This window comes from Schistocerca piceifrons, chromosome 5 (assembly GCF_021461385.2).
Source record: "Schistocerca piceifrons isolate TAMUIC-IGC-003096 chromosome 5, iqSchPice1.1, whole genome shotgun sequence".
Classification (NCBI taxonomy): domain Eukaryota; kingdom Metazoa; phylum Arthropoda; class Insecta; order Orthoptera; family Acrididae; genus Schistocerca; species Schistocerca piceifrons.
In genome coordinates this window covers 547,500,380-547,644,558 of record NC_060142.1, presented here as the reverse complement: position 1 = coordinate 547,644,558, position 144,179 = coordinate 547,500,380, and the positions used below count along the sequence as shown (strand labels likewise).

At 41.0% G+C, this 144,179-nt stretch overlaps 1 protein-coding gene across 1 annotated transcript; it reads left to right on the top strand.

Annotated features, from left to right (window-relative positions):
* Window positions 1–41,038: 41,038 nt before the first annotated feature.
* LOC124798544 (nucleolar protein dao-5-like) lies at window positions 41,039–112,414 on the top strand. The gene is made up of 5 exons (XM_047261995.1): window positions 41,039–41,107; window positions 88,529–88,669; window positions 90,321–90,446; window positions 100,406–100,495; window positions 109,919–112,414. Exons 2-5 carry the CDS (start codon window positions 88,597–88,599, stop codon window positions 111,727–111,729), a joined length of 2,100 nt encoding a protein of 699 aa, XP_047117951.1. The 5' UTR covers window positions 41,039–41,107; window positions 88,529–88,596; the 3' UTR covers window positions 111,730–112,414.
* The last annotated feature ends 31,765 nt before the right edge of the window (window positions 112,415–144,179 follow it).

Below are 144,179 nucleotides of genomic sequence, written 5' to 3'. Positions count from 1 at the left end.
ACAAAAATGCCGCTAAAGTTTAAGATGTTAGTTCAAGATTCACTTTTTGAGCAGTTACCTCGATTTTCCCCCGAAATTTTGAGTAAAGTCAGTTCTTTCATAAAAACATCAAAGAGTTCGCAAGACGTTATCAGAGCCGTTGCGATACCGAACGATGGTAGATTACTATTGCTCGTTTCACCGAGACGTACAATATACAATTAGACAGAGAAAAAGCTACATCACATGCTTTAGAAAGAGGAGAGGGACTGTAAACCAATGGTAATACGTAATAACGTAGTGTTTCCATGTTCTTACTTCAATGGAGGATACGCTGAGTGAAGATCAGTTTGGTTTCAGAAGGGGATTGGGAAGAGAAGCGATTCTGGCCCTGAGACTCCGTATCGAAAAGCAATTAAAGAAAAATAAACCAACTTATATTGCCTTTGTAGACCTGGAAAAGGCATTTGATAACGTTATCTGTCAAGAGATGTTTAGAGTGCTGAGGAAAAATGGAATGAAGTACAATCCGTGTGATACTCAGTTTCTTTAAGAATGAGGTGGCAGTGATTAGGAACTGTCACCAGGAACAAGAAGAAAATATTAGAAAAGGGGTAAGACAAGGATGTTCTCTCTCTCCTCTTGTATCCAACGGTTAAATCCAGGAAGCTATAGACCAAGTTCGAGAAACTACTGAGGTGGGGATCAAAATTAATGGACAGAAGATAGACATGCCACGTTATGCAGATGATATTGCTATAGTCACGGAGACAAAAGAAGAACTAGAGGAAGTCCTCAGAACAATGGAAAGGATTCTATGCAGCCAGTATGGACTGAGAATAAACATTAAAAGACTAAAGTGATGGTATGCAGTACAGGAGCAGAATATGAACCTCTGAGAATGAGAATTGGAAGAGAGGAGCTGGAAGTGATAGAGGAATTTACTTACATGGGAAGCAAAATCACAAGGGATGGTAGAAGCCAGAAAGAAGTTGCGAGCAGAATACATATGTCCAACATTGCATTTAATGGGGGAGGAACTTACTCACTAGCAAGAGCATCAGTCTGAAAATAAGGGAACGTATCACGAAAGCTTTCTTTTGGAGTGTGGCCCTATGCGGATGTGAAACTTGGACAGTTGGAAGAAAAAAGAGAAGACGGCTAGATTCCCTGGTGATGCGGTGCTATAGAAGGATGATGAAGATCAGCTGGAGAGACGAAGTAACAAATGAAGAGGTGCTTAGAAGAGTACAGGAAACCAGATCTCTGTGGAGCCACAACCAAACAAGAGGAGACAAACTTGTAGGACACATCCTAGACACAACAACATCATTGGAACAATAGCAGAAGGAGCTATTGAGAGAAGGAATCGGTGGGGACGACCAAGGATATCATACATCAATAGATCATGAATGACGATGGATGTAACACATACGTGGAATTGAAGAGGAAGGCAGACAGAAGAGAGGAATGGCGCTCTGCTGCAAACCAACCTCAGGGTTGAACACTAGACGAAGAAGAAGAAGAAGAAGAAGAAGAAGAAATAGAAAAACTTCAATAAATGGCTCGTTCATATTTAAAAATTAAATCAGGCCTACTTTTCACTCCACTTACAGGCTGGCAATTAAAATTGGAAGTCCAGAAAGGGTACAACGTTTTCAGTGAGTGAGAGATATGGAGAAGGTCCGGGCAACAGTCGAACACGCTCTACACTGAGGTAGGTCAGGACAGCATAGGTAACACGTGGTCATGCGTTACCTTGCTAAAAGAGAGAGACCTCGAAGACAGGACACTGCCACCGACCTTAACACGGCAGAATTGTAATGGCTACGTGAACCAGAGGTGATAGCGTTGTTTACCCAATGGCATGCCGTACCATCACACAACGTGATGGGCCTGAATGACTACGATGAATGCAATATGACGACATTCGTTCTCCTTTGAGCCTCCAAACATGCATACGTCTCACCTGGTGCTGCACGCAGAACCGACTCGCCTGAAAAGACGATGCGGTTCCCTCTTCTACCTGTTGTTGTAGCGAGCGCACCACTGTTAGGGCACACTCTTTGCTGCTGCATCAAAAGAAAATGTAAGACAAATGGGTAGCTATTTCAGCGAAGATTATCAGGAGCTCTTAGTTCGTGAGTCTGGAAACAACCTGGTTAAAAATGTAAACTGCAGTGTTAGGGATGACCTGAAAAAAATAGGAATAACCACTGTGCACAAACGTGTGGGTCTTGTAGAGGTCTTGTGAAACCATGGCTGGCCTCGGGTTTACGCCCTGTGAAGCGAATGAGCACAAAGCTGGGTGGGCTCCTTGCCTTGGACGAGATATCTCATGTTAGTGTTGTTCTATAGGAAGGTCGGGATATACTTCTCTTGGTCTACAACTGAATAGCAGGGCTGCAGAAAAGTTAGCAGATCTATTAGAAGGAAGCTTAGACAGACCTCCAGCAGACAAGGAAAAATCCATGTGGTTGTTGAGGTAAAGTGAGACAAATGTTTTAGGCGAAATTCAGACAAACAGCATTAACGAAAATTAAGTTGACAAACTACCACTTCATTACTTAAGACACAGAAATGGAAATTATCCTGCTGCATCAAAATATACACTATGTGATCAAAAGTATCCGGACACCTGGCTGAAAATGACTTAGAAGATCATGGCGCCCTCCATCAGTAATGCTGGAATTCAGTATGTTGTTGTCCCACCTTTAGCCTTGATAAAAGATGACACTCTCGCACCCATACGAACAATCAGGTGCTGGAAGGTTTCTTGAGGAATGGCAGCCCATTCTTCACTGAGTGCTGCGCTGAGGAGAGATATCGATGTCGGTCGGTGAGGCCTGGCACGGCATTCCAAAACATCCCAAAGGTGTTCTATAGGATTCAGGCCAGGACTCTGTGCAGGTCAGTCCATTACAGGGATGTTATTGTCGTGTATCACTTCGCCACAGGCCGTACACTATGAACAGGTGCTCGATCGCGTTGAAAGATGCATCGCCATCCCCGAATTGCTCTTCAACAATGGGAACCATGAAGTTGCTTAAAACATCAATGTAGGACTGTGTTGTGATAGTGCCACGCAGATCAACAAGGGGTGCAAGCTCCTTCCATGAAAAACACGACCACACCATAACACCACCGCCTCCGAATTTTACTGTTGGCACTTCACACGCTGGCATATGACATTTACCGGGATTTCGCCATTCCCACACCCTGCCACCGGATCGCTATATTGTGTACCGTGATTCGTCACTCCACACAACGTTTTTCCACTGTTCAATCGTCCAATGTTTACGCTCCTTACACGAAGCGAGGTGTCGTTTGGCATTTACCGGCGAGATGTGTGGCTTATGAGCAGCAGCTCGACCATGAAATCCAAGTTTTCTCATCTCCCACCTAACTGTCATAGTACTTGCAGTGGATCCTGACGCAGTTTGGAATTCCTGTGTGATGGTCTGGATAGACGTCTGCCTATTACACATTACGACCCTCTTCAACTGTCGGAGGTCTCTGTCAGTCAACAGTTGAGGTCGGCCTGTACGCTTTATGCTGAACGTGTCCCTTCACGTTTCCACTTCACTGTCACATCGGGAACAGTGGACCTAGAGATATTAAGGAGTGTGGAAATCTCGAGTACAGACGTATGACACAAGTGAAACCCAAACACCCGACCACGTTCGAAGTCCGTGAGTTCCGCGGAACGTCGCATTCTGCTCTCTCACAATGTCTAATGATTACTGAGGTCGCTGATATGGAATACCTGGCAGTAAGTGGCAGCACAATGCACCGAATATGAAAACCGTATGTTTTTGGTGGTGTCCGGATACTTTTTATCACATATTGTAAGGGGAATAAAATGTGAAGTAAGGGGACTGTCAGTTTATTTGGAAGATCAGAATAGTAGGGAAGAAACTGACGTCATTTGTCTGTCTCAACACCATATAACAACTGGGATAGAAATTCTGTCAATAGGTGATCCCAATTATAAGTGAATTCATGCAGATCCAACATGGATAAAGGAGGAGTTTATACTTTCAAAATAAATGTATATAAATTCAAAAATTTACAAATAAGTAATAAATTTTGTATAGACCAGCATATGCGAGCATGTGCTTGTGCGGCAATGTTGGACAATATAACATTTCTCATAGTTACAGTATAAAGGTCCCCGTTGCGTATTAGGGAAATTTTCATGGAACATTTTGATCCCTCATTGTGCTGTCTGTCAGACGGAAAGAAGATGTGATTTTAGAGCAATTTTTTTAAAGAAATCTGACAGAATAAGTCAGTCACATACAGTTTAGTACCAACAGTTAGTTATCAATTTCCTTACTCGAGTAGTTCAAGATAGTAGTAACGGATAAGCTATTCACGCAAAAAGCAAAAGTTGAATTAACATAAGCCTACCATGTGATAAATGGAATGTCGTATCTTGATACGCAGTTAATCACATTACATTAGCTGCATGTACAGTCCAACCGTCAGTTCGACTAATGATAAAACAACGAAAGATTTTCAGGAAAGCTTGAACAAAGTGACTGGTGCGAAATTTACAGTGAGTGTAGTGCCACTCTAAATTCAGCATATTTCAAAATGTACCATTTTTGAGAGCACTTTTCCCAAAGAATTACTCTTTGCTATAGTAGCAAGTCTTCAAAGAAACCTTGGATCACTTCAGGTATTAAAGTATGTTCAGAATGAAAAGGGCTCATCTACAAAATAGAACAAGTAAGGATCCGAATGTACTTCCATATTATAAACAATACTGTAACATTTTAAGAAAAGTTGTAAAACATTCAGGAGTGCACACACCTTGTCCAATATTCGATGCCAAAATCAAATAAGTATGGAATACATTTAAAATAGAGACAGGGGAAGAAGTCCTTGAAGCTGGCACAATTTCTGCTGAAGACAATTCAAGGGTAGCAGATATCTTGAATAATTTAGTTTTAAAAGCGGATGAGAAAATCGTTTGAATAATTTCAGAGGTGAAAATAAAACAGAACGCTTAAGGACGACTACAAAGCAGTTCAAGTAAAATGAAAGGTATGGAGCTGATGAAATCTCCAATAAGACATTAAAAAGTTGTGGCACTATAATTTCTTACAGTCTGTGTCGAAAGTGTAACACATCGTTAGTTCAGGGTATTTCGCCCAACAGATTCGAATATACTACTTTGGGCACTCTATAAGAAAGGCGTCTCCTCATATGTCAGTCTCGGTTCTTTCATCATTAAAAAAAAAAATCCAGTTTGAGACTGTAAAGTACTAGAGTCTGGCCATACACCTAAATAATGATGGAATACTTAGTCAATCATAGTTTTCATTTCAGAAAGGCTACTCCACCGAGAAAGCCGCATGTATCTTGACTGAGTAGACAACAAAATGTTTAAATGATTACATATCACCAATCGTGATCTTCTGTGAATTATGAAAGACACCTGTCTGTGTCGACCATAATTTATATTAAAGAAAGTGAGTTTCTACGGGGAACATGGTTCAGTACATCCCTGGTTCAGTTGTTTAAGAAACAGGGTGCCGAAAGTTACATTAGGACGAAACGTCCTGGCAGACTGAAACTGTGCACCGGACAGGGACCTAAATACGGGACCATTGTCTACGGCGGGAAGTGCTCTACCGACGCACAGCTTTACTTCTGCCAGTATTTCATCTCCTACCTCCCGAACTCCACATAAATTCTCCTGCATCCATTGAGGGACTAGTAAGGTTTGCAGAAGAATTTCTGTGAAAGTTGGAAGGTAGGAAATGAAGTACTGGCCGAAGTAAAGCTGTGAGGACGGGTCGTGAGTTGTGCTATGGTAGCTCAGTCGATAAAGCACTTGCCCGAGAAAAACAATGTTCTCAGATACGAGTCCTTGTTCGGCACACAGTTTGTCTGCCTGGAAGTTTCAAATAAGCGCACACTCCACGGCAGTGTGAAAATTGATTCTGTTTACCCTCGGATGTTTGACTAAGACAAACAGGGACGCCACATCATCATCATGGGAGAAATCAATGTGCGTTCCGAAGAGTTCGAATACAGGCCCAGTAGTGTCTTGCTCAACGCTAATGATTTATCATTTTATTTGAATCGTGGCGTAAAATTTGTACTTCTGCAGATGGTACAAGCGTTATTGCAGAGCCTGTCAAATAATAATCGACAGTGAAAATAGTAAACGGTAATAGAAACAGTATATGCACAAATGGGCTACCTTGAAATTGAAGAACACAGCTCTTCCACTTCTGTACAGTAAATTGTATAACACCTACTATGATTGCAGTTTGCCAACAAATAATTAGTAAACAATGTAGAAAGTTCCAAGTTATTCGGTGTGCGTATCGATAAAAACTTATAGTGTAATATCCTTACGTATACCTGCTAAAACGTTAAGTTAAGCAACTTTGGCTGTAAGAATAACTGCCAATTTTTGGGGACATAGAAATTAGTATGTTAACAGATTTTATGTGCTTTAATTCACTGATATCGTACATGGTACTCGTAATTTTCTGGGGTGACCCCTGAGTGAAAAAATATTAATTGCTCAAAATAAAGTAATTAATGTTACGTATAAGTACACACACACATATACCATGTAAGTATCTGTTTAAAAAAATCGGCATTGTTTACCCACGCCTCGTAGGGCGTTTATTTATGCATGCAATTAGTTATCAATAATCCATTTCCATTTGAGAGTAATAGCCGTATTCACCAACACAATACCAGAAATAAAAACGACATGTACTTCCCTCTAGTGAACTTCACTTTGTCACAAACAGGAATGCTACGTTGACGTATGAAACACTTCGATAATGTGTAAACTGGAATAAAATTTCTAACAAGTTGACGTTGTTTTTCTCTAACAACTTCTATACCACAGAGGAATTCTTGAACAGAAATAATTAGTGTCTCTGTGACATTGAGTTCAACTGACACACTCCACATGCTAATGCTTATCGTGAATGTAATACAGGGAAGATGAAACTAATTAACTAACTGCAACAGCTGTCGTTGTCGCCTTGCTGTCGCTATGGGGTGCACCAGATATTGTCGCATTGCCCGCGTGGATATTCATCTTGCTGCAAACAAGCCAGCTGGTGCGTAATATGGTTTACGATCCAGTGCGGCAGTGGGTATAATATAGTCTCTCGGAACCAACGGGAACCTGCATGACGTTTGTGCTGCTCCATGTTTTAGTGAATAGCACCGTTCTCATTTACCGTGTGAGCAACATCAAGTGGGAAAGAAAAGGCTATGATTTAATTATGTACTTTTTACGTTTGACGTATGTACTAAAATATTGTTTTTATACTTTTTTCATGTCTCACGGGGGAGATGTGGCAGGTGATTCAGCGGTGTTCCATCGGCGCAGTAATCGAGAGTGCGGGTCACTAATCACGGTCCGCGACGTTCATCGTTATCATCGTGTCATCATTGCGAGCATCTTCTCTGCGGTGTATTATAAAAATGATGTTTGAAGTGCATTTATGTAAATGTATCAGTTCAAAATAAGACATGAGCTTCAAATGACCACTGTTTGCCATTCCAACGTCTTGTAAATAAAATTATTGTTACTTTAAATGTGTGATAACTACATCTATTGGGTAGCGAGCAAGACAAATTATTTTTATTTTACTTACTAAGGAATAACTTTGAAAAGACTTTGAATCATGTGCATAACTGAAGGACAGGACATAATTTTCAATTTTTTTCTGAACGTAGAACGCTACTTTAAAGTTATTAGTGAGCAAGTTATTTTTGGAACTGTGATGCACATCGGAATATATATTGAAAGTTTTACCGATTTCTGAAGAAGTGTCTGAATTACACTTTTGTAAAAACACAGCGAAATAGTTCTATTTTATTCCTTGAGTGTAAATCTGAGCTTGATGGTAATTCAAGAGTAATCCCAGAACAATAGGCTACGCTTACGTGAGCTTCACTTCCAGCAATAGAATCTGTGAACGTTACTTATTAACTGTTTCAGATTAGATGTATGTTTGACAGTAAAATGGACATAGGAGTTTTAAAGAATTACAAATCTTACGCTCTCATCGCAAATATTAACTGAAATTTTAAAAAGAAAACAGTTTGAAGTGATACATTTATATCGATGTTGCTCGGGAATGCTGTCAAATAGTACCTGTGGCCTGTCGAACTTAACGACGCGACGTGTCATTGTTTTAGTGTAACGGAAAAGAGCAATTCTAAAGAGCCCCACACAAGAGCGACGGATTGTAGCGACCTTTTGATGCGATATCGCCAGCAATCGGTAGCTCGCCTCAACATCACACTCACGAGCAATTTTCCGAGCAATTTCAGTCAGTATTATGAACATCACTATTTCGAAAAGTTCTGATATGGAAAATGAACTGCTATGTTTAGCAGCAGTTGCTGCTGATTTCTGACTTGTATTACACTTTTCACTGACTCCAAATGGGTTGCGCAACTTTTCCAGTGTGCCAGTACAATTCATTTTACGCTTGTTAGTCTGAATTCCTTTCTATACATTAGTCTTATAATTTAACTGCAAGCATTTATATAATTTACTCGATGTACCTATAAAAATGTTGTCGATGGCGGCACTGCTGATTACTGTATAACTGTTACTACAAGTTGTACGAAGGGGAGTTAGATTATATGAAATGACAACGGACCTGTGTAAAATTGTATAATGGATTTGTCCTGAACATTGAAATTAAAATGTCCTCTTAACGTTACAGTACAGGTCCGTGTTCATAAGAGATAGCCTATTGTAACACGACTATTACTATGAACTTCCATCAACTCTACTTCTATAGTATATTCTTCAACATGCTAATCACTGCAAAATCGGAAGATGTATTTTGTGTTACCGTACTTCCTAATATAAATGGCAACTCCGTTTTCCCAAGACAACTATAAATTCTAACGCAAATTTCTTGCTCAACCTGGGCAAAGAGAAACGAAACAGAACTGCACATCCACACTTGATAAACCATAGACCATATATAACATAGGCCGCGCATATCACTATCTCTGCCGTGTTAACGCTTGAAACCAACATCTAAATCATGTGACTCGGAGCAAAAACCTGAGTTCCTGTCATTACGCGCTGTGTGAAGCGGAGTGGACATTTACAATTTCTCTCATTTATAGCTGAAATCAAGCATTGATTCTGACTATTCAACGAACTGTAATACAACTGTTACACATTTAATAGTGCAGTTAAGCTAATTTCTCCGAAATTCCTGATAATAAAGCAGTAGTTATCTTATCTTCATGTGGTCGAGTTGATACGTATTGACAGTTCTTTTAACAAGCGACAGAATGACTGTCCTTTAGCGAATACTTTTTTTTTTGTTTTTTTTTTTTTGTTTTGCGCTTTGAATTCTTGTAGTTCATCGCTTCCACAGGAGTGGAGGACAAAATAACAATTTCGAACGCAGCATTAGTTTTATAAAAATTCCACAAGAATATGTGTGAACTCCCATGAACCATGGACCTTGCCGTTGGTGGGGAGGCTTGCGTGCCTCAGCGATACAGATGGCCGTAACGTAGGTGCAACCACAACGGAGGGGTATCTGTTGAGAGGCCAGACAAACGTGTGGTTCCTGAAGAGGGGCAGCAGCCTTTTCAGTAGTTGCAGGGGCAACAGTCTGGATTATTGATCTGGCCTAGCAACACTAACCAAAACGGCCTTGCTGTGCTGGTACTGCGATCGGCTGAAAGCAAGGGGAAACTACAGCCGTAATTTTTCCCGAGGGCATCCCGCTTTACTGTATGGTTCAATGATGATAGCGTCCTCTTGGGTAAAATATTCCGGAGGTAAAATAGTCCCCCATTCGGATCTCCGGGCGGGGACTACTCAAAAGGACGTCGTTATCAGGAGAAAGAAAACTGGCGTTCTACGGATCGGAGCGTGGAATGTCAGATCCCTTAATCGGGCAGATAGGTTAGAAAATTTAAAAAGGGAAATGGATAGGTTAAAGTTAGATATAGTGGGAATTAGTGAAGTTCGGTGGCATGAGGAACAAGACTTTTGGTCAGGCGAATACGGGGTCGTAAATACAAAATCAAATAGGGATAATGCAGAAGTACGTTTAATAATGAATAAAAAATAGGAGTGCGGGTAAGCTACTACAAACAGCATAGTGAACGCATTATTGTGGCCAAGATAGGCACAAAGCCCATGCCTACTACAGTAGTACAAGTTTATATGCCAACTAGCTCTGCAGATGATGAAGAAATTGATGAAATGTATGATGAGATAAAAGAAATTATTCAGGTAGTGAAGGGAGACGAAAATTTAATAGTCATGGGTGACTGGAATTCGAGAGTAGGAAAAGGGAGAGAAGGAAACATAGTGGGTGAATATGGATTGGGGGAGAGAAATGAAAGAGGAAGCCATCTGGTAGAATTTTGCACAGAGCATAACTTAATCATACCTAACACTTGGTTCAAGAAGGTTGTATACATGGAAGAATCCTGGAGATACTAGAAAGTATCACATAGATTATATAATGGTAAGACAGAGATTTAGGAACCAGGTTTTAAACTGTAAGACATTTCCAGGGGCAGATGTGGACTCTGACCACAATCTATTGGTTATGAACTGTAGATTAAAACTCAAGAAACTGCAAAAAGGTGGGAATTTAAGGAGATGGCACCTGGATAAACTGACTAAACCAAAGGTTGTACAGAGTTTCAGGGAGAGCATAAGGGAACAATTGACACGAATGGGGGAAAGAAATACAGTAGAAGAAGAATGGGTAGCTCTGAGGGATGAAGTAGTGAAGGCAGCAAAGGATCAAGTAGGTAAAAAGACGAGGGCTAGTAGAAATTCTTGGGTAACAGAAGAAATATTGAATTTAATTGGTGAAAGGAGAAAATATAAAAATGCAGTGAATGAAGCAGGCAAAAGGGAATACAAACGTCTCAAAAATGAGATCGACAGGAAGGGAAAAATGGCTAAGCAGAGATGGCTAGAGGACAAATGTAACGATGTAGAGGCTTATCTCACTAGGGGTAAGATAGATACTGCCTACAGGAAAATTAGAGAGACCTTTGGAGAAAAGAGTAATACTTGCATGAATATCAAGAACTCAGACAAACCCAGTTCTAAGCAAAGAAGGGAAAGCAGAAAGGTGGAACGAGTATATAGAGGGCTGTAACCTCCCCACATAATTTTTAAAGATATTATTTTAAATGCTATTGCACATTGAGCTAAGTGTAAGCTCCCCAGACAAATTTTAAATGACAGAAATATAAAATGAATGGGAGCCAAGCGTAACCTCCCTAGCAATTAAATTTAATGACAATAAAAATGAGAATCGCAATCTGACTCAAGGTGTAAGCCGTCACGAAAATAATGAAAGACAATTCAATGCTAATGAGACTTCAGTGACAATGTAAACTCAATTAAACCGAAATGTCGGTCTTTGGCCCTGTGCAAAAAATCATAATTAATTTCTTACCTCAGTATAACTGCATGTCAAATTTCTGCTCTTATTGTTGGCCACGGCTTGGAGGAAATGCATTGCAAATATTTTTTTTTTTAATTTAACTGAAACTTTTCTTTAAAGGAAATGAAAGGAAATCGTTGGTTCAATTAAAAGGTTCTTTTGTAAAGATTGCTTTGAAATCAAAATTATTATTGGGGCGATTATTGCACAAATTAGTTACAGTTGATTTACATTATTAGCTGAGCGCATTTAAAAAAAATAACATACCTCATTCTGAATCTTGACCAGAATGCCATGTCGACGCCTGCCGACTCCTCACACGCAACTGTACTCGACTGCTACTACCGACATACTCCACTGCTCACAGACTGCCCACTGACTACTGCTTGCAACTGTACTGCACGACGACTACTGACAGAGTACTGCTCGCAACACTCGCGCGGTCAAGCGCAGACTAACCACGATAAATGGCTCTCTGGTCAGAGACTCTGCAATGCCTCGCCATCGCCGCCACACAACATACGTGTTTTATAACCCTCCATTGGGGGAGCAAAACTTTGGCAGCGATGGTGAGTCATTTGGACTTGCCAAGCGCGGCAAAATTTTTCTTTAATTAATGAACTTGTACAATTTATAGAATATTTTGATGTAGTACATGAATCAAATGTTGTGCACATGCACCGAGTACAAAACATTTCAGACAAAGATAAAATGTGAGTACAGAACATAGTAGCAAATCAGAAAACTGTATATACAAATTATTTGACAGATAACAAAGTGCACACGCACTGAAAAAATTCTTTAGCATTTTCAGAACAAATGAACAGACTGGCAAAAAATCATATTGACAAGTGACATGAGTGCACATGCACTGCAGTTGAGAACATATCAGCAAATGACGAAATGTATATACAATGAGTAACAATTGACATAAGTGCATACACACTGAAGAATTGAACATACAGAATGAGTACAAATCATACTGAAAAATGAGAAAAGTGCACAGGCACTGAAGTTCAGTAGAAAACATATTAACACATAACATAAGTGCACATGCACTGTAGTTCAGAACATATCATCAAAATAAAAATGTATATACAATATAAAAGACAAGAGTGCACATATACTGTACTTCAGAACAAATCGAAAAAATGTCTTTAGCATTTTCACAACAAATAAACATAATGGCAAAAAAAATCATGTCGACAAGTGACATAAGTGTACTCGCACTGGAGTTCAGCAAATCGAAAAAAATGTATAACCCATGAACATAAATGATGTTAGCAAAAAATGATTTTCATTATTAGGATAGGAAAGGGAAGGATTGCATCATGGTTGTAGCACTTTAGATTGCACATAGCTGCTCTGAAAGTCCATACCTTTCCACAGAAGTACAACACCAAGTGACACAATTTGAAGTTCTTTTCCCATCAGAATTTATCAGCGTAGCCAAGACACTGAACTGTCGTAGTAATGTTCCATGTTCTCATTTTGGCAGTACACTAGGTACACCAAACAGTGGGACCATAATAACATCTTCATCGCTCACGCTGGTGGACAGCATGTCGTGTCAACACCACGCTCTTACAAGGCACACCAACGTAGAATTAGTGCAAAAACCAAATATAGTGCTCCATGACCATGAGGATGGACAGAACAAATGGATATTGCAGTAATTCAGGGTGGTTAGCTCATAAGGTGAAGGACATTAATTCACATAATATTGAGAATTACAGTAGTAGTTTGCGGCATTCATAGCCCAGTTATTGAACATTTCTGTACCAAGTATGTAGTATTACAGAATAATGTTCATAAAATTAAATTATTGGCATCATGGGTAATCGTATTACAATAAACAGTGGCAGTCCTTGGCCAGTTACAAAGCATATTTAGTATGACAGAATAATGTTCATCAGAAGTCTTAATTGAAAAGGAGAGTCAATTATTGGCCTAGCATTAACATAATACATTGAGTGATACAAATTATTGGCACTCATTGGCCATTTACCAAAACATGAAAAGTCAAGATTGAAAACAAAAGCTAATTAATGGCATAATTAATAACATAATTCATTTAGTGACTTAATTATTGGCACTCAGTGGCCAGTTATAGAACATGAAAAATCATCATTGAAAACAGGAGCTAATTAATGGCATAATTAATAACATAATTCATTTAGTGACATTAATTATTGGCACTCAGTGGCCAGCAAGTATTGAATAGTATAAAACATTGTTCATCATTCAGTGTTATTCAGATCATTAAGAAGTCATTATTAAAAATCAGTTAATTACAGTCATAGCATTAATAATCATGGGCATTATAAGTAGTCTCATTACAATAAACAGTGGCAGTTATTAGCCAGTTACAAAGCATTATTTTATATATTTTTTTTGTATCATTAAGAAGTCATTACTGAAGTGACATACTATTCAGAGCTGATCAGCATTACTCAGAACTCTTTTAAACTGGTATCATCATTTGGGACTGGTAATACATTTTTTTGTTAGCAATGCATTGCGTTGGGATCGATAATTAATTGCTGAGGTATAACAATATTTGCTTTTGACCTATTGCTGCAAATGAGGATAGGTAACGTCATTCGTCATGAGTCAGCTGTAGCAAGATTATGTAACAAGGCAGTATATGTGATCACATTTATAAATGATAGACACAAATGGGTAAAAAAAATAAAAATGCAAGTACTAGAACAGGTATAATAAGTAACAGGTTTAGTATGTATCATGAAAAGCTTCTCCTGAAAAAAAATACAAAATGGATTATTGAGCTGAAAGAAGAAACACATACTATGCTGAAAAGTAGTGAACTTCGAATTAACAGGTAGTGAAATGTGTATAAAAATGTGTTCCATAGCTGTCCTTTCCAAAACTTTCCGTCATCCTACTATGCAATATAACACCTGCTGTCAAAGCAAACTGCAACAAATACTTAAATAACTACATAGCATAAATACATAACTTCAACATTATCCTCATCTGTAAAGAAAAAAACTTCATTATCAATCACTTCATTATCCATAATATCATAACTTCATTATTATCATCACCTGTAAAGAAAAACTTCATTATTCATAGTAGCATATCCTTCATCATTATTCATCAGCATTCATTATCATCTGCAAAAAATCACTTCATTACTCATTACACAACTATTCCTTATCCCTAGCATATTTCATCACTAAAACTAAGATGTGTAGTTCTGTCTGACAGCCTGCATCAATCACCTTGTATTCTGAAAGAAAAAATTAGTTAAGACTGCTATTCTACGATGAGTATAGTATATTCTTGTTAATGCTTGTTAATCCTGATCCATTTACTCTTCCTCATAAAGTTATTGCATCTTCTTTCGTTTATTCCGTAGGTGAAATTCCCATTTCTGCTGAATTTATTTCTTACACGCATCATTTCTTTCTGAAATTGATGAACAAAGATTAATGTCTTGCATTTAAATCATATACCCACTAAATAATGACTGGTTTATGGTGACATAATTAACCATACAGCATAACATGACAGACAACGTAATATGTCAAAGACATTGACAGTGTTCAGATGCAAAAATGTACACAGAATAATACAATGCAAAAAAAAAAAAATGTAAAACAGTCACAATCTTGAGATGTCATAGGGCAACAAAAATGTCAAAGTCAACTGGTGTGTGTTATATCTTAGCTATTTCACAATGCATACGAACAAAACATGAAAAAATCGTATATATATCTAAGAAACAAAAAATGTTATGTTCGTTGTGTTCAGCTTGTATGTACTGTAGTTAATAGAGGCGAGAGTTAAAGCCTTTAATGGAGAAAAAATGTAATGAAATTAACATGTCATTAGATAACATTGCATAATTAGTCATAAAATACGTAAGTGTCTCTAAAAAAAATGTGCACAGTCCGATATATAACGACAAGAAAAGCGACCTGCTAACCTTACCTTGCCGGGCACTTGCCAAGAAAAATACGATAATCATCAATAATTAGTTATGTGAATATAATTGCATTAGTAAATGGCATCATAGTGTGTTGAATCATACAGTGTCTTCATTCAATAAAGGGTTTAATATTTGACCAATGGTGGTTGCCTTTCGATTTTCTGGTTCTCAAAGTTTCGACGTGTACAACATTGGGGTGAGGGATGCTGCGAATCCGATATGGACCTGCGTATAGAAGTTCAAATTTACTGCACTTACCTTTTAATTTGCTGGATAAATAGTGCGTACGTACTAATATCTTCTGTCCAATGTGAAAGTCTCGGCGTCTACAAACCTGTTTTTGCTGTCTTCTCCGGCGCTCTGCGGCACGTTTGATGTTGTTCAGCGCAATGTCAATTATTTCATGGTGTCGTAGGCGACGACAGGTAGGGAAGTTTACTAATTCTTTAATTTTGTTTGGTGGTTCAACGTTTTTCAGTATAACAGACGGAGATAGCATAGTGGATTCATTTGGAATGGAATTAATTACATCTTGGAATGAGAGTATGTGTGTATCCCAATCAATATGTCTTTTGTGGCAGTATATTCGGCACAGCTTACCAATTTCTTTCATTAATCTTTCACAGGGGTTCGAAGAAGCATGGTACTTGGATATATAGATCGGAGAAATGTTTCTAGCTCGTAACATACGTGTCCATATGCCAGAACGAAATTGTGATCCATTGTCAGAAATTACTTTCATCACATGCCCTACATGAAATAGAAAATGTTTTACAAATGCTTTCGAAACAGTTTTAGCAGTAGCTTTGCGTAACGGAGTGAAAGTAACAAATTTTGAAGTGAGCTCCACAGCGACAAAGATGTAGCAAAAACCTCTGTTAGTTCTCGGAATAGGACCAAAAATGTCTACAGCGGCCATATGTCTTAATTTAACAGGTATAATGGGATATAATGGAGGAATATGTAAAGTGGTGTCTGATTTAGCTTTCTGGCAAATTTTACATGACGCTAAAACTCGTCGTATACGTTTTTCCATGTTGGCAAAATAACAGTTCTGTCTCAGTATAAGAAAACATTTTCTGGCTCCGTAATGTGCGTAGCTTAAATGAGTGTACCAGATTAATTTGTTAACCAGTTCGTCAGGAATGCATAATAACCAATTGTTGCTGTCAGGATGAGAGCGGCGAAACAGAATGTCATTGCGTACAGTGTAATGGTTTCTAATCGTAACATTATTCCTATCTTGCCAGAGGTGTTTAATCTCTTTCCACACGTTGTCTTTATTTTGTTCTTGTGCTATGTCCTGTAATGACGATGAAATAAAGTTTTCAAATGCAACTTGCTGAATGTACATGACACTGAAATTCGCTTTGCAGAAGTTGGTTGCTACGTCTTGCTGATTGTTGCTGAGAGAACGCGATAGTGCGTCTGCTATAACATTTTGTGTGCCGGGAATGTGAACTATTGTAAAATTAAATTCCTGTAAATAAAGTTTCCATCTACTTAATCTGTCGTGAGTAAATTTAGCCGAAAGTAAAAATTGTATCGCTCTGTGGTCTGTGTACACGGTGGTATGTCTGCCATAAAGAAAGTGCCGAAATCTCGTAAAAGCCCATACAACACATAATGTTTCCAATTCTGTAACGGAGTAATTTCGTTCAGCAGGTGACAAAATGCGACTTGCAAATGCGATGTTTTTAATTACTGTAGAGCCATCTTCTTCAATTTCCTGGAAAATGTGTACGCCTAAAGCGGTATTGGAACTGTCGGTGGCAATGGAAAAATTTCTAGTAAGATCTGGGTGCGATAAAAGTGGAGCATTCAACAAAGCATGTTTCAGGTTCACAAATTCAGAATGTGCTTGCTTATCCCAAGACCAAATAGTGTTTTTACCTGTTAATTGGCATAATCTGGGTGTGTCTAAAGCAGAGTGATGAATAAATTTACGAAAAAAGTTAATTAAGCCCAAAAAACTGCGTAGCTGCTTTTTTGTCGTAGGAACAGTAATATCACGTAGAGCTTGAAGTTTTTCCGGATCAGGTGCAATGCCTTCTGCTGAAATTACGTGTCCAAGAAATTTTATAGAAGTTTTACCAAAATGCGATTTACTAAGATTAACTGTAAGTCCTTGTGCACGAAAAGTTTGTAACAGTTGTTCAAGAATCAGATTGTGCTCAGACCAGTTAGCTTCTGCGATAAGAATGTCGTCTACATACGTCGTAATTCTGTCTGTAAGTTCTGTCGGAAGTATTGTGTTCAAACCGCGAATAATAGCTGCAGAAGAAATAGTTAAGCCGAATGGTAATTTGCAAAATTGATAACAGTCGCCAAAACAAAGAAATGCTGTGTATTTTCTGCAATTCGGATGAAGTTGAATTTGCCAAAATCCCGATTTCAAATCTAGTGTAGAATAAATAGCTGTACCGTGAAATTTCTGTAGAAGTTCCTCTAATGTCTGTGGTCGATCTGTTTCATTAATAATAATGTCATTAATGTGACGTGAATCAAGTACAAGGCAAAGTGAGCCATCTTTTTTCTTAACAATATGTAGCGGGTTTATGTACGGACTAACTGCTGGTTCTATAATTCCTTGGTCAAGCATATCCTGCAATTCTTTTTTAACCTGTTCTCTGTGAATATATGGAATGGGATAATGTTTAGCTTTAAATGTATCGTGCTGTTTGACTTGAAATACATACATAAAACCGGACATAGTACCAGGAATATTGTCAAAAACTGGAGCTTGCTGTAAAAGAATTTTGTGTAAGTGCGTTCGTTCGTCGTCTGTAGTTGCACTGCTTTGTCTAACTTTATCGGAAATCATTTGCATTACGTCGTAGTCAGCTTCGTCTGGAGTATTATAGTTGTGTACGTACGTATGGTTCAAATGGCTCTGAGCACTATGGGACTCAACTGCTGAGGTCATTAGTCCCCTAGAACTTAGAACTAGTTAAACCTAACTAACCTAAGGACATCACAAACATCCATGCCCGAGGCAGGATTCGAACCTGCGACCGTAGCGGTCTTGCGGTTCCAGACTGCAGCGCCTTTAACCGCACGGCCACTTCGGCCGGCGTACGTACGTATCTCTGAACAATGTGGGATTACAGTCTATGCCATGTGACACGGAAATGACCTCTGTGCGATTAATTGTTTGGTCTTCCGCAGATAAAGAGTGCTGAAATTCTAAAGCAAGTTGTACATTTTCATCCTTTAACATTAAATAAGAATTCTGAAAATCAACCACTGCATCGTGTTGTACGAGAAAATTAGTACCTAAAATTACGTCTGTTGTCAATAAAGGAACAATCCAAAAATTAGAGTGGAAAGTATGACCTCCAATACAGAAAGATAAATGCGTCTGTAATTTAACGTCTACTCCTTTACTCGATACTGCTCCTTTTACTTTCGTCTTGCCTAAAGGTAATGTGGGATAAGTATTCGCTTTGTTGCACTCGTTAAAAGTTTCTTCATTTATTACTGATATAGGTGATCCGGAATCAATTACTGCTGAGAATTTCGATGAACCAATTTTAATTTCGATAACAGGTTGTGAAATAGATTTCTGAACAAATGGTCGTTCCTGCAAGAGAGTGTCTCTGATATCGTCAAAAGTAATTACATTTTCGTGAACAACATTTTGCGTGTCTAAAGTAGTGCTTGTATTATTGGAAGGTGCGATCTGTACAGTATCTAGTCAGATTCTATCTGACGTGTTATTATTATTAGGAGGATGCTGTGGCATTTCTACTATTTGAACAGTTCTATTACTTCTTCCAGACGTATTACGCTCTGGATGGTACCTACTGTCGGGTTCATTCATGAGAATAGGTCCTTGTGTATAATTTTGCTGTTGGTATGTCCGACTGTTGTTAGATGTACGCTGAAAATTGTTCTCATTATTTTTACGTCTGTCGTAATAGTCATTCCTATACGGTGTATTGCGATAGGAATTGAAATACTGTCTTCTCTGTACGTAGTTGTTTCCTTGCTGCCATGCGTTACTATTTGTTGGACCTGGGACTATACGTGCACGCGGCGAAACATTAAAGTTAGGTTGACCTTGTAGACTGCATTGTTGGTTAGGTATGCTAAGCGGTTGACTTTCATGCTATTGTAGCGAAAAACATCTATTGTTACCAAAAATGTGGTTTGCTATTGCTGATAATTTTACACATACTGATGATTACGATTTTATCTGTTATTAAAATTACGCTGGTTCTGGAGTGCCTAAAGAATGTTGTCACATTCGGTAAAATTTGTCACATCGGGTTTTCATTACTACGTTTCTTAATTCTAGATAGAGCAATAGTTAAAGAGCTGTTTTGATAGATATAAAGGATAGTAGAAGAGAAGGCAGCAGTGCAGAAAACTAAAGATGAAACAGCACTACTACAGCTCGGGGCCCTATGCTCGCTACGGCACATATTCATTAAAGCGTAATGAATCCCCTGAGGTCTATTATGCACTGCAAATAAATTTTAGCTTTTGCGTTGCAGGCAATGGCGGTAAAATTCCAAAACCAAATTGTTGTAACCATGTTAATTCAAGTTTCCTCATTACAGGCAATGCTGATGAAAATGCAATAGCAAATTGTCGCATCAGGTTCAAAGCTAGCTTCCGCATTACAGGCAATAGTGGTGAAGGTACAAAAATAAATTGTCGTATACAGCTCAAAGCGTGTACCTGTGTTCTGTCTTTATTAAATTCTTTAAATTTTCTTGCGGATAAAAATTGCTCGTAATCTACGTTCTCGTCATTGAATTTGAAAACACGTTCGGGTTTGTGTGTGAATCTGTTGGTCTGTGTCATTTCGTACTTCAAGTTGCATAGTTTTTCGGATTCTAATTCGCGTAGTCTCCATAAATTGCTTAAGTTATACGCGCTGCGTGAATCTGACAAATGTTCGCAAAGTGGCGTCTGCTGTGTTGAGTTATTAACTGAAATATTTTTCATATCTGTTACCTCTTGCTGTAAATTTGACAAATTTCTCCGTAATGAGTGATTAGACGAATCGATCTCATTAATTGTCTGCTGTAAATTTTGAAATTCAGGTGTTTGATTAAATGAAACCGGTGAAGTATCGTCTGATTTGTTGTCATTACTACTTTCTATAACATCAATACGACTGGCCAATTCATCATATTTTTCAGTCAGTATTTTAACCTGATCATCGGTTTTAGAATCAGACGCATTAATCTGTTTTTGCAACTTACGTGTAGTTTCGTTCAGTTTTTTAACGTCAGCTTTGACGACATCGGAATCCTGTGTTAGTTCTAATTGTTCGAGTCTGTCAGTCACTGTTTGAAAATCGGTTGAGTATGTGTCTGTTTTCGATTTAAGATCCGAAATTTCGTCACGTAATTCTGTGTTCGACTGTTTGATGGTATTAATTTCGTCGGACACTGTGGCAATATTATTGTCTACATACGTTTTTGCCTTCGCAAACATTTTACGTTTGTCTTCCTGTCTCTGAGCAGTGATTGTTTCCATTACTTGACGTTTTACTTTATTTTGATCCTCAATAAATTTGCGGAAACGCGTATCACTGTTTTGTATGTGGAGATTAAAGCGTTCGTCAATCTGAGTGTTCTGTTGTTCGAATTTCGCGTCTATCTTTTCATCCATTGTGCGCGAAAGTTCTGCTGTCATTGCTTTAAACTCGTCGCGTAATTGTGTAGCCTTTTCAGAGCATTGTTTAGCGACTGTACTAATTTCCGCTCTAAGTGTTTCTGTTGTAGCTGTTTGCATTTCCCTTAATTCCTGAGCAACAGACCTAATTTCTTCGCTACTTTTTTTTGAACAAGCCTCAATTTCCACGCGCAACTGTTCCTTAGTTTCATGGCACTGCGCGGCAACGGCTCTAATTTGTTCACTAAGCTGTCTGGAATTGTTGTCTAATTTTTCATTTAGGTATTGTTTGAGTTTTTCGTTATCTTGTTTGTTATCTACACTCTGTTGTTTGACCTGTTCATTAAGTTGTCTGAGATCTTCACTCTGTTGTTTGGAATTTATATCATTATTGTCTAGTTTTTCATTAATTTTATTAATTTTTTTGTCCTGTTCACTAAATTGTTGTTTGAAATCTTCACTCTGTTGTTTGTTTGATTCAAGAATTTGTAGCAATAATGCCCTGATTGGATCCGACACAAAATTATCATTTCTATTCTTCGTGTTGTTTAGTGGTGTACCTGGAATTGTCTCGCTTTCCGTAACCATTTGGTTATTCTGCGATTCACAAAAAGGTTTGTCAGTCGGATGTACACTGTCAGACATTATTTCGGAATTAAATAAATCCGTCCTACTTTGTTAAATCTGTTCATTTTCATTAGACAAATTTGTCTGTTCGTCACGTGAATTTAGTAAACCGGTTGTGTTAAGCTGGGCAGCGCTCATTACAATAGTGCGCCCCGCGTCATCAATTGTCGTCAAATCAACACAAGACACAATCGAGTTCGTTTGTTCATCTTTAAGGTGTACATCATTATTAATGGTTGGAACGCACTGATTGTCAGTGAACGCAGGATTGTCATCATTACACTGCGTGTCACAATTACTATCGGTCACGTTATTTAATTCGGTAATTTCGTTCATAATACCTCGCGATTCACTATTCACAGTCTTTCGCGGCATTTTTACAATAGTCAAAATTATTCACAAAATAAATAAGCACAATGCAAAAGCAACACACAAATACAACAGAGCAACGAATTGCCGTTGACCTGTAGAAAGCAAGTCACAAGATTAGTAAAAGCGTTGCGCCAAATGTTAATTATATTTAAGCAAATAAGAGCAGATATCTGACTGTTTTTCAAAAGACTCTCAACGAAATTCGATCCTGGACTGGGTGTCGCCAAGTGTAACCTCCCCACAAAAATTTAAAAGACAATATTTAATAGAAATGGGAGCCAAGCGTAACCCCCCCTTAGAATTTTTAAAAGATATTATTTTAAATGCTAATGTACATTGAGCTAAGTGTAAGCTCCCCAGACAAATTTTAAATGACAGAAATAGAAAATGAATGGGAGAAAAAAGCGTAACCTCCCTAGCAATTAAATTTAATGACAATAAAAATGAGAATCGCAATCTGACTCAAGGTGTAAGCCGTCACGAAAATAATGAAAGACAATTCAATGCTAATGAGACTTCAGTGACAATGTAAACTCAATTAAACCGAAATGTCGGTCTTTGGCCCTGTGCAAAAAATCATAATTAATTTCTTACCTCAGTATAACTGCATGTCAAATTTCTGCTCTTATTGTTGGCCACGGCTTGGAGGAAATGCATTGCAAAAAATATTTTTTTTTTTTTAATTTAACTGAAACTTTTCTTTAAAGGAAATGAAAGGAAATCGTTGGTTCAATTAAAAGATTCTTTTGTAAAGATTGCTTTGAAATCAAAATTATTATTGGGGCGATTATTGCACAAATTAGTTACAGTTGATTTACATTATTAGCTGAGCGCATTTAAAAAAAATAAAATACCTCATCCTGAATCTTGACCAGAATGCCATGTCGACGCCCGCCGACTCCTCACACACAACTGTACTCGACTGTTACTACCGACATACTCCACTGCTCACAGACTGCCCACTGACTACTGCTCGCAACTGTACTGCACGACGACTACTGACAGAGTACCGCTCCCAACTACTACTGACAGAGTACTGCTCGCAACACTCGCGCGGTCAAGCGCAGACTAACCACGATAAATGGCTCTCTGGTCAGAGACTCTGCAATGCCTCGCCATCGCCGCCACACAACATACGTGTTTCAGGGTCTATACAAGGGCGATGTACTTGAGGACAATATTATGGAAATGGAAGAGGATGTAGATGAAGATGAAATGGGAGATACGATACTGCGTGAAGAGTTTTACAGAGCACTGAAAGACCTGAGTCGAAAGAAGGCCCCGAGAGTAGACAACATTCCATTGGAACTACTGACGGCCTTGGGAGAGCCAGTCCTGACAAAACTCTACCATCTGGTGAGGAAGATGTATGAGACAGGCGAAATACCCTCAGACTTCAAGAAGAATATAATAATTCCAATCCCAAAGAAAGCAGGTGTTGACAGATGTGAAAATTACCGTACTATCAGTTTAACAAGTCACAGCTGCAAAATACTAACGCGAATTCTTTACAGACGAATGGAAAAACTGGTAGAAGCCGACCTCGGGGAAGATCAGTTTGGATTCCGTAGAAATGTTGGAACATGTGAGGCAACATTGACCCTACGACGTATCTTAGAAAACAGATTAAGGAAAGGCTAACCTACATTTCTAGCATTTGTGGACTTAGAGAAAGCTTTTGACAATGTTGACTGGAATACTCTCTTTCAAATTCTAAAGGTGGCAGGGGTAAAATACAGGGAGCGAAAGGCTATTTACAATTTGTACAGAAACCAGATGGCAGTTATAAGAGTCGTGGAGCATGAAAGGGAAGCAGCGGTTGGGAAGGGAGTGAGACAGGGTTGTAGCCTCTCCCCGATGTTATTCAATCTGTATATTGAGCAAGGAGTAAAGGAAACAAAACAAAAATTCGGAGTAGGTATTAAAGTCCATGGAGAAGAAATAAAAACGTTGAGGTTCGCCGATGACATTGTAATTCTGTCAGAGACAGAAAAGGACTTGGAAGAGCAGTTGAACGGAATGGACAGTGTCTTGAAAGGAGGATATAAGACGAACATCAACAAAAGCAAAACGAGGATAATTGAATGTAGTCGAATTAAGTCGGGTGATGCTAAAGTAGTAAAGGAGTTTTGCTATTTGGGGAGCAAAATAACTGATGATGGTCGAAGTAGAGAGTATATAAAATGTAGATTGGCAATGGCAAGGAAAGCGTTTCTGAAGAAGAGAAATTTGTAACATCGAGTATAGATTTAAGTGTCAGAAAGTCGTTTCTGAAAGTATTTGTATGGAGTGTAGCCATGTATGTAAGTGAAACATTGACGATAAACAGTTTGCACAAGAAGAGAAATGTGGTGCTACAGAAGAATGATGAAAATTAGATGGGTAGATCACATAACTAATGAGGATGTATTGAATAGAATTGGGGAGAAGAGGATTTTGTGGCACAACTTGACAAGAAGAAGGGACCGGTTGGTAGGACATGTTCTGAGGCATCAAGGGATCACAAATTTAGCATTGCAGGGCAGCGTGGAGGGTAAAAATCGTAGAGGGAGACCAAGAGATGGATACACTAAGCAGATTCAGAAGGATGTAGGTTGCAGTAAGTACTGGGAGATGAAGAAGCTTGCACAGGATAGAGTAGCATGGAGAGCTGCATCAAACCAGTCTCACGACTGAAGACAACAACAACAACAACATGTGTGAAATGATTTAGTAAGCTTTTGTAAGAAAGGAAAATCGTTTATGTGCATAATGTCAGGTATTTACACAAAACAGCACAAACGTTTTCCGACTGCCGGCCGCGGTGGCTGTGCGGTACTGGCGCTACAGTCCGGAACCGCGGGACTGCTACGGTCGCAGGTTCGAATCCTGCCTCAGGCATGGGTGTGTGTGATGTCCTTAGGTTAGTTAGGTTTAAGTAGTTCTAAGTTCTAGGGGCCTTATGACCTAAAATGTTGAGTCCCATAGCGCTCAGAGCCATTTTTTCGTTTTCCGACTTTTGCTTGATCGAGTACCGAAACGATATCAAAATAGGAAGCGTAATATATTACAAAAATATTGATTATACTGGTGTAGTGAGGTAGATGTTAACTGTATGTCGGCTCGAAAGGTTAGTCATTTACCAAGTTTTACATCAAAAAATGGTTCAAATGTCTCTAAGCACTATGGGACTTAACTTCTGAGGTCATCAGTCCCCTAAACTTAGAACTACTTAAACCTAACTAACCTAAGGGCATCACACACACCCATGCCCGAGGCAGGATTAGAACCTGCCACCGTAGCAGCAGCGAGGCTCCGGACTGGAGCGCCTAGAACCGCACGACCACCGCGGCCGGCAGTTTTACATCGAAGGACCAACACCCATCCTAACTTTCAACTTACGGAAATATCTCTGCAAGTATTTTTAGGTAATCCACTAACACATTTGTGATTTTCGTCACTTTACCTAATCTGTGGGATACAGAAAAAAATTTATCTGAGCATTTGTGAAGGTCTTTACTTCTGCATGTAGTAAAAAGCAAAACAGCATAGTATTTGATATGTAAAAAGAAATGTCATAAATTGTACACTGTAAATGCGTAATGACATACGCGGCTTCGTGCCCCGAGTCACTTGACTTAGGTGTTGGTTTCAGTAAAATGACGTCATGCGCAGTGTATGTTATCTATGGTGTACGTGATAAACAGAGAAACGAGTCGCTGCCATATTGCCACACACCGCTGCTAACCAGCCAGGCAGCCAAATCGCCATCAGCGATCGATCGCTGCGGTTTGCTCAAACAAGTGCAATCTACGCAGCAATCGGTCGACCATACAACGGATCGCTGCGATCCGTCGCTCGTGTTTATTTGAAATTTGAAAGAGACTCCCCTCTCACTTGACGGACTAAAGGATTCTGCTGTATAAAAATAGAAATTTGGAATTCATGTTATGTTAAGAAAGACAAAGTAATTACGAAGAATTTTTCATATTAGGTGTGATTCCGCCGATTAACAAGGACATTTATACCAACGAAAGAAGCCATTTGAAGAACATTAATTCATTTCCAATACATCTTAAGAAAGAATACAATATCTTGTCCTGCCCAGGCTACACCTGCCTGACTCTGTGGGCTACTGAAGACGGAAAGGCATTCAGTTATCCACATTACATTAAGCGAGAACAGAGCACGCAATCGGTGGTACGGCATCGCGGCTAGTATCGAGACGGGGTACGTCAAGTTGAATATCCGCAGCAGTTGTAGCAACCTGAGCAACGCGGAAAGACAAAACGCACGCTGGGTAGGGCATGATCCTGCCGCTGCCGAATTGCGACACGTGCTGGAAGACAGTTTTCCTTCTTACTTGAGGCATAACATGATCTTGTCATAAATAAGCAACTTTCCAAACTGATTTCTGAATGAAAAACCTTTCCTGATACAAGTAATGTAGATGACATTACTCCAACCTACTTTCTGCTTTTCTATTAAAATACTAATCATTTGTATGTCGAAGCATGTATCACACTGCATGCGAGATTGATGTTTGTTGCTTGCTGCCTTCGTACTGTTGCAGTTTTAAGGGTCAACAGCCTGAATGTATTTGCTGATTTTCTAGTCTATAACGATAACACACTGTGACAAAACTGTACATGATGAGATATAAGTTTAATGCCTGAACAAAAATAAAAGAAAGAAATTGGGTTAAGCTGTTAGGTAACGTTTTATTCGTTGTCCTATTTTATCGCTACAATGAGGCAGGGAAGGATGAGACTAAAGGAAAGGGAAGAAATTGAAATGAAACAAAATGGAATAAATATTTCAGAGGAAACGGGAGTAGTAAGACAAGGAATTAAATGAAGGCACAGGAAGGAGGGCGCAGCGGTGGCGTTAAGCGATCAAGGCCGACGGTGGCCCCTCCGGAAGGCGAGCTGAGCTGAGCCGAGCCGCGGTGACTGGGACACGACGCGGTCACGGATGTTCCTGGAACGCGGCGAAAGTGCGATGAGCCACGCTGTATCCCAGGGGAAATGACTGCCCTCCTTGTCTCATCCCGCGAATGAGCTGGCGCAGGATTTTGCGAGATCGGGAGAGAGCTGCCGGGGGCGAGAGCTTTGCCTCGAGCGACAACGACTGTGGTGCAGCACTGAAGTGAAACATTTAGACGAATGTAACAAAGGCCTTGCAGGCGATTCACTACACACGTCCTGCCATCCTGTCTCTTATTCTCGTCACTGTTTTCCACGTATCCCTATCCTCGCCCACTCTGCAGAGAACTACCTAATTTCTTAGCAGTTTTCTTAATTTTCGAGATCCTTATGTAATACCACGTGTGGAACCCTTCTCCTCTTTTCTTTTCCGGTTTTACCCACAATCCCTAATCTACTTCCATACAATGCTGTGTTTCAGATGCACAGTCCCAGAAATTTTTTCCTCAAATTAAGGCCGGTGTTCGATAATGGTATATTGTTTTTTTAGTGAGGAATGTCTTCTTTACCCGTACTAATCTGTTTCTTATGCCTCCTTGCATCGTTCAGTGTTCGTTATTTTGTTCCCGATTTGACGCAGTTCCTTTACTTTGTCTAATACGTTGTTCCCAGTTTTGGTCTGAAATTTAATCGCTACTCGTAAATAATTTTGTCTTCCTTTAGTTTACTCTATATTCTACACTTAGTAATTCGTTCATCCCACTCAACAGGTGGTTACTTTTACTGAGGATAGCGATGATATCAGCGAGTCTTTTCATTGATATCCTGAATTTTAATCTCACTCTTGAATGTTTCACTTCTTTTCGGCACTGCTTCTTTAGCACGTAGGTTCAACAGTAAGGTTAATAGATAGCATCCTTGTCTTACTGTCTTTTTAATCTAAGCACTTGCACTTCCATTCTTATTTTTCCCTCTTGGGTACGTTTTGTATACTAAGCCTGTTTTCCTTTAGCTTCTGCCTTTTTTCTGAGAATTTCTGGCAACTTGTACCATTTTACACTGTCGAACGTTTCTTCTAGGTCGACAGATCCTGTCAAGGTGTCTCGATTTTTCATAGATCCCCCCCCCCCCCCCTTCGTTCCTCCCCCCTCCACCCTCTCCACACCCACAGCCGTATGAAACTGACTTTCAATGCCTTTGCCTTTCCTGAAACCAAACTAGCCATCTAACAGATCCTCAATCTCATTTTTCATTCTTCTGTATATTATTGTTATCAGACGCTTGCCGCGCGGGGTAGCCGCGTAGTCTACGACGCCTTGTCCCGGCTCGCGCTGCTCCCCCGTGGGAGGTTCGAGGTTTTAGTTTAAGTTAGATTAAGTAGTGTAAGCCCAGGGACCGATGACCTCCGCAGTTTAGTCCCATAGGAACTCACCATCAATACCATCACATTGGAAATTTGTGGTAAGGTACTATGGGACCAAACAGCTGAGGTCATCGGTCCCTGGGCCTACACACTAACTTAAACTAACTTACGCTAAGGACAACATACACACCCATGCCCGAGGGAGGACTCGAACCTCCGACGAGGGGGAGCCACGCGAACCGTGACAAGGCGTCCTAGACCGCACGGCTGCATCGCGCGGTTGCACGATCTGTAAAGGTAATTCTGTGATAGTTCTCGCAGTTATGAGAAAATGCAAGTTATTATTTTCTGTGAGACGTACTACCAGGGCTAAACCATAGGCTCAGGACGGCAAGTATTTTCTTTGCTTAAACAAAAACATTTTGTCTGTGGATCATGAAAGAGTTTTACATAATTTGAAACATTACAGGATTAGGGCTGAAGCTCAACAAGGATAACTTCATATATGGGAAATAGTAGGAAGTAGAAGGCTGTCTTTCAGAGTAAACAAACAGAGAGGAGATTTGAATCTGACTAGTGACGTGTGAAGTGAATGAAAAAAGGGCGCCACCTAGTTCTGTTTGGGGTCCGTTGCTTTTCTTGATATTTATCAATTATGAGCCAGCAAACATGACAAATGATTAAAACTGTCTTCGCCGACCGCGGTGGCCGAGCGGTTCTAGGCGTTTCAGTCCGGAACCATGCGACTGCCACAGTCGCAGGTTCGAAACCCGCCTCGGGCATGGATGTGTGTGATGTCCTTAGGTTTGTTAGGTTTAAGTACACTACTGCCCATTAAAATTGCTACACCAGGAAGATGACGTGCTACAGACGCGAAATTTAACCGACAGCAAGAAGATGCTGTGACATGCAAATGATTAGCTTTTCAGAGCATTCACACAAGGTTGGCGCCGGTGGCGACACCTACAACGTGCTGACATGAGGAAACTTTCCAACCGGTTTCTCATACACAAACAGCAGTTGACCGGCGTTGTCTGGTGAAACGTTGTTGTGATACCTCGTGTAAGGAGGAGAAAAGCGTACCATCACGTATCCGACTTTGATTAAGGTCGGATTGTAGCCTATCGCGATTGCGGTTTATCGTATCGCGACATTGCTGCTCGAGTTGGTCGAGATCCAATGACTGTTAGCAGAATATGGAATCGGTGGGTTCAGGAGGGTAATATGGAACGCCGTGCTGGATCCCAACGGCCTCGTATCACTAGTAGTCGAGATGAGAGGCATCATATCCGCGTCGCTGTAACGGATCGTGCAGCCACGTCTCGAAGCCTGAGTCAACAGATGGGGACGTTTGCAAGACAACAACCATCTGCACGAACAGTTCGACGACGTTTGCAGCAGCGTGGGCTATCAGCTCGGAGACCATGGCTGCAGTTACCCTTATCGTTGCATCACAGACAGGAGCGCCTGCGATGTTGTGCTCAACGACGAACCTGGGTGCACCAATGGCAAAACGTCATTTTTTCGGATGAATCCAGGTTCTGTTTACAGCATCATGATGGTCACATCCGTGTTTCGCGACATCGCAGTTAACGCACATTGGAAGCGTGTATTCGTCATCGCCATACTGGCGTATCACCCGGCGTGATGGTATGGCGTGCCATTGGTTACACGTCTCGGTCACCTCTTATTCGCATTGACGGCACTTCTAACAGTGGACGTTACATCTCAGATGTGTTACGACCCGTGGCTCTACCCTTCTTTTGATCCCTCCGAAATCCTACATTTCAGCAGGATAATGCACGACCGCATGTTGCAGGTCCTGTACGGGCCTTTCTGGATACAGAAAATGTTCGACTGCTGCCCTGGCCAGCACATTCTCCAGATCTCTCACCAATTGAAAACGTCTGGTCAATGGTGGCCGAGCAACTGGCTCGTCGCAATACGCCAGTCACTACTCTCGATGAACTGTGGTATCGTGTTGAAGCTGCATGGGCAGCTGTAGCTGTACACGCCATCCAAGCTCTGTTTGACTCAATGCCCAGGCGTATTAAGGCCGTTATTACGGCCAGAGGTGGTTGTTCTGGGTACTGATTTCTCAGGATCTATGCACCCAAATTGCGTGAAAATGTAATCATATGTCAGTTCTAGAATAATATATTTGTCCAATGAATACCCGTTTATCATCTGCATTTCTTCTTGGTGTAACAATTTTAATGGCCAGTAGTGTAGTTCTAGGTTCTAGTGGACTGATGACCTCAGATGTTAAGTCCCATAGTGCTCAGAGCCAAAACCGTCTTCTCTATGCAGCTGACACAAGTGTTATTGTGAAATGCGTGGAATGGAATATAAATGATCTACGTAACACGGTATTCAATAACATCACCACGTGGGATTTCAGAGAACAGATCAATGCATAACTGCAATAATACTCAATACATACGGAATTATTGTAGAAGCAAAATTTCATGTTCTCCAGATGGTAAAACAGTTTATTGAAGTAAACCAATTTAAATTCGGTATAGGAAGGCAGACGAAAATTTTTTTTGGAGGTATCACGTTCAAGGTATTTTGCAGAAACTAAATGCTGCTATATTCAAGATAAGAAAAATTATAATTGTCTCTAACATGTAAACGTCGTAATAGTTTTGTTGTATTTTTTATGATATTGTTACAGTATCTGAAGATGGCTGTGGCGAAACTTGTAATTAATAAAGATCATCCATACGATCGAGACCGGAAACATTTACCAGTTTCTCTTCTGATTTCAACGTTTACGTTCTTAGTACGTGGCTTCGATAGCACAGCCTTTTGCATGCCCTGTATCAGTATCAGTGGGTAAAATTGAGGCTTCCAAGGCACTTATGTAGACATGTTCAGTTTTTGTTAGTGTTATATTCCTTTTCATTTGATTCATTAACTCCACTGATAAGCACATATAAGTGTTTGTTGTACTCACTGAGTCGAAAATCGCTTCTCGTAATTGTCGATTCCAGTAGCCATAACTCGGTCGCGGTTTCTGGACACTTGTCTAGAAGGTGAATCTCTGTTCCCTGATCATTCAAGTCACAGGGAACTCAACCACTCTATTATTTCCTACGGGATTTCTTAGCATTAATTTCTGAGACCCTAGCATATATAGACACGGAATTGATCACCAGCACTTTGACCATACGCTGAGACGCGATTCACCCAAAAAGTGTGCGAGAATTTCTATGTACTACATGTATCTATGTGTACTAAAGCGCTATAAAAGATGAGCAAAGTAATATTTTACAAATTACAACACAGCTTTATGTAGAACTTTATTTACTAATGTTCAGATCTAGCTCGCGGCCAACGAAACTGATGCACAATTGGTCACGAAAGAATAGGTGAACTTGGTTGTAAATTACATCCCAGAGACATCTAAGGCAAATGTTAAGTAATGGTATTCAAGGGAAAACATCCAGTCAATTTAAAGATTGTATCTGACAATAATCGAGCAGGTTAGCAAAATTAATTATTGAGGATGTACCATAACCTACGATCAAGGTGAATGATCTGCACACAGTAGAAACAAAAAGCTTACCAACGAAACAAAATAAGACGCAGAAATGATATTTTATGCACTAATGACAGCGGCTATGCTAGTGCACTGTTGTGAGGACTGAGCCCTGAACATAAAAAGCCAAGAGAAGCACTGAAACAGTGGAAATGAAATCCACAAAAGAATTATTCGATATTCCCTTGGAGCTAAAATAAAAAACAACAGAATTAGATAGAAATTAAAGACATTTAATATGAATGAATAAGCAGTAGCAACCGATACGAGCACGAGAACAAAGAAAAGCAAAGTCCTGCAAAAAAAAAAAAAAAAAACTGTATTCTATAGTCCACTGCTCGGAGAGATGTCCGACACATGGGTAAGAGATTGATGGATATTATGAAATTTGAAAGCACAAAAACCATATAGTCCACTAAGGAGATGTTGATTTACTACATGCCTGTTGTTCCGATCAACTGCTGTGAAAAATTAAATTGTCCATCGTTCCCTGAGGTTTGTGAACTACATGGCACTAATTGTCCACAAAAATTAATGAGTGGTGTCGTTCGTGATGTAGGGAAGTGTCAACTGAACTGTAAGTAACACGCCCTCTTCGAGAAGAGAAACCTTAAAATTTAGTTTTGAATGCTACAGTGAAAACACTGCTCCTCTCGCTATTCGGTAATGAAAGATTGATGAGGAAGTAATAGGTATTCAAATTAACAATGTCATCAATAGTATACGTGCAAAATGCGTAAATAACATTTTTGAGTGAAGAGGCAGCAACCTCAGTGGTAGCGTAAAATTTACATCTACATCTACATGGTTACTCTGCAATTCACACTTAAGTGCCTGGCAGAGGGTTCATCGAACCATTTTCATACTACTTCTCTACCATTCCACTCTCGAATGGCGCTTGGAAAAAGGAACACCTAAATCTTTCCGTTCGAGCTCTGATTTCTCTTATTTTATTATGATGATAATTTCTCCCGACGTAGGTGGGTGTCAACAAAATATTTACACATTCGGAAGAGAAAGCTGATGATTGAAATTTCGTAAACAGATCTCGCCGCAAAGAAAATCGCCTTTGTTTCAGAGACTGTCACACCAATTCGTCTATCATACCAGTGACACTCGCACCCCTATTGCACGATAACACGAAACGGGCTGCCCTTCTTTGCACTTTTTCGATGTCCTCCGTCAATCCTACCTGGTAAGGATCCCATACCGCGCAGCAATATTCCAGCAGAGGACGGACAAGTGTAATGTAGGCTGTCTCTTTAGTGGGAGTGTTGCATCTTCTAAGTGTTCTGCCAACAAAGCACAGCCTTTGTTTCGCCTTCTCCACAATATTATCTACGTGGTCTTTCTAATTTAAGTTGCTCGTAATTGTAATTCCTAGGTATTTAGTCGAATTGACAGCTCTTAGATTTGTGCGATTTATCGTATACCCAAAATTTATCGGATTTCTTTTAGTACCCATGTGGATGACCTCGCACTTTTGTTTGTTCAGTGCTAATTGCCACTTTTCGTACGATACAGAAATTCTCTCTAGATAATTTTGTGATTGGAATTGATCGTCTGATGATTTTACTAGACGGTAAATTACACCGCCATCTGCAAACAATCTAAGGGGGCTGCTCAGATTATCACCTAGATCATTTATATAAATCAGGAACAGCAGAAGGCCTATGACACTATCTTGCGGAAAGCCAGATATCACTTCTGTTCTACCCGATGATTTACCGTCTATCGCTACGAACTGTGACCTCTCTGAGAGGAAGTTTTGGCTTGCGATCTTCAACCCAATGTTTTTCAATCATCAAAATGTGCAACAATCCATGTGACACCCAGTGATTTTAATCTCTTGGGGAACGTTGAACAGACAGAAAGATAAGAAAGGGCTCAATTTCCCATAGAGACGGGAACTATTCGTGAAAAAGCACTAGTATAAGTGAGGAGTCAAGTCTAATATGGATGCCACGTAATGCGACGGGTCGGCTATTCCAGAAGCGTTTCAACCAATCACGTGTGTAGTAATTCGCATGACACCAAGTCATTTCCATATCTTGAGGATCGGCATCATATGTTGATGAGAGTTTAGAAATGATACACTTAGTGTAACTCCCTGGCTCACTGAGTAAGTATAAATCCAGAGTTATGGGGTTTGATCCTCAGACGCTCCTGCGATTTTGTCTGACACTTATCGCTTCTTTCACCACTGGCAGTGATTCATTTGTGTGAATAACGACAAGCGGCATCGTGATTCCTAGTCCGTGTTAAACTCTGGGTCGCACCTGTAACTGGCTAGATAAATCAATTGAACGATCGGAGGAAGGCAAGGGCATTTCACGACCATGTCTAGTACAGCTCAGCAGTGTCCTTGAGAACATTTCATTACAGACTTTCAGCATCTCTGCAGGGACTCAATACTAAGTCATTCTATGTAGGTGTCAATGTCATGATGAGCTGACGGACCGACTCTCCTGTCTATGCTTGAAAGCAATGAGTACTGAAGAGATAACACACAGGCTTTTAAAACTCCACTCTTTCTACAAAACTCAATAAATTTCCTTTCTGTTTCTTTTTTACCCAAACATACGTTGACATGTACGTGTCATCTTCAGTGGATCTCGATATATTTCTGTAAAATATTAAACAAAATTTTTCGTTGGTTTTCTATTTTAGGCATAAAAATACAACGTATATTTTTATTTTGTTGTGATTGCTCACGTGAAACTGCATTAATTTTAAATATGGGAAAGTATCAACTGGACTGCTGTTATGTGTTTTATTGCTTAACAGTATGTTACCTGCAAAGCAATCGAAGGAAAAAAAAATTTTTCCTGAGAGTAACAATAGTGGATATTTTTATATTTTTCATAGTGTTGTTTACGTTGGTGTGCTCCTTTACGAAGTGTAATTACATACACTGTTTTTCAACTTTTTCACTTCAGTCTCACTTGGTATCGCAAGTTTTCATACACAAAGACGACATTTAGGGAAATTTAAGTTTCCACACTCATCGAGACGTTACGTTATTGTCGCTGCTTACTTTCTGAATGTTTGGTGCGAAACAGAAGTCTCCTATAACATTTTTCAGGACTAAAAGGAGACGTACTGAAGATGATACATAGGTCATGTTTGGATAGAAAATGAGAGGAAAGGAAAAAGGCGGACTTTTTAAAACATAAATTTAACTAAAAAAATACGGAAAAGAAGCAATAGGAGCTTCTGAAATCAGCAAGTTAATTAGATGTCCTTCTGTAATAGCACACGACTTTTTTTAGATTAGAATTGTTTTCTAATATCTTCTGGATGCTACGGTCACTTATAAACTTATCTTGTCGAGGTGGTCCCTCTATTCAGCCTCAGTGTCCCCAGCAAGCGGCTAGTGGCTTGGGCTACGTGCTTCCTAGAAAAAAAAAAGCCACAACTGAGTCAAGGATTCAACGATCAACTTGAACGGATGTCTTGTGACTTTCGCCCAGACCAAACGCAACGAAATATATCGAACAAAATTTTAAAAAAAGTGGCTAGCGTTGCTGCCTCTGGACCACGGGGTCCCGGGTTCGATTCCCGGCCGGGTCGGGGATTTTCTCCGCCCAGGGACTGGGTGTTTGTGTTGTCATCATCTCATCATCAGTCGGGTAGTGCCAAGACTGTAAATGGAAAGATTCGGAACTTTTACGGGCGCTGATGACCACGTTGTTGAGCGCCCCACAAACCAACATCATCATCATTATTCCCTGCTAATAACCTTCTTCACCGTGCTCGAATCCTCTTCCCCGAAGCTTGCATGAATTAGCTGGAAAAAGAGCTCATTTCTCGCTTCAAATAACGGAAAGCATTCATAACAAGAGTTCTATCATTTCAATCATATATTGTCAAAGCACCAGGTTCGTCCTACTCTCTGGTCCATATACAATAGAGTAAATCCAATACAATACAATTTACATAATGTTCATTGCTAATGCATTCTCTTATTCCTTGGCGGTCCACAATAACACATTCTATCGGCGGCTACACGGAACAACATGCCCACAACATCAAGCGGCGACTTCCATTCACCACTCGTGTCCACGACAGGGACATCTCCCGCGTATATTCTTGACTCTGCATAGACAGAACCCTAGCTACAGTGTTTTGCTCCACTCTAGCTCACTTAACTTAAAATAATAGTTTTTCTGTCTATATTCACGTGAATATCTTACATTTCTCGAAGAGCCTAAGAGTGTACCATGGCATTTCCTAACAAAATGTCACGTTACACTACAACCTTGTAAGGACAGACAGACCTGACCTTATCGACGGTGACAATATAGAGACAGGAATCATACCGTCTATGGTTACTAAAGTTAATAAATCAATTAAGGTGGACAGGAGAGCATTTCTGCTAGAAAGAGCAAATAAGCAGTTGTTAGCATCCCACTTGGACAAGGAAATGACACCATTTAGTTCCAATGTGTTGGATGTAGAGGAGTTATGGGCAATTTTTAAACGGAATCAGCACGGTTTTAGAAAGCATCGCACGTGCGAAACTCAGCTTGCCCCTTTCTCACATGATACCCTGCGAACTATGGATGAAGGGCAACAGGAAGATTCCACATTCCTAGATTTCCGAAAAGCATTTGACACAGTGCCCCTCCGTCAGACTGTTAACGTATGTATGAGCGTACGGAATAGGTTCGCGGATAGGTTCTCACGTAACAGAACCTAGTACGTTGTACTCGCCGGTGAGTGCTCATTAGAGGAAAGGGCGTCATAAGAAGTGCTCCAGGGAAGTGTGATAGCACCGCTGTTATTTTCTGTATACATACATGGTTTGACGGACAAGGTGGGCAGCAATCTGCGGCTGTTTGCTGATGATGCTGTGTTGTATGGGAAGTTGACGTTGTTGGATGACTGTAGGAGGACACAGGGTGACTTACCTGAGACAAAATATCTGGTTGGTGTGATGAATGGCAGCTGGCTCTAAATGTGGAAAAATGTAAGTTAACGCAAATGAGTAGGAAAAACAAAACTGTAATATGCGAATACAGTGTTGATAGCGTGCTGCTTGACAAACTCACGTCGTTTAAATATCTTGGCGTAACAAATGTTCAAATGTGTATGAAATCTTATGGGTCTTAACTGCTAAGGTCATCAGTCCCTAAGCTTACACACTACTTAATCTAAATTATCCGAAGAACAAATACACACACCCATGCCCGAGGGAGGACTCGAACCTCCGCCGGGATCAGCCGCACAGTCCATGACTGCAGCGTCTTGGCCTAACGTTGCAAAGCGATATGAAATGGAACGAGCATGTAAGGATAGCTGTAAGGAAGATGAATGGTTGACTTCGGTTTATAGGGAGAATTTTAGGAAAGTGGATTCATCTGCAAAACAGACCGCATTTAGGATACTATAGCGACCCATTTTTGAGTACTACTAGAGTGTTTGGGATCACCACCCGGTCGGATTAAAGGAAGACATCTAAGCATTTCAGAGGCGAGCTGCTAGATTTATTCCCGGTAGGTTCTAACTTCACGCAAACATTACGGAGATGCTTCGGGAACTCAAAGGGGAATCCCTGGAGGGAAGGTGACGTTCTTTTCAAGGAATACCATTGAGAAAATTCAGAGAATCAGTATTTGAAGCTGACTGTTTCTACTGCCGAAAAAGTACATTTTGCGTAAGGACCACGACGATAAGGTAAGAGAAATTAGGCTTCGTATGGAGGCAGACACACAGTTGCTTTTCTCTCGCGCTATTTACGAGTGGAACAGGAAAGGAAATGACAATAGTGATATAGGGTACCCTCCGACAAGCACTGTACGGTGGCTCAACTGTACTGCCTCAACACCACCATCAATTAGAATTACATCTTTGATGCCTTAGATGTGCGCTAGCAGGCATTCCCTTGTTTTCATCAAGTTGAGCCAAAAATTTCTCTTTTTGTAATTTTCATTCAATACCTCATTAGTAATTCGATATTCCTATCTCACCTTCAGCATTCTGTAACACCGCATTTCAAAGAGGCGAACTGGTAATTGCGTTAAGTTTCACTCTCGCACAACGCAAAATTTCACAAAAATAGCTTAAGAGAAGACATACTAAAATTTAAATTTGTATTCCGTATTAACAAATTCCTCTTTTTCAGAAATGGTTTTCTTGCTGTTGCCAGACTACATTTTATATATTCTCTAATACTTCCATGGTTACCTTATGTGGCTGCCGAAATAAGAAAACTGATCAACAGTTTTTAATGTCTTATTTCCTAATCAAATTCCCTCAGCAACCTCTGATTTAAATCGGCTGTATTTCAACATTGTTGTTTTACTTTTGTTGACGATCATCTTATAATCTCTTTTTAAGGCATAATACATTCCGTTCAGATTATCTTCCAAGTACTTTACCGTGTCAGCCAGAATAACAATGACATCAACAAATCGTATATTTATTCCCCCTGCATTTTAATTTCCTTTCAAAATTTCTCATTGATTTCCTTCACCGGTTTCTCAATGTACAGATTGACAATGTACAGATTGAATAACACGGGAAACAGGCTACTTACTCCTTTCTCAGCTACTGCATCCTTTTCATGTCGTCGGACTCTCATATCTACAGCCTGGTTTTGGTTGAAGCTGTAGATAAGTTTTCGCTCCATGGATTTTATTCTCCATACATTTAGAATCTCAAAGAGTGTATTAAATCTACAAACGCTATAAAAGCTGGTTTGTCTTTCTTCAGTCTCAGATGAGCCGTAGGGCCTGCATTTACCTTCCGTGTCCCTACATTTCTCTGGAACCCAAATGGAACATTCCAAGGACGGCTGCTCCCAGTTTTTCCTTTCTTCTGTAAATAATTCATGTTAGTTATTGCAGCCGTGACTTAATAAACCGATGATTCGATGATATTCACACTTACCGCACACGCTTTTTTAGAATCGGAATAATTGTATTCCACATGAAGTCTCAGGGTATTTGGCCAGTCTCATATATCCTGCATATCAGGTGGAATATTCATTTCGCAAGGACGTCAATAATTCTGAGGAAGGGCCGCCTATTCCAGGAGCCTTTTTTCGGCTTTCATTGTGCTGTCAAATTCAACTCCCAGTATTATACCTTGCTTCTCATCTTCATCTACTTTCTCTTCCGTTTCTGTAATTATCAGTCCGGTCTCGTACACATGACATGTCAAGTAAACGATGTAGTTTAGTCGGTATGCACATGACCAAATACTTACATTAGGCTCCCTATTTTTTTGTCTGGCATATACCTTTCCTGAATTAAATTATAAGTAATACCATCTTCCGGTTCTGACCAAGAATTTCGCCAGCCTGTGTGGCCGAGCGGTTCTAGGCGCTACAGTCTGGAACCGTGCGACCGCTACGGTCGCAGGTTCGAATCCTGCTCGGGCATGGATGTGTGTGATGTCCTTAGGTTAGTTAGGTTTAAGTAGTTCTAAGTTCTAGGGGACTCGACCTCAGAAGTTAAGTCCCATAGAGCTCAGAGCCATTTTTTTAACCAAGAATTTGGGGAGGTTTCCCTTTGTGTAAGGCACATTCAAGAACAGGAAATCCTGTCCCAGATACTCCACATAGTTGTGGTTTCTTCGGCCCTCTGGCCTGGTATTTGGCTGAAAGGTCGCCGAGCCTTCAATGGGGCATTGATCGAACTGACCACTTTACCTTGGGTAGAAAGCGAAAAGTAATAAAAAAGTTCTACAAATTTCAAGCGCAACACACGCACATACACAACATACATACATACATACGCTTTAAACGTACATACATACATAAAACATAGGCACATAATTTTAATTTTTGTTTGGGGTAATGGAGAGCATAGTTTCTTGGGAGGTTTTCCTATATAACGTGTGATCAAAAAGACAGTATAAATTTGAAAACTTAATAAACCGCAGAATAATGTAGATAGAGAGGTCAAAATTGACACACATGCTTGGAAGGACATTGGGTTTTATTAGAACCAAAGAAAAAAAAAGAAAAAACAAAGTATTGCAAGACGCGCGCGTCGTTTGGTGATGATCGTGTACTCAGCTGCCACTTTCGTCATGCTTGGCCTTCCATGTCCTCAGACCTCAGTCCGTGCCATTATTGGCTTTTGGGTTACCTGAAGTCGCAAGTGTATCGTGATCGACCGACGTCTCTAGGGATGCTGAAAGTCAACATCCGTCGCCAGTGCCTCACCATAACTCCGGACATGCTTTACAGTGTTGTTCACAACATTATTCTTCGACTACAGCTATTGTTGAGGAATGATGGTGCAAATATTGAGCATTTACTGTAAAGAACATCATCTTTGCTTTGTCTTACTTTATTATGCTAATTATCGCTATTCTGATCAGATGAAGCGCCACCTGTCGGACATTTTTTGAACTTTGTATTTTTTTGGTTCTAATAGAACCCCATGTCATTCCAAGCATGTGTGTCAATTTGTACCTCTCTATCTACATTATTCCGTAATTTATTCAGTTTTCAAATGTATACAGACTTCTTGATCACCCGGTAAATGCCGCTTGGTAAACCCCTCTCATTTTTTCTCAATTAGGATCCCACGATGTCTCACTACGATCACGTCTGGTAAGTGGCTGAAAATAACTGCTACTCTTCAATGGGCCGGATCTGAGACAAGCCCGGTCTACAAATTTGAATAGAGAATGAAATGTAAAAAAAAAAAAAAAAATCTATAATACTTGTTTCCCTTATATAGGTACCCCTTCCCCTCTTTTCTGTATTCCTTCCACCTTTCAGTCGCTGGCCGCGGTGACCGAGCGGTTCTAGGCACTGCAGTCCGGAACCACGCGCCTGCTACGGCCGCAGGTTCGAATCCTGCCTCGGACACGGATGTCTGTGTACTTAGGTTAGTTAGGTTTAAGTAGTTCTAAGTTTGGAGGACTGATGACCTCAGCTGTTAAGACCCATAGTGCTTAGAACCATTTGAACCTTTCAGTCCTGTCGTCTTAGCTTAGTACTGGTTTCATCACAGAGTGTTACAATTGACTGAGCGTCCTACGCGCATTGTAACTTTGTGAGACTTCTGTGAGACGGCATGGCACACGCGGCAGCCGTCGGGGAGCCGGAGGGAAGGTTCGAGAGTTCCCAGCACGGCACGGCACGGCAGGTGTCGGAAAGCGAATCCGGCCGGCGGCTCCGGCCGACTTGCTCGCTGACCTGGAAGCGGCCGCGCCGCCAGCTCAGAAGACGCCGGCACGCCGACCGCGACGCATCGCCCACCGCGCCTACCAGAACTTCCCTGCAGCCGCGCCACGTACCCGGAACCCGTCACCTCACAACAGGTACGTGCTGTCTCAGGCTGCACCTTTCGAGGTTTTCTGGCTCTCCTAAAAAACTAATGCTGTTCTCAGCCTGAAGGGTGGTGAGAAGACCACAGTGTTTTACTACGTATCGTCCTATTGCACATGCTATGCTTCACTTTCCTGCCAGTTATTTAAAGTGGACACCGACACTCAGCACAGGTTTCCATTTTCCACATAAATTGTGGTCGGAAGTGAAAGAGGAGATGGATGCCAAAAATTTTCAAGGATACCTACATCTACATCTACATACATACTCCGCAATCCACCGTACGGTGCGTGGCGGAGGGTACCTCGTACCACAGCTAGCATGTTCTCTCCCTGTTCCACTTCCGAACAGAACGAGGGAAAAATGACTGCCTATATGCCTCTGTACGAGCCCTAATCTGTCTTATCTTATCTTTGTGGTCTTTCCGCGAAATGTAAGTTGATGGCAGTAAAATTGTACTGCACTCAGCCTCAAATGCTGGTTCTCTAAATTTCCTCAGTAGCGATTCACGAAAAGAACGCCTCCTTTCCTCTAGAGATAGATCGAGGATCTGAATCCTGAACCTTCGTTTTATAGTCTGATACCTACGCACTTAGAAATCTGTCTGAGAAAAAGTTGGTTGGTTGTTTTGGGGAAGGAGACCAGACAGCGTGGTCATCGGTCTCATCGGATTAGGGAAGGATGGCGAAGGAAGTCGGCCGTGCCCTTTCAGAGGAACCATCCCGGCATTTGCCTGGAGTGATTTAGGGAAATCACGGAAAACCTAAATCAGGATGGCCGGACGCGGGATTGAACCGTCGTCCTGAGAAAAAGTCTTCGCTTTATATTTTTCATCAATTTTTGATCGAAAATTTTTACAAGTTATTACTAATTCTTTCTCGTAATTACACTAGTTATTTGTTTTGACAGTATTTTCTCCTGTGGTAATCCATGCGCTGCCCCTTGAAACACGTAAACAACTGGAAGTTCTGCTTAAATTCTCAGTAACTGTTTCGTTAATTTCTGCCCATGTATCAGTTGTATGCTGAAGTTGTCATCAGAGAAAACCTGCATACATTTTCTTGGGCTCTATCTAACAACTTGCTCTGTAACTTAACTTTGTAAGTTTCGAGTAAATGTAAATGTTAGGCAACATGAATTACTATGATAACAAATAACATTATGCTGCTTTCTCGCTTATCAACAGTTGCGCCTATACCTTGCTTTTCCCATTCTCGCGTAATGTCTGTAGAACTAGACGGTAAAACCAGTGGACACGTCACTGCCAGATATGATCCACGGAAGCACTAATGATTAATTCTGTCATTCTTTCAGCCATTCATCAGTCCATCGTCGTGTTCCCTCGTGAGGAACAATCGTCAAGAAACATATTACTTCGGAGATGCAGACGCAGATTTCATGTCTCTCAATTGCCGCGTGCAAGTCTTGCAATAGGCCACATCTCCGGCGACTTACGTGTCCCTAATCATCCTTAGTGATTCTGGTAAAAGGGAACCTGCAGTTATCCGAACCTTGAGTCATTCCTGGGGACTTCTCACACCGTTGAGAGATGAAGGCTAGATCAAAGGCTGACTGAAAACTTCCGTGGTCCGACCTTCCGGCTTCCAGCTACGCGTTTTGCCACTAGCCCACTAGACCCGACGTAGATACAAATGTGATAAAATTTTTCAGAAGACTGTCATTAATGTAACGTTTGAACTGGAAAAGGCTCCAGATGAGCTTCTTCCATAAGAGAGAAGCAAAAGGAACGAATGAAGTTGAGGATTAATGCCGAACCAACGAACAGTCTGTTAAAGACGATGCTCAAACTCAGAACGGGTAAAGGGGGAAACGAACTCGGCCGTGTTGAACCCTGTTCCACAGAATGCCAGTCCAGTTTGTTAACTGCTGGGTCAGCTCACTTTACAACACAAAGAAAATATGCATCTTTTCTACCTGTGCTATTCATCTGCTGTTCATCTGTTACCCCTTTGTAATAAATTACTTCAGTAAGCTGATGACTGTTAAGGGATAACAACTCTTACTTATTGTATGAATAAATGTTAATTTTTAATGGACATTATTTCTTAAGTGCTGATAGGGATACAAACATCAAGAAGCAAACTTTTCTTAATTTGTAGAATGATTCGTTATAAGATAAGTTATTTAACTTCTTGAGAATTATCGATCAGCTGTCCTGTTTGAGTGCAATACATTCATATTGAGGACTTTTCTTCTTTTGATCATAAATTTTACACTCTGAGACTCGTGTCGTCTGTCACTGGCGCCAGCTCATTATTTCATAAGATAGGTGTTGCAAGTATATTCGCAGTGAACCAGGCAAGACTAACTTAACCACAACAGAGACGTCTCAAAACAGTAGCTCACCGCAGTGTGAAAACTGTGAGCGATTGAAGACGCTGTGACGTTTCGAACAAACCAAACCTGAATATGTATGGTGTGGTGAAGAAAAAAATGGATAATAATCAAAGATGCCCCGGGGGCAGGGGAATTTTTTTAATCGAATGTGCAATAACTAAAGATGCCCCAATAACATGGTCGTTCTAAGCTGACACAACAGATTTGCGCGAGATATGTGGAATGCCTAGAAACATTGGGCCTCAGTGTACTCATTTAGCTGTGAGAGTTTCATTATTCTCTGATGAATTCAAGTTTTAGTCTTTTTCATAGTTGTTTCGGAGCGACGAAAACGTTTTGGTGTAATTCTCGGTAAAATTCTTCTCGTTACATTTTGGGACATTTGTTATAATACCTGCTCTAAGTTTAAAAAGCGTGATCTTGTCATCCTCTCGTTAGTTCGACCATGCGTTAGCAAGCAGTCCGCAATACTGCCTACAGAAGTGTTTACCACAACGTATTTCTGGCAACGTTATGGCAAAAGATATTCCTCATTTCTCACAGTAAAACATTATATCCATTACCCTTAACACACTTTAATATAAAGACTTTGTGGCATTATTCAAATATAAGCTATTTATTAAATCTCAGGGACTTTTCTAATTTTCATTTCATTGCACGTGGAAAACAGAAGAGCACAGACGTTACAAGTAGTTTAAATTTGGAATACATTATGTTATTTTAGACATCTATCAGTACACTGCATCTCAAGCGAATTTTGCAGAATAGCGCAACTATAAGTTTCTTCTTTCAAATATTCTCGCATTATTGGCTATAGGTTTCGACTGAATCTCGTCCATTAAGATAAATGCACTGTGAGAAATACTTGTGCCGTCTGGACACTAGTACACTAGTTTAGAGCTACTTGATTGCACCAGCGACTCAACTGAATTTGATGATCTATAACACCACTAGATTTTTCTTGGTGAAAAGACTCAAGCACAGCCCACTCTCAATCGTGAGGAAAAAGCCAGGTGATCTTCGAGGCATGAATAACGACTACACTCTTTAATGCAGAAATTAGCGTCCAGGAAAGCTGTGGGCTGACCAATAATGCCTCAGGAGCTACCGTCAAGTTATGAATTAGCCAGAGAATGAATCAGGGGTACGGCAGTACTGCAATGTCACACTGGAGGACAGGGTCGCCGAGCCCGGCTATAATGCGGCTCACAGACGGGTAAGGCAGTTCTTATTTCAGGTATGTTTGTTACATCTTTATCAGTTCAAGGTGGAGTATTTTATTTTTGTAACAGTAATTTGATCGTATGTGACATTCCAATCAATACTGTTCGCGTGAAAATCCCTGTTTACTGTTTCACAAAGAATATACAATAGTGTTTCAATGAACCAGCGATTGAAGTTGTTCTTTTCAGCAATACTGCGCCATGTTTGCATATTTTATGAACTCCTGCACGACAACTCATCCACAATAAGTCAGTCGACATTGTAGAAAGAAACAATGACATTACTCCACTGAAACTTACAAATTAACAACTGTGCGTTTAAGGCATTACTTTGCGGATATGGCGAGACAAACTGTCAACCTTGAAACGTTTCATGACGTTTCATGTAGACGTGACTGTATAAAAACGTTATATACTGCACGTGGCACATAACATGTTCAAAGGTGTTAGAACTGAACGTTATATTCAAGACGTGGTTATAACAAGTGGCGCGACGAAGATAACAAAAAAATTCAAGAAAATAAATTTCTTCTGTGACATTTACAAGGATAGTGATGTAACATTAACACACAAATGGAAAATGGTTGTACCTTACACGATTGTCGAAAAATTGTAACATGTTAAATACAAGGCATGTAGCATCATGATCACTTTACGAATGATAACTACATTATTAGAACAAAGCGACAAACACGGGAAAATTTCAGTCGCTGTTCTAGGCTACGTATACCAAGGCACCTAATTAAAGCCTCATTAAGTGTGTCCTAATATTAAAACAATGTTAGTATTTTCTGCTTCTTGATTGAGCAGTTGTGAATATTTTAGAGAATGTCACTAAAGACCGCTCTGTCAGGCGTGCTAAAGCCAATAACAGCAACCTGGTAGCCGCGCGGGATTAGACGAGCGGTCTGGGCGCTGCAGTCATGGACTGTGTGGCTGGTACCGGCGGGGGTCCGAGTCCTCCCTCGGGCATGGGTGTGTGTGTTTGTCCTTAGGATAATTTAGGTTAAGTAGTCTGTAAGCTTAGGGACTGGTGACCTTAGCAGTTAAGTCCCATAAGGTTTCACACACATTTGAACATTTTTGAGAAACGTGGTGAAGTAATGCAACTCACAGGGACTGGCGTTAAGTCACAGCAGCGAAGTGGTATGTGTGTGCCACTCGTTTGTAAGGAATCTCCGCCGTATGATGGGTCGACGTGGAGGCGTTGCAGAAAGACTCTGTCGAGCTTGGGCGCTACCGTGACCACACAGTGAATGTTTCCCGATTTGTTGGTGTATCGACGCGGACCGTCCAACTTGTCTAAAAACAATGGTGATCCACTCGCAGACATGCGTTACACAATTTTCGATTTACGTCTCCCTGGGGAGACTTGTGGTTAACTAAGATGTATTTCGCTCTTTAGGTGACGTCAATAAAAAATTTTTATTACGAAAGATAAACAAAGATTACGATTTTTGTTTTCAATTAACACTCTTCTGACTGGTTTGATGCATACCGCCACGAAATCCTCTCCTGTGCCAACCTCTTCATCTCATAGTAGCACTTGCAACCCTACATCCTCAATTATTTGCTGGATGTATTCCAATCTCTGTCTTCATCTATAGTTTCTGCCCTCTACAGCTCCCTCTAGTACCATGGAAGTCATTCACTGATGTCTCAACAAATGTCCTACCACCCTCTCCTTCCTTGTCAGTGTTTTCCACATGTTCCATTCCTACAGCTACATCTACATGGGTACTCTGCAAATCACATTTAAGTGCCTGGCAGAGGGGTCATTGAACCACCTTGACAATTCTCTATTATTTCAATCTCATATAGCTCGCGGAAAGAATGAACACCTGTATCTTTCCGTACGAGCTCTGATTTCCCTTATTTTTATCGTGGTGATCATTCCTCTCCACATAGATCGGTGTCAACAAAATATTTTCGCATTCGGAGGAGAAAGTTGGTGATTGGAATTTCGTGAGAAGATTCCGTCGCAACGAAGAACGCTTTTCTTTTAATTATGTCCAGCCCAAATCCTGTATCGTTTCTGTGACACTCTCTCCCGCATATCGCGATAATACAAAACGTCCTGCCTTTCTCTCAACTTTTCGATGTACTCCGTCTGTCCTATTTGGTAAGGATTCCACACCGCGCAGCTGTATTCTAAAAGAGGAAGGACAAGTGTAGTGTAGGCAGTCTCCTTAGTAGGTCTGTTACATTTTCTAAGTGTCCTCACAAATCGCAGTATCTGGTTAGCCTTCCTCACAACATTTTCTGTGTGTTCCTTCCAATTTAGGTTGTTCGTAATTATAATACGTAGGTATTTAGTTGAATTTACAGCTTTTAGAGGAGACTGATTTATCGTGTAACCGAAGTGTAACGAGTTTCTTTTAGCACTCATTTGGATGACCTCTCCGATTCTGCGCAGAACCTTCTCATTCCTTATCTTATCAGTCTACTCATTTTCAACATTCGTCTGTAACAGCACATTTCAAATGATTTGATTCTCTTCTGTTCCGATTTTCCCACAGTCCATATTTCATAGCCACACAAGCCTGTGTTCCAAACGTATATTCTCGGAAATTTCTCTCTCAAATTATGGCCTATGTTTGATAGTAGCAGACTTCTCTTGATCAGGAATGCCCTTTTTGTCCAGTGTTAATCTGCTTTTGATGCCCAAGTTGTTGCGTCCATTGTTTGTTATTTTGCTAGCTAGGTAGCAGAATTCCTGATGTTAAGTTTCTCACTGTTCTTATTTCTGCTCCTTCCCATTACTTTCGTCTTTCTTCGATTTATTCTCAGTCCATATTCTTCACCCATTATACTGTTAATTCCATTCAGCAAATCACGTAATTCTTCCTCACTTTCACTAAGGATAGCAATGTCATCAGCCAATCGTATCACTGATATCCTTTCACCCTGAATTTTAATTCCACTCCTAAACCTGTCTTTTATTTCCATCATCGCTTCTTCGACGTACAGATTGAACAGTAGGGGTGAAAGACTTCATTCTTGTCCTACACTCTTTTTGACCCGAACACTTCGTTCTTGGTCGTCCACTCTAATTATACCCTCTTGGTTCTTCTATGTATAATGTATTACCCGTCTCTCCCCATAGCTTACCCCTACTTTTCTCATAATTTCTAACATCTGGCACCATTTCACACTGTCGCTCGCTTTTTCCAGATCGACAAATCCTATGAACGTCTCTTGAGTTTTCTTTAGTCTTGCCTCCATTATCAACAACAACGTCAAAATTGCCTCTCTGGTGCCTTTACCTTTCCTAAATCCAGACTGGTTGTCATCTAAGACATCCTAAAAAAAAAAAAAAAAGGCTCTGAGCACTATGGGACCTAAGGTCGTCAGTCCCCTAGAACTTAGAACTACTTAATCCTAACTAAACTAAGGACATCACACACATCAGTGCCCGAGGCAGGATTCGAACCTGTGACCGTAGCGGTCGCGTGGTTCCAGACTGTAGCGCCTAGCACCGCTCGGCCACACCGGCCGGCTAACATATCCTCAATTTTCTTTTCCATTCTTCTGTATATTATCCTTGTCAGCAATTTGGATGCTTGAGCTGTTAAGCTACTTGTGCAATAATTCTCGCATTTGTCAACTCTTACAGTCTTCCGAATTATGTGGATGATATTTTTCTTAAAGTTAGATGGTATTTCGCCTAACTCGTACATTCTACACACCAACGTGAATAGTCGTTTTGTTGCCACTTCCCCCAATGATTTTAGAAATTCTGATGGAATTTTATCTATCCCTTCTTCCTCATTTGATCTTAAGTCTTCCAATGCTCTCTTAAATTCTGATTCTAATACTGGATCCCCCATATCTTCTAAATCGACTCCTGTTTCTTCTTCTATCACATCAGACAAATTACGCTACAGTAAGTTGTTGTTGTGTTCTTCAGTCTTGAGACTGGTTTGATGCAGCACTCCATGCTACTCTATCCTGTGCAAGCCTCTTCATCTCCCAGTACCTAATGCAGCCTACATCCTTCTGAATCTGCTTAGTGTATTCATCTCTTAGTCTCCCTCTACAATTTTTACCCTCCACGCTGCCCTCCAGTACTAAATTGGTGATCCCTTGATGCCTCAGAGCGTGTCCTACCAACCGATCCCTTCTTCTAGTCAAGTTGTGCCACAAACTCCTCTTCTCCCCAATTCTATTCAATACCTCCTCATTAGTTATGTGATCTACTCATCTAATCTTCAGCATTCTTCTGTAGCACCACATTTCGAAAGCTGCTATTCTCTTCTTGTCTAAACTATTTATCGTCCATGTTTCACTTTCATACATGGCTACACTCCATACAAATACTTTCAGAAACGACTTCCTGACACTTAAATCAATTTAAAAAAATGGTTCAAATGGCTCTGAGCACTATGGGACTTAACATCTATGGTCATCAGTCCCCTAGAACTTAGAACTACTTAAACCTAACTAACCTAAGGACATCACACAACACCCAGCCATCACGAGGCAGAGAAAATCCCTGACCCCGCCGGGAATCGAACCCGGGACTTAAATCAATACTCGATGTTAACAAATTTATCTTCTTCAGAAACGCTTTCCTTGCCATTTCCAGTCTACATTTTATATCCTCTCTACTTCGACCATCATCATATATTTTGCTCCCCAAATAGCAAAACTCCTTTACTACTTTAAGTGTCTCATTTACTAAGCTAATTCCCGCAGTATCACCCGACTTAATTCGACTACATTCCATTATCCTTCTTTCACTTTTGTTGATGTTCATCTTATACCCTCCTTTCAAGACACTGTCCATTCCGTTCAACTGCTCTTGCAAGTCCTTTGCTGTCTCTGACAGAATTACAATGTCATCGGCGAACCTCAAAGTTTTTATTTCTTCTTCATCGATTTTAATACCTACTCCGAACTTTTCTTTCGTTTCCTTTACTGCTTGCTCAGTAAGTTATTACTGTGTTAAACTGTGTCAGTCCATATCGAAAAAGGGTTGTGGCATTATACGGCCGAGACTCGTGCGGGAGTCCTTGGCAGCTGACCGTGAAACGGCGTCGGGAGTTCGACGTCGCCAGGCGCCGGAAGGCCGCCAGACAAGGACCGGCCGCGATCCTGCACGCATGTGTGTCAGCGGTGCGTGCCGCGTGCGTGAGCGCGTGTGCGCTCCATGTGGAAGGACTGGACTCCTCCTCGGCCACTTTCTACCGCCGGGACGTCCTGGACGCTGCGCCGACCTTCGTGTCCTCGAAAGATTGCCTACCCAGCCGGGCAACTCCTGATCGCCTCGGGCGCTCGCTTTCTGTTCTGCCACAGACTTCAGCAAGGTATTCGCAACAGTAGTAGAATGAGGTAATGCAGTAATAAACGGTGTTCTAGTCCCCGTTTGAACACTTACATTTAGCTCTACATCGGTTTTCTTACTTTGCTTCAGACTAAACAGGAATAATCACCCCAAAATTATCTGCACTCGATTTCCTGGCCAACTGCGTCAGCTTTTCATTTACAGCGGCCTCGATGTAGACGAAACAAAATATTCTTCCAACCCCAACAGCATGATACACTACTGGGCATTAAAATTGCTACACCACGAAGATGACGTGCTACAGACGCGAAATTTAACCGACAGCAAGAAGATGCTGTGATATGCAAATCATTAACTTTTCAGAGGATTCACACAAGGTTGGCGCCGGTGGCGACACCTGCAACGTGTTGACATTAGGGAAGTTTCCAACCGATTTCTCATACACAAACAGCAGTTGACCGGCGTTGCCTGGTGAAACGTTGTTGTGATGCCTCCTGTAAGGAGGAGAAATGCGTACCATCACGTTTCGTACTTTGATAAACGTCGGATTGTAGCCCATCGCGATTGCGGTTTATCCTATCGCGACATTGATGCTCGCGTTGGTCGAGATCCAATGACTGTTAGCAGAATATTGAATCGGTGAGTTCAGGAGGGTAATACGGAACGCCGTGCTGGATCCCAACGGCCTCGTATCACTAGCAGTCGAGATGACAGGCATCTTATCCGCATGGATGTAATGGATCGTGCTGCCACGACTCGATACCTGAGTCAACAGATGGGGACGTTTGCAAAACAACAACCATCTGCACGAACAATTCGACGACGTTTGCATCAGCATGGACTATCAGCTCGGAGACCATGGCTGCAGTTACCATTAACGTTGCATCATAGACAGGAGCGCCTGCGATAGTGTACTCAACGACGAACCCGGGTGCACCAATGGCAAAACGTCATTTTTTCGGATGAATCCAGGTTCTGTTTACAGCATCATGATGGTCACATCCGTGTTGGGCGACATCGCGGTGAACGCACATTGGAAGCGTGTATTCGTCATCGCGATACTGGCGTATTACCGGGCGTGATGGTATGGGGTGTCGCTGGTTACACGTACCGGTCACCTCTTGTTCGCATTGACGGCACTTTGAACAGTGGACGTTACATTTCAGATGTGTTACGACCCGTGGCTCTACCCTTAATTCGATCCCTGCGAAACCCCACATTTCAGCAGGATAATGCACGACCGCGTGTTGCAGGTCCTGTACGAGCCTTTCTGGATACAGAAAATGTTCGACAGCTGCCCTGGCCCGCACATTCTCCAGATCTCTCACCAATTGTAAACGTCTGGTCAATAGTAGCCGAGCAACTGGCTCGTCACAATACGCCAGTCACTACTCTCGAAGAACTGTGGTATCGCGTTGAAGCTGCATGGGCAGCTGTACCTGTACGCGCCATCCAACCTCTGTTTGACTCAATGCCCAGACGAATCAAGGCCGTTATTACGGCCAGAGGTGGTTGTTCTGGGTACTGATTTCTCAGGATCTATGCTCCCAAATTGCGTGAAAATGTAATCACATGTCAGTTCTAGTATAATATATTTGTCCAATGAATACCCGTTTTTCATCTGCATTTCTTCTTGGTGTAGCAATTTTAATGGCCAGTAGTGTACTTCCGTAGCTCGTGTCAGCGTTAATTCATTTATATTGTGAACATAGCAAGGGTAAAACAGAGAGAGCGAATCCCACCTACAACCTCTACAGAAACCTAAAGGTTGCTATAAAAGTCGAAGGAAAATAAAGGAAAAAAGTTGGTTGAAAAGGGAGTTAGACGAGATTGTAGTTTATTCCCCATGGCATTCAATCTTTACGTTGAACAAGCCGTAAAGCAAACCAAAGATATATAAGGAAAAGAAGTTAAAGTCCAAGGAGCAGAAATACAAATTTAGGGTTTGCCGATGACTTTGAAAATTGATCAGAGATGGCAAACGACATGGAAGAGCGGTTGAATGCAACGGACAGTGCCGTGAAAGAAGATTATAAGACAAGCATCGACGAAAGTAAGGCCAGAGTAAGGAATGTAGTCGAATAAAATCAGGTGCCGCAGAGGTAATTAAATCAGGAAGTTACATACTGAAAGTAGTAGGCGAGTTCTGCTATTTGGGGAGCAAAATAAGAGAAGACATAAAAGGCTTGCTTGCAATAGCAAGAAGGCGCACGGAGGCTTTCAGACAGTCGTTCTTCCCGCGAACCATACGCGACTGGAACAGGAAAGGGAGGTAATGACAGTGGCACGTAAAGTGCCCTCCGCCACACACCGTTGGGTGGCTTGCGGAGTATCAATGTAGATGTAGATGTAGATGAAGAAGATAAATTTGTTAACATCTATTATCGAACCCACTGAAAACGTGCAGTTTTTTGTACCACTGTGAGCAACGCTCTTTTGGGAGGTACCCGACTCATATTGTCCATTGCGTACAGTTTCCTTCGCAGTTTTCGCACGGAAACTGGTTCAGATAGACCTGCGCTTAGTGACAGCAGGAATTCTTGTCGGATTTGAAACCGATTGTCATTGACAAAGCAAGAAACTTGTCTACGGTCCCTATCCGCTTCGATCTTTTTTGCGATAATTGTTCTTACGCCATCTACATGGCTGCGTCTCTTACACCATACCCCGCAAACACGTTGGACAGACAGTGTAGATACATCGACAAGTGGGGCAAGTTATTTCACGGTGTGGTCGTGGGGACGTCCAAAGACGGTAGCTCCTTTTTGCTACTCATCTTACTGGACAGATCCTACGCAACCACTACCACATACCACTTCACTGCCATGACTTAACGTCAACAGTGACCACCTGATACCAATTCTGAACTGTGTACAGTGCTCGAAAACGACCAGTGTGTTCTTTATAGAAGGCGAATTATATTTATTTTCGGTTATTCGTATCACTAATGTAGTCAGACGAGAAAAGTTAGAAGAACTAATCGTGGCCTTAGGAAAGGAACCATTGAAACATTCTCTTCAAGAGGCATGTAGAAGCCGTTAGAATTAAAAACATGATACTGATACAGAAACTGAGTTCGGCTTCTTTAGAATACTATAACGCAATGTCTGCACTGTCCCAGTTCACACAGACGCATAACCTTCCCTGGCTCAACCGCGGCACTGAGACCGTTACCATACAGGAAGTGACAGTGCGTTTCTTGGTCGGGCACCGGACGGCTAGTCAGGGAACAGAATAAGGGCAGACTTCCGTGCCAAATTCGCCTTTTGTATATCAGTACTAGACTAAAGTGTAATATAATCACGAACTAGACATTTCATTAAAGCTGATGGTGGAAGAATCCAGGACACCCTCGGGATGGTGTTGAATGAGTGATCTGTGCTTTTATACGAAGCATTCCACAACTAGCTTTCTGTTATTGCACTAATCCGTTGTATTTATATGGACGTGAAAGATCTATATAGGTAAAAACGAAATGTCACTAAAGGGTTTAGAAATCTACAAACCAATTTTAACCAATATCTGAAAACGTTGTAACTGATTACGACAAATATTTAAGTAATCGCGTCTAAGAACTTGAAAAAAATTATTCGGGTTTACAGTATTCTACAGTCGAAAACTGACGGTCCGAGGCACTAAAATGCACAAAAACAACGCCGCTAGTAGTGCCACCTATCATAATATAGCAAATATAAGCCGAATGGCACACTAAGACGATGTTACTGATGTTCTTGTCGTAAGTGAATAAGTAAAGAATTTTTGTTGCCCGAGCATCTCTGGTTGCAAGAGTTAAAACTTTTCTCAAGATGGGACTTGTGATAATGTAATGTGAATGGTTTCAATAAGTATAATTCATGGAAAATTTATTAGTTTCAGTAAATATTTATGTGGAATCTATTCCAGGTATGAAAACCAGTACAATGAATTCCTACTTTTTTCATGAATGACATTTTTTGCTCAACTTTCAAGCACGAAAAACAGCACTGTTCATTTTTGGAGTCACACTGATTGTCAATAGCACTGCTAATAATGTTAAAAGTAGCAACTAACCTCCAAACCTCGAGGTGATTTAGCAGTTGCCAAGAAAGAGATAGCTGAGTTGCGAATTGCAATCCATAGCACTAAGACAAGATTACAGTCAACCAATACTGGTCAGCAAGAAGGGGACTCCGAAAGCGTGATAGCTTGCGTCTAGATGATAACAGTAGTTTCTGGGTTTGGACTCGAAGGGTAAAGCATACACACAACGTAACAAGTTCAGGAGCAGAAAGAGCATAGGGTGTCAGACGCAAGCTAAGAAGAAAAGGGCTAAGGAGACCAATAATACCTTAGTAATATGATGATAGACATGAAGTGGGTACGATTAATTGCAAACACGTCACAAAATAAGAACATAATCATCATACTTCATACAGCAGATCCAATGACTGTTCTATTCGAGCTATTATAGCGTTATAGTGCGAACTATAGATGATCCAAAATGATTTATGTTTCAAATGACGAAAAACTTACGTTAAACAAGAGATTTCATGGTAGTAGATATGTTCGATATTAACCTAAAATAAATTATTAGAGAAACCGCTGTAAAAAATTAATACTCTAGCGTAAGGAATCCTTTCACCTTAAATTTAAAGATATGACGAACACTGCACTTATTTAATTTTTTTCTATTTTTCTTTCTCTATAGAGGCAGATTATAGCTTCCTGTCGCCCTATAGCATTTCTTGCTCATGTAGGTGGATGTCTAAATGGTCCGATAACTCGATGAGTGTAAATAACCTGTTCCCTCTAAGTGCTTCCTTCATCATTTCTGCAAGTTCGTCATTGAGTGCAGATAGTCGCCTACGGCTCTCCTGACACGGGCCTCACATTTTTCTGTCCCAAACATGCGGCACTACTGTGTCACGCCTCAGTCACCCGTAACGATCGTTCCATTAACTACACTTCCGACGGTGAATATAAGTGCTGGCTGGCTCTGAGCACTCTGGGACTTAACAGCTGTGGTCATCAGTCCCCTAGAACTGAGAACTACTTAAACCTAACTAACCTAAGGACGTCACACACATCCATGCCCGAGGCAGGATTCGAACCTGCGACCGTAGCAGTCGCGCGGTTCCGGACTGCGCGCCTAGAACCGCGAGACCACCGCGGCCGGCAAAGTAAGTGCTTTTCAAGTATTTTCGCCCACAGAAAACGAATATTGTGTGTTTTTAACAGCGGCCATTCTAAACCACGTTACACAAGACACCAGTTTGCACAGATATTCCCTCCCAGATTACCGAAGATTACAGACTAAGTACAGTAGAAATCGCTACATGTACTCTTCCCTCCGTAGTACGGAAATGGGGTGAGTTCCTATATTCCTTTTTCCATTGATATTATGTCCGCAGGAAAGTTTAACCATTTGAGTTTCAGTGACTTCTGCCTGAAACCAACATATTATTAACTTTTTAAAGGTACCACTGCCTTTAGAAGCAATCACCGATGCCGTTGCAACACAGAGATATCTACTGGTACAGTGTGGAACTTCTACGAATGTTGTGCATTATAGTAGTCGCTTATAGCAATCTAAGCAACAGTCGACCGGGAGATTGTGCTGTGTGGCTGTAGGCGATTGGGACATGCGTCTTTTTTATAATCATGTTGGTGATATGATTAACAGTGAAAGTAAGTATATGTAAAGTTGTGCCACGTAAATTTGAGTTTCTGCTACTGCTTTTATGAGTGGTTTCGAAATGAATGCACTGTGGATTATGTAATTTTGATATAAATTTTATTAAATTTTATGTCTTTTATTGCTTGTTATTTAGAACTATAATTTGTTTTAGGCATTATGAGTTCATGGGCGTTTCGAGATATGGGACTGTGTCTAGGAACAATGCGGATTTGTTTTCAAATATATCACATGAAATGACGGGTAGTTGAAAGCAGTGTTCATAGTGGTTATAAAGTGAATCCACTTTCTTAAAATAATTGAATGTTTATTTTTTTGCGAGTTTCTTCTCGTATTCGTTCTCACAGTGATAAGAAAAGGTTAATATTGTGAAAAATTTTAAAACTATGTCCCAAAGTGAAACCACTTCCTTAAAACAATTCAGGGTTTACAACAGCCAATTTCTTCTTGCATTTGTTGCTTAACATGGTAATAAAGGTTACTTTTCAAAATTATATTTGTTTTCATTTTGTTGTACTCAAACAGTTAACAAGGCAATGCCCTGTCATCTGTTCAGGCAATGTTCTCGTGAACTGTTGAAGCGCCTAAGATTTCCCGAGTTGTAAACTGCTAAATTCTACGGCATCGCGTTCGTAATGCAGATTGAGAAAGCCAGAGAAGCAGCGTAGTGTCTGTGGGGAAGGCGTGAGGCAGTCCGCTGTGGACGCGGTCCGTTGTGTCCCGGCTGGAGGTCACGGCCAAGGCAGCGTCCGGTCCCGGTCCAGCTGGAGAGAGAGCCGGCCGTGGCTGGAGGAAAGCTCTGCTGGAGCTTACGGCCCCTCGCCTCGACCGCTCCCAACTCGCCAACGCCCACAGCTTGAGTCGCCAGATTTCTGTTGTGCGCCGTACACTAGGCTTCATTACAAGGCTAATCAAGGCTGTTAGGAAGGAGGGAGGGAGACTAGGGTTTAACGTGCCGTCGAAAGCGAAGTCATTAGAAATGGAGCCCAAGCTCAGATTACGAAAGGACGGAGAAGAAATCGGCCATGCACTTTTCAAAGGAACCATCCTGGCACTTGCATGGAGCGATTTAGGGAAATCACAGGAAACCTAAATCTGGATGGGTGGACGGGCATTTGAAAAATCGCCCTTACGGATGCAAGTCCAGTGTGTGAACCATTGTGCCATCTCCTTCTTTAAGGCTGTCAGGGCTGTAGCCTAACCCCAATGTTACACGATCTGTACATTAAGCAAACAATAAAGAAGACCAAAAAGAAATCTGCAAAGCTAATTAAAGTTCAGGGAAAAGAAATAAAAATCTTAACATACATGAAATGTATTCGCATTTGCGAGTATGGACAATCTCAAAGTTTGCTGGTGACATTGTAATTCTGTCAGCCACAGCAAAGAACTTCGAAGAACAGTTGGACGGACTGGCTGATGCCTTCAAAGGCGTTAAAAGGTTAAAAGACGGACGGCAAGAAAAGTAAAACAAGGGTAATGGAATGTAGTCGCGTTAAGTCAGGCGATGCTACTGAAATTAGATTAAGAAAAGAGATACTAAAAGTAGCAGATGAGTTTTGCTATTTGTGCAGCGAAATAATTGATAATGACCGCAGCAGGCAGGTTATAAAATGTAGACTTGCTATAGCAAGAAAAACATTTCTGAAAAAAAAAGGTTAATATCTAAAATAAGTTTAAGTATTAGGAAAACTCTCCTGAATGAATTCGTCTGAAAACATGGTTGATAAGCAGCTCAGATAAAAAGAGAACATAAGTTTCTGAAATGTGGTGTGGTAATGCTGAAGATTAAACGGTAGACCGAGTAACTAATGAGGAGTCATTGAATCAGTTTGGGGAAAATAGATATTTTTGGCACATTTGACTGAAGGAAAGGATCAGTTGATAGAACATATTCTGAGACATTAATCATTCATTAGTCTGGTAACCGAGGGAAATGTTGAGGTAAAATAAGTTTCCTTTAATTTACGTCTATGGTCACAAACTTTTTGTTAATAGATTATCGGTTTCGGTCTATAATGACCATCATCAGATCTGCAGCAAAAAATGGGAAAAGAACATAAAGACACTCGCAGATTGTCTACAGCTTAAAAACAATAAACAGACCATAATGAAAAGTACGGCAGCTTGTTTTGAATAGTAGTGCTGCTGACAACATGACTCGTGCACATGATGTTATTTACTCATATTTGACGATGCTTGTGCTGACTTTGCATTTAACATTTGATGATGCCACTATGAATTTGATTTTGTAAAACAGGTATGCCTCTTCGTACTTCAAGCGCACACACGCATATATATGTCAGTAGTACTTTTCATTATGGCCTATTTATTGTTTTTAAGCTGTAGACAATCTGCGAGTGTATTTATGTTTGTTTCCCATTTTTTGCTGCAGATCTGATGATGGTCATTATAGATCGAAACCGGTAATCTGTTAACAAAACGTTTGTGACCATAGACGTAAATTAAAGGAAACTTATTGTATATACGGGTCACTGTTTTATTCGCGACAATGTCGCAGCTTGTGAAAGGGGAGGTAAAAATTGCAGAGGGAGGTGAGGGGATGAACACAGTAAGAAAGTTCAAATCTATGTAGGTTGCAGTAGGTATTCGGAAGTGAAAAAGTTCGCACAGGACAGACAAGTGTGGAGAGCTGCGTCGAACTAATCTTCGGACTAAAAATCACAACAAAGACAACGACATTCCTATGGAACTATTTAAAATATGATGACTTCGTAAAAGTAAAGACCAGACTGAAATTCGTTAGAAAAGTTGTCAGGAATTGTTGTCTACGCACGAAAGACATAGATTACAAAACTTTCGTTAAACCTAGAGATGGGTATTGCTCACACGCGACTCTCACCAGATGAAACTGACAGAAAAAATAGAAATGTAAAGAAGAGCAGAGCATTTCGTCACAGGTTCGTTCAGTACGTGCGAATGTGACACGGAGAAGAGCTCATCCAACTCAAGTAGCAAATGCTACAAGAGAAGCGTTGTAGATCGCAGCGTGTTTTATCGTTAAAATTCCGAGTGTTTAACCGTAGTATAGTTAAAAGACATATTGCTCCTATCTACCTGTACCCGGAAAAAGCCTAAGAAGCTAAAATGAAAGACATTGGAACTCTCACTGAGCTGTCTCAATGCTACACAAAGTACCATCCGCCACATTCGTTAGCTGGCTTACGGGATGCAGATATAGATGCAGGCTCGTGTCCACATTTCACTGCGAATGAAACGTGTTCGATTCGAAGCGTCGATAATGTTGGGGATTTTATCATTCGTCTACGTGTCTCACTTTTCTCAGAGCTTTGTTCTGTATACACTGAAGCGAGGACTGCGTCTGGCGATTTTTACAGCAACCTCTTGCCCTCACTCCTAGTTACCTGAATGGGTTGAAGGACAGTAGGATACAGGTCTATGATAGTTCTTACGTCATTGTCGGCCCAGGTACGACGCCGTTCTATCCAACGTTGGAAATGAGTCTATTAATTTTTAAATAGGTATTTCAACCATGATATACAAAATACGTATAACGATTTTGAGACGGGCCAGACTCTCACTCGGACATTGGCACATAGTCAGAGACGTCCTGTCTCTTGAGGTATGTGTTGTACAGTGAAACAATTTTGCAAGTACATTCATTAGTACATGTGCATGCTGTCCTGCAAAATTTGGAACAACCAGAGTTCGTAGCAAAGAAGTAATAAATTAAAACGTTAGGCCAGTGAGATTCGGCACCCTACCGGAAGTGGTAACATATATTCCAATTATTTCAGAGATACATAATAATATATACATGTGGCACAACGCCTTGGTGTGTCTTTCAATTTGATGCCACTTCGGCGAATTGCCTGTCCTTAATATACCCCAAGAATGCTACCAGGGAAAGGAGACGTATTATTTAATCTGGACTCCTTTCTGGCGAATCTTCACATCACTGGTAGGTGAAGGCTAGGTTACAATCCGACCCGGATTCGAACACGCAACGTTTCGATTTCCAGGCACACACTTTATCACTACATCACCAGGCTCGACATTTAGGAGATAATGAGTTAGTACCTAAATTAACAGATATTACTACTTGTCCAAAACGGGTACGGTTAATTGTATCTGTAATTAACAATCACATGAAATATACCTATATTTGCAGTTAAAAAGGAAATAGATGAAAGTAATACAATTAAGTTCTTTCCTGTTTCTGTTGTTTATCTACTTCTCTTTGCTTAATATTTATACGAGCACTATAATAGTTTTCGCTACATTACACTCATCTACATAATGTGAAAACTGAGGCCTACATAAAAGGAATTTTCAATTCTGGTGATTTGTAGAAGCAGTCACTAGTAAGATTGTTTTCGATTTTTTTTGTAATTCGCAGGAATTTGAAATTCCTTACCTTAAGTCTGACACGCAACTTGTGTAAGACATTTGCACCAGAAAAATAGCATAAAGGCATAAAAATGGAAACAAACTCTTAAGTGGAAATTATTTTTGAATCTTATATGATGTATGTAGTGAGCAAGACAATGTCAGTTGCAGTGCTTGCATGAGCAGGACGTGTACTAAAAACTAATGACACATTGATTAAGAAGATATTCAATGCAACCAGGAGTGCTGGAAGGCCAAAATTCACAAAAAGGCTATCATACCACTGATGGTGGTGATGATATTTTGGTTTTGTGAATCACAGTGCATCATAAACTTATTTTTATTATTAATCACAAATACTACTAAGAAGGATATGTGCTGGGCAGTATCTGTAAGAATTAATAGATCTCTGAAGTGGAGTCCGTATTGTGATCAGTTTTCTATTTTACAAACCATATTCCTATTACTGATTCTCGCAGACAAAATACTTTACTGACCTAAGATATGCTACTTCAGAAGGCTGTTCCGTACAACGATAGGGAATATGCAAATTTTTTCGTTCTGCAGGCCAATACAATAAAAATCGATAAAATCATTTAAATACTTCTTTATCTGCTTGTAAGTGTACATTTTAACCTTTTATGCACGTAGATATAAATGGATTCTACATTCATTTCCGTTTAGTAAATTATAATGTTTGTTCAGCATACAGTGACGATGTTGAGTCTACTATAATTTCTGCACTGTAACACCGCTGATGATGGTTTGCTACAAATATGCGCAACACCGTTTGTGACAGCAATATACAAACTAAGCAGTAACAGTTATACTGTTTTCTTGGATTACCAGTATCATTGCTATATCAAAAGAGATGGGCCGTTGACACTTAGTTTGAAGGTCCGTTTACAAAAAGTTTACAACATTTTGGCATTTTTATCAGTTTTCATAGCTTACATCACAGAAATTTCCATTCACAATTTCTGTATTTTTAAAGGAGGTTATCGAGTCACTTACAGCTGTATATAAATTAAAAATTAATACTTTCCCGTACACTGGACAACTGGGCATCTATTATGCCAGAACTAGTTTCGAGACAAGTGTTTATTTCAGTGAATAAGTTTTAGTAATATGGTAGAGGACAAAACTACAGTATCAACTAAAAATTAAACTTTCATCATCATAATACGATAGCCGTTATATGAATGCATCACTATAAATTCTTAAGTGTCGCATAATAGTAGTAATCCTACAAAAAAAGTCTAGTATAGCAGTTCATCCTAAAAAGCAATAGCTATTGTTTTTAGTTACTTATTATTAAATAGCTAGGGAGAAATAATAACTTATTTCGAGTCATGTCCCACATACATTCCTTATGACTTTGATTACTTCACATGAAACACTGATTTTCGTTATTATCTTTCTCCAATTCGTTTTCTTATTTTCCTTGCGGGATCACGTAATACAATGTTAGGCACATAGTTTAGTTCGGAATACAACTTTCACTTATCTTCGTCACTCGCATAATTACCGTTGGTCTTTCATTGCTACAATAGTGTAAAATCATACGCACGCCGATATACTCATTTTTACTCAAAAGCAGGACATTAATGTAGGAATAAATAATACATGTTTAATATGTAATTGGCTTGTATGTTAATTTGTTGTATTGTACATCGTTAGTACTAATTTGTGATGCTCAAAAGGGTGTTGTGATGGTTACCTGCTACAAATGTTACATTGCGAAACGTACGATGCAGTTAGTTGAAATTTCTTCCAGTGATTCTCACTGTTATTTTTGTCCTGTGTGAATGTACAGCCTTGTAAAAACAAAAAAATAAGAGAGCGTTTCAAAATGAGAGAGCTCATCCAAAACCATCTACGACGTGATAGAGTCAAAAGCTCAGGCTCAGTAGCTTAGGAAGAATTTCTTAATATTCATCAGAAATGACGCATACTAGTATTATTTTTCAAAATAGTTTAATGTCAACTACATTTAATGCAATGAAAACACATTTCTCTCACAAATATGGCATCAATTAGACTCTAAAAAAATATAGAACATTATGAATTATATAGCGCTGGAAAGAAGGTGTTAACGGAAAGCCTATTTAGTGTGTCTCGAGGAAGTCCGTAATATAGCATTACCTACTAAGTACCACTGTTAATGAAACTATCCTTTCCCAAAGTAGTAAACATATAAATAGGTTAGGTCGGGAGGGGGGGGGGGGGGGGGAGGGAGAGGAGATCCTAACGATGATGTTATGTGTACGAAAGATGGAAGTTTCGCTACATCATATTACGAATAGTGTAAGGGATAAAAATGGTTTCCTAAGTATCGATAGAGTAAATAAAATATTCTGCCATACAGGAATCAAGTTGCACAACATGGCCGGATCAAAGGAGACACGTCAAGCAGATAGGCCAGATAAACAAGAAAGTTCTGTTAGTATGGAATTGAAGAAAAAGTCTCTGAAACTGTGCGCCCAGGAGATGAAAGGATTGGGTTAACGACGCGTTATTGACGTGGTCATTGTAGATGGTGCGCAAGCTCGTACTGGGAACATATGGGGAGGAAAATACTGTTATCACAAAATTTCTGTGTCCATGCTAACCAGTAGTAATCGAAGCTTATGGATGTGGACGATAATTATACATTACTACTTCAGTTGCGAAGATACATTTTTCTTAGCCATGTCGATTTAACAGGCGATGAATATCAGTAAAAATCATTTTTGACAAAACATCGTAAAAGAAAATATCAGGTTCCATACTAGGATTAGTTAATACCCTATACGAGCTTTAATTGATTTAACATCGATATTACGTTCGTAAAAGTGAGGAGCGATCTAGAATGTCCGCCAGCTGCGCAGCTCCCTCACTCACTCTCCATCTGTCGATTTGCAGCAGCCAGCAATATTAGACTCCAAAAAGTAGTAATATAGTTGTTAGCAGTTACCGATTTCTTGCTGTTTCGAAATGTTATGCTCGCTTACATTAACAGGCGTACAGTAGTAAAGAAATAAACAGAATGGTAATAAATGCTATTGTGAGAATGATACACTTACAGAATGGTTATCACTGTTCGTTCGGTGACCGGCTGGAGAAATTGAATTCTAGGCGAGTGAAAAGTCAGAGAAGATTTATCTGGAAGCATCTGTGATGTCTTACGATGCATGGTTTTTAAAATGAGTGAACTGACAAATAAAAGGCTACAGAAGGAACAGGGAGGAATGTAGTTAATGATAGTTCCTTATAAGACGAAGAGACAGGTTAACAGGGTAGATACTAAAGCATGCACAAATAGTTGTCATGGAACTGAAAGTTATAAGGATAGAAAACTTAGCATACGGAAAACATATTTTAGTCGGATTCGGCTGTCTTGTGTATGCAGAGATGAAATGTTTGTACCATGCGGGAATAGAGGGAGGACTACGTTTAACCTAGTATTAAATTGACCTGTGCTAATAACACGATACCAAGCCTCCGCCAACGTTTTGCTATTTACCCTGTGCAGCTCTTTAAATACCCTGGCACAGAAGGCAACATAATGTTGAAAATCTTATCTAATCCTGTTTCTTGTGTTGTGTCAGTTTAGACGAGCTTCACGATGACACGACTGGACGACTTGTTTTGCTGTTTGCGTCTTCATTGAGTTACGAGTAGTTAAGTCTGCTCTCGCGTTTAAATCGCGTCTTTCTGTTGTTTACTGACTTCCTTCTATGGGAATTCAACAATATTTTGTTCGCCAACAGACTAATTTAAGATAGGCAGGTATTCAAATTACTAACGAGTGCTTAAGATGGAAATGTTTAACAGATCGGTGCTTTGTAAAGTACTTGTTGAAGACAGAATACATAAGTCCACAAACATGTATTCTTTAAAACTTTGACTACATAGCAGTTGCCCATATATTGTTTATTCCCGATTAGGTCTGCATAACAACTTTGATATTTCCATGACAAAATTTTACGTCTATCTAGATGATTCAGTTACTCAGTAATTTCACACATAGTAGATAGTTATCATAAAATCAGACTCCAGTGCAACACATGTTACGACAAGACTTGACTTAAAAATAGCACAACACTAGGCGTTTATATACACTCTTATATGGTAGAAATGCGATAAGAAAAATTGTATCTCTTCATATGAATTCACTGCCCTGTGCACAATTACATAAAGCCCCAAGTTTTCCTCTTTCCTACTTTAACCTATCATCCATATAATAATAAAAGGAATTCAATTATATATGTTCTCTGCAGTTTGCTGTCAATATGTTTACTGGGTTCGTTTGTTTATACTACGTAAAGTTAATTATTTATAAATGAAATCCTTAAATTGGAATGTAAAATGGCCATGTAAGCCATACAAATAACAATATGTTTGCGCTATTGATCAAAAATGTGCGCGTGCGCAACAGATTAAAGTTTATAATTGCTCAACACGTACATCATGCCGATAAAGAAGATAAATATGCTTCTTTCATTCATAGATCACTGATTACTTATCACTTATCACTGATAAAGGTGCGTTATGTATTGTTAAAGTAATTGGTCAGTGTTATATTGACTGTAACTGCGACAGAATCTATTCCTGAGCTAATATATTTACATGGCAAACATCTCTTTGTGATTAAAATCAGAGTGTATTACAAGCTTTTGCTACGTGTTTGGTTCATTAAGGGTAACTCGACGTGGCACTTCACTAGTTTTTTGTCGTTATTCGATGAGTGCAGTCCTTTTGTTTTAGAAGACGAAAAAATCAGCGAAAAAGGCGTTCACCAGAGAAGGCAAGATCGCCTTCTCTGGTGAACGCCTTTTTCGTTGTACTGCTATCTGTTTACACTCATAGGGCGTCGTTGCGTTGTAGAACTGTATTGTTTTGTGTATTAATCGCAGTAGGTTAAAAATAACAGCTGTTATACAATCCGGTGTGAACAACCTTCTAAATCTACATCTACATCCATACTCCGCAAGCCACCTGACGGTGTGTGGCGGAGGGTACCCTGAGTACTTCTATCGGTTCTCCCTTCTATTCCAGTCTCGTATTGTTCGTGGAAAGAAGGATTGTCGGTATGCTTCTGTGTGGGCTTTGATCTCTCTGATTTTATCCTCATGGTCTCTTCGCGAGATATACGTAGGAGGGAGCAATATACTGCTTGACTCCTCGGTGAAGGTATGTTCTCGAAACTTTAACAAAAGCCCGTACCGAGCTACTGAGCGTCTCTCCTGCAGAGTCTTCCACTGGAGTTTATCTATCATCTCCGTAACGCTTCCGCGATTACTAAATGATCCTGTAACGAAGCGCGCTGCTCTCCGTTGGATGTTCTCTATCTCTTCTATCAACCCTATCTGGTACGGATCCCATACTGCTGAGCAGTATTCAAGCAGTGGGCGAACAAGCGTACTGTAACCTACTTCCTTTGTTTTCGGATTGCATTTCCTTAGGATTCTTCCAATGAATCTCAGTCTGGCATCTGCTTTACCGACGATCAACTTGATATGATCATTCCATTTTATATCACTCCTAATGCGTACTCCCAGATAATTTATGGAATTAACTTCTTCCAGTTGCTGACCTCTTATTTTGTAGCTAAATGATAAGGGATCTATCTTTCTATGTACTCGCAGCACATTACACTTGACTACATTGAGATTCCGTCAATTCGCTGCAGATCCTCCTGCATTTCAGTACAATTTTACATTGTTACAACCTCTCGATACACCACAGCATGATCTGCAAAAAGCCTCAGTGAACTTCCGATGTCATCCACAAGGTCATTTATGTATATTGTGAATAGCAACGGTCCTATGACACTCCCCTGCGGCACATCTGAAATCACTCTTACTTCGGAAGACTTTTCTCCATTGAGAATGACATGCTGCGTTCTGTTATCTAGGAACTCTTCAAATCAATCACACAGTTGGTCTGATAGTCCATACGCTCTTACTTTGTTCATTAAACGACTGTGGGGAACTGTATCGAACGCCTTGCGGAAGTCAAGAAACACGGCATCTACCTGGGATCCCGTGTCTATGGCCCTCTGAGTCTCGTGGACGAATAGCGCGAGCTGGGTTTCACACGACCGTCTTTTTCGAAACCTATGCTGATTCCTACAGAGTAGATTTCTAGTCTCCAGAAAAGTCATTATACTGGAACATAATTCGTGTTCCAAAATTCTACAACTGATCGACGTTAGAGATATAGATCTATAGTTCTGCACATCTGTTCGACGTCCCTTCTTGAAAATGGGGATGACCTGTGCCCTTTTCCAATCCTTTGGAACGCTACGCTCTTCTAGAGACCTACGGTACACCGCTGCAAGAAGGGGGGCAAGTTCCTTCGCGTACTCTGTGTAAAATCGAACTGGTATCCCATCAGGTCCAGCGGCCTTTCCTCTTTTGAGCGATTTTAATTGTTTTTCTATCCCTCTGTCATCTATTTCGATATCTACCATTTTGTCATCTGTGCGACAATCTAGAGAAGGAACCACAGTGCAGTCTTCCTCTGTGAAACAGCTTTGGAAAAAGACATTTAGTATTTCGGCCTTTAGTCCGTCATCCTCTGTTTCAGTACCATTTTGGTCACAGAGTGTCTGGACATTTTGTTTTGATCCACCTACCGCTTTGACATAAGACCAAAATTTCTTAGGATTTTCTGCCAAGAAAACGTTTGTCTCTGCTCTGAAAACTGTAAAACATTCTGATAGAATTACAGTTCGGGATGTGGGTGTGTCTTTATTTTCTATTGAATGAAAAGACTCATAGTTTCTGCCACGTTTGCAAAGAGTAAAATGTAATAACTTTTACCTGCGTCCATTTTTTACAAAACAAAAAATTTGAAACATAAAATCACACTGTAGGAACAATTTTACAATAATTGATACTCACGTCGTTCCTTTCTCGAGCCTCAGTTATTTATCTTTCGCCCATAAATTTTTTGTTTAACGCAGAAATGAACAACGCTCGTATTTATAACTCTGTGTTCAGGTTCTCTCGCACATTTCTCATTTAAATAAAATGCTTCTTGCAACCCCAATATTGATCTTCTGTTATAAATTTCACAAAAAACACAAAAGACTTCGGCTGTCTCTTCTTTCAACATTCGTCTATAGCGAACCTCTTTCTCTTCAGTTGTCAATCTCTCTCCCCGATTCATCTCAAATATTAGACATAAATAATTATTATCTTTCGGTGTTGCTCATTATTACCTTTACGGGACAATTTTATATTCAGCTGAGAATAAAGTTATGTACATAATCAACGTCAGTATTCATAGCTAAGAAAATTTCGTGATTTCCATTACGTTCTTCAAATCAGTCTGTTGATATGGCGGTGTTAACGCGTTATGTCGTATATTGGGCAGCAGTCGATAATATTTAAAAATAAACTCGCTGACAATAAATGAAGCACCAGTAAAGGGGCCGGCCGAAGTGGCCGTGCGGTTAAAGGCGCTGCAGTCTGGAACCGCAAGACCGCTACGGTCGCAGGTTCGAATCCTGTCTCGGGCATGGATGTTTGTGATGTCCTTAGGTTAGTTAGGTTTAACTAGTTCTAAGTTCTAGGGGACTAATGACCTTAGCAGTTGAGTCCCATAGTGCTCAGAGCCGTTTGAACCATTTTGTAGCTCAATTCATTGACATATGGTCACGAGACACTACAGATACGTAGAAAAGCTCATAAAGTTTTGTTCGGCTGAAGCCGCACTTCAGGTTTCTGCCGCCATATCGCTCGAGAGCGCAGTGACACAAAATGGCGACAGGAGCCGAGAAAGCGTATGTCGTGCTTGAAATGCACTCACATCAGTCAGTCATAACAGTGCAACGACACTTCAGGACGAAGTTCAACAAAGATCCACCAACTGCTAACTCCATTCGGCGATGGTATGCGCAGTTTAAAGCTTCTGGATGCCTCTGTAAGGGGAAATCAACGGGTCGGCCCGCAATGAGCGAAGAAACGGTTGAACGCGTGCGGGCAAGTTTCACGCGTAGCCCGAGGAAGTCGACGAATAAAGCAAGCAGGGAGCTAAACGTACCACAGCCGACGGTTTGGAAAATCTTACGGAAAAGGCTAAAGCAGAAGCCTTACTGTTTACAATTGCTACAAGCCCTGACACCCGATGACAAAGTCAAACGCTTTGAATTTTCGGCCCGGTTGCAACAGCTCATGGAAGAGGATGCGTTCAGTGCGAAACTTGTTTTCAGTGATGAAGCAAAATTTTTTCTTAATGGTGAAGTGAACAGACACAATGTGCGAATCTGAGCGGTAGAGAATCCTCACGCATTCGTGCAGCAAATTTGCAATTCACCAAAAGTTAACGTGTTTTGTGCAATCTCACGGTTTAAAGTTTAGGGCCCCTTTTTCTTCTGCGAAAAAAACGTTACAGGACACGTGTATCTGAACATGCTGGAAAACTGGCTCATGCCACAACTGGAGACCGACAGCACCGACTTCATCTTACAACAGAATGGTGCTCCACCGCACTTCCATCATGATGTTCGGCATTTCTTAAACAGGAGATTGGAAAACCGATGGATCGGTCGTGGTAGAGATCATGATCAGCAATTCATGTCATGGCCTCCACGCTCTCCCGACTTAACCCTATGCGTTTTCTTTCTGTGGGGTTATGTGAAAGATTCAGTGTTTAAACCTCCTCTACCAAGAAACGTGCCAGAACTGCGAGCTCGCATCAACGATGCTTTCGAACTCATTGATGGGGACATGCTGCGCCGAGTGTGGGAGGAACTTTATTATCGGCTTGATGTCTGCCGAATCACTAAAGGGGCACATATCGAACATTTGTGAATGCTTAAAAAAACTTTTTGAGTTTTTGTATGTGTTTACAAAGCATTGTGAAAATATCTCAAATAATAAAGTTATTGTAGAGCTGTGAAATCGCTTCAGTAATTTGTAATAACCCTGTACGTGAGGACGTAGGTTGTGCGTAGCGTAATATTGTGCTGTGACAGTTTCCTTAATCATTACCAGTTGTGTGGTGAAATCATACTCGATGGCTTCCCACCTCATGATGCGAGGAATAACTCTGCTGTGCCTCTCCAAAACGTTGGAGGAATGGGGCTTCTCCCCAGGTCGACGTCACACGCGCGTGCGATGGCCATGGGTTGTGCTCAACACAATGTACCGCCATTCATCAACAGTCCGGCAGTCACGACAACCTCCCCCCCCCCTCCCCCGCCCCCCTCCAAACACAGCCGTACGTGTCGTGGTTCCTGCACGGAATTTCCTAGCCCGGCTGCTGCTAGTATCCGAGAAATGGTGCGGAATGACACAGAACGCTGCATATAGTCCCGTACTTGTTCTCGGATGGCAGGCACAGGCTTGAAGAGGTTACGATGTGCCTGATGCACAAGTCGGTGATCCTCCCTTGTGAGGGTCAGATGTTTCGCCCTGAACACTGAGGACGAATAAGCCTGCCCTTACGTTCCCATGCTGTCCAATATCTGGCCACTGTCACATCAGTATGCCTCACAGACCTGTGCGATTCGATTAGCCGGCCAATTGGAGACCAATTATAAAGTCCCTTTCACGCTGTCAGGAGCTGATAACGCTATCTTACACGAATACACGGTGTCTTCGAATCTTTCACAGTAATCAAATGGTTCAAATGGCTCTGAGCACTATGGGACTTAACTTCTGAGGTCATCAGTCCCCTAGAACTTATAACTACTTAAACCTAACTAACCTAAGGACATCACACACACCCATGCCCGAGGCAGGATTCGAACCTGCGACTGCGGTTCCAGACTGTAGCGCCTAGAACCACTCGGCCACCCCGGCCGGCTCACAGTAATCAATCAACATTTGATCACGCCCCTTAATACGCCACCAAGTCTGGTAACAACACTAAACACAAACACCTCTAATACACTCTAGTGGCCGTTCTATGTGTCACAGAGTATTGCGACCAGAATCACTTACATATCAGCCGGTGATGTGTACGTGTACAAAGTTCAACTGTCGTCCACCCACGTCTTCTTGATGCCTTACTTTCTTTGTCAAGCAGTGTATGTCGGTCGCGGCTCACCACCACTAATACTGTTTAACTACAATAATCCCACTACACACAGCTAGTCGATGCACGGCTCTGTTTGGAATATCGGCACGATATCGCCAAAGGATCGAGCCGTACAAGTCTGCTTTAATTGTAACTTCTGACATTGGTCAAATTTACCTAAGTGTCGGCAATTACGTGGGTGGTTTGAAAAGTTTTCGGAACGGAACAGAAGAAAAGTACTTACATCAGTGAAACTTTATTTTTCAATGTATCTCCTTGTAGATTAATGCACTTAGCCCAACGATGCTCCAGTGCCTTGACCCCATCTCGAAAATGAGTTTCTTCCAGGCCTGCAAAATAGTTGTCAACTCCGGCTGTCAATTTTCGTTTGAAGTGAATCTTCGTCGACCAACAAAAATTTTCAGTTTTGGGAAGAGATGGAAGTCTGACGGAGACATTTCAGGTGAATAAGGTGCGTGTGGCAACAATTCATACCTTAAGTTCGTGTAATTTTGCCATGCCGACGACATATGTGTGCGGGCGCGCATTGTCTTGATGGAAGATGACTTTCTTCGTTGCTGAACCTCGCCTTTCTTCGCATATCTTTTGTTGCAATTTATCCAGTAATTGTTTGCCCAGTGGGGAGATAATCTACAAACAGCATCCCCTTCGCATCCCAGAACACTGATGCCAAGACCTTTCCCGCCGAAGGAATTGTCTTTGCTTTCTTTGGTGGCGGAGAATCAGCATGTTTCCACTGCTTTGACCGTTGTTTTGTCTCTGGGGTATAGAAGTGCACCCTAGTTTCATCTGTGGACATAAACTGGCGCAAAAAATCTTGTTCGTTTCTCCTAAAACGGCCCAAACATTGTTCCGATGTGAAACTTCCTGGCAGATTAAAACTGTGTGCCGGACCGAGACTCGAACTCGGGACCTTTGCCTTTCGCGGGCAAGTGCTCTACGGGGCGTGAGTCATGCTTGGGTAGCTCAGTTGGTAGAGCACTTGCCCGCGAAAGGCAAAGGTCCCGAGTTCGAGTCTCGGTCCGGCACACAGTTTTAATCTACCAGGAAGTTTCATATCAGCGCACACTCCGCTGCAGAGTGAAAATCTCATTCTGGATTGTACCGATATGTCCATTCTCATACGTTTTTGATCCAGCGTCAAGAGTTGTGACATCATCTTGCAGATAATATTTTCATTTCTAATTCTTCAGTTAAAATGTAATATACCCTTTGAGATGGCATCTGGCAAGCGTGAGCAATTTCACGCACTTTCAATCGGCGATCCTCTATGACCATTTTGTGCACTTTTGCAATAATTTCTGGAGTAGTGATACATCTTTGGTCGACCACTGCGCGTATCATCATCTGAGCTGCCCCGATCAAATTTAAAAGCATTTGTCCACTTGGCAACAGCTGAATATGAAGGAGCAGAGTCCCCCAGTGTATTCTGGAAATCGGCATGAATGTCCTTTGCTTTCATATCTTCCTTTACGAAGTACTTAATCACTGCTCGAATCTCGATTTTTTCCATCTTCGCAAATCAACACGCGGGAACAACAACAGAGCCACGTCACCGCAACAGCTCTCTTCCAAGAGCACTGAGGTGCCACATGTTTACAGGCAACAGTCCAATGAATATGACGTGAACAGCTCGTTGCTCTACCGCAGACTTCTCGTGGTGATTCCGAGAACTTTTGAAACCACTCTCTTAACACGAATGTAAAAAATACCAGCTGCAGCGCAATAAAAAATAATTAAATGATGAATAAAGGTTAGGTGTATTCTTTTGAATAATAGATGTATTCGATACCAAAGTTTTTAGTTTGTAATGAACAGATCATTTATTCCGTCAGGCAAGCACGAAAGTAACTTAAAATGGTGGTACTACAGATATTGTTTACCCATGAAATGAAATGACAATAATATTGAAGCGAAGCAAAACTTGCTTGATTACGTATTTCTTGTGGGAGCGGATTCTCCATTTGCTATGTAAATATCACTTGGCAGCGAAAAAAGGAATCCCATTTCGTTGACTAACCACAAAAATTTGCCAGCTCGTAAATATATAAAGTCCACTGTGGCGATGAATATATGAAATTCGCGTAACCACGAATAGGCTACCGCAGTCTATTCAATACTTCCAGATTTGTTGACAAAAATCATCAGTGTTGAACGGTGCGCATCGCTTATGACTCGCGAACTGTTAACGTTGCAGATGGCTTACTAATTCTAAGACCAACAGACGTTTCCCACCCAAAAACTATAATTTCACAAGTCCGAAACCACGCTCTCAGCAGCGTAGCAGACACGACACCTCGAAGAAAGATCCGCACATGGTGACCGCCTGACAAATAATGACCAGGAGCTGCCATTTGTACATACTTAAGAAGCCATTTGTTTGCGCGCCAAAACACATTGTCCTATGTCAAATAATTATGCAAAATCAAATAAAACATGAAATTTGCGCACATGTGCTTCTACGAATAATCAAGAAATTGTTGATAAAACATGAGAAAAAGTAAAGGTGACCTTTTCAATTGAAGCATGTCTTTGCGGTCTACTCAATGCTGATATCAAATATTACATTTAAGTTACTACTTTCAAGTAATGCGAGTCTTTAGTAAAGACCAAGTTTAATACTTAAATAAAATAGAAATCATCTAATAATCTACATATGTGACATACGGACACATATGGAGAGGTACAAGGAAAGTCATACTGCGCTTATGTTCTGATTAAGCGTGAAGAATACGATTGTGTGACATATTTACATAACCAGAAAGATATAAAACATGTAGTAATTGAATCAATAAATAAAATACATACATGTTTGGCTTTTAGTGATGATACGTAGTGTCCTGCACTATCATTTAATATCTCGTTTTGTTAAGATCACATCTACATCTACATGTACATCTACTCTGCTATTCACAATAAAGTGCCTGGCAGAGGGTTCAGTGAACCACCTTCAAACTGTCTCTCTACCGTTCCACTCTCGAACGGCGAGTGGGAAAAACGAGCACTTAAATTTTTCTGTGCGAGCCCTGATTTCTCTTATTTTGTCGCGATGATCGTTTCTCCCTATGTAGGTGGGTGCCAACAGAATGTTTTCCCAATCGGAGGAGAAAACTGGTGATTGAAATTTCATAAGAAGATCCCGTAGCAGCGAAAAACGCCTTTGTTTTAATGACTGCCACTCTAATTCATGTATCATGTCTGTGGCACTATCCCCCTTATTTCGCAATAATACTAAACGAGCTGCCCTTATCTGCACTTTTTCGATGTCATCCGTCAATCCCATATGATGCGGATACGACACCGCACAGCAATACTCCAGAATAGGGCGGACAAGAATGGTGAAGCACTCTCTTTAGTAGACCTGTTGCACCTTCTAAGTGCTCTGCCTATGAATCGCAGTCTTTGGTTGGCTCTACCCACAACGTTATCTATGTGATCGTTCCAATTTAGGGTATTTGTAATTGTAAACCCTAAGTATTTAGTTGAATTCACAGCCTTCAGATTTGTGTGACTTATCGCGTAATCTAAATTTAGCGAATTTCTGTTAGTACTCATGTGAATAATTTCACACTTTTCTTTATTCAGGGTCAGTTGCCACTTTCGCACCATACAGGTATCTTATCTAAATCATTGTACTTTCAACATTGCAGCCCAGTCAGCAATCGTGATAATCTAGTATATAAGAAACTATCAGCCTCGACTGCGGTAAGGAAACCAACCTTTACCTAGGTTTCAGCCCAAATAATTGAGCCTTCTTCTGAAGATACACCTGAATCTATAATTTGTCTAAGAGGGAATAGTCTAGACTGCTTAGTTTTATTTCTAGACCTTGCCCTCTTAGACAAATTATAAATTAAGTTATCTTCCGAAGAATAGGCTGAAACCTAGGTAAAGGTTGGTTTCATTACCGCAATCGAGGCTGATAGTTTTCTTATATATTATCTAAATCATTTTGCAGTTCGTTTTGGTCATCTGATGACTTTACAAGACGGTAAATGACTGCATCATCTGCAAACAATCTAAGACGGCTACTGAGATCGTCTATGTCGTTAACATGGATCAGGAACAATAGAGGGCCTATAAGACTTCCTTGGGGAACGCCCGATATTACTTCTGTTTTACTTGATGATTTTCCGTCTATTACTACGAACTGTGACCTTTCTGACAGGAAATCACAAATCCAGTCGCATAACTGAGGCACACAGTTTGGTTAGAAGACGTTTGTGAGGAACAGTGTCTAAAGCCTTCTGGGATTCTAAAAATATGGAATCAATTTGACATCCCCTGTCGATAGCACTCATTCCTTCATGAGTATAAAGAGCTAGTTGTGTTCCACAAGAACGATATTTTCTGAATCCGTGTTGACTATGTGTCAATAAATCGTTTTTTTCGAGGTACTTCATAATGTTCAAATATAGTATATGTTCCAAAACCGTACTGCAAATCGACGTTAGTGATATGGGCCTGTAATTAAACGGATTACTCGTATTTCCCTTTTTGGGCATTGGTGTGACTTGAGCAATTTTCCAGTCTTTAGTTACGGATCTTTCTGCGAGCGAGTGGTTGTATATAATTGCTACATATGGAGCTACTGTGTCAGGATACTCTGAGAGAAACCTGACTGGTATACAATCTGGACCGGAAGTCTTGCCTTTATTAAGTGATTTAAGCTGCTTTGCGACACCGAAGATATCTATTTCTCTGTTTCTCATCTTGGCAGTTTTTCTTGACTGGAATTCAGGAATATTTACTTCGCCTTCTTTGGTGAAGGAGTTTCCGAAAATCGTGTTTACTAACTCTGCTTTAGTAGCACTGTCATCAGTCACTTCAAATGAAGTGTTCAACAGTTACTAGTTTTTAAAGATTTTTATAAGTGTATAAATTTTGTATCACTACATAAAATCGTTGACATGCACCATGCCAATGTCTGAAAACATGCACCTTAGTACTGTGATTACTCTGACGTGACTGGCTTTGTTATACGTCGAAACTGTGAATTATTGTTTAATTTCAAAGTATTTCTAAGCAGACCTAGTCCAAAATATTGCGATTGCCACCATCTATAGAATCAGCTCCTTCATCCATGTGCTGTCCGAACAGCTAAGCACCTCTCCCCAACTCTAGAGCTCTGAGAAAACCCACCGATTACCCGCAACTGGCCTCCCACTCGCCAGCGAAGGTGTAGGTACTAACCTGGCAACATGACTTCTCCATACAACTCGAAGCCATTGCTCCACGGCTCCTCAGCCCAATCATAACTTACAATTCCAAGTTTCCATTCACTTTAGGCGGTTGAACAGTTCCCCAACATGAACGTTACGTTACAATGTCTATTCTCTGGAAATCATTAGAAAGAATTTGGCGGATGTTTGTGATTGTTTGTCAGGCTATAAGTCTCTGTGTGAGCTGTTGGCATAAATAGAATACATCCGTTCATAGTAGTCTATCTTTTGCAAGTCTTTTCATTTCTGCATAACTGCTATTATGCACATCCATTTGAACATTCTTTTTGTAGCCACGGCTTGATTGCCACCTTACTTCCCCCAGTTATCAAATTAACTATTCCTTGATGGCTCGAGATGTTTCCTCATCAACCTATCCCTTCTTTCATATAAACTGTAGCATAAACCTCATTTCTCCCTGATTCGATTCAGTGCCTTTCTAACCCCCCCCCCCCCCCCTTGAAATCTACGGTACTCTTCAGTGCCACCACATTGCAAAAACATCTATTTCTGTTTATCGTCCAGATATCAAAAATGTTCAGATGTGTATGAAATCTTATGGGACTTAAGTGCTAAGGTCATCAGTCCCTGAGCTTACACACTACTTAACCTAAATTATCCTAAGTTCAAACACACACACCCATGCCCGAGGGAGGACTCGAACCTCCGCCGGGACCAGCCGCACAGTCCATGACTGCAGCGCCTTCGACCGCTCGGCTAACGTCCAGATATCAATTCTACGCAAAAATACACTCAGAAGAAATACTTTCAGTAAAAACTTTCTAACACTTATTTTCGAAATAAGCAGAAATTTCTCTTTTTCAGAAACGTTTTTCTTGCTATGGCCAGTGCACATCTGATTCCCTTTATTCTGCTGTCTCACTTCGTCTGCTGGCCAAGAAGTGAAATTCGTCTACTAAAATGAGCATATCATTTTTTAATTTACTTTCTCCCAAATCAACTGCTTCAATTCGCGTATACTTCATTACCGCAGCTTGACTTTTATTATTTTCGTCCTGTATCCAACGTTACAACTTCTTTGTCGCCTCTGACGGAATTACAGTGTCATCCACAAATCACAGAATTTTATTTCTTCCCTCTGAACTTCAATTCCATTTCCAAATTTCTGTCTGTTTTCCTTTTCTTCTTGCTCATTGTACAGATTGAGTAACATGGAGGTACGCTAAAGCTCTGTCTGACTGGAGAAGGACGCGAGGCCAAAGAACAGGGAAGTAGAATAACAGCAGCTTGAAGCGCACAGTGCATTGCACCGCACGGTGGCTCTCGAGCACGAATGCAGTCGTCATAGCATTTTATGCCACGGCGCGGCTGACGGGCGCCTAGCGGCTAACGGCATCCACCGCGTCCAGTATCAGGTTCTAGCTGCGGTCGGTCTCTGAGGCTTCCGCTAAGAGGGGCTGTGTGTGGGGGTCGTCAGACACGGCTGGTGGCTCAGGGCTGCACGCTTGCTGCAGCTGGAGCCTCCAGCGCAACGACCGGCGCCGCGTGCGTGGACCCCCACCCACGCAAGGAGGGACTGTCGGTTGGCTGCGCCTCTCGGCTGCCACTGATGGCACAGTGGTCCTGCTGAGCTTCTGAGAGTGCAGCACCGGTGCAGACGGTAGTAGCGCAGCTCCTGGAGGTACTGGACGGGTTCCTCAAGTTCTGCTGGAAGACAGAGGGTAGGTATCGAAGATGGGCGACATGTAATGAACTATTTCAGTAGCACTGTTACTACATCGCATCTACTCATATTAAGCAAATAATGTGTTACATGCTGGAACATATTACATGTTAAGCAGCAAGAGAAAAACGAGTTTTCGTCATTCACTTACTTTTGGGATAGCAATGAGAAAAACAGTTTTTATTGCACTGCTTGTTCTCATGCTGTTAACATTTCAGTAATCTTGAACAAATCAGTACCACTCGTGAGTGCATCTTGATGTTTTTGGCGGCGTAATAATTCTTACATAAATTTCGGGAACGCATTGTCATAAACTTTATTTCTTCCGCCGTTTAAAACCAAAGAACACGCGTGCCAGAGATCCTGATATCTGGCAAAGCATATGAACAAACTGAATCTGAGACTACGAGATCGATTTATGCTGGGATATCGATGTGTCGTTATTAGCTACACTGCAACGACGTCTTTGGGAGTTGATTAAAGAAATGGCCGGATTCCATGATTTGAAATCACTGTCTTTGTTATTTCATTCCTCGCCAAACCTAGACAAATCATGGACTGTGGCTCCTTCTTTAATAGCTACAGTGTAGCTAATAATGACACATCGATATCTCAACATGGATCCACACCGTAGCCACAGATTCAATTTATGCTTACTCATTTAGCTCCGATAAACGTTTCTGGTCCTTGTGCTTCGATATTTTGAAACGCTGGAATAAGTACTGTTGTGCACTATCGCTTCAGCCGACACATTCCTAAAGCCGGGTTCACACACGCATGTAATGTGGCGCCACACCTTGTGGCTTGCTGTAGTGGCATCGTGAGCTACCGTTCACACAGGACGCCACAAATTCTATGTAGTTGCTCAACTTTCAATATGGCGTCAATTGAAATCATACCGGCGAGTACGAACGTTGTAGCGCAGGTTATAGCCTTAGACCTTGACAAGAGTTAAATACAAGGAAAATGAAACCCAAGTGTTGGATCCGAAAGTAGATCTCGCACGTGGATAAACCAGGGGATAAAAGCACATTTATAAAAGAAATAACACACGGAGACGAAAATGCTGTCTGCAATGGCAAACTAACCAACAGCTGGCATGTAAATATATCTGCAGACACGCCACTCTTCCAGGATCTTAGAATCTTGCTGTATTCATTGATATAGGCATTTCGAAAAACTAATTTTCAGTTTAACAGTTGCCACATCACGTTCCGGAGCTATTTCCTGCATATAATCTATCGTTTATACAATGCTTGGTCTCAGGAATTACGAAGTTTATACGAATTCCATTTTTGGTAACATATATTAAGTTTATTTATACACACACTGCTGCAGGAAATCAGGTTGCTATTCTCGTAGTTCTAAAAGCTACGAAAGTGTACCTGCCGACATTGTTTTCACTTTTATTAGAAATAAAATAATAACACACTGAAATAGGACCGAGTACAGCAGCAATTACTCCACGATAACTGTTACAGCCGTGGCGACACTTTTGTGCGTATATGAACCCGGCTTAAGATGGCAGGAAGATACACGGCAGGAATATTAAAAGAAATGAAGTTTATACGGTTGCATTCCCTAAATTTTATGGATAAACCGTTCGTGTGCTTTGTCATAGCTTCAGAGTTCCATCCCGCAACCTATTACGCACAGGTAAGTCCGTGCGGCCAGGATGTTATCCTCACGATTGCAACGTCGTGTTCATTCCTTGGGAACGTTCTACCACAGCCGTTCGTTCCGTAGCTGTTACTCAGTATTAGTGTTATTCAGTTTCTTTGATGACAGCTAAAGGTGGGAGAGATGTCGGGTCGTTCCATTGTACAAGCAGTGCTGTCGTTCGAATGCAGAAGCTGTAACATTTTTACAGCTTCAGGTGTTTTGTGCATTCTTGACTGTAGTCCTGTACTTCCGTAGTATGCAAATGTGATACGCTATAGGTAATCCAAGTGCATAATTTTTGCAAGTAGTCGTGTTTTTAGTTTCGCGTTGTCTTTCTTTTTAGTTTCGCGTTGTCGTCAGAAATGAATTACAATCTGGGCATTTAAGGGGACACGTATCGTCGGACAAGTACGCCATTGGAGCGAACGTGTCCGACCATATGTTATCAGAGAAACTGTGGAAATTTGATGGATGTTATTGCTATTTATCAGCGACCCACTGATTGTGGGAAACCTGCTAATGGTCTGGAGAATTCTTATAGTTACAAATGGCAGCTGTAGGTTGTGATATCTTCAAGCTTCATTGTTAACTCTCCGCTCCGTATTGCCGCATCGAATTCGTTGACGCCTGCGGATGGGCAACCCGATGTACAGATTTGCCTTCCCGGGGAATTCGTTTGACTGAATTGCACACTCGTATAGACGTTTGACGCGTCCCAAACGGTGCCCGTACTGAACACCTACCTGCAATGTGAGTTAAAAACTTGGAGAGAGTCTCTGCCCACTGACGTGTATCTGTCTCCTGTAAGCCTTGTAGTTTTTCTGCAGTCGTCTTCTGAAGCCCCAGAGGTACTTACGAATAGCCCTTCCGCAAACTGGAATACGAAACGGTGGGTAATATTTTTTAAAAATATTGTTAGTTCTGAATAAGACATTAACTAAAATCATTACACATTGTCTTTCGCTCCAATAAAAGTGGCATTTGAAGGTTCAGTGCGAGTGATAGTGAAACGGTTTAGTACGAGGGCCACCAGAAAAGGTATTTCCTTTTCCCCGTCGCATGGGACTACTGGGAGGAACGGGACACTCGGTAACTACTTCCTTAGTAGGTAAGTATGTTTACAGAGTTATAACAGCGAGAAAGTCACACTGCAACGTGTGAATAAAACTGAAATGCAAGATTGGAAGACAAAAGGAGGAAGTCACAACATCTACTTGCAAGCAAAAGGATGAAATCAAGCTGTTTTTCAGATTGTATGAATAACTTTTTCCATTTACTTCTAACACAAAAGCTCTTAGCTGTCTGCCTCGCCTGCACTGTCAGCAGCCTTTGTTTTTTCAACCTAAGGCCTCGTTGCAATTTGTTGTAAGTGTGGCTTATAGATTAACGATGTCCTCATCCGATTCAAATGAAGGATCGCCGTGGAAATCCAGTGCAGTATCCTCAAAATCTTCATCCTGAAGATGTTTTGCAAAATTATGCAGCACAAAGCAGCAAGCTATAATTATTGAATGATTTGTTAAGGTAACTCTGCAATCATACTATACAATAGCAAACCACCTCTTCAGCTGATCAAAACAACGCTCCATCACACTGAATGACTTGTGACTACCCTCTGTTGAATTACGACAGGGTTCATCAGCCAGCGCTCTAGGCCATAGCTTTCATAGCCCAAAAGAAGAGTGCTCTTAATGTCATTTAGCACTTCCCGGGCATTTTACTTTCTTCATATTCGAACGACGTGTGATGACCCGGGCCAGATAGCCTTAATGCTACAGATATGTTCATTTACATTGCATATAGCATGCACATTTATACCAACGTAACGATTTATGTTAATAAATTCGTAGCCATACTATGCTGGTTTCGGAATTCAGACGCGCAGTCAATTACACCAGTACCACCTGAAATTTACATTTATATAGCCACTCTTTTTTTGCCACAATCAGATGATGTGGTGACGACTGAAATTTCATCCACAAGTCAGCTTTTTCCATTATCGTTTTAAAAGCACTAATCACTGTAGTTTGATGAGTGCCCATTTCTTCTGCAATGCCGGACTGGAATCCTGGATTCAGCTACATTCCGAAGGAAATGCCTCATCGTTTGTTCTGACGATCGAGCTCCACCTCGGCTCTTCGCTAGGTCTGGCAGAAAATGATTCTAAATCTATTTAACATTTACTTCGTTGAAATGATATAGACCTTAATAATGCTCTCCAGTTGAGCATTTGCTAGGTCTGTAGAATTTTTCGCGGCGTACACATGCTGCTGGTTGAGCCCCAACTGCACCCTGCAAACAAGACCGTACTACTGACCAGACCTCACATTTCAGAAGCTACTTCTTCCAGAATGAAGTCCAAGCTTCGTTTTATTTATACAGTTTATCCAATGTCGAAAGCAGAGCTCAAGGTGAGGGAAGAGGTACTTTCTCCGTTTTATCCCACAAACTAGAGCTCTTGCTTCATCTTTTATTCATAAATTCCGAAACTTAAGCTTCTAACTTGGAAGAAAAGCGTTTCCTTCATTTTATTCATACGGCTCAGTGTTTTTCGTTCGCCTACAATAGCCGTTAAAAATGAGTGCAGCGATTGCGAATCCCGCCAAACGTGGAATCTGTTCTTTGTAATATGGCTTGTGGCGACAGTAATCTCAAAGCTGTTGTTACTCTCCTCTACACGCGTGATGTGTGCGGACCGAATGTGGTAAGTGGATGTGTTGCGCGTCAATTGTGTTGTTTGTTTCAGAATGAAAGGACGAGTGTTTCTGATGATGACAGAAGTGGCTATACGTCTGTGGAATGTGTCTGTCAAATTTCCGGAAGTATATTCAAGTTTTTTATATAAGATCGTGTCTAAACGACAAGGGTTCCACAAGTTCCGTGCTGGTTGGTTTCAAAAGTCTTTCCTATGACCTAGAAATTTAAGAATGAGTCTGGACATTCGTTTTTGTTACGATGCAGAAGAGAAATGTCACTTTACATAACTGTAGTCGGTGAAGGGACAGGGGTTTCCTAGTTAACGAAGAGACAAAATAGCTTAATTCTATCTGGGATCACGTCCCCTCGCCCAATAAACCAAAACACGTGCGGCAAATCCTGTCAGCCAGGAGGGTTACGACTGTCAAAGAAGCTAAGAAATCCTGCTTTCAGTTTTATGCAATGTGTATAGATAATCAATTCTGAAGCGTACGGTGAGACATTAAGAAAACTGAGTGAGTCTTAACACCCCCCCCCCCCCCCCTTAAATGTGCATTCAAAGGCAGGTTTCTTGGGTAGAAAGGAAGTTGATACAAGAAAACTAACCAACTCTCTTTGTTATTTTGTACTTATTTCCTAACAAGTTGCTTCTCCTGAGATATCGAAATCGACTGAGCGAGATGCGGCGATAGTATCTTTGTATCAGACGCTTCCTCTTTGGAACGGCCACGACTCAGAAGTCGCGGCTGATACAACTACATTGGAGAGCCTAAATAGCAGCGGTTCTCAAACTGTGGGACGCAACCTCCAGGGGGATTGTTTAACTCTCTATACAGAGCGACGTGGGGCAGCAGTGGCGCAGTGGTTGACACTCTGGACTAGGTTCGGTAGGACGACGGTTCGAAGCCCGTCTGGCCATTCAGATTTAGATCCTCCGTGATTTCCCTAAATCACTTAAGGTAATGTCGGGATGGTTCCTTTAAAAGAACCCGGCCGGTTGCGTTCCCCATTCTTCCTTAATCCGAGCTTCTGCTCCGTCTCTAACGACCTCGTTGTCAACGGAACGTTAAACACTAAAATTACTTCCTTACTCTGAATCTCTACCTGTAACGTCACTTTAAAGTAATGTACAAATTGATGTCACCCAACAGTCAACTGGAGTCCCGATCAGTTCACTGGAATAAATAATTATTAAACCAGCTGCCCTTTGTAATAAAAATAACGATGAACCTGGTGTCATGTGAAGTCCGCTCGGGCCAAATGCCGAGAGCGACAAAAAAGAGTGGGCAACGCGACAGACCCTCATCTATTGCCAGGGATTTTTCCTCGGTGGTGAAACTTGACCGGGGCGTACTCGACCTCGTGATGCCAGACTGATGTGCTGCCTAACTGAGAGGTAGCGAGCGGCTCCAAGGTCGTAACGGCGACAGCGGCCGGGAGTGCCGTGTGCTGATCCCATGTTGCTCCATAGGACATCCGATGACCGAGGCTGAGGATGACACGGCAGGCGGTCGGCTATCGAGTGGTCTCGAGGGAACGATCGCGGAGTTTCCTTTTTCTTTAAAGCAATGTACTAATTATTATGAAAGACCTTACGTTACAGACATAGGCTAACTCATACTTTAAATCACTGCTCTAGTTGTATACATATATTTTTCAACACGACTTGTTTCGGCAGCCAAATCATTCTGCTTGTTCTGGAAATTTTTAACAGAACAAGTTGTTGGCTAAGGACACAGTCGAAATATTCACAAAAGTTACGATTATTGAAATTTTCTTGGCTATTAAACTGTAATGGAATGGATTTCCTCGATAAACGCAATATTTCGTCCTATTGAAACTATTGTTATATTAGCGATGCAGATTGCCAAACACGACAATAGCTTCAGTTGTAGCGAGGAAGTAAAGGATAACTGTCAGCGACGCTAGAATAAAAAAAAATAGTCGTCACGCTATGTACAAGGATAGGAAATTTCACATCGCTAAGTAGTGAGGCCGTTTGTGCAGTGAATCGAAGCCACGACACCCTCTAAAATGTCTTCCGTCAAGTTTACTGCTCGGCTACGAATCAGTAGCCCGGAAAGATTTAACAATCTCCCCGGACTCCTTAATCCAGTGTTGTTCTTAGTTTAGTAGATCCAGCGGTAGATAGATTGTTCATTTTAAATTAAATATGTTTTCAAAACAACGACCAAATAAATAGTTCTGGATGCTAAATACTACTTATTTAGTTGTTATTAACGGAGTGTTTCGTCTTTGGGTACAAATCTTGAACTATTACTTTTCGGATGAAGTTGTGAACAGTGACAAAACGTCTCCAGAAATTGCAATAGTGCTTTTCTGTTCATTGAACTCACTTCATAGTTAATACTGTTTTCAAGCACTAGCGTTAAAGAGTCTTGGCACCGAAAGATTTTGGTCGTCGTGTGGAACAAAAGCATTGCACTGTAGTAACTGTCGGCGGTATGTTATCTTAACCTCCAGCGATGGCATTTTTATTTGGATTGAGACAAAAATCATAATGGACTTTGTATTACGAAAGACCTTGCAACGGTAATGCCATAACCACTATTAAGTCCCAATAAAATGGAATCAGTGAAAATTGACATCCACTACTGATCTCTCTCGCAGCTAGATGTTAGGAAAGTGCACTACAAAGATGTAAATGAGGTTCTATTTTAATTAGAAGTTAATTATTATAGTTTGTCAGTCTAATTTGATTGAAGATGACTTGATAACCATAACATGGCTGTCATGATGTCATTTAACATGAATTCTAACTTTCGTAGCCTCCAACGACTACAGAAAACACACTGACATAACCATGCCTGTCATTTAGCATGGATTCTAGCTTTCGTAGTCTCCTACGGCTAATGAAAAAAACATTGACATCGCCACGTCAGTTGGTAACCGCTTTTATTTTTTTAGTTTAGCTCGTGCGACCGTATTCAAGCTTAGTGTGAACACCTCCCGAATCCTAAGTGAGAGCAACCTGATACCTACCCCAAATTATGTCTAGTAACGAGAAAATCTGTTAAAAATGATGTAGGCCTTCGATCATCATTGTGGCTGTAGACTGCTGTCGAGATCTGCGGGGGCTAACTCCATTATTATGCCTGAGGTGCTTACGAAGACTACAGAAATGCTGCCTACAATTGTCGGTAACTGATTCTGCCGACACGCAACAATCGCAGCGCTAGTTGATAACCCCTTTCTCTTCTTTCCAGTGAACATGAACTGTAAAGCGTGCATGTCACAGTATGTTTTGGGAATCCATTCACACTTCCTGCCTGACCAACTAAGAGCTATTTTTTTCTTTATTGGTTCGGCAAAGGTTGTGATTTATGTGACTAGCTAAGAGAAGAATAAGCGGATTCACAGACACTGAATCAAGTGCCCACACCTCTGTTCATTATGTGTGAGAAATATGTATTGTGCCAAGGTCTCCAGCCCATAGAGATGGCACGCTATTAGACAAGGGTAGCCTCGCCGATGAAAGGCAAACGGGTACTCAGATAAACAAATAGAGCGAGGAATGCTGACAGATTCAATTGCGCAAGTGGAAGAGATCGAGTTCGATACATAGAAAGAATAACGAATCATCGCTCTTGGCAGGCCCAGCATCTGAAAAGAATCGACAGCATTATGCGATCTCAATCTGTACCGCTAAAACAGTATTTGTTACATCTTTATGCGTCGATATTGTTTTGTTTCTGCCAGTGGTACGTTTTCGAAAAAAATGCGTTTTTCTCACAAAGAAAACATTAATTCTTACCACTTAAGCTCTTTGTACTAACGATGAGCAAAAATTTAAAAAATGTTTCGTTCAGCTTTATTAATTGATGTAAAAATGTTATATGCAATCGATTTCGTAGCTGCTCATATTTCTTATACCTGCATAAATCTCGTTACGGTTCATCAATTACGGACGTATAATATTTTTATGTGGAAACACTGGTACATTGTGTCAGCACTTTACAACTAAGCGATTACGGCGTCTCACTGATTGTCTATTCATAAAAAGAATATTTAGTACAGTAATACCACCTTGCCCAAACTATCCCACCCACGAGGTAAGTCAAGCCAGCAGCTGAGGCAAGTTGGCCCATATGATTTTTATCATTTAATTACTTATGACGTTGGTTATTTAACTGAAAATATACCGACTTTAATACTCACAGTGTATTTTAATATAAATTCCTACAGCTTTATGACAGAAAATACAATCATAAATTGTATTATCATTGCTTTAAATACAGTTTGACAGAAAAGCAAGTCCAAAACTTTTATGTCTTCGTCCGATTGTCCGATAGGATCTTCACAGTTCAAACATTCATAAAAATATCCTTTCATGTCATTATTTACACGCGGCTGATATGCCCGCCTCTTGCAACTTGTGGATTGAATCTATTCATCACCTGGATTGCTATAAGAAAATGATTTAAGACGCAGAGCATCATAACCCTCATCTTGGAGGACCTTCTTACGAATGCCTACTTTCTTTCTGCGCTTAATTCGAGCTTCTGCGCTTTATTCGGCAGCCTTACAATGGCCACAGCCACTTTTGCGCAGAAAATGTATTTCTCTTTAAAGTGTTTTCCTTTCTCTCTTTGGAGGCTTGTTGTTCGCGCTGTAATTCGTCTTTAACTGGAGCGTCTGTCAGTATTGCTGCAGTTCTTCATTTCTTTACTGTCTCTTTTTCTTGTCTGTGACTTATTCAGGCGTTGGTAAGCACGGTTGTTCACGCGATATGACGTTCAACTTAACAGGCGTTGTTACTGACAAAATAGGCGTACCATTATATTCTTCAGCAGTTGAAGGGCAAGCTCCAACTATCAAACCGCAAACGACGACAGCATTAGGGTCAGGTGTATCCGCTGTATACTTAGGCAGAAAGTCTGTATCTGTGAAAATGTACCTGATTAAGGGGGAGATGCCTGCCATTTTGAATCCAGCCAATATGATTTTAGTTGTACCTGATTTGGTAGCGCAATTTTTACAATGCTTGGGCCCCCGTATATTGTCATTGGTCGTTTGTTTGCTGTGATCCATGCACTGCACGCTGAGGTTACAAATTTCTTAAAAGAGCCGTAAACACTTCGATCTAAGGGCTGTAGTTTGTGACTACGGTGGGCTGGGGAAAACGAAAGTGTGACACCATTTTCTTTGCAAATAAGACTTCAGCTCACAAAAGGGAACTGCAGTTGTCAATTATTACCAATCGAGGATGGTCTTCGGAACGTCGGACATGTGATACGAAATGTTGCATGTATCTGAAGAAGGTAGTTTCTGTCATTCAGCTTGAGGATCGCGCACTACCATTGCTCCCAACAGGACCGTGCCCAATAAAATGGGGTTTGAAGTTAACCCTCGGGAATATGAAAAATAGAGGCAAGACATTCACAACTGCACAAACAGCTAAAGCCGTAGTGATAAATTATCCTCTTTCAGTAGATGTTCCCCGCTCTGATGGATGTAATCGCCTTCGAGCTATCATTCTGTCATTCTGACAGTGTGATTCCAGTTTAATCTACATTCCAGATATCACCAGGTGTCAGTTGCAGTCCTGTCAAAACGTTGGTCAGGTTGTCAAAAAACAAGGCTATGTTGCGCTTCTTGGAGCTACTGGATCGCACCAAACTAGCTAACTGAGGAGTTCGAATGGAGAGTGTTGGATGTCGTTTCAGAAATCCTGAAGACCAACAGGTCCCGTCGTTCCAAATTCAGTCTAAGGTTGGAGTATTTTGCGTTGAGAGGCAACTGCGTAGATGCAGGGAAACCGTCGAACTTCTTTTGGTGAAAGGCCAAAGTATACGTCACTAGCTTTAAGTGAGGCACTCTTCTATCACGGTTTCCTCTTCGGGTCAAATACCTGAAAACATGGATTTCTCTCAGCTATGTAGGTCATATTTTAGTAATCCTTGTATAATTAAAGCTTTCAGTAAATTATTAGCGAGCCTAGTTTTATATGTTATTTCCATTACATTTGATGCCATCGTTAAAGTAGCTAAAATATTAAGTACAGTACAACGCTACAAAAGAAAGAAAAACGTTACCTGAAATCTTTTTGCGAAGCTAAATCTATCCAAGAATTTTGTTGGTGTTTCCGAAGGTTCTAATCTTTGAATCTGTTACAATACCTCTCTAATGTTTTTCTAGGTATGTTAAATTCTTGGCTCACTTCCCTAACGGATCTTTCATTTCGTTTTACTGCTATCACTGCTAATCTCATAAGTGCTTCAGAAAGCATTGCACCGTTCTGTTTTGTTTTTATAATTTCGAACCATCCTAAAAACAAAACGGCAAAACGACTATGAGCGGAAACATGATTACATTCAAAGATACACGTAGATTTTATATTTCAAAATATATATCATGTAATGTTCCATAACCAATAATTTCAAATTTATATTACAATCGTTTTGGTTGAATATATGAAGGAAAGTTGTTGGTTTCGGAAGGAAAACAAAGATAAACTTACATATCGAATTATGTTATCAGCTTCAAATCAATTCAGTATAAAATTTTCTCACATAAAAATTGCATTGAGTATCATGTTTGACTATGTTGGAAGTATTAAAGTTTAGAAAAAAAGAACGGGGCAGTTTGACCATGTGGGCCGACGTGCCCCTATTTAATGGGCCATTGTGCCCCTTCGCCATATTGGAATTATATTAGTCCGTTTACGAAAACGTTTTAAACGTTTATCACCGTCTACAATATCAGACTAATCCTGTCCATGGACTTATTTGCATCGTGAAAGCGTTACCTCGGGGTACACAACAAAACATCTGGAGGAAGTAAATTTTACTCTCAGTGACAATAAAACATAAAGGCATGCCTATCTCGCTCGACAGTCTAACTGCACTAGCCCGTTTGCGGAAAGGCGACAATATTGTTGCCACCAATCGTCTTTGTCGGTGGCGCATTCTAAGGTAAGTTCAACGAAACAATACCAGTTGTCCATCGTGGCCCTATGTCCAATGTTCCCCCGTCTCTCCTAGCTTCGAAAATATTTTCATCTAGTATTTTGAACCCAATATACACAGCTGAAGGGAAAGTTTTAATTTTTAATCTCCAACACCAGCATTTAAGAAATGAGTATAGGTTTTTTGTGTGAGAATGAGACAGAATCCTAGGCGTACATCATTACCGTTAATCTCCGACACAAACTGATGGTGACGAGGGCACTGTTTTGCAGGTATCAGAGAGAGGACCACACCGCCTGGAGCCTACCGCCAGCGCCGCTGACCACCTCTGACATCCAGGATGCGGCTCTCGTTTATCCTGGAGCTGCTGCTCATATTCCTGCTGCTGGCCTTCGCTGCGTCCAGGTCCATTGGTAAGGGCCGAAATCTGGTACGCAGCTGCGCACAGCTCAGTGTGCGTGCTTTGTGGACACATATTCCGAGGCCGTGTCCTTTGACGACGTCACGCACGATACGTGTTTTCTGATATCCACTACGCACGCGGATGATGTATCCACATCATTTGTGCACTTGAGAATGGGCACACTTAGGAAACTAACTTGTGGTGCTGGTAAGGTATTCATGTAAAGTAACAGCATGGTGGAAACGATGTCATCCTTGAACTTTTTATTTTTTGCTCCATACACGGTTAAGTGTCTTATCGTTTCTGTTATGTTTAACTGAGTTACTGTTGGTATTGTTTCAGTTTTTATTGGATTTAAAGAGACCATTGTGTCTTACACTGAGGTGACAAAAGTCATGGGCTGCCTCCTGATATCGTGTGTGGCCTCCTTTTGCCGGGCGGGGTGAAGCAAGTCGACGTGGTATGGAGTCCAGTCGTTGGAAGTCCCCTGCAGAAATATTGAGCCAAGTTGCCTCTATAGCCGTCCATAACTGCGAAAGTGTTGCTGCAGGGTTCTGTGCACGATTATGTCCCATAACAGTCCGACAGGTGACCAAATCTTTCGTTCGAATTGTCCAGAATGTTCTTCAAACCAATCGGGAACAATGTTGACCTGGTGACATGGTACATCGTCATCCATAAAAATTCTATCGTTGTTTGGGAGCATGAAGTCCGTGAATGGCTCCAAATGGTTTCCAAGTAGCCGAAAAAAACCATTTGCAGTCAGTGATCGGTTCGGTCGGGCCAGAGAGCACAGTCCATTCCACGTAAACACATTCAACAACATGGAGCAATCACCCGCTTGCACAGTACCTTATTCACAACTGATGGTGATTGGCTTGTGGGGCGTTCAACGACGCGGTTATCAGCTCCCATACAAAATCCCAATCTTTACTCTGCCCAGTCTCGCCATTTTCCCGAATGATTACGAAGTGATGAGGACAACAGTCCCCAGGAAAACTTGAGTCCATGGGTTCGTGGGTTTTGTGCAACACTCAAACCATGCCGTCGGCTTTTACCGGCCGAAATCGGGACTCATCTGACCAAGCCACGGTTCTCCATTCATCTAGTGTCCAATCGCTATGGTGACAAGTCCGGAAGAGGCGCTGCAGGCGATGTCGTGGTTTTAGCGAGGGCACTCGCTTCAGTCGTCTGCTGCCATAGCCCACTGGCGACAAATTTCGCCGCATTATCCTTTTAGATACGTTCCGCGAAATTTGGTATTCTCGGCGCACTCTTGATACTGTGGATCGAGGAATATTGAATTCTCCGACCATTTCTGAAATAGAATGTCCCATACGTCTTGTTCCAACAATCTGCGTTCAAAGTCTATTAATTCCCGTCGTGCGTCCGTAATCACATTGGAAACGTTTTTACATGAATCACCTGAGTTCAAATGGCAGCTCCGCCAATGCACTGCCCTTTTGTACCTCGTGTACCCGTTACCACCGCCAACTGTATGCGTGCATATCGCTATCCCGTGACTTTCGCCACCTCAATGTAATGTGGGGTTGTAGGAAATGTGCCTTGTGTTCAGTGTGACACTCTGATGGGCCGCGCAGGTCCGAAGCGCCGCCCGGGCCAGAAGCAGGCCGTGGCCCCAGCGCCGGCCCCCGCGGAAGCGGCCACCGGCGACGTGGAGGCGGCCGGGGGCGGCGGGGGCGGAGGGCCCAGCCGCTACTGCTCGTGCGCCAGCCTCGTCTGCAAGTGCTGCCGCGAGTTCGCGCTGCCGCTGCTCCGTGGGCCAGGTAAGGCGCCGCCAGCCAGCGGAGTTCCACACACATCCACACACACACTCACACACACTACAGAAGCTGGGCCGCAGGTACAAGCATCCATGTGATTCAAGTACCGACGTGTGAATGTTTGTGCGTGCAGCGCTCAACACTGAAGGTGAAGCGTGTACTTGGATAACTTACATGTTTCTTTTACGTCTACTTCTACAAGCATTCTCTGTAAATCACATTTAAGTGCCTGGCAGAGGGTTCATCGAACCACCTTCACATTTCCCTATTGTTGCAATCTCGTATAGCGCATGGAAAATACGAACACCTCCATATCTATCCGTGCCAGACCCAGTTTCCTTTATTATGTTATGGTGATCGTATCTCCCTATGTAGGTCGGCGTCAACAAAATATTTTCGTATTCGGAGGAGAACGTTGGTGATTGAAATTTAGTGAGAAGATTCCACAGCAACGAAAAACGCCATTGTTTTAGTGACGTCCATGCCAAATCCTGTCTCATTTCATTGACACTCTCTCCACTATTTTGCTATAATACAAAACGTGTTGCTCTTCTTTGAACTTTCTCGATGTACTCCGTCACTCCTATCGGGTAAGGATCCCACACCGCGCAGCAGTATTCTAAAAGAGGGCGAACAAGTGTAGTGTAGGCAGTTTCGTTAGTAGATCTGTTAAATTTTCTAAGTGTCCTGAAAAAAAAAACAGCAGTCTTTGGTTAGCCTTCCCCACAATATTTTCTGTGTGTTCTTTTCAATTTAAGTTGTTCGTAATTGTAATTCCTAGGTATTTAGTTGAATTTACGGCCTTTAGATTTGACTGATTTATCGTGTAACCGAAGTTTAATGGTTTTCATTTAACACTCATGTGGATGACCTCACACTTTTCGTTATTTAGGGTCAATTGCCGATGTTTGCACCATACAGATATCTTTTCTAAATCGTTTCGCTGCATGTTTTGATCTTCTGATGACTTTACTACACGATAAACGACAGCGTCATCTGCAAACAAGCAAAGACGGCTGCTCAGATTGTCTCCCAAATCGTTTCTATAGATAAGAAACAGCAAAGGGTCTATATCACTACCTTGGGGAACGACAGAAATCAATTCTGTTTTACTCAATGGTTTTCCGTCAGTTACTGCGAACTGTGACCTCTCTGACACGAAATCGCAAATCCAGTCACATAACTGAGACGATATTCCATAAACACGCAATGAGCCGCTTGAGTGGTACAGTGTCAAAAGCCTTCTGGAAATCCAGACATACGGAATCAATTTGAAATCCTTTGTTAATAGCACTCAACACTTCGCGCCAGTAAAGAGCTACTTGTGTTTCATAAGAACGAAGCTTTTTGAATCCATGTTGACTGTATGTCAGTTGAATGTTTCCTTCCAGGTAATTCATAATGTTCGAACACAAAATATGTTTCAAAATTCTGCTGCATGTCGACGTTAATGATACGGGCCTGTAATTTAGTGGATTACTCCAACTATCTTTCTCGAATATTGGAGTGACCTGTGCAACTTTCCTGTCTTTGGGTACGGATCTTTTGTCGGGCGAACGGTTGTACATGATTTTTAAGTATGGAGCTATTGTGTCTGCATACTCTTGAAAGTAACCAAACTGGTATACAATCTGGACCGTAAGACTTGTTTTTTGTAAGTGATTTAAGTTGCTTCATAACTCCGATGATATCTACTTACGTTACTCATGTTGGCAGCTGTTCTTGATTCGAATTCTAGAATATTTACTTCGTCTTCTTTGGTGAAGGAATTTCGGAAGGCTGTGTTTAGTAACTCTGCTTTGCCAGCACTGTCTTCTACTTCAGTCCACTGGCTGCTTGGACTCAAAGTAGTTAATCTTCCTTGCTTGATAATTTCCATTGAACTATATTGCGCACACACACACACACACACGCACACCACACACACATAAATATCACACGAGTACAAGAGTGCCTCCACTAGCACACCGCCTCTTCTCACCCAAGATTCCCATTTTTCTGCTACGTTTCGTAGTTCATAGTTTCCCTCGATTCTACTGTTAGCCCGGTAACAAGGTCTATTTCACGTAGTGCAGTGCAATTCTATGGATAAATATGGAAAGTTGTGGTAAGTTCCTATGGGACCAAACTGCTGAGGTCATCGGTCCCTAGACTTACACATTACTTAAACTAACTTACGCTAAGGACGACATACGCACCCATGCCCGAGGGAGGACTCGAACCTCCGACGGGCGGAGCCGTGCGAATCGTGGCAAGGCGCCGTAGACCGCGCGGGGTAGCCGCAGTTCTAGGGAATGCAATGCAGTACAGTGCATATAGTTAAATGAATGTCCATCCAGAAGTGCAAACAAAAGAGCCAATTAACTCATTTAAAAGACAGGAGAGTTAAGAGTAAACGTTCGCCCTACAACATTACTTATAGCTAATGTAACTAAGCAGTTAACCAAAAAATCTGCAAGGAAACAGTAAATTCTAAACTAGACAACTCAAAATGAAATATTTATAGTAAACAAAAATGTATTGTATAAGGGGCGACCAAAAAGTTTCCTTTCGAAGGCCTTACTGTCCAGAATCGGTACGTCAATTAGGGAAAATCGCGGTGGGCATTCAGGCAATCATACCACCCACGCACCAGGTTGAAGAAACCCGTCTGGTAAAACAGTGTTCCTGCTGCGTGAAGAAGTCCGAAACTGCCTGCTGTACATCCTCGTTCGCCAGATGTTGTCGACCCTTCAGGGCTTGTTTTAAGGAACCGACGGCGTGGTGGGAAGAGATTAGGCCTATACGGTGGGTGCTCTAATGTCTCCCAAGTGAGAACTTCTTCGTTGCGACACTTGCGGTATAGGGCGTACGTTTTCACGAAGGGGAAGCACCCCTTGTCACAGTTTTCCCTCGTTTCTCTTTAATTACCCCATACACATCTTTCATTCTCCGATAGGTGTCTACCGGTGTTTGTCCTTCGGCACGCAAGAAAAGAATAACACATTGGTCCTGTTTGGACGCATTTGGTAATATCGTCACCACAGTTCACGTTTCCACATTTACTGCTCGGACGTTGGAAAGACACGAATGCGCACACCAATCCCTTGCCTACATGTCGGTGGTTATATACCCGCATAAGATTCGCGCTACGTTGCGTATACGCCACAGCAACTGCCTCAAACGGAAACTTTTTGATCGCCTCTTGTAATACAACTTCATTTCTAGAGCACCGAGCATGCGTTAAACATTTAGATTTAGATAAGATACCTGTGTGGTGCGAAAAATGGCAATTGACCCTGAATAAAGAAAAGTGTGAAGTTATTCACACGAGTACTAAAATAAATTCGCTAAATTTCGATTAAACGATAAGTCACACAAATCTGAAGGCTGTAAATTCAGCTAAATACTTAGGGATTACAATTACAAATAACCTAAACTGGAATGATCACATAGATAATCTTGTGGGTAGAGCAAACCAAAGACTGCGATTCATTGGCAGAACACTTAGAAGGTGCAACAGATCTACTAAAGAGACGGCTTACACTACACTTGTCCGCCCTATTCTGGAGTATTGCTGTGCGGTGTGGGATCAGTATCAGGTGGGACTGACGGATGATAATGAAAAAGTTCAAAGAAGGGCGGCTCGTTTTGTACTATCGCGAAATAGGGGAGATAGTGCCACAGACATGACACGTGAATTGGAGTGGAAATCATTAAAACAAAGGCGTTTTTAGTTGCGTCGGGATCTTCTCATTAAATTTCAATCACCAGTTTTCTCCTCCGATTGCGATAAAATTCTGTTGGCACCCACCTACACAGAAAGAAATGATCATCATGATAAAATAAGGGAAATCAGGGCTCGCACAGAAAAATTTAAGTGCTCGTTTTCCCACGCGCCGTTCGAGAGAGGAACGGTAGAGAGACAGCTTGAAGGTGGTTCATTGAACCCTCTGCCAGGCACTTTATTGTGAATAGCAGAGTAATCACGTAGATGTAGACGTAGATGAAACGTGTGTGACTAAGAAGCAAATTTAGGCGACAAAAGACGAATAATTGTTTTCTATTGTGCAAAATAAACATATTTGAATAGCTAACTGAGAACAAATTGCTGCCATTATTAATAGCATCACAATTACTTAACAAGTCCGGGAGAGCTGTACACTTTAAAAAATGATTATTCTTGTGGCTGTAGAAGTGTTTTTTTCTATTTCGCTATACCAGTTTCGCCATTACACCAACGTCAGGCATGAATAATTGGTGCTATGTCACGGAACAGTTATGAGTTGTAACTAACGGTACCATTGTACGCTTGTGTCCCACTTTGCAGCAGTGGAGGCAGTAACTGCGACCACTGAGCATAGGTCGTGCTGTTTCTCTTGCAGGATGAAATATAAAGTAAGGACACCGTGCCGTGACAAGGCACCAATAATTTATGCTTGCCAATGCCTTAACGCCGAAACTGCAACAACAAATAAATAAAACTTCTGCAGCCGGAAGAGGGATATTATTTCCTTTCAGAACTTCACGCTGGCTGCTGACCCGTGTTACAAGAGGTTAATGTATACTTTAACTAGTACGACGAGTCTCACGTTTAGTTCTGAGAAGAACTGGCTGTGCTTGACTGAATAAGATTTTGTTACTCGAAAATATTGCATTCTATACGTTGTGACTACCCTACTAAAGACGTCGGTTTTTTGTAGACAAGAGAATATTAAAAACTGCAACTTTTCCCTCTTTCTCTGCTCTTGAACTTGTAAATCAGTAAAGCTCGTGGCCGCGAAACATGTGGTTTTAGAGTTCCTTAAACAGCTCAGTAGTGTCACTTTTACGCTTTGTGTTATAGGAGACACTTGTGATCTTTGTTATTGCAGTCCTTGAACATACACAAATCAGTAGGCTAACACTCTCGGTATTTTCATTCAGCAATCTCATGCGAAATTGCATCCTCAACTTAGAGGAAGTAAGTTTCTAAGGAGTTGAGTATTGTAACTACAACGTTCCACCACATATTTTCTCTCTTGAAATTTGTTGTATGTCTCCATCGGCGTTCAGAAGGAATAACCACATCCATAATTACAGTGTTAGAAGAAAAAAATGGTCATCGTTACTCTTCATTACAATTGAGTTCAAAAAAGGGTGAATAATGCTGCTTTTAGCATCTACGATCACTTACCCGATGTCATTAAATGCTTTAGAGATACAGAAGCCAAATTAGGAACATGAAAAGTTCCTTCTGGACAAATTCTTCTAGTCTACAGAAGAATTGTTATTTAGATACTTGCATCACATTTACTGCAAATGTGTTGCATATTACTTGTGTTATTAAACCAAACATTGTTTTATGTTATGTGACGTCATCCGTAAATGGTCAACACGTTACTACATTAAAATACCAATTAAGTTAATGTTCTCTAAACTGGTTCGTCCAACGTCATTACGATATACCGTGCAAAGTGAACCGTGGGACATGTGTCTAGCTATAAGCCAAAACTCAAAATCTACAATGAGCCAAAACTCACACACCGCGCATAGTTTTTATTTCAACCTTGGTCCCATTTCAAGTCTTTGGAAACTCAGTAAGCAAAACCATGCTATAATAGTTCAAAAGTCAGAGAGTCAAATAAAACATTGTGGTTTCCACAAAAACAATTCGGTTTACTTCTACTTTAACCTCTCCAAGGACTGGCTACCAACTCTCCATTGCTGCCAAGTAAAATATATTACTGTGCTCAGTAAAGATACTTAAGCTGTCTTATCTGAATTTGTTGCTCTGTTTGAGCTGAAATCCTTGATGAAGAGACGGCAGTGAAAGGTTTAGCACTAACAATATTTTGATGGGTCTCTACCCTTGAAAGGTGTGATATGTCCAAAATCAGAAAGCATGACAACTTCTGGCAACTGCAGGAAAAGTCTTGAGCATATCAACTTGTTCCCAGATTCCTTTCCTTATGGAAAAAAATGTGAGTGCTGTAAATAGAAAAAATAATAAACATGTAGACTTATGACCTCAAAAGAATACACCTAGGAAGAAGTACCAAAAAGTAAAAAAAAGGAAGTACGGGCAGAGTAGCGGGTCTAGGTGGAATGACATTGGAAGAAAGTAAATATGTCGGCAAGAAAGTCCGTTGAGTTTGTAAATTAGCACATTCAGAGTAAATAAATAGCCAGAGTGTGGAGAAAATTTCGAAAGATAGACCTTCTGAAACTAGACAAAGATCCAACATACAGTAAACGCCGCTGCTTGTGTACTGGCTACGCTCAAGGAAAAAACATCCAGGATGGGCATTGAGTGTTTCCTCAATCAGACCGTGTCCTACACAGGTAACGGTAACCATCAACGAAAAAGCACGCAAGGTAGGCCTTGACGACTTCCTCGACCGAATCCCTGTTCAAAGACGGTGTAGGATATCCTCACAAATTTCTTCTTCTGTGAATTGTAGTGACGACGGTCATTCGAATGAAGCCATTTTAACCGCTGCCGGCTGCTTGTTAGCAGAGCGCATTTATGCTCTCGAGTAGAAGCACTAAAAGAGAACTGTATAATGCAATGTGTGTCTATTGAAGACAAGAACGATTTTCCACACTAACCACCGTTCGGATTTGAGAAGTTCTCTCGGAGGGCTTAAGAATAATCAATAATGGATAAACACACCTATTTTTAAAGGTCACTACTTTCGTTCCGAAAAAAGGAAATTATGGATACAACTATTTATCCACGCTAATAAAAATGAAAAATTTTGAGACAAAAGAGAACATACTCACTGACAACAGAGGGAAATATATGTTGTTCTGCACAGTCACAGCATGCATGGAGGAGCAGAGAAAAGTTTTTAGGTTATACCTGCAACCTGCGGGACATTTCCACAGACGTTCAGGAGACCCTCGAATGTTCAGACTAAGCTTTGAGGAATATCTTCACACTTGCGTAAGATGTAAGAGACGCTGACATGTATCGTTATTTTGTCACATACGCGACACTCGCGGCGATCTTCCTTGACCACATAAGTTAAAGAACATCTTATCCAGGAACAGAGAGCTTTAGATGTGGCAGAAAGTGCGCTCCACCACATAAAGGAAGGTTTCGGACGACGGAAGAGTACTTTTACTGGGTGACACATGTAAGTCTCGCGGTAGCTCACAACGCGCTGTACAACAACACTGATTCTTCTTTGCAACACCATAGAATATTATAGTTTTACGAGTATCACTGAAAAGGCTCAGTGAAACCCCCGATTCTTTGTCAAGATCCATGGCGCGAACTGCCAATATAGAGCCAAGATTTTTTCACAACAGAAAATTCATTTGTGCTGATGATTTGGCTTTAGTTCAGCACACTGACATTCAGACCAGTTTCAAGGGTTAGTTAGTTACTTACTTAGTTAGTTTCACGTTCCGTGGACCATTTGCACGATAAATCATAATGATGTGGAAAGAGTCGTTTTGTGTACGTTTCACAACTTAATTTTTAAGCTAAACAGTTATAAAGTAGTAGTTTTTTTTAAATCTACAGATGTGAGTTAGTAATTCCCAAATACCACATTTCACACATTACAGTAACAGAGATTCTTCTACAGAATAGAAAGAATTGCCAAGGAGAAGCTTTTTCAGTTTGTTTTCAAATTTTACTTTGCATCTGTCAGACATTTTGTATCCTTGGGTAAGAGATCAAAAATTTTTGTTGCAGCATTGTGTACCCTTTTTTATGCTAAAGACGATCTTAATGTGAAGTAATGAACGAAATTTTTCCTTCGGGTATTGTAATTATGTACAGCATTGTTTGTTTTGAACTGGAATGGGTTATTTACAACATACTCATGAGGGAATCAACATATTGTGAAGCAGAATGCCCAGGTCTTTAAACAGATGTCAACAAGATGATCATGGGTGTACACTGCGTAGTACTCTTACAGCAAGTTTTTGAGCAATGAAGACTTCCTTTCTTAAGGCTCGATTACCCCAAAACATTATTTCATATGAAATTATTGAACGAAAATATGCAAAATATGTTAACTTACTGATTTGTCTTGTGGTTATTACGTGGCGTAGAACTGTAACAACACACTTTTGCAGTCGAATGAATATATATTTTAACACTGAACAAAGCGAATGTAATAGAAGCTGTCAAACAATGGCGCGCGAGACATAGACAAAGTGAACTAAAGTAAAGTCAAAGAACATCGGTTCAAAGACATGGCGCTTCACGCCAGAGGCGCCACAGTCTCTTCCCAAGGTTTGCAATGATTCCAAGTGCAAATGCTGCAGAACAAAATTGTTTTTTGGAATTACAAAATATGCTTTTTCCAGTTTAAATTCTCATCAATATGAACTCCTAAGAATTTGAAGTTTCCACCCTACATTATTTCCTCATCATGTGGTACTCTTATCATTGATTTAGTACTCGTAGATGTATAGAAGTGAACATGGTGCTTCTTTTTAAAATGGAGTGAGAGATGATTCGCAGAAAACCAGTCAGTGGTGGTTTGTTTACTATTTCGTCTGTTTCTGTATGTATGCTAGCGTCATCTGAGAAAAGAACCAATTCATTTTCTTGTATTTTAGACAGAAGATCGTTTACATGCACGAGGAACAACAGTCGACCATTTGTGTTAGCCCTACAATATAATGCAAGGCCGACATCTAAAAGCAAAACTCGCTGTTCTAAATCACAGCATTCGACTTCAAAAACCACAATTGCGAAAAAGTTATGACCAACCAAAGTTACCACTCTAATGTCACAAGTGTCTAGTCTAATTTGCAACCATGTTTCTCCAGAGGTAGCACCTGCAACAGCAGTAAACCAGAGAAGAACTACAGCGATTTCAGATAAACTATCTGCATTTAAAACGTAATTGTGGTTTTCTAAAATGTTCCTTTTTAGATAACGGAAAACGATCGTCTCGAATCCACATCCTATACAACACCAAAATACTCGTCATCTATTCTGAATGAACAGTTTTCGTCTGTTCAGTCCAGCTCCTGAAAACAAATAATTATGACTTAGTATTTTAAACATAGCTGCACAACAGCAACGGTTCCACGTAATAAAATTATAAACAGCCGACCAGTTGCAATGGATAAAGAATTCTTTACCTAGGTTTCAACAAATTTAAATTTATCTTCTTCAGAAGGTGGCAATTTTACATTAGTAAGGACTAAAGTACCATCGCCGTTTTTACAAATGTCGGCATAGATCCATTTGTCAAAATTAAAATATATCCCTAGAAATAGGGTTTGTCACGTAAATATAAATTAGTACATGGATCACAAGAGTCGGTTGTGAGCTCTGCAAGATCCATGTTCTAATTTATATTTACGTGACAAACCCTATTTCTAGGGCTATATTTTAATTTTGACAAATGGATCTATGCCGACATTTGTAAAAACAGTGATGGTACATTAGTCCTTAGTAATGTAAAATTGCCACCTTCTGAAGAAGACAAATTTAAATTTGTTGAAACCTAGGTAAAGAATTCTTTATCCATTGCAACTGGTCGGCTGTTTATAATTTCATTAATTCTGACTTACTTTATTTAATCGTTGTTGAGGTTACACACTGATTGATTTTAGCAATGAGCATTAACAATAGTTTTACGCTCTCCACTACCAGTTTCACTTCCGTGCTGCCCTGACGGTACTGCTCTATTTCTACTACACTTACATCCTTGTCATGGCTTATCCTGCATTACTCAGTGACCTATTGTCGCTTAGATGTGATTAAAAATGGAAAGTGTGAGAGACATTTAGAAATGGGATGAATACAATATAGGTTGCGTAGCTGCTACTGTGTTTATTTAATTTGAATGTATTGCTGAAAAGTGCTATGTTTAAGAATCACTCACAGTTACGTATTTATTGTTTCATGGAGTCTTATATCTTTCTGAAACAGACGACTTGAAACAACGACCGTTACAAGAGAGAACGCTAAAATAAAAATTTAGACATTATGCCATGTATGAAATTAATTTGCACTTTTTTTTCAGGATGTGCCCGTATCCAGTACCTGCAAGGTGATTCTATGTTAGTGACCATGAGCTTTGCCGATCGGGTCCTACACAACACAACAATCTCAGGTAAGTTGCTCAGAAGGAAGTACTCATCTGCAGTACCGCAAATGTGCTGGACTGTGTGGCTGCACCTCTGCTGTGAGACAGTGTTTACAACAGCTTATCTTTACAAGTACTTCTTAGTAACGCCTGATGATAATAGGTTCGGAGCTTTTACATAACTATGGTATCAACGTGTTGCCATAAATGGCATCCGGAAAGCGTTTCACACGGTGCTTCACTGCGAACTGTTAACGAAGGTACGAGTATAGGGAGAAAATTCCAAGATATGTGAATGGCATCAAGACTTCTTCAGTAATAGAACCCAGTACGTTCTCCTCGTCGACGGCGAGTGGTCATCAGAGACAAGGGATCGACAGGACTGCCCCAGACAAGTGTGGAAGGATCGCTCTTGTTCTCTATACAGGGTGGTCCATTGATCGTGACCGGGCCAAATATCTCACGAAATAAGCGTCAAACGAAAAAACTATAAAGAACGAAACTCGTCTAGCTTGAAGGGGGAAACCAGATGACGCTATCGTTGGCCCGCTAGATGGCGCTGCCATAGGTCAAACGGATATCAACTGCGTTTTTTTAAAAATAGGAGCCCCCATTTTATTACATATTCGTGTAGTACGTAAAAAAATATGAATGTTTTAGTTGGACCACTTTTTTCGCTTTGTGATAGATGGCGCTGTAATAGTCACAAACATATGGCTCACAATTTTAGACGAACAGTTGCTAACAGGTAGGTTTTTTAAATTAAAATACAAAACGTAGGTACGTTGGAACACTTTATTTCGGTTGTTCCAATGTCATACATGTACCTTTGTGAACTTATCATTTCTGAGAACGTATGCCGTTACAGCGTGATTACCTGTAAATACTACATTAATGCAATAAATGTTCAAAATATAGTCCGTCGACCTCAAGGCATTTGGCAATACGTGTAACGACATTCCGCTCAACAGCGAGTAGTTCGCCTTCCGTAATGCTCGCACACGCATTGACAATGCGCTGACGCATGTTGTCAGGCGTTGTCGGTGGATCACGATAGCAAATATCCTTCAACTTTCCTCACAGAAAGAAATCCGATGACGTCAGATCCGGTGAACGTGCGGGCCATGGTGGTGCTTCGACGACCAATCCACCTGTCATGAAATATGCTATTCAATATCGCGTCAACCGCACGCGAGCTATCTGCCGGACATCCATCATGTTGGAAGGACATCGCCATTCTGTCATGCAGTGAAACATCGGTAGGACATTACATAGGAAATCAACATACATTGCACCATTTAGATTGCCATCGATAAAATGGGGGGCAATTATCTTTCTTCCCATAATGCCGCACCATACATAACCCGCCAAGGTCGCTGATGTTCCACTTGTCGCAGCCATCGTGGATTTTACGTTGCCCAGTAGTGCATATTATGCCGGTTTAGTTTCCGCTGTTGGTGAATGACGCTTCGTCGCTAAATAGAACGCGTGCAAAAAATCTGTCATCGTCCCGTAATTACTCCTGTGCCCAGTGGCAGAACTGTACACGACGTTCAAAGTCGTCGCCATGCAATTCCTGGTGCATAGAAATATGGTACGGGTGCAATCGATGTTGATATAGCATTCTCAACACCGACTTTTTTGAGATTCCCGATTCTTGCGCAGTTTGTCTGCTACTGATGTGCGGATTAGCCGCGACAGCAGCCAAAACACCTACTTAGGCATCATCATTTGTTGCAGGTCGTGGTTGACGTTTCACATGTGGCTGAACACTTCATGTTTCCTTAAATAACGTAACTATCCGGCGAACGGTCCGGACAGTTGGATGATGTCGTCCAGGACACCGAGCAGCACACATAGCACACGCCCGTTGGGCATTTTGATCACAATAGCCATACATGAACAAGATATCGACCTTTTCCGCAATTGGTAAACGGTCTATTTCAACACGGGTAATCTATCACGAAGCAAATACCGTCCGCACTGGCGGAATGTTACGTGATACCACGTACTTATACGTTTGTGACTATTACAGCGCCATCTATCACAAAGCGAAGAAAGTGGTCCAACTAAAACATTCATATTTCTTTACGTACTATACCAATATGTAACAAAAATGGGGGTTCCTATCTAAAAATACGCAGTTGATATCCGTTTGACCTATGGCAGCGCCATCTAGCGGGCCAACCATAGCACCATGTGGTCTCCCCCTATAAGCTAGACGACTTTCGTTCTTTGTAGTTTTTTCGTTTGATGCTTATTTCGTGAGATATTTGGCCCGGTCACTATCAATGGATCACCCTGTACGCATAAATGATCTGACGGAAAGAGTACGCACTAGGCAGCAACCTGTACTGTTTGCTGATGACTCTATAGGATAGGGGACAGTGTCGTAGTTGAGCGACTGTCGAAGGCTACAGCATGACTCAGAGTTTCTGTTTGGTGTAATGTTTTGTAAATGTAGAAAAATATAAGCTAATGCATTTGACAAGGAGAAACAGTCCTGTAATGTTCGAATACAACATTAGCTGTGTGCTGCGTGAGACAGTCACGTCTATTAAATATAACGTAACGTTGTAAAACAATATGAAATAGACCGAGAGTATAATGACGATAGTAGGGAAGGCGACTGGTCGACTCGAAGTGTTTTAGGAAAGTCTAGCTTATCTACAAAGGAGAACTCGCATAGAATTCTTGTGCGACCCATTCTTGTGTACTGGTCGACTGTTTGGGATATCTGCCAGGTCGGATTGAAGGAAGACATCGAAGCAGTTCGTAAGTGTGCTGCTAGATTTGTTAATGGTTCAAATGGCTCTGAGCACTATGGGACTCAACTGCTGAGGTCATTAGCCCCCTAGAACTTAGAACTACTTAAACCTAACTAACCTAAGGACATCACAAACATCCATGTCCGAGGCAGGATTCGAACCTGCGACCGCTGCGGTCTTGCGGTTCCAGACTGCAGCGCCTTTAACCGCACGGCCACTTCGGCCGGCAGATTTGTTAATGGTAGGTTCAGTCAACACGCGAGTGTTACGCAGATGATTAGCGATCTCTCTCTTGGAAAGAACGCTCTCGGAATGTGAATAGCAAACACCTCTGTGATACACAGCGGCTCGCCTGTAGCACCTGCCACTGGACGTTGTTGAGCATTTCCGTAGGGCTCTCTCACGTACTGAACGGCTCCATGTCAAAACGCGCCGCTCTTCGCTTTATATTCGCTACCTATTTTATTAATCCAACATGGTAACGTATACTAATGACCAACATTCAAGAATAGATCTTAGAAATGGTTTGCTACTCATTTCTCTCGTGAATTAATTACGTTTCCTCAAGATTTTCCCGAAGTATATGAGCATGGCATTTGCTTTTTCTACAGTTTGTTTTATGTGATCATTCGATATCAGATCGCTCCACACAGTTAATTGCAGGTATTGTACGGTTTCTTCTGTTTCCAGTTGCAGGCATTCTATAGACAACAACATCGTCTGCGAACTACATCACGGGACTTCCGACGTTATCGGCAACGTTACTTAAAAATATTGTAAACAGTAACGGCCATATGACACTCCATCTAGGTACTCCCGAAATCACCTGCGCACAGGTCGATTTCGTCCCGTTAAGAAAACGTGTCGACTTCTGTCTGCAAGGGAGTACTGAATACAGTCACAAATCTGTTCTGTTGTTCAGTAAGCTCGTATTTTGTTCATTCAACGACAGTTTGAAATTGTGTGGAATGTCTTCCGGAAGCCAAGGAACATAGCGCTGCTCAGGACAGAGGCGGACAGGCGAAGTTGGGGCATCCCTTCTTTTTGAAGCAAAATTTCAAGTTAAACCATGATGGAAATTTATTCATATTCGGTGTACAGCGTCACCAGGAAGACGCCGCCAGTTCAGTGGTGTTGAAACTGGAGGGCTGAGGGGAAGTCGTCAGGGAGATAAGAGCAGGTCCGTTTGTTCGGTTCAGGAGCCAGCAGAGAAGAGAGCATTGCCTTCATGGCTACGTCTCTTCGCTGATTGTCCCAAGGCATCAAAGCATACAACCCTAACGCAGTACTGATTCCCTCTCAGCGGAGCGCGGAAACTGCGGCGTCTGACACTCAGCATTTTTATCCAAGAGTTGCTGAGTGGTATTCACTTGGACCGCTCGTGGAGTGACCGTGGTGGGTAGCCAAAACAAGCCAGTTTCGAGTAGGGCTTCTACGTTAACTGATGCTTAATGACAGACATTGCCGGCCGCGGTGGTCTCGCGGTTCTAGGCGCGCAGTCCAGAACCGTGCGACTGCTACGGTCGCAGGTTCGAATCCTGCCTCGGGCATGGATGTGTGTGATGTCCTTAGGTTAGTTAGGTTTAAGTAGTTCTAAGTTCTAGGGGACTGATAACCACAGCAGTTGAGTCCCATAGTGCTCAGAGCCATTTTTGAACAGACATTAAAAATATGTTTTTTTCACTACCACAGTTCTTTCTGAACTGGCGGCCCTGTACTGTTCAACCTGGTCACTGTTGTTTACCGTGCCAGAATCTCGTACAGGAACAGAGCGAACTATCATAGAATAAAGACTTTCACGACCGGATGTCTCATCTACCAGCAAATCTTTAGGGCTGTATGGTCGTAGTCTATGAAAGTTCGCCGTTCCTAACATTTCGGCCACAGCTGCGCTGGACATATCCAGAAATGCTCGTGAGTCCTTCTTGGATGTTTTAGTTATGAGACATATCGACTGAAGATTGAAAAACAAAGGTTTTCAGAAAATGACGCATACGAATAAATATTTACAAAGCTAAGAGAATTAGCATGTCGAAAAACTTGGACTCGAAAATAAAACATCTGAAGCAGGCTTTAGAGAAAAATGGCTATTGAGGAAAAGAAATAAACATAGCTCTACGCCCAGATAACAATAGACCGAAGGTCAACGATAAAGTACGACTATGGAAGAAAACAGTTTCTCAATTTTTTTATTAAAAATGTAAGTGGTGGGATTGGTAAGATTTTAGGAAAAGCATGACATAGAACTAGTTTTTAGACCAAGAAGGAAAATACGTCGAGCTCTCAGATCTCTAAAGGATAAACGCACTCTTCTGTCGGCGTGCGTGTTATATAAAATTCCGTGTACGTGCGGTAAGGCACGGCAGTGTGTTCGGATGTTCTGCCGAGTTGTTGTTTCCATTTCATGCACAACACATCGACCACCAGCCCACACGCCTTCTTCAGGTGCTGTGGGTTTCACTGTAATGTGGCGCACTGCCTGGACTAAAACCAGAACGTCCGGAAGCAAACTATTAATCAACCGCGTCGTGAAAACCTAATAGATCGTTCAGTAAGGTAGGCATTAGAACTAACAAGAGAAGCATGCCCTAGGGGACGTGGAAGAATCAGCTTAAGTAGGAAATTACTAACTGAAGATTTCTGAAACCAAACTTTGTGACAATGACGAACTACTGTTCAGGGCTATACTGAGATATACGCCGAAATATATAGGATCCGTCGGAAAGGCCTCCTGTATTTCGAAAAGTAGTTACAAACAGACGAACAAAGATACAAAGAAAATACTTTTGCTTGTGAACAACAAATACAATGCCATTTTACATTAGGTGGTTTTAAAAATTACTTCCGGTAAGTGGCGCCCTGCACTGTTGACACACTGATGAATCCTTTACCGGAAGTTGTTCATAGCGTGCGATTTCCGATGGAATGGCAGTCACGTCCTGGGTGATTGCCTGGATGGTGCTTCTGAAGAATTTCCTAACAGACAGCTCAGCAAATTTCAAAATATCTCTCACTTAGTCCTTTGCCAGCCATTATTTTGATGGGTGCATGTGAAGATCTCTGTGCAGCATTCCTCTTACACTCCTATCGGTCAATCCCAGAGCAGCTGCGTTTTTGAGTCCTGTACGCTTTGGAGATCGCTGGACTGACGCTCTCGCACGAGCCACATTTTTCGGCGTCGTTATAGTGCGGAGCCCGCCAGCAGACTTTATTCGCAGTGCATAGCCTGATGTTCTAAAGTCTGATAACCAGACTCAAACAGTTTTTGTATCTGAAACAGAATCATGTCGGTCGAATGCGAAATTCCCGCTGAGTAATAATCACAGAACCACCACTACAAATATACTCCTTCGCAAAAGATGCACGATGTCAACTTAGTCAAACCATTAGGCCTACTGAAAATGGGATGTATACCGCTATCAATCGATATCCCCTACACAACAGTATCATCACCAGAGTTCACACTGTGGCCTCTCGAAATACGATAGGTCTTTTAGGCGTGCCCTGTACAAACATAGGGATATTGTAAGAGGAAAGAAGAACCCATCAAACAGCAGGTGTACAGGTTTGATGAATAAATAACATGTTTGACAATCAACAGTTCTATGATTAAGCTTTATCTCTGGCAACGATTATCTCTGCCAGCCCGGCCAGTCAATCGGAAAGACTCAGCGGAACCACGAGCACGCCTGAAGATGTCCAGCGCCGCTGTGGACGAAACGTTAGGAACGCAAAAGTTTCAAGGACCACGACCATACAACCCGCGAGATTTACCAGCAGCTAAGAGCGAGCTGTATTTTTCGCACACAATCCACGTTGACAGAGCTGCCATATATATATATTTAAAAGGCTGGGTCCTGACTGACTTTCTCATCATCGCTCAGCTCAAACAAATAATGACAGAAGCTTGATATTTGGAGTGTGTGTAGATCTTGTACTGTTGGCGCCGTTTAAGAAGCTATTTTTCGAAATTACACCCGTAGTAGGAGGAGGGGGATGAGACGTTTTTTTGAAAATCTGTCCCCATTAAGTCAATTTTAAGGCTAAAACTACGAAAATCAGTATTGGTTTCTCGCTCAGAAACAAAGAAATATAAATATTTCAGAATTTTTGGAAATTTAACCCCGTAGCGTGTAAAAAAGTGGGTGATTTTTTTTAAAAAATAAATTAGTATTAAGGAACTACTGAAATATTTTTAAAGCCACATGCATGAAAATTAGTGTTTCAATTCTCGGCTACAAATAGGAAATACGTGTTTCAGCGTTTTTTTGGAATTCGACCCCTGCGGGGTCATAATAATGACGATGTTGGCTTTATATTATCCTTCTCACTCCTAAGTTCTTTTTAGGTGATTAAACTTCGTGCTTAAGCACAAAATTTTCCTAGACAGGCCATACGTTGTAAGCACGTAATGTGTTCCCCACATCATGACCAACGAATACTTCATAAATGTTAAGACAGGCGAACTGAGTACGTTCTGCATAGGATAACATACACGCTCTTTTCCTCGGCTGTACCTTTCTTTTATTTCACTTTACTAGTAAAGTCGAGGTCAGGAGTTAGGTTCGCGTCTTGTCCCAACAACACACAGTTTATGCGCAGGCGCAAGGTATTGTGTCCGCCTAGGCGGGCCTCATGACGCTACGGTCAGTTCCAGTACAGCACTCGTGGCTGCCGCATCGCGGTCGCGAAGTGGGGCCGTGGCAGTTTTGATTTTGATTTGATTTACTTTCATTCCAATTGATCCGTAGTGAGGAGGTCCTCCAGGATGTAGAACATGTCAGAAAAACAACAATACATGACAAATATTTACAACTCAAACAAATAAGCTAATGTACCATTCCACAGGTCCCAAGTGGAATGATCGTCATTTTTTAATGAACCCTATATGAAAGAATCATTTTACAAATACTAATGCACTGAATTTAAAATAAAAAAGTTTATTTATTTATTTATAAGGTAATAATCGTGTAATACAACTACTATAATACTTATTTACAATGAGCACATTACTGCACTGAAATGGTGCGGAAGTTAGATTGCACTTACACACACACACACACACACACACACACACACACACACACATAGATTGTACTTACACACACACACACACACTTATTTACAATGAACACATTACTGCACTGAAATTGTGCAGAAGTTATATTGTACTTATATGTATACACACACACAAATGAATTGGTTCTACTGAGAAATTCATCAATGGAGTAGAAGGAGTTGGCCACCAATAAATCCTTTAGGTTTCTCCTAAACTGAATTTCATTGGTTGTTATGCTTTTTATGGCTGCTGGCAAGTTATTGAAAATGTGTGCTCCTGAATAATGCACACCTGTTTGTACAAGACTAAGTGACTTTCAATCCTTGTGAAGATTATTCTTATTTCTAGTATTGATTCCATGAATTGAGCTATTGGTTTGAAAGAGTGATATGTTTTTAATGACAAATTTCATTAAAGAATAAATATATTGCGAAGCAGTAGCTAGTATCCCTAGTTCCCTAAACAGGCTTCTGCAGGATGTTCTTGAGTTCACACCACATATAACTCTTACTGCACGTTATTGTGCCCGGAAAAATTTAGCTTGGCTTGATGAATTACCCCAAAAAATAATCCCATATGACATTATGGAATGAAAGTAAGCATAGTATGCCAGCTTTTTCATTTTTATATCTCCTATGTCTGACACAATTCGCATACACAAGAAAAGGTAAGGGCCCTAAAATGGAACCTTGTGGGACCCCACATGTAATTAGTTCCCAGTTGGATTATGCCTGATATCTTGAGACATGTCTCTTTCCTAATAACACCCTTTGTTTCCTGCCAGAGATATAAGATTTGAACCATTTTGCAGCATTTCCTGTTACACTATAGTATTCTAATTTACTTAAAAGGATATTGTGATTTACACAGTCTAATGCCTTTGACAGATCACAAAATATACCAGTTGCCTACAAGTTTTTATCTAATGAATTAAGCACATTTTCACTGTAAGTGTAGATAGCCTTCTCAATATCAGAACCCTTCAGATAAGTTTTTACAGTCTGACGATAATTTATGGAATTGTAGTTTTAGCTTGACGATGTCCACTATGGACAAACGGTAGTTATTTTTATTCTGAAGAAGGTTGGGTTATTCCGACTGAAACGTAGGTAAATGTAGGTAAACTTTGCAACTGAGGCTGTTGGTTTTTAAAATTAAAATTAAGATGAAATGTTTTATGAAAATATGTCACTACAAACACATTTTTAAAGCTAATATATAAAAACTGAAATTTGGCTTCTCGGTTGAATACGTGTTTGACTCTTTTTGGTAATTCAACCCGGAGGGGGGAGGGATAAAATACGGATGAAAGCGTTCATTTTAATATTTTATTAAGCAAGCGTTTTTCAGACTAAATCTATAAAAATTTGCATTTGGTTTATTTGCCTTGGATGTTGGAGTCTATCTACCGGAATTCCTTTTTTGTCATAAGTACATTTGTAAAATTACTATGGTACTATGGTATCAATTAGCGTGAAAAGGTCAGAAGGTTTTGCAACATAAAAATTCGGTTGCAGAAGAACAAAAATACAAAAATTTATTGAGACCATAGAGTGTACGTAAGCGAAGCAGCGGTCCCTAAGCTAGTATTGAGGTAACTCTTGTTGTTTTCTCCCGCGGCAGGGCGGCGTCCCAAGCCGGTGTGCATGCCGCTGCCGGGCGGCGTGTCGCGCTTCTGCGGCCGCGTGTACGGCGTACAGCGCGACGGGGACCAGCAGTTCCGCGCCTGCCTCGGCCTGGAGCTGCGCACGCTGGAGGACCTGGAGGCGGCCGTGCGCGTCTCCTGCTTCCGCTTCGCGCAGCAGGGCCTCTCGCTGGAGCCCGCGCCGCCTCTGCCGCCGCTCCAGCAGGACAACGACGACGACGATGACGAAGACGACGACGACGATGACGATTACGCTCTGGACGACGATGACGACGACGACGACGACATAGCGCTCGACGACGATGACGACGACGACGACGACGACGATGACGATGACGACGACGCTTCTGAGAACGACGTATCCCCCGATTACACAGGTTTCAGCGTCTTAGGCGACGACCTCCTCGGACTGTTCGCCGGCGGCGGAAGCGGAGGCGCCAGCAAGAAGAAGCCCGCTCCAGTCAACACTGCCGTCGCCCCCGGCAAGAACAAGAGGAAGCCGGCGGCGGCGCCTGCCCGGCCCACAAAGACGGCAACGACACCCAGACCCGTACGCAAGGGCGCCGCCTCCTCCACGATTTCGCCACCGAAGGCGACGGCCGGAGCGCCTGCCAAACCGGTCAAAGCCACCAGACCGAAACCACCCAAGTCCAGACCGGCCGTTCCGAAGCGCCCGGCGACCCGCCGCAACACTACCGCGTCTACGACACCGCGGGCGAAGCCGACGAGACCGTCGACTACTCCGCTCCCTCCCACACCGTCCACTGCCGCACAGAAGGTGGTGACGTGGTCGAGCGTCGCAGGAACGGGCAACGACCAGATGGCGTCGTCGACCGCGGCGACGGACAACGCCGCGGAGGAGGCGGAAGCTGTTACGGCGACCGTCACCAGTATCAGCGTGGTGGAAGTCGTGACCAGCGCCCCGACGCAGGTTAACTCAGCTGGGAAAAGGCCAGCGTCGGAGAAACCGGCAACGGCTGCAGCAGCACCCCCCAAGGAGCCTACCACCCACGAAACTGTCGAAGCGTCACCCGCGACAGAGAGCTCAGAGGAAGATGTGGAAGAAGAAGAAGAAGAGGAAGAGGAAGAGGCTGCCGAATCTTCTGACACACCAGACGAACAGGATGAAGAGTATGATGATGACGATGACGATGATGACGAAGAGGATGACGAGGAAAAGGATGAAGAGGTTGCAGAAGAAGGAAGTGAAGAACAGCAAGAAGGGGGTGATAGTGGAGATGATAAGAATGAAGAAGAAGAGGAGGAGAAAAATGAAGTGACGACACAGCCGCCAGCATACTCGAAGCCTGCGGATCCTCTAGGAGAGGCCAGTTCTGAAATGGAAGCCGTTGGGGATGATAAACAAGAAGGAACAGCCAGTGAAGAGATGACTATGTTCCCAGATTCGGAGGAAACGTGGAACACGACTGACAATCCCGCTGAAGATCTTATGATGATCGACAGAAATGTGCACCAAGGAAGTAACAAGAAGAAGCAGCCGACAGACAGTAGCAATAGCGTACCTGACGGAGAGGATGACGACGAGGAGGCCGAAGACGATGAGGATGACGAAGACGACGATGACAATGACGATGACGAAGACGAGTTGAGCGACAGTGGTGAGGACCTGGACGACGAAGACGACGACTACGGACTGCGGGTGGAGGACAGCGACGAGGAGCAAGGTGCGGACGACGAAGACGACGACGAACTGAGGGGCAGCAAAGTGCCCCCAGTCCCGGCGCTGAGGAGTGGCCGCACTCACCGGCGAATGCGCCTCAGGCGGTGACCCGGCTAAGACGCGGCTAGCAGTCGGACCTGTTTCTTCGCTCTGGGGCATCGGGAAATGCGTCTCACGTGCTGGCTGCACTGCTCTACTGACATACTCTGGACTCCGGTGACCTCATTTCTTCGATGCTTTGAATGAGTACTGATAGAACCAGCAGACGCTTTCGAAAAGAATACCCGTGGATTTTTGCACTCGATTCATTAAACCTCTCATTCATTATCTTATCACAGATGCCAAAGATTAGGACTTTTTGTCTGGCCAATCCAGACACTTAGACCTATTATTTTCTAATCTTTTTGAGCCGTACACAGATGCCTTTATTCAGAAAAGTTAGAAAGGGATATTGGTAATGGTGATAATGGTTTTACGGGAAAGATTACGTTACACTTCGTGTTTCACTTCTGGTGTAATGGTCTGTAACGAACAATTTCACTCTGCACGTTCTTAGTCCTTCAAACACATGATCTTATGTTACTAAGACCAACTGCATTTCATGAGTCACAAGTAACAAGGATTCCTGCTGACTTTTTCCTGTTTTTCAGACACTAGAATTGTCCACACTTTCGAAAACATTCGAAGTGTAACCACTCAAGTGTAACAATTTTTTTCTACCATGACAGAGTTTTCGTCTCAGTATGCACTCTTCCAAAAAACACTTGAGTTTTAAATTTAAGGTTTCTGTTGTTCTGGGAAGTCAAAATAGTATTACGTATGTAATATGTCATTTATTTATTTATTTATTTACATATTTATTTATTTACTTATTGTACTTGAATATTTATTAAATACATTATTAAACGAGTGTGGAGCCTTAAATAAACTAGTGTTATAAAATTAAAGAAAAAACGTAATGAAGTTCTTCATTAGAGCCTTTAAATTTTTCTTTCAACTCGATTTGGTCAGTGTAACACTGACTAGAGTCTATGGCCCTTCTTTTTCCTATCTCTTAGTGGATCGTCTAAGACTACTGACTAAGTTCAGAGAAAACTTACATTACATGATGACAAAATCTTGCTGGCGGAACTACAAACAACGTGAAGAAACAAACTTCAGACTTACGGGAAAATTTTGAATAAGGTGTTAACAAAGCACAAGATCTACTTCTTCCTGGTATGTCTAAAATATTTATAGCATTATATATTAAGACTCTATTACAAGAGATCCAGTTCTATGTTGCAAAGAAAGGAAGAACGTCTAGTCGACATTATGAGAGACGCAGCATAAAGCCAATGGGAGAAGAATATTGGTAGAAATAGTGGCACTGTTTATGCTTCGCCTGACGTTATTTAGCAAACAACAGAGAATATAAATCGCAATGATCGAGCAAGTGTTTTAATCCCAGTAATGTACCATATGAATCTAGCAAAATGGCCACTGAGTCAGTGTGTTCTGTAGCACTTCGGAGGTTAATACACAGACTGTATCCACATTAATTTTTCCAGAATAGAAAATCTAGAAAATCAAATACACCGTAAGACAAAAAAGAAAAAGAAAACTCACCATGCATTTCTAGTTTCTTCCAATTATTGGACACGATTTTTTGTTCGAAGGATCTACGGTAGATTATAGTTAAAAGAGGGCTAACTCAGCTGCAAATTTAGTATGTTCGGGTTCATTTAGAGAAATTTTTTTTACTTATAATTTTCTCAAAAGTTAGTGGGTGTTTCTTTTCAATCGAGTATGGAGTTCGATATTCATATAAGGCAGGAATCAATTTTCTTTAAAGAAATTTCTGCCACTTGATTGTTAGCTGTTCTTTTATTTACACAATCATTATCTGGTTTTTTTACCACTCTCAAATGCATGCTGAATGTTGAAATATATCTGACCTGTCTGTGACGTATCATCGTCAAAAAATCATATTTCTCGTCTTATAGACCAGTTGTCGTGTTAAAGGATAAGAGTACATATCGGAGACAATAATGTGGCTGACACTATGCGCAGTGAAAACTCATTAACACACAGTATGACGTATTCAACAGCTGACATATTCCCGTGACCTGCATTCGTCACTTCTGTTCATCAACTCACAACACACAAGCTTGGCGGCTATGAAGATCCTGATCATCCAGCAAAGGTTGTATAGTATGAGAGAGGTCCTAAGATTGAAAATTATTAGTAATTTCAAACTTCCAGACATGAACTTCCAGACATGTGAATTCTATTCCACTTGGAGATTCCCGTGTGATTGTATATTCTCTGGCTTCTACCATGTGTACCACGGATGTAGATGTTGAATTTTTGGTAACGTAGCGTAATAATATCCATAAAGTGAGCAACCAGAGGCGCATGAAAGAATCTTTGTTGACAACATGCACAGTCTCCGAAGTCGCGTGACCAAGATAGGGCTTCAAGATTTGCCCGACAATGACCAGCAGTTCCTGAATGTCTTTTACATGGGAAGTACAGACAGATCTCATTCAAACATTTAATTCATTTTGTGCACGCAATTCATAAACATACGAACTGTTTGCAGTAGATCTCTGGAAGGAACTTGGTTTATATGCCTGAAGAGTTAAATATAATGGCACTTCGTTTAGTTGCGTCTGCGTGACATTTCAGATGCTGCTGCTTTTTTGGCATCGTGGAAGAATTTGTAGCCACCGCTATTTTTCAGGTTCTGTACACCATTTGACGATATGGTCGAATCTATGCTTTAACAAATTATGGTAGGATATCATTGCGAAATGCCTTCGTGGAAAGCCAAAGTGCAAGCGTTCTAGAAATATGGAATTTGGAACTATTACATGAGAAACTAAAATTACTCAAGAAACTAAAAAATTCTCAGTTTTTCTCATCGCGACTGATTAATAGTGTGCTTCTGGGAGTTCTTCCGAGCTGTTGATTCCAATTTGTGTATAATATTTTGATGGCAGGCCCAGAGGACATACTGTTTCTTCGTACTACACCCGCAATCAAAGTTGACACTCGGCGCGGTGCCTGATGGGAGCGACCGCAAAGGCATTTCCCATTTACAGTCGCTCCTATCAGCCACCGCGCCGGGTGTCAACTTTGTTGGCGCTAACATTAGGTACTACTAAATTACAGTTTCCTGTTGTAACCACTTTAGGCTTAGTACAATGGTTTAGAGATCTGTGTAAACTAATGATTCAGATTGTCGTAATTATGTAAACGAAACAGCAGGTGGTACTTACATATGAGAAATAACTTATACTAAAGTCACGTCACAATTCCGTCGGAGGTTGGCGAAATGCGCAAAACGTTATCTCAACTCCAGAGGTATTCCTGTTTTAGGTTACGATATTGTAGTGCACATGGAAGTAGTGCCATTGAAGCCAACGTCCGCCATGTTGGTTACCCAAAACAATAGTTTCTGGTGGAAATGTTTTGATTTAAAAAATGCCAACTTGTGTTTTTGCGAGTGTATTAGTCATTCTGATTATAGTGTAAAGTGTAAAAGAAACACATTTCATTCGTAAGTGGACTCGTTCAGGCAGTAATTTCTTTTACGTTCATGAATTTTGGTTGTGCTGTTTACTTCTACTGTCGTGGTTTTCTTTCTGTAGTTTGAGATTAGATTTCCGGTGAGTTCAGTTCTAAAAGCTCTCTGCGTGAATGCTGTGGGAAGAAAAGGTCGGAAACTGACAAAACATTGGGAATTAAATTCTCAGCATTTTTGGGAAGAGCACATAGACAGAACATCATTTCGTCAGTGCGTATGAAGAAAATGCTGGACTACAACAGCGGCCTTTTCATATCGCATACTTCTGTTCTTAGTTATTCCCAACATACAACAAAAAGGAAGTTATACTAACGAGAGGGATCAAATATGGATTTAAGACCAGAAAAATGCTGTTATTCGTGAAAGCAATTTAATGTTTTCTATTTAAGACTTTGTTAGTGCACACCATATAAATTAAAATAACAGTAGTCTGCTCATGTTTTGGGGCATCTAACATGGTGGCCCGGGCTTCAAAGCAACGTACAGCGTAAGTCTGTACCACCATCTCCTCATTTTATACCTTCAGGACAGCGCAGCTCTCTACAAGCAGTATGTTACCAAACACAGAGCAGGAATACCTGTGGAGCTACCACAGTGTATTTCTCAGGTCGCCGACACCAAACTGCCTGAGACTGTTATGTAACCGTCGTATAACATGGTTTACATTTTGTATTAAGACTGATACTTCATTATACACCGATTTCCTTTGTTTCTACATATTTAGTTAACAGTTCCGGTAAGTGCAATGGTCACTAATTTTTGCTGTTATAGATGTAAATCAAAAATGTCAAAGAAGGAAAAGTTACTTCACAAAGATATTATTATGATTATCACACTAGTAAGAAGCGCTTCTTATGTTGAAAAATATCGAGAGTAATAACGAATTAATACCAGAGGGCTAATTCACGTGACTGAGTGGTCATATATTTACAAGCGTCATATATTCTGGTAGGGTGATAGTGAGAGCAACTACAAGATCTAGCACACTGGGTGTTCTTGGAGGAAATCCATGAATTCGTTGCAGGTACAAATCTCACATGATGTGGTACCCACCGTCACGACTATATGAAATGGAAATCGAGTCCCTGCCAAGGGCTGCGAGAAAATTTTGGAGCTCTCCCACCATTAGAACAAAAGCTCGCATTCTTCAGTGATGAGTCCCGCTTTGAACCGAGCTCCAATGACCAGCAAAGACGTGTCCGGAGACACCCTGGACAGCGATTGGGTACCAACTTGAGTGTCGCCTGCCATACGGCCCGAGAACAGCAATGATGACCCGGGGTGCCATTTCAGGTCACAGCAGGACTCCTGTTGTAGCCATACGCTGCACTCTTACAGCACAGCGGTACCCCGACGATACTCTACGCACTGTTTTGTTTCCCTTCATGGCTAGCCATCCTGGGCCTACATTTCGGCAAGATAACGCCCTCCCGCCCATGGCGAGAGTTTCTAGTGCTTGTCTTCGTGCTTGTCAAATCCTACGGTTGGCCAGAAATGTCGCCGGATCTCTCCCACATTTAGAATTTTTGGAGCAGTATGCTCAGGACCTTCAACCAGCATTGGATTTTGAAGATTTAATGAGCCATTTGGGCAGAATTTGGCATCATATCCTCAGGACAACATCCAACACCCTGTCAATCAATGTCAAGCCGAATAATCCAGGATGGCTGGTCATAAAGGGCAACAAAACGTATTGTCGTGCTGTAGCGGTGCTGAGGGTGACAAATAAGGTGGTTCTCGCGTAAGAGCCAGTGGCGGACCAACTCGTTATTGAATTGCTCAATCTGTGAAGCTCTTTCTCTTGAATAAGTCATACAATTTTTTCGGAAACTGTAATCGTTGCTAGTCTGTACAGGTACAGCACACATGCCGATTCCGTCCCATTCGGATAATATTTTCGTAGTGTGCTGTTTTTTTGTTTTAATGTTTTTTTTTTTTGTCTTAGAGAGTGTGTGTTATAACGTCAGTATCGTACAGTACACAGACCTGTAAGGTGTGCCTGAAATGGTAATGTAATTGCACATTAATATCTGCTATCAGGTTGTCCCTAATATGCAGAGCTTTGGATCTCACTGACATCTGAGTAAATGTTCGAAGCGATACACTCGATTGCTTACAAACCAACTGAGGTGCGGCTTGGCGCATGAGCTATGATGCCAAGCACAAAATTAATTCATTTTAAAGAAACTGAAATTAAATTACACATTACAAGTGTAAGGTTGGTCGCTGAACACAGGATTTCGATGAAATTATTCTCAAGATACTATCAATCACACACTCAGTTTCTCTATTATTTTTCGAATAACAAATAATGTTTAGCCTACTAGGTTTTAGTCCTAAATATCGGTGGCGCAGTGCTACTTTTTTCTGATCTGAGGGTTGACACAGATACTAACGGCTCGGTGTCAAGAATGCGGTTTTGTTCTAATAATGCGAGGATTCCAAGATTTTCTCGCAGCCCGTGGTAACGATTGGATTTACATTTCGCGGAGTGATCTCGTTGCGTGTAGGTTCCCGTAAGATTTATATTCGCAACGAGTTCATGATTTTCTCCGTCAGCACATTTAAACTCTTTAATCACCACACAGAGTGCTAGATTTTGCAGATGCGTTCACTAACACACTCCTGAAATTATATAACGCTTTTAAATATACTATATGACCACTCAGTCACTTAAATTAGTCCTATTGTATTAATTCGTTATTACTCTATGTCTAGATGCTTTTCAGCATATGAGGCGCTTCTTACTAGTGTGATAACCACAATTAGGTCTTTGTATCACTTACCTATGAAAAGTTTCCGTTTTTGACATACTTGAATTTGCATCCGTAATAACAAAAATTATTGATCATAGTTGTTACCGGTACTACTAAATAAAGGTATAGAAGTCCGGCCCCGGTAGCTGAATGTTCGATAGCTCAGCGTGTTCCGTCAGAGGGCTGCGTGCTCTCTGTAATAAGAAAACTGAGTCAAGGAATCAACGATCAATTTCAATGGATGTCTTGTGTCGTCCACCCAGACCAGACTCAACGAACTATATCGAACAAAATGATAGAAGAAAAAAAAAATGTAATAAGTGGTCAGCTCGACAGAATGTCAATCCTCAGGGCCCAGGTTCGATCCCCGGCTGGGTCGGAGACTTTCTCCGCTCAGGGACTGGGTGTTATGCTGTCCTAACCATCATCATTTTATCCCCATCGACGCGCACGTCGCCGGAGTGGCGTCGAATCGAAAGACTTGCACCCGGCGAACGGTCTACATTTTAATGTAGAGAAACAAGGTAAATACATCTCTATTGAAGTTTCAATCTTACAATTAGCATAAAATGTAAACACCGTTATACGAAAGTTACGCAACAATGCCAGTTGGGTGTTGGCGTCATGAGCAGTACGCTATTGTCATTCCAGAGTGTACAGAGATGCATTGAGATGCGCAGAGTAGATTTTGTGTTGTCAACATATATTGTCACTATGATCACGTGATCTCGGGACGACTTAGGTTTGTTCGTAATGCGTTCTAGAAATTTTGAATGTCGCCATATCTCTAGAACAGACCGATTTCCTTTGTACGTCCCGCGGACATGATAGAGGCGTTTTGCAGACCACAATAACAAATTGCGTTTGATACCTGGAACATACTGAGCTCTTAGCTTTGAAGAGCAAAATGTCACGAACCGTCATGTCAGCGTGTATTCGCAGTGTCCGTCACATCACGTGACGTCAATTCGCTTTGCCCAGTTGCGACCGGCGAAAGTCAGATTATTAGTCACAATCTGAAGTACAAAGAGTCGGAGTATGTCATCGGAAGTCAGGAACTAACAACCGACAAAAATTCATTAATGGCCGAAGCAAAATTAACAACTTACGTTCTTGATCAATTTTATTTGCTTAAGTGCTGAGAAGTGAGACAACATTTGAAAACAACAACATTTATTTGCTACGGAAAATATGTAGCTACAAACATCTACATCTACATCTACACTGATACTCCGCAAGCCACCCAACGGTGTGTGGCGGAGGGCACTTTACGTGCCACTGTCATTACCTCCCTTTCCTGTTCCAGTCGCGTATGGTTCGCGGGAAGAACGACTGTCTGAAAGCCTCCGTGCGCGCTCTAATCTCTCTAATTTTACATTCGTGATCTCCTCGGGATGTATAAGTAGGGGGAAGCAATATATTCGATACCTCATCCAGAAACGCACCCTCTCGAAACCTGGCGAGCAAGCTACACCGCGATGCAGAGCGCCTCTCTTGCAGAGTCTGCCACTTGAGTTTATTAAACATCTCCGTAACGCTATCACGGTTACCAAATAACCCAGTGACGAAACGCGCCGCTCTTCTTTGGATCTTCTCTATCTCCTCCGTCAACCCGACCTGGTACGGATCCCACACTGATGAGCAACACTCAAGTATAGGTCGAACGAGTGCTTCGTAAGCCACCTCCTTTGTTGATGGACCACACTTTCCAAGCACTCTCCCAATGAATCTCAACCTGGTACCCGCCTTACCAACAATTAGTTTTATATGATCATTCCACTTCAAATCGTTCCGTACGCATACTCCCAGATATTTTACAGAAGTAACTGCTACCAGTGTTTGTTCCGCTATCATATAATCATACAATAAAGGATCCTTCTTTCTATGTATTCGCAATACATTACATTTGTCTATGTTAAGGGTCAGTTGCCACTCCCTGCACCAAGTGCCTATCCGCTGCAGATCTTCCTGTATTTCGCTACAATTTTCTAATGCAGCAACTTCTCTGTATACTACAGCATCATCCGCGAAAAGCCGCATGGAACTTCCGACACTATCTACTAAGTCATTTATATATATTGTGAAAAGCAATGGTCCCATAACACTCCCCTGTGGCACGCCAGAGGTTACTTTAACGTCTGTAGACGTCTCTCCATTGATAACAACATGTTGTGTTCTGTTTGCTAAAAACTCTTCAATCCAGCCACACAGCTGGTCTGATATTCCGTAGGCTCTTACTTTGTTTATCAGGCGACAGTGCGGAACTGTATCGAACGCCTTCCGGAAGTCAAGAAAAATAGCATCTACCTGGGAGCCTGTATCTAATATTTTCTGGGTCTCATGAACAAATAAGGCGAGTTGGGTCTCACACGATCGCTGTTTCCGGAATCCATGTTGATTCCTACATAGTAGATTCTGGGTTTCCAGAAATGACATGATACGCGAGCAAAAAACATATTCTAAAATTCTACAAGAGATCGACGTAAGAGATATAGGTCTATAGTTTTGCGCATCTGCTCGACGACCCTTCTTGAAGACTGGGACTATCTGCGCTCTTTTCCAATCATTTGGAACCCTCCGTTCCTCTAGAGACTTGCGGTACACGGCTGTTAGAAGGGGGGCAAGTTCTTTCGCGTACTCTGTGTAGAATCGAATTGGTATCCCGTCAGGTCCAGTGGACTTTCCTCTATTGAGTGATTCCAGTTGCTTTTCTATTCCTTGGACACTTATTTCGATGTCAGCCATTTTTTCGTTTGTGCGAGGATTTAGAGAAGGAACTGCAGTGCAGTCTTCCTCTGTGAAACAGCTTTGGAAAAAGGTGTTTAGTATTTCAGCTTTACGCGTGTCATCCTCTGTTTCAATGCCATCATCATCCCGTAGTGTCTGGATATGCTGTTTCGAGCCACTTACTGATTTAACGTAAGACCAGAACTTCCTAGGATTTTCTGTCAAGTCGGTACATAGAATTTTACTTTCGAATTCAATGAACGCTTCACGCATAGCAAACACGTTAAACAATAACTATAAAGGAATAAGTCCAGCCTGTTAATCATATCAATTATGTTTTTTCTTGCGTAACTAATAACGTAATAAAGGACTGTATTTTTCGCCTCCATTAAAGCTGACTTTATAATTTTAAATGTTATATAATGGAAATTGCATCTTCAAGTTATGTTGTTATTTATATATATTACGGGCGTCAGCTCTATCGTGCTATTGTGTAACGACACTATAAAAAAAAACGTCCAAGTCGTCATGGAACATTTACAGTTTGGTACGAAAACAAAGTTAATAATAAAATAAAGATTACAAAGATACAAAAACATGAACTCCACTATTATAACACGAGTCACGAGTCTGCGCCGTAAAATAGGTTACTTAACAATTTTCTCAGATGACGACACTGTCAAAACTTTCTTCCACAGAAATCATGACATGAAGTGACAACTCGATGACGACCCTAGTGAATTCCACCATTTGAAATGTATTGTGGAATGTTTTGATATGGTCTTAAACAAAACAGCGTCGTCCCGAGATTAAGTGACAGTTCCATGTTAATGCTGACAACACGCGCAGAAGGCAATGCTCATTTGACAGATATTTCTGCTACTCCGTGGGTAGCGCCAAAGATATTCCTTCTCTATGGTAACTGAGAAAGAATGTTATAAACCTAGAGAGGTGCGCTATCATGGAGGTGATAGCAATACAGAATTACGCTGTACGTTGATTTGAAGCCGGCGCCGCCAAGTTAGATGCCCCAATACATTAACAGGCTAGCGTTTACGACTGCTTATGTCGTTAGAAGACATTTTTGGACGTTTTTCTGATCGTAAATACATATTTGATCTTGTAATAGGACGCACTTCGTGTCGGTAATGGAACTTCCTTTTTGTTATAAGTTGTGGATTACTAAGAAGAAAAGTATTTGATGTGAAGAGGATGCTTTCATAGCCCAGCATTTTCTTCCTAAGGACTAATGGAACTAACATTTGGTCTACGTCCTCTTCCCGAAAATGCTGAAAATATATTTAGCAATTTTTGGTCAGTTCCAAACTTCCCTACTCACAGCGTTCATACAAAGATCTTATCGAGTTGAACTCATTGGAAGTCTGAACTCAAATTACTGAAAGATGGTCGCTAGAGTAAAACTAAACAGTGCAACTAAAATTCATTTATATATAAGATATTATCACTGGAACAAGTCCACTTACGAATGAAATGTGATGCTTTTACACTTTAGACTATAATAAGAATGATTAATACATCTGCAAACATGGCAAGCCGGCATTTTTTAACAAAACACTTCCACCAGAAGCCAATATTTGGGGAAACTAACACGGCAGATGTCGGCTTCAAGTTTGTGACTTCATGACAACTCTCCACGAGACCCACAAGTAAGACAGAGTAAAAAAGAAAAAAACAATGGAAATGATAATAAATGTCCTCTTATCACGAAAATAGATGCAATCCATTGTCTTTCCGTTTTATGACAAAATCGGCATAGTTTTTATATTTGGCTGCAGGATAGAATTTGTATCTCTCTTTCCAAGCGCCTCCTGTTATTTTGCGACATCCAACGAAGTAAAAAAAGCTACAACACTGCTGCCGATTACAGATCATCACGCTGCAGAGGTTGCAGTGATTTATTTCAGTTTGACAGACAAAATTACATGGCTTGAGAGTGTTCCACACATTCGAACCAGCGTCTGTAAATAAATTGACATGCACGTGTGTATTACAAACGTTCCACACACGTGAGATAACACTACAGAACACAGCCTTTCACACCAGCTGCTCACATGTCAGAAACAACACAATCTTTTACGTTCCACAACAACAACCTATAATTCAAGAGTACATTGCTGTTTTGTGCGCTATTGGAGGTCCTCTTTTACCAAAGTGATGATATATCGCACTGGTGTTAACGAAACAAATGGTGAGTGCATGTCTTGTAACAGAACCTCCTAACATCACTTAGTAGAGAATCCTGTAAGATTCCTCCGATACATCGAAAACAAATAACGTATGCATAATGGCGTCTGACATTTATTGCTCAATAGCTCGCCTCTAGCGACCTGTGTGTCGAGTTTCTGTCATCCAGTAGACAATAATTTGCAATAGCAGCAGATATTTGTATTCTCATTTTGTAAGCACTTTAATCATCAGAGAACAGCCTGTTTCGTACAGTCTACCCATATGTCGCGAAAAACACTATCATTTCTAGGTTCCACAAAGAGCTACAATTCAAGTGGTGTCTACTTTATAATTAGAGGTTATGAAGTATGAAATAACACAAGACTTGTGGTAACACCTACTGTTAAACATGAAGACGTGATGATAGCAATGAAAACAGTCGCGATACCATGTTGTTGTTGTTGTGGTCTTCAGTCCAGAGACTGGTTTGATGCAGCTCTCCATGCTACTCTATCCTGTGCAAGCCTCTTCATCTCCCAGTACCTACTGCAGCCTACATCCTTCTGAATCTGCTTAATGTATTCATCTCTTGGTCTCCCTTTACGATTTTTACCCTCCATGCTGCCCTCCAGTACTAAATTGGTGATCCCTTGAAGCCTCAGAACATGTCCCACCAACCGATCCCTTCTTCTAGTCAAGTTGTGCCACAAACTCCTCCCCAATTCTGTTCAATACCTCCTCATTAGTTATGTGATCTACCCATCTAATCTTCAGCATTCTTCTGTAGCACCACATTTCAAAAGCTTCTATTCTCTTCTTGTCTAAATTATTTATCGTCCATGTTTCACTTCCATACATAGCTACACTCCATACAAATACTTTCAGAAACGACTTCCTGACACTTAAATCTATACTCGATGTAAACAAATTTCTCTTCTTCAGAAACGCTTTCTTTGCCATTGCCAGTCTGCATTTTATATCCTCTCTACTTCGACCATCATCAGTTATTTTGCTCCCCAAATAGCGAAACACCTTTACTACTTTCAGTGTCTCATTTCCCAATCTAATTCCCGCAGCATCACCCGACTAAATTCGACTACATTCCATTATCCTCGTTTTACTTTTGTTGATGTTCATCTTATACCCTCCTTTCAAGACATTGTCCATTCCGTTCAACTGCTCTTTCAAGTCCTTTGCTGTCTCTGACAGAATTACAATGTCATCGACGAACCTCAGAGTTTTTATTTCTTCTCCATGGATTTTAATACCTACTCCGAATTTTTCTTTTGTTTCCTTTACTGCTTGCTCAATATACAGATTGAATAACATCGTGGAGAGGCTACAATCCTTTCCCAACCACTGCTTCCCTTTCATGTCCCTCGACTCTTATAACTGTCATCTGGTTTCTGTACAAATTGTAAATAGCCTTTCGCTCCCTGTATTTTACCCCTGCCACCTTCAGAATTTAAAAGAGAGTATTCCAGTCAACATTGTCAAAAGCTTTCTCTAAGTCTACAAATGCTAGAAACGTAGGTTTGCCTTTCATTAATCGTTCCTCTGAGATAAATCGTAAGGTCAGTATTGCCTCACATGTTCCAACATTTCTACGGAATCCAAACTGATCTTCCCCGAGGTTGCCTTCTACCAGTTTTTCCATTCGTCTGTAAAGAATTCGCGTTAGTATTTTGCAGCTGTGACTTATTAAACTGATAGTTCGGTAATTTTCACATCTGTCAATACCTGCTTTCTTTGGGATTGGAATTATTATATTCTTCTTGAAGTCTGAGGGTATTTCGCCAATCTCATACATCTTGCTCACCAGATGGTAGAGTTCTGTCAGGACTGGCTCTCCCAAGACTGTCAGTAGTTCTAATGGAATGTTGTCTACTCCCGGGGCCTTGTTTCGACTTAGGTAGACTTAGATACCATGAGAACAGATAAAGTGGATTTCTATCACTTTTATAAACAAATTTAGTGTAGTTTGGGTGCATTCCACATGTATAACAAATTGTCATGCACGAGGGCATTACATTCATTTCAGACATATGGAATACCGATGCAGATCTATACATTCATATAGGTCATCATTATTTTGTAAGATCCAGAGTAGGTAAAAACTACCAACTATCTGCATCCAAACCTTAACCAGTCATACCACTCCTTGTAATACATCCTCCTGTAAGATTTTACCCCATCTCTCTCTCTTGCAATGTCTGCACGTTGACATCAAGCATATTACAGACACAGGTATCGTTCCATTGGAGAAGTTGGCCAGTGGTTGAAGTTGCTTGTGTAGACCTGTGTAAAGTTTTGTCACCTGTACTGGAGGAAGACTATATCCAACGTACTATCAATCATAAGATAGTTCAAATGGCACTTAATACTATGGGACTTAACATCTATCCCCTAGATTTAGATCTACTTAAGCCTAACTAACCTAAGGACATCACACACATCCATGCCCGAAGCAGGATTCGAACCTGTGACCGTAGCAAGTGCACGGTTCCGGACTGAAGCGCCTAGAACCGCCCGGCCACAACGGTCGACTATCAATCATAAGAGATGGTTCCAGTACTGTTCTCTCATAAGCAGATTAATACATTGTTTTTCAACTGTAACACATCTAAGAAGTGTATGACTACAGCTTTATACACCACCACACACTTTCTTTTTCTATCATGACTTCGAGATCTGTGTCAGATGCTTAATCGACATTAACAAATTTCGATCCATTGGCTCTCACAGTAGCTGAACATCGCATCGTTTAAACTACATAGCACCCACAACACAATGGATGGTAGAAACAATAATGTGGAAGACACAGCAATACGTGAAAACTGGAAAATTTGGCGGCATTGTAGAGCATTTCCAAACAGCTATCAGAAGGTGGTGACATATGCAGTTAATCTCATCTTCCACAGTGACAGAGTAGCAGATTTCTTGGTGTTCCTGTTCAGAGGGCACTGCTTCCTCATTTTTCACTTATGTACATGATTACTGTTCCAGTGTTTACCATTGCCAGAAGGTGCTGTCCACAACACATGTGGGATAGCAGAAATAAAAAGAAGGTACTGTTATCTTATTGGTGAGAAAAATGTGGAGGGAATCGCAGCATATGGAAATAGGACGAGTCTGCAGCCTTGAGGAAAGCTTCCACACAAGTGTCTGAAGGTGATGACCTCTGCATTTAATCCCATGCTCCACAATGACAAGTAACAGACGTCCAGACTCCACCAACGCCCTCTCCATCTCAAACAAGTAGTGTCAGTCAATCATTACGTGGTAATCCACTGCGTAGCAATGGATGGATTGGATGGGAAAAACGCTGTTGGTATAGGATGATGTACAGCAATAAACATCGCATTTGACAGCATGAGCAGTTTTAGCAATTTTACTATTTGTTCTGTAATTTCAATGCCAGTCAATGGCATCGCTTAACTATCCCATCATTATTTTGCAACCACCATGCACTATATTTCAGATGCAGATAGATGACCGTGCAGTATGTCCATTTGGTCAGATACACCAAAGTATATCAGACAGAATCCTATACCAATGCAGTTAACTTATCTACATAGCCACGAGGAGCGGCCGCGAGGTTTGAGGCGTCCTGTCACGGACTGCGAGGCCCCTCCTGCCGGAGGTTCAAGTCCTTCCTCGGGGATGGATGTTTGTGTTGTTCTTAGCATAAGTTAGTTTAAGTTAGTTTAAGTAGCGTGTAAGTCTAGGGACCAATGACCTAAGCAGTTTGGTCCCTTAGGAATTTACACACATTTGAACATTTTTATCTACATATTTCTAGGCCATCAATTGTAGTGCATAAACTGCAGTTACGATTGGCCAATTTTCCCTGTGTGGATGGAGGTCACAGGGTATTCACCCAGTGGCATGATAATATCGGAAACTGACAGATCCCCCCCCCCCCCCGCATTGTTCTTGATCAGTCCTCCCTGCAAGCCATGCAGGGTAGCCGAGCGGTCTGAGGTGCCTTGTCACGGTCCGCGCGGCTCCCCCCGTTGGAGATTCGAGTTCTCCCTCGACAATGGGTGTGTGTGTGTTGTCCTTAGCGTAAGTTAGTTTAAGTTAGATTAAGTAGTGTGTAAGATTAGGGATCGATGACCTCTGCAGTTTGGTCCCATAAGACCTTACCACAAATTTCCAAAAATTCCTTCCATGCAATATGATCACCAATTTAATCTGCAACTGACGAGAATTGTGAGGGTACTATATCTGGTACATTCCATCTCTTGAAGGTACCCAGTGATCTGTGTCTGTAAGTGCTGTTCAGCAAAGACTGTTCTGCACCAATCTTACACATGGCACCCCTTCCAACTGCACAAGGTATGTACAGGTGCATGCATGCCAAGTAGGTTAGCACCCCTTGTCAGTGTATAGTAGACATGAGAATGTTGTGGGGATATAACAGATAGTTAAGAATGAACATGTGGTTTACACACGATGGAGATCAAGACAGATGGAGTTTGAAGCATTTCATGTAAATGAACTGTGCTATCAATTGTGGAGTATTATTCCAGTGTCTGGAGTCAGTACCAATAGGTAATGGTATGGAGAAATGATCTCCATCTACATAGATACTCCATAAACCACCGTACGGTGCGTTGTGGAGGGTACCCTGTAACAATACTAGTCATATGCTTTCCTGTTCCACTCGCAAGTAGAGCGAGAGGAAAACGACTGCCTATATGCTCCTAATTTTCTCAGGGAATTCCCATTTGAGTTCCCAAAGCATCTCCGTAACACTTACTTGTTATTCGAACATACTGGCAAGAAATCTAGCAGCCCACCTCTGAATTGCCTTAAATCCAACCTGGTACCGATCCCAAACACTCAAGCAGTACTCAAGAGTAGGTAGCAACAGCGTTCTATATGTGGTCTCCTTTACAGGTGAGCCACTCTTTGCTAAAATTCTCCCAATAAACCGAAGTCGATCATTCGCCTTCCCTACCACAGATCCCACATGCTTGTTCCATTTCATATCGCTTTGCTACGTTACTCCCAGGCACGAAGGACTGTCACCCTCCTTCCAACGGACATCTAGCACACAAAGTAGTGGACTGGGATGATCATGTACTGTCATCGTGAATCTTTAAGAGTGTAAACGGAGGTGTGAGAGTTGTGGCAGGATGCTTTGGTTTGTTTTGATTACTGGAGAATCTGGATAACATTCTTACGAAATACTGGTATTGTAACTTGCACTGAAGATGTTATGTGCTTTAACAGGATGAATTTAAATGTGCTTACATCCCCTGTAGAATTGTTTTGCGAAGCTGTTTTCGCTATTTACAGGGCTATAGCACTGTCGAAAATAACGTACAAGTGGTTGAAATCGAGACTTCTCGATTTTTGATATGCATGCATAGTCTCTATATATATGTGTGTGTGTAGATCTGGCAGCAGTGGATGGCTCGAATGCATAACATGGTAACTGTTCATCTATAAATTACGTTGACTGAGAGACGCACTCTGTGGGTAGGGAGAAGGTGAACTCTTACAGTCTAACTGCAGTCGACACACTGTGAACCAACAAATCTTATCACTAGGATATAAAAAAAAAAACCAAACTCTATAGTTTGTAGATGTCCTAATAGGCTTGTGGGAACGTACCGGAGTTGGAAGGTATAAACCAAAGTAGCGAAGGTCATCTAACAAGCAATAAGAGCATACTTATGGGAAAAAATATCAGAGCAGCATCGAAAATCAACTCTGTACACATGTCAGCTCCCTGTTGCAGATCCATATACAGTAGGGTGAAAGTCAAATGAACATGTAGAACTGTGCCAGATTTTGAGTTTCCGTCAGGTACATCGCTACGTGAGTCTGCCGACAAGTTCTCTGATGTTTCGTAGCAGTACAGGCTTCCAGACTTCGAGTTACCAATCTGCACCGCTAATTGTGCCTCATATAGGTATGAGGCGAGGGTTACAATACTTTGTATGTTCTTGTTATCCAAAATTCATGCATGTAGATCATCGGGAAGAGAGAAATTCTTAGGATTTTTTAGTAGGCTGTGTGTAGTATATGAAAATATCCTTGTGTAAAGTGAAACAAGGAATGGGTATGCCAGCAATATGACGGAAAACTATCGAAAAAAATGAAAAAAAGACATGAAATCGACAAAAATCGAGGAAAACCTGGTATACATAGGACAAATTCATGAAAAATACGTAAAATCGGGGGCAATACGACGAAATATGTAAAATCACGCAAAACTTGCAAAATTACGTAAATTAACTGAGAATACATAAAATTAGATAAAAAGTACCATGAAATGCGGGGAACTGATGTGGGTTGGGAGTACCCAGACACTCAGGACGAGAAAAGCTTAAAAATTATGCTTTGTTGGCATTCGCTTTTAATCCTTTCCCTCCTCTGTAAACTACATATCTTTTTGTAACACATGCTTCAACAAATGGGATATAAGTATTAAACAGAAGCGCTGTATTAAAGCAGGCAAAACACGTGTATCCCATTCTAGAACTGTCTTCTCACACACGCAGTCGAATATAGATATTATCGAATTACGGTTGGTTCTCACAAGCAGTGTTATTCCTTAAGTATTGCGGAGAAGAATCGAAGTGTTTACCAGACTTAAGCCATTCCGTAGAGTGCTCTGTAGGAGCGTGGCCTGATGCCACATATATCAGCTTCAATCGTTTGGGGAGGACATACTCTACAGTCATAGCGCTAGGACGAAATTCCTATATTATCCTATGCATGAGAAAAACTACATAACATCAGCCCAGGACTTTTGTGTAAAAGAGGAATGCTACCAGAAACGTGGCGATGCTACTGTAAACAGAAACATGAGTGTTACATCTCCTTTGACTTCTGATTGCAGTGCTTAATTCCTCGTAAGACGTTGCTGCTTCTTCCTGTGCATTTTCGTGCTGCAGGGCGTGGGTGGTAACTAAACGTATCAACTACCGAAAATATTCATGTCGTTGTTTCCTCGCTCTGTTTCCTAGTGAGGCATAGCTGCATCCGTCAAAACCTCTACTACCACTAATAATAAGCAAAACTGACTTGGGAAATGATGGTACGCATGTTACTGACTCCATCAATTTCCTAAGAGACAGAACAGCAATCTCTTGACCTAGTTCTAGTTGGTTTATAAGCAGCACCAGCGGCGGATGTACACCAATGATGCCTTTGTAGTGAGGAACAACTCAGTCAGTTCCTAGGACACCAAAATAATCTAGAAGGAAGTAATTTTATCATTTTAAAGTTTGACGCCATAGAGACTGGCTTAGGAATCTTGTCAAGTGGTTGTGTGTCTGATGATGGACAAATATATCCTTCATTAGAGCATTAAGAGAGTTGCGTTCTGCGCAACTAATACTTCGAAAACCATATGGCTTTATCAATATAGCATTTATTAGGTGTGGAACTGTGTAGCCATAGAAGGTGTGTGTTTAAGCTCTACTATCATTTCTCCCGCCCCAGTTGTGGGGCGGCGGATAAGTTTGTAAAATAAATTTGCTGTATATCCTTGTTTGAATGTTGTAACATTTCTGACTTTTTGAATGTTGTTAATGCTGTCTTTTGCCGTTCTCAACACTGGCTCTCTATTTACTCCGTGACCCCCAGAAAGTGATTTAATAAAACTTGGAGCCAGTAAATAGATATCCTAGTGCCCACTTTACCTGAGAATGTTCTTATAGCTGCAGCTTATAGCTCTGAGGAATTAGGAGATTGTCTGGGATTTCTAATCAAAAACGGTTTTCCAAAATAGTTGAGTATATTCTGAAATTCACTGATAAAAAACACAAGTATCCCTACAACCTAACTAACAGAGCAGTTCAGAGTCTAATGCGCTGATGCAATTATAAATGTCCGAATTAAATGTTTAAAAGAATGCCCGCCATAATTTGATGAAAATATTTCATCAAACGCCACGCTAAATATTTGGTAGAATGTCTGTCCCGCGACGGCACGTGAAAATACGACAATACGCAAACTGAAGCTAGTTAATGAAAATCATTCCAGAATTAACACTTCACATAAAATGTCTTCATGGTTCCGCGTATCTCTAGTAACTTAATACAGCACCCGAGGCTGTCTGTAGCAGATACACTGATGCGACGCGACTCCCGACACAGATGGCGTGTCATTCAGCGTCTGGAGAGAACTGGGGCCTTGCTTCCTCGCGCAGTGTTCTTATATATAAAGCCGCGGTGCGGACGGCGAAGGGAACGCCTGATATTTTCGGCTCTCTCGACTAGCCGCTGGGCTAGTAACGCACCACTTCAAGTTACATAATAATTTATAGCTTCTTTGGCTGATGGCCGAAGAAGCTCTTAATTTAAACGTGCATTCAGCACGCAGGTAAGTATTGATAATAAAATTTTGACGTGGCTAAGTTAAATACTTTGAGCGAGAGAATTAATTAAATTATACTGCACGCAGCAGATGAGCTCTGAACTGTCCCTTTTGAGATCCGCTATCGCTATAATTTTATAGGTATTAAAAAGAAACTTTACACATTTTCATAATCATAGCGGACCTCCAACCTATTTAAATCTAAACATCCTAGCCTTATTTACTAGCCTACTTAATCTATCTTGCTTCCTTCAGTTTTGAGATGAAAACCACAAAATCATGAATTTCCACTAAAGTCTTAATTTGTGAAATCCAAAGTACTATTTTTATTAAATCATTATGAAAGATGAATCTAAATATAAATTTTGAAGTCTCTAGCTCTTTTCTGTTGCGCCAATGATTTTTCCAGAAAAACGTCCAAATCTCGGAAATGGCTGAAGTTATCGAACTGATATTTAACACACATTAATTTAGTATTATTTCTGACATGCTAGAAAAGTTTTAGTTCATTCGCTTGATTTTTAAGGTATTGCGCAACATTTATGACGTCAGAGCTAGTTACAGCAGACTGGCTGACACACAATGGAAACTGATGTGAATTTACTACAGCGTGAGTAGGCTGCTTCCCTACATCACCCTCTACTTAAATTTTTTTGTTTATGAATGTTAATGAATGAAAAAAAAATTTAATTACAAAAAGGGAAGCAAGAGTACAGTTTAACTTCCTATGAAACATCAAAATTGAAATATAAACCGTAGAAACATTAAAGAAAACTGATTACCTACATTAATTATTTAAATTGTAGGCATGTTCACTGCCTTTTAAACAATGTCATTACTCAAAATTTTAAGCAAAGTCAACGAAATATTTTGGCATACATATTGCCTTAGACAAACAAACACATACAAATTGAAAAATTATGAAAATCTTAACTACATTAAATACATTTTTACATACACACATTCAAAGAAATGACATGATACATAAACAGATATATATATCTCTTAGCAGTCTTTTCTAAACCTGAAAGAAAAGTTCACAAATAATTTTTACACACGTGGTTGTAGCCGCTTTGGCTGGCGTCCTACACTTCCATTCACAGGGGTAGAGAAGGGGAAGTTGCTATGGTGTGCGTCCTTCACTTCTCTCTAAATTACATGGGGGAAAGGGGAGGGGTCACTGTGAGTTGTGTCCAAGTCACTCCACGCTTTCACGCAGCTACCAGGCTGCCATTATCTGGTTTGTCCTGTAGAACAAACAAAAAGAGTGCCTCAGACTCTGTTCACTTAATATCTATGGGTGGGTCACAATGAAATGGAGATATATACATTTTATCCTTCAGTATGTTGCTGGAACAAAGTTAACAGAACTTTTTCAGTATTACTCTCGCAGTTACTTAACTGTCATAAAATCGTTAAACAAATGGCTCAAAACGCCTTTAGTCATGTACTAGAGAAAATCTATGCTCAAGGCATACAATCATGAATCATATTTAATCTGAATTTATTATTTCTGGGCCAGAACACTGAACCAATGCTCGGTAAATTCCTGACAAATCTGCATCTTATTTACTTAACTGACTCATCTTTGATTACCTTATTCTTAGAGATAGTATGAGTATGATTAGTGGTTGTTTTCTCAGCTTCTTTGTACATGTGAGTAACTTTTGGTAATAGTACAGTTTTGAGTGTTCAAAACACACTACGTTTAGTTGACTACAAAATCCACTTATTGGTCCTCTGCTGTTGTCAGTTCCACATCTGCAATTAGGTACTTACTTACTTAGAAGTGTATTTATGCTGAGCTAAAATAGTGTTTCACGTCTGTCAGTATGTTATTTATTTATTTTGCTAGTGTATGTACTTATTTAACACTCACTCTATTAATATTTAAAGCATAGGATAGCATATTTATTTCATATCTTTAGTGTATTGCAGCTGATCAGTTTGCTCACGTGGCAATCCATTTCCACTCAATCGGACGCTGAAACCACAGGTAGTCTCTCTCAGACCTACCACTAAACTGCATCAAATAATTATGGACGAGCGTAATGCTAAATTCCTTAAACCTATAGGACACCATGAGCTGCTCTGTCTCATCTAACATAAGGGTACCTATGGTCGCATTCACGCCTCCAACTCATAACCTCAATACGTGTAGGTGTATCCTGTCACACACTACACTAAAATAATGGCCAGCTCCAACCTTATAAATACTTCAGGGACGTGTCCTTCACGTCTCAACCACAAACACTGCTCAATTCCATTACACTGCCTTTCCTTGCTATACCAGGTAAGTTTATCCTTACAACTTATCTGCATATTTTTCATAACACTAAGCAATCTCTTTTATTATTAATTAGTTAGCTCTACAGCATACACTAGGTTTCACTACCATTTCAGATCCTGCTTGTACATGAATTCATATATCTTTTTAAATTACTGTTGGTGGACCATTTCCAATAAAACAACACTTTGTACTTACTATATTACCAGGTTTCTACACATACTTGTTACTCCAATATATTTTATCTTAATTACTCCATACTTCTCTATTGTTTGTCACTATTAGGTTTGTCACATTAGGTATTTTTTTTTCACTAATCGGTAGATAGAATGGTTACATAACTCAAGGCTTGATAGTCATAACGGAAAATTTTAGTATTTGGAAAGAAAAGGTCGAAATTTTTGAAGACAGGAAAGATGAAGATTGAGTGAGACCTGAAATGGGAAAGAAGATCTCACACAGCTGGGACTGCACAGCTGCCACACTGTGTAGAGGTTAAAGAACAACCTCCTCCCTACAGCATTCATTAGCTTAATGCCGTAAAGAAGAGTTAGAAATTTTAGGTGGATAGAAAAGATGAAGAGTGAGTGAGACCTGAAATGGGAAAGAAGATCTCACACAGCTGGGACTGCACAGCTGCCACACTGTGTAGAGGTTACAGAACAACCTCCTCCCTACAGCCTTCATTAGCTTAATGCTGTATTGATAATTATACTGGAAAATTTAGTATTTGGAAAGAAAATGTCGAAATTTTTGAGGATAGGGAAGATGAAGATTGAGTGAGACCTGAAAGGGAAAGAAGAACTCACACAGCTGGGACTGCACAGCTGCCACACTGTGTAGAGGTTAAAGAACAACCTCCTCCCTACAGCATTTATTGGTTAAATGCTGTAAAGAAGAGTTAGAAATTTTAGGTGGATAGAAAAGATGAAGAGTGAGTGAGACCTGAAAGGGAAAGAAGATCTCACACAGCTGGGACCGCACAGCTGCCACACTGTGTAGAGGTTAAAGAACAACCTCCTCCCTACAGCATTCATTGGCTACCTATGAATCTGCCAGGTCGATCTGAAAATACTTTGTGATGCCTTTTTAGAACCTGTCTCAGTTCTTCCTTCTGATTGGCGGAAATTTTATCGATTTCCTACAACTTAGCTTCTATCTTGTCTAAAATAATTGCTTCTTCTTCTTCTTCTGTATTCAGCTTATTGTTATTAAGATTAACATCCTCGTCCCAATACCTCCTGTTTTTCAGAACTCGTATAGGCAGTTCCCAAGTTTCATGATCAGTTACTACATGTTTATCACTAAAAGGTACTATAATTACTCCGGTTATTGGCAAGACCATTTTTAACTGGCTTCTTTCAAAGTCAACAACACTCTGATATTTTGACAAGAAATCTATGCCAATTAAAACCTCAATACTGAGATTGTTTACAATTAAACATGGATGATCAATTAAATTACCATTAATGTTAAAGGGTAGTAAAGCTTCTTGCTTTACCGTTTTTGACACCTTGCCAGTAGCACCAATTATTCTTAGTCCTGATACCCTCATTACAGTAAGTTTGTCTTTACCAGGTAATGCATCAAAGAAGGATTGAGATATTGCACTCACCTCACTTCCACTGTCTAAGAGACAACGTACATTGATACCCAACATATTCACTATTATTATAGGGTGGCTTATTCTAGGTTGTACAGGTGGTTCCTCAGATTCATCTAGTAGTTCCTTTTGGATTTGTCTCCAACTAAAGTGATCAACATCTGTCTTCATTACATTTAGGTCACAGTGTGTAGGGGTGTCCTGAATTACATTTTCAGCTGCCTTTTCCAGTCGGTCTATTAATTTTAAATCGAAACACAGCACGACTTCATTAAATTTAGTTTGCTGAACATGACCCAAATTACTATAGTCTGAGCGATTCTGCGCCTCCAGACCGGGCATAACATTAGTTACAGCTAAACCACTTTCACCATTATCGTCGGTTTCCTTCTCAAGTGACAACTGGTCACAGCTACTGGGTTCATCGACCCCAAACAGCCTACCCTCTACATTCCCACTTATCTCCTGTCCTAAATCTATTAGTACATTATCAACATCCTGCACAGGCACTTTAGATAAGAGCACATCGTTCTCATCGTAAATATAAGCATGAATTTCTTCTGCTTCTTCACCTGTCAATTCAGTATTTTGTAGCTCGTCCCTATCGTTACACTGCTGAGCCTTCTCTTTCTCTTCCCACTTAGAAAGCGTCTCTAACACGGTATCTATCAAATACTGTGAGTGATCTAATATTTCTGTTGTATCCTTAGGTGCTACCGACATTTCATCCATCTGTTCAGTTTGAGTATTCTGATCTGTCTTACCAATTCCCTTAACTACTGGCTTAGGAAAAGTAACCGCCTGGTGAGCGCCAGTGTCCTCATAGACGGGAACTAGTTTTCCTGCCTAGGTCTACTACTGTTTCCTTTATTTTCATTATAGTTAGCTGGCATAGCCTTACTTTCCGTACTGTTGTTTACATGCATATTTCTGTTTGGAACAAAATTATTATCCCTTGGACGCCATTGTTGGTTCTGATAATTATTTCCCCAATTCCTATCTCTCTTAGGATGACGAACACCTACTGTTCTGATGTTTACATTGCCATTTTGCTCGTTCCTAAAATTACTATTATTATTATTGGCATTACGGTTATTACGTGCTTGCTCCTCATTGGCAGCAACACGTTCTACACGTTCCAAATATTCAATGAAACGATCCAGATTGTCTCTAGGGGCTGATATAATTCTAGTTTGCCAGTACCATGGCAGTTTGGCTTCCAGACCTAGTATAATCATTTCTGGTTTCAGCTTTTCCGCCAAATGTGACAAACGTGAAATCCATGACCTAGCAAACTCTTTAATAGATTCCTTGCCTGCATTGAAGCGTTTTCCACTCCAAAATTCTCTCAACACTTCATTTTGCTTATTGCTAGACCAATATTCATTAATAAAAGCTGTTTTAAATTCCGCTAATGTTTTACATTTCAACATAACATCAGCTGACCAACGCATGGCGTCACCTGCTAAATGGCTTCTAATAAATGAGATTTTCTCCCGCTCAGACCAAGTTGGTGGAATCACATCTTCAAAATCGTTCCAGAAATCTAGCGGGTGGATATTTTTATCTGGATCGAACCGCAAGAACTGCCGACACCCGATAAAAGCGGCGTTTGCAGCTACAACTTGTTGTACATTACCATTACCAGAAGTTACTGAAGCTACTTTACTCTCAATGTTAGCAATGTTAGTACTTATATTTTCTACTTTCATTTCAACATTATCTACTCTTTGCACAATATGAGTAGTGTCAGTTTTGATTGCTTCTACTTCTGCTTGACATATGTTTACTTTTATATTAACATCTTTAAATCTATCTGAGCACAGTTCAGACTCCGCCTCGATCTTTTCTGTTAACTTGTGCTCCAGCTTCGCATCTTCCATTTGGAAGTCTTTGCGAACCTCAGCGACTTCGGATTTTATTGTCTTATACATTTCATAAAATTGTTGAGCAACCTTTTTCTTAATATCCTCATGATTGTAATCAATTTTACAATTCAAACTGTCTAGATCCTCTTTCAACTTATTGCAACCAGCCTTGAAGGTATCGTCCATTACCTCCAATCGTTTATTAAAATTAGTTTGGCTGGCCATAATCTCATACTTTAATTCAGCATTACTGCTCTTGACCTCACTTATTTCAGACTTTAATTCAGCATTCATTCTAGCATTACTCGCTGACATTTCAGCATTACTGCTTTTGACCTGTTCACTTATTTCAGACTTTAATTCAGCTGTCATTTGTGCATTACTGGCAGCTATTGCTTGTAATATAACATTTAGATCAACAGCCCCAGCATCTTTGGGTTGCTCAGTAGCTGGCTTTTTATCACACTCAGGTGACGAAAAACTAGCTCCAATACCAGAATCATCACCACTACATGAAACTTCTGATTGATTAGTCATATCTAACTTCTCCTTCTTAAACTCTACCATTTCTGATGACTGTTTCATTTTTAATTCATCAGAGAAACTATCATCCAATAAATTTACAATTTCTACTTTCCGCTTTACTACAGGGGTCTCTATTATGGAATCATTGCCCCTTCCCACACTACTGTCAGGAGACAACACTTCATATTTCACTTTAACATTACTACTTTCATGCATATTTACACTCGAACCGTTGTCTGTATTTACAGTTCCCTCAACAGACATAGGTTCTAATTTAAGTTTAACCTCAGTTTCTTTTGGCGGTTCCATCGCCAACAGTCTTTTAGTGCAGGTTAGTAAAATTTTTAACAGCTTTTCACTTAACTTAGTTCCTTCTGCACGACGTATGGCGTTGCCGACGCGGCGTACCAGGATTCCTGATGCGACGTGGCACGTTGAGCTGCGGACGGCTCTCCGACGGCTGTTGTGTGTTTGCGTGGCCCGCAATTGCAGGCTCTGCGCCGGCTGCTCCAGGGGACGACTGCGGTGCGGCGAGACTGGCTTCTCGCGATGCCGGCAGCACCGCTAGACTCAGTGCCAGCTCCGTCAATCCAGATGCGTTGTTAATCCAATTGCGTCGTCCACATGCACACGTAACACATTCACTGTTTTATACTCAGTTGCGTGTCGCATTTCACTCGCGAATCCGAATAGTTAAAAATCACTTTCACTTAGTTGATTTCCCGGCCGATGCACCATATGTGGGGCGGCGGATAAGTTTGTAAAATAAATTTGCTGTATATCCTTGTTTGAATGTTGTAACATTTCTGACTTTTTGAATGTTGTTAATGCTGTCTTTTGCCGTTCTCAACACTGGCTCTCTATTTACTCCGTGACCCCCAGAAAGTGATTTAATAAAACTTGGAGCCAGTAAATAGATATCCTAGTGCCCACTTTACCTGAGAATGTTCTTATAGCTGCAGCTTATAGCTCTGAGGAATTAGAAGATTGTCCGGGATTTCTAATCAAAAACGGTTTTCCAAAATAGTTGAGTATATTCTGAAATTCACTGATAAAAAACACAAGTATCCCTACAACCTAACTAACAGAGCAGTTCAGAGTCTAATGCGCTGATGCAATTATAAATGTCCGAATTAAATGTTTAAAAGAATGCTCGCCATAATTTGATGAAAATATTTCATCAAACGCCACGCTAAATATTTGGTAGAATGTCTGTCCCGCGACGGCACGTGAAAATACGACAATACGCAAACTGAAGCTAGTTAATGAAAATCATTCCAGAATTAACACTTCACATAAAATGTCTTCATGGTTCCGCGTATCTCTAGTAACTTAATACGGCACCCGAGGCTGTCTGTAGCAGATACACTGATGCGACGCGACTCCCGACACAGATGGCGTGTCATTCAGCGTCTGGAGAGAACTGGGGCCTTGCTTCCTCGCGCAGTGTTCTTATATATAAAGCCGCGGTGCGGACGGCGAAGGGAACGCCTGATATTTTCGGCTCTCTCGACTAGCCGCTGGGCTAGTAACGCACCACTTCAAGTTACATAATAATTTATAGCTTCTTTGGCTGATGGCCGAAGAAGCTCTTAATTTAAACGTGCATTCAGCACCCAGGTAAGTATTGATAATAAAATTTTGACGTGGCTAAGTTAAATACTTTGAGCGAGAGAATTAATTAAATTATACTGCACGCAGCAGATGAGCTCTGAACTGTCCCTTTTGAGATCCGCTATCGCTATAATTTTATAGATATTAAAAAGAAACTTTACATATTTTCATAATCATAGCGGACCTCCAACCTATTTAAATCTAAACATCCTAGCCTTATTTACTAGCCTACTTAATCTATCTTGCTTCCTTCAGTTTTGAGATGAAAACCACAAAATCATGAATTTCCACTAAAGTCTTAATTTGTGAAATCCAAAGTACTATTTTTATTAAATCATTATGAAAGATGAATCTAAATATAAATTTTGAAGTCTCTAGCTCTTTTCTGTTGCGCCAATGATTTTTCCAGAAAAACGTCCAAATCTCGGAAATGGCTGAAGTTATCGAACTGATATTTAACACACATTAATTTAGTATTATTTCTGACATGCTAGAAAAGTTTTAGTTCATTCGCTTGATTTTTAAGGTATTGCGCAACATTTATGACGTCAGAGCTAGTTACAGCAGACTGGCTGACACACAATGGAAACTGATGTGAATTTACTACAGCGTGAGTAGGCTGCTTCCCTACACAGTACCTTCGTGATACTGACTCTAGACACTAGAATAATACTCCAGAATTGATAGCACAGTTGATTTACGTGAAATGTTTGGATCTCCATCTGTCTGGAGCTCCATCGTGTATAAACCGCACATTTCTTCTTAACTGTCTGTTGTATCCCCGTAACACTCTCACTTCTGCTATACACTGGTAAGGGGTGCTTAACCTCCTCGACATGCACGCATCTAGAGAGATCTTGTGCACTTGTATGGGTGCCGTGTATAAGACGTGCGGAACAGTCTTCAATGAACAGCAGTTACATACACAGCTCGCTGTGTTACCTCATGAGACATGTAATGTACTTGGTACAGTATCCTCATACTTCTGGTCGGTTGCAGATCAAATTGGTGTCTACGTTCCAGGGAGGACTGGCCAAGGACAATGCAGAGGAATCTAACAGTCTCCGACTTTATCCTATGAACGCGTGAATACTCTGTGACTCCCGTCTACACAGGGAAAGATAGCCAGCCGTAATCGTAATTTCTGCACTATGATCGATGGGCTAGAAATGTGTAGATAAGTGCGTCGGTATAGGACGCTGTCTGGTAAACTTGGATGTATATGACCAAATGGACATACTGTACAGACATATATCTGCATTTGCAATCTAATATATGCTAGTTGCAAAGTAATGGAGGGATGGTTTAGCGATGGTGCAGAAACTGGGAAGCATTCTGCTGTGTCCCTGGTTGATGTTGAACTTCTGGAACAACTGGTAAATTTGCTAAAACCGATCACACTATCAACTGCGGTGCTTATTATAGTACATCATCCCATATTGATGGTGGCTTTCCCATCCCATCCGTCCACTGATATGCTGTGGATTACCACATAATGATTGACTGACACCACTTGTTTGTGATGGAGAGAGCGTTGGTGGAACACTGGACAATTGCTACTTGTCTTTGTGGAGCATGGAATTAAATGTAGAGGCCATCACCTTCAGACAGTTTTTTGGAAGCGTTCGTCAATGCTGCACACTATTTCCATATGCTGCGATGCCCTCCACATTTTTTCTCGCGAATAGGATAACAGTACCTCCACTTTATTTCTGCTATCACACATGTGTTGTGACAGCACCTTCTGGTGATGGCCAACACCGGATCAGTAATAAAGTATTTGACTGCAAAGTTAGGAATCAATCCCCTCCAAAAGGGAACAGCAAGACATCTGCTACACCATCACTGTAAAAGATAAGATTAACTGCACAGGTCATCACCTTCAGATAGCTGTTTGCAAATGCTCTACGCTGCTGCAAACTCTTCCAGACTCCATATGTTGTGATGCCTTCCACATTTTGGTGAGTGGGAAACATTACTTCTGTGTTTTATTTCTACCATCTTGTGTGTTGTGGGAGCTATGTAGTTTACACTGTATGATGTCCAGCTTTCCGTGAGAATCAATGGATCGAAATGTGTTCATGTCAGTTTAGCACCTGACGGAGACCTCGAAGTCATGATAGAAAAAAAAGTGTATGTTGATGTACAAAGCTGTAGTCATACATTGCTTAGATGGTTACAGCTGAAAAGCAAAGTGTTAAACTTCGTATGATAGAACAGCACAGGAACCCTCTCTTGTGACTGATAGTATGTTGGATATGCTCTTCCTCCAGTACAGGCTACAAAACTTCACACAGGTCTACGCAAGCGACTTCAGCCACTAGCCATCTGCTCCAATGGAGTGATACTTGTATCTGTAATATGCTCGATGTCAACAGGCAGACATCAGAAGAGAGAGATGGGGTAAAATCTTACAGGTGGTCTATTACAAGTAGTGGTATGACTGGTTAAAGATTAGATGCAGATAGTTGGTGGTTTTTTACCTACTCTGGATGTACAAAATAATGATGACCAAAATTATTGTATAGATGCTGATCTGTATTCGTATTCCATGGGATAGTTTAGCGATGTCATTGACTGGCGTTGAAATTACAGAACAAATGGTAAAATTTCTAAAACTGATCACGCTATCAAATGTGATGTTTATTGTAGTATATCATCCACACCAACAGTGTCTTTCCCATCCAATCCCTCCACTAGTACACAGTGGATTACCACATAATGACTGACTGAACCTACTTGTGTCAGTTAGGAGGGCGTTGGTGAAGTCTGGACGTCTGCTACTTGTCATTGTGGAGCATGGGATTAAGTGTAGAGGTCATCACCTTCAGACACTTGTTTGGAAGCTTTCCTCAATGCTGCAGACTCGTGCTATTTCCATATGCTGTGATGCCCTCCACATAGTTTCTCACCAATAAGATAACATTGCCTTTTCTTATTTCTGTTATCCCACAAGTGTTGTGGACAGCACCTTCTGGCGATGGTCAGCACTGGAACAGTAATCATATACATAAGTGAAAAATGAGGAAACAGTGCCATCTGAACAGGAACACCAAGAAATCTGCTACAAAACGTTACACAGGTCTACGCAAGCGACTTCAACCACTAGCCATCTGCTCCAATGGAGTGATACTTGTATCTGTAATGTGCTCGATGTCAACATGCAGATATTTTGCTTTGTCTTTCCCTAATTCATTCAATGATCCCCACTTGTTTCCTTTTCCGTGTAACATTATTTCAGCTCGTGTTAACTTTTTATGCTTATCTTGACACGTCATTAACCATGTTCCATGTGTATTTGTCTAAAATGTATGTATAAACTGAGTGCCTTCCATCTGTAACTCAGCAGTCATAGCAGAAGAAGCATTTTGCTTACTGTCATTCTCTTCTGGTAAAGTATTTCATGTGTTTTCTGAATGTGGTTTATCTATACTGCTTCCATACCGTCAGGCAAAGTGTCTCTGGAGTTTTCTAAATGTGTTATATTTTGTGGTAATGTCCTAGAACCAGATTTATTAAACGCTGTGTCGCTAATAACCGTAACGAGATTTTCGGAATCCAAAGCAGCAGATAACGAAGTCTTTCCAATAGAGCCGTTCCGATATTGTTGTCGCGGTGGAAGAGATCATCGTTTCCGTAATTACTTCGTTTCCACGTGGCGAGTTCACTACTTCTGCCTCGAGGTCCTCCGCGATTATGAAAACCACTCCTGGAATGAAAATTATGTTTCCTGTACGCCTAATGTCTGTTGTCATCTTGACTATCATAAAACCTCTCCCTCGAATGCCAATGTGGCGGATGGTCAAGCTGTGCGTGGTAGTTTTGCCCTTGATCATCACTATAATGGTTACTACGTGGAAGCCGTGGGATTGTTATAGAGGTCATCATGCGGCGGCTGTTCGTCGTTGTCAAATTCTAGTTCTTGCACAAGCTCCTGAATGTTTCGATGTCTACATCTACATCTACATGAATGCTCTGCAAATCACATTTAAATGCCTGGCAGAGGGTTCATCGAACAACCTTAACAATTCTCTGTTATTCCAATCTCGTATAGCGAGCGGAAAGAACGAACACCTATATCTTTTCACAAGAGCTTTAATTTCCCTTATTTTACCGTGGTGTTCGTTTCTCCCTGTGTAGGTCTGTGTCAACAAAATATTTTCGCATTGGAGGAGGAAGTTGGTGATTGGAATTTCGTGAGAAGATTCCGCAGCAACGAGAAACGCCTTTCTTTTAATGATGTCCAGCCCAAACCCTGTATCATTTCTGTGACACTCTCTCTCCCATATTTCGCGATAATACAAAACGTGCTGCCCATTTTTGAACTTTTTCGATGTTCCGTCAGTCCTATCTGGTAAGGATCCCACACCACGCAGTAGTATTCTAAAAGAGGACGGACAAGCGTAGTGTAGGCATTCTCTTTAGTAGATCTGCTACATTTTCTAAGTGTCCTGCCAATAAAACGCAGTCTTTGGTTAGCCTTCCCCACAACATTTTCTATGTGTTCCTTCCAATTTAAGTTGTTCGTAATTGTAATACCTAGGTATTTAGTTGAATTTACGGCCCTTAGATTAGACTTGTTTATCGTATAACCGAAGTTTAACGGATTCCTTTTACCACTCAGGTGGATGACCTCACACTTTTCGCTATTTAGGGTGAACCGCCAATTTTCGCACCATTCAGATATCTTTTAGAAATCATTTAGCAATTTGTTTTGATCTTCTGATGACTTTATTAGTCGATAAACGACAGGGTCAACTGCAAACAACCTATCACGGCTGCTCAGATTGTCCCCCAAATCGTTTATATAGATAAGGAAAAGCAAAGGGCTTGTAAAACTACCTTGGGGAACGCCAGAAACCACCTCTGTTTTACTCGATGACTTTCCGTCAGTTACTGCGAAGTGTGACCTCTCTGACAGGAAATCTCAAATCCAGTCACATAACAGACAATATTCCATAAGCACGCAATTTCACAAGCCGCTTGTGTGGTACAGTGTCAAAAGCCTTCCGGAAATCCAGAAATACGGAATCGATCTGAAATCCCTTGTCAATAGCACTCAACATTTCATGCGAATAAA

Coding starts and splice junctions, on each gene's coding strand:
- LOC124798544 (XM_047261995.1), top strand. CDS start 88,597: ATGCGGCTCTCGTTTATCCTGGAGCTGCTGCTCATATTCCTGCTGCTG. Junction 88,670..90,320: donor CGCTGCGTCCAGGTCCATTG/GTAAGGGCCGAA, acceptor CCCCCGCGGAAG/CGGCCACCGGCGACGTGGAG. Junction 90,447..100,405: donor GCCGCTGCTCCGTGGGCCAG/GTAAGGCGCCGC, acceptor CTTTTTTTTCAG/GATGTGCCCGTATCCAGTAC.